Here is a 144,179-nt window from a genome sequence, read left to right on the forward strand (position 1 = left end):
CCCTCTCCCACAGAGTCCCAAAGACTGTTCTAAATGCCTATGTCTCTTTTGCAGTCTCTTATACAGGGTTCAGGTTACCATTTTTCTAAATTCCATATATATGCGTTAATATACAGTATTGATGTTCTTCTTTCTGGCTTACTTCACTCTGTATAATTGGCTCCAATTTCATCCACCTCATTAAAACTGATTCAAATGCATTCTTTTTGATGGCTGAGAAATACTCCATTGTGTATATGTACCAAAGCTTTCTTATCCATTCATCTGCAGATGGACATCTAGGTTGCTTCCATGTCCTGGCTATTATAAACAGTGCTGCAATGAACATTGGAGTACATGTGTCTCTTTCAATTCTGGTTTCCTCGGTGTGTATGCCCAGGAGTGCGATCGCTGGATCATATGGCAGTTCTATTTCCAGTTTTCTGAGGAATCTCCACACTGTTCTCCATAGTGGCTGTACTAGTTTGCATTCCCACCAACAGTGTAAGAGGGTTCCCTTCTCTCCACACCCTCTCCAGCATTTATTGCATGTAGACTTTTGGATAGCAGCCATTCTGACTGGTGTGAAATGGTATCTCATTGTGGTTTTGATTTGCATTTCTCTGATGATGAGGGATGTTGAGCATTTTTTCATGTGTTTGTTAGCCATCTTTATGTCTTCTTTGGAGAAATGTCTGTTTAGTTCTTTGGCCCATTTTTTGATTGGATCACTTAGTTTTCTGGAATCAAGCTGCAGGAGCTGCTTGTATAATTTGGAGATTAATCCTTTATCAGTTGCTTCATTTGCTATTATTTTCTCCCATTCTGAAGGCTGTCTTTTCACCTTGCTTAGAGTTTCCTTTGCTGTGCAGAAGCTTTTGATTTTAATTAGGTCCCATTTGTTTATTTTTGCTTTTATTTCCAATATTCTGGGAGGTGGGTCTTGGAGGATCCTGCTGTGATTTATGTCGGAGAGTGTTTTGCCTACGTTCTCCTCTAGGAGTTTTATAGTTTCTGGTCTTACATTTAGATCTTTAATCCATTTTGAGTTTATTTTGGTGTATGGTGTTAGGAAGTGTTCTAGTTTCATTGAATCACTTTTAAAATAATGTAATTTCTTTCTGAATGATTATGTGGTAATCCTTCCAGCAAATTCTTGTAACTAACTCATATATTCAATCTTTCTCTCATGAGGACATTTTCCATTGTGTCTGAAACACTCTAAATCTTTCACCTAAAAAAAAATTCATGAAAACCAGGAAAAAAAAAATCATATTCCCTTGCAAGCCAAAGTCAAATCACTTGAAAGAGAAACTGAGGCTCACTTTTCCATTTATCACATTCTACTCCAATCTGGCTTCTGGGTTTATTATTCTAATAAAATGTTAATAGTTCTGGCTAAGGTAACTAATGACTGCCATGGTAATAAATCCAGTGGATATTGTTCTCATCTTATTTCACATCACATCTCAACAGCACTGGACACTATTCACCACTCCTTCCCTGAAGCACTTCGGCCTTTGTCCTCCACTGCACACCCTTCTGACATCTACAACTCCTTATCCAGCTAATATTCCTCTACCTAGCCAAAAATTAACTGAACTTCTTCATTATACACTCCAAGGCTGTCTCCCAAGCCGAGTTCACGTACACTGAAGATTTTATCTACCCCCTACACATTTAACAGTTTCTATTTTCAGTCCAGATCTCCTCTTCAGGTCCAGACTTCTATTCAAAAGCTTCTTGGATGACTTAAAAAGACAGGAGAAACTCAATTCTAAACTAAATCATCTCCACACATACCCATTTCTAAACATACTACTATTCAACTCCATTCCACTGTAGGTACAGCTTCTCTCCCTCCCCAACACTTAATCCTAAATGCATCAACAAATCCTATGGACACTTTCTCCCAAATCTACTCTCTCTCCTTCCACACTATTACTCTGGTTCATTAAAGTTATTTCTAATCTTTTAGATTCCTAATTAAAGAATATTGTGTCTGCTTTGATCTGCCTTTTTTTTTTTTTGGAATTTATAGTTAATTTTTTCAATTTGCAAATACCATCATTACCACCCAGTTTACAATCCTTCAAATGTTTATTCCAGGGAAAGAATTTACTTCTTTCCCCAGCGTTTGGGCACTTAAATGCCCTGGCCCCCATGAGCTTCATCTTCCTCCGTTATCGCTCCAGCAGTACTGTATTTCGTGTAGACCCCTAGAGCAACAACGTGTCATCCAAATCAGGATACTTCTGAAAATAAAAAAAAGGTCTATCCTTGGCAACAAGGTATCAGAACAAGACCCAGTTTCCCCTCAAATCAGTCTCTCCCATCAGGAAGCTTCCATAAGCCTCTTATCCTTATCCATCATAGGGCAGACAGAATGAAAAACACAATCACAGAAAACTAATCAAACTGATCACATGGACCACAGCCTCGTCTAACTTAATGAAACTATGTGCCATGCCATGTGGGGCCACCCAAGACCGATGGGTCATGGTGGAGAGTTCTGACAAAACGTGGTTCACTGGAGAAGGGAATGGCAAAACACTTCAATATTCTTGCCTTGAGAATTCCATGAACAGTATGAAAAGGCAAAAAGATAGGACACTGAAAGATGAACACCCCAGCTTGGTAGGTGCCCAATAAGCTACTGGAGATCAGTGGAGAAATAACTCCAGAAAGAATGAAGTGACAGAGCCAAAGCAAAAACAACACCCAGCTGTGGATGTGACTAGTGATGGAAGTAAAGCCCGATGCTGTAAACAGCAACATTGCATAGGAACCTGGAATGTTAGGTCCACGAATCAAGGTTAATTGGAAGTCGTCAAACAGGAGATGGCAAGAGTGAACATCGACATTTTAGGAATCAGAGAACTAAAATGGGCTGGAATGGGTAAATTTAACTCAGATGATCGTTATATCTACTACTGTGGGCAAGAATCCCTTAGAAGAAATGGAGTAGCCATCATAGTCGACAAGAGAGTCCGAAATGCAGTACTTGGACGCAATCTCAAAAACGACAGAAAGGTCTCCGTTAGTTTCCAAGGCAAACCATTCAACAACACAGTAATCCAAGTCTATGCCCCAACCAGTAATGCTGAAGATGCTAAAAGCTGAACGGTTCAATGAAGACCTACAAAGAACTTCTAGAACAGCGGAAAGAGATGTTCTTTTCATTATTGGGGACTAGAATGAAAAGTAGGAAAACAAGAGACAGATACCTGGAGTAACAGGCAAATTTGGCCTTGGAGTACAAGATGAAGCAGGGCAAAGGCTAACAGAGTTTTGCCAAAAGGACGCACTGGTCGTAGCAAACACCCTCTTCCAAGAACACAAGAGAAGACTCTACACATGGACACTACCAGATGGTCAATACCAAAATCAGAGTGATGGTATTCTTTGCAGCCAAAGATGGAGTTCTGCACAGTCAGCAAAAACAAGACTGGGAGCTGATTGTGGCTCAGATCATGAACTCCTTATTGCAAAATTCAGACTTAAATTGAAGAAAGTAGGAAAAAACAGTAGACTATTCAGGTATGACCTAAATCAAATCCCTTACAATTATACAGTGGAAGTGACAAACAGATTTAAGGGATTAGATCTGATAGAGTGCCTGAAGAAAAATGGATGGAGGTTCATGATATTCTACAGGAGGCAGTGATCAAGATCATCCCCAAAGAAATGAAAAAAGGCAAAATGGTTATTGGAGGAGGCCTTACAAATAGCTGAGAAAAGAAGAGAAGCAACAGGCAAAGGAGAAAAGGAAAGATATATCCATCTGAATACAGAGTTCCAAAGACTAGCAGGGAGAGATAAGAAAACCTTCCTCAGTAATCAATGCAAAGAAATAGAGGAAAACAATAGAATGGGAAAGACTAGAGATCTCTTCAAGAAAATTAGATACCAAGGGAACATTTCATCTCAAGATGGGCACAATAAAGGACAGAAATGGTGTGGACCTAACAGAAGCAAAAGATACTAAGAGGTGGCAAGAATACACAGAAGAATTGTAAGAAAAAGATCTTCATGACCCAGATAACCACGATGGTGTGACCACTAACCTAGAGCCAGATATCCTGGAATGAAAACTCAAGTGGGCCTTAGGAAGCATCACTATGAACAAAGCTAGTGGAAGTGATGGAATTCCAGTTGAGCTATTTCAAATCCTAAAAGATGATGCTGTGAAAGCGCTGCATTCAATCTGCCAGCAAATTTGGAAAACTGAGCAGTGGCCACAGGTCTGGAAAAGGTCAGTTTTCATTTCAATCCCAAATAAAGGCAATGCCAAAAAATGTTCAAACAACCGCACAACTGCACTCATCTCACATGCTAGTAAAGTCATGCTCAAAATTCTCCAATCTAGGCTTCAACAGTACCTCAACAGTGAAATAAGTTCAAGCTGGATTTCGAAGAAGCAGAGGATCCAGAGATCAAATTGCCAACATCCGTTGAATCATCGAAAAAAAAAGATTTCCATAAAAACATCTACTTCTGCTTTATTGACTGTGCCAAAGCATTAGACTGTGTGGATCACAACAAACTGTGGCAAATTCTGAAAGAGATGGGAATACCAGACCACCTTACCTGCCTCCTGAGAAATCTGTATGCAGGTCAAGAAGCAACAGTTAAAACTGGACATGGAACAACAGATTGGTTCCACATCGGTCAAGGTTGTATATCGTCACCCTGCTTATTTAACCTAAATGCAGAGTACATTGTGTGAAATGCCCACCTGGATGAAGCACAAGCTGGAATCAAGAATGCTAGGAGAAATATCAATAACCGCAGATATGCAGATGACACCACCCTTACAGTAGAAAGAAAAGAACTAAAGAGCCTCTTGATGAAAGAGAAATAAAAAAGTTGGTTTAAAACTCAACATTCAGAAAACTAAGACCGTGGCATCTGATCCCATCACTTCATGGCAAATAGATGAGGAAACAGTGGAAACAGTGACAGACGTTACTTTCTTAGGCTCCAAAATCACTGCAGATGGTGACAGCAGCCATGAAATTAAAAGATGCTTGCTCCTTGAAGAAAATCTATGACCAACCTAGACAGCATACTGAAAAGCAGAGACATCACTTTGCCAACAAAGGTCTGTCTCTCAAAGCTATGGTTTTTTTCCAGGAGTCATGGATGGATGTGTGTTGGACTATTCGGAAAGCTGAGTGCCAAAGAATTGATGCTTTTGAATGGTGGTGTTGGAGAAGACTCTTGAGTCCCTTGGACTGCAAGGAGATCCAACCAGTCCATCCTAGAGGAAATCAGTCCTAAATATTCATTGGAAGGATTGATGCTGAAGCTGAAACTCCAGTACTTTCACCACCTGATGCAAAGAACTTATTGGAAAAGGCCCTGATGCTTGGAAAGATTGAAGGCAGAAGGGGACGACAGAGGATGAGCTGGTTGGATGGCATCACCGATCAATGGACATGAGTTTGAGTAAGCTTCGGTAGCTGGTTATGGACAGGGAAGCCTGGTGGGCTGCAGTCCATGGGGTCACAAAAATTTGGACATGACTGAGCGGCTGAACTGATCCTTGGCAGACTGGGATATTAAGTAGAAACCATCTCTCTGTCCCCAGAATTTTTTGACATGTTACCTTTATCTGTTATGAAGTTCTTCACTTCCCATTTATCTAATTCACATTAAATACTTAAGTTCTCAAACTATGTCACTTCCTTTTCAGACTAGGTTTCTGCATTATGAATTCTCACGGCCCTATGTTTCTTCATACTGTTTTTCTCAGTTATGATCTCCAAGCCTGTTTCTTGCACTAAACTCTTGAGTGTCTGTTTTTGCTCTATTATAACCCTCCTTCCCTGTTCCTGCAGAATGCCTGTTACGCAACACAGTGAATGAATGTCAATAAATGCAATGGGGACAGGAGCCCACATTGTACTATGGAAGCAACTGTTTATTTCAATATAATGATATGGAGTACCGACAGAATACAAAATTTTAATGTCCTAAAAGGGAGGTGAGAGAGCTGCGTTACATTTCTCTTAGGGTACTGGCACAATGGTGACAGGGTACTCAACAGCTACTGATTTATTTACACCTAAAATAAAATAATTCATAAGATAGAGGGACTACCTCCACTTATGATAAGACTAATACCTTCCCAATAACCTGAAGAAATGTGTGGCTAGAATATTAAGTGTCTCCCAGATATCATGGGATGCAATGCTGGAATCAGACAGTGAAGGAAGTAATTAAAATATTATGTATGCAAATACACGTGGTATTAAGTAGTGGGGATTAAGCAGAAAGGCTGGAGAACATCAGTTCAGTTCACTTCAGTTGCTCAGTCGTGTCTGACTCTTTGCAACCCCATGAATCACAGCACGCAAGGCCTCCCTGTCCATCACCAACTCCCGGAGTTCACTCAAACTCATGTCCATCGAGTCGGTGATGCCATCCAGCCATCTCATTCTCTGTCATCCCTGTCTTCTCCCACCCCCAATCCCTCCCAGCATCAGAGCTGGAGAACAACATATATGAGGTAAAATGGACAGTATACAAAGGATTTGGCAGAGATGAAGGAATGATACCTTCAGTTCAGTTCAGTCGCTGTTGTGACCGACTCTTTGCAACCCCATGAATCACAGCACACCAGGCCTCCCTGTCCATCACCAACTCCCGGAGTTCACTCAAACTAATGTCCATCGAGTCGATCAAGGCACTAATCTGATATTCTGAGGCTAGCTACTTAAACAAATCCCTCCCACCACCACCTCTGCACACTTAAATTTTTAAGTAGAATCATTGTATCCACTTCAATACCTATTTTACACACAGTTGCTTCTTAGTGTCATCTCCAAGAATTTCACATCTAAAATTTATTAGGTATTAAAATTAGATTTATTAAAATCTCCAAATACAGTGGCCATCAACAAGGTGGACGAGCTGTTGGTGGTTATTATAACAATCTAAGTTTTTCCAACTACTACTTAGAACCTAGAAATCGTGCATTTCAAAAAGGGACAGTTTGGCATGTGTAGTTAAGAAAAACTTTCCAAGGTTACCGACTCCTGTCCCTGCCCAACACTGGGAACCATGGATCCTCTCCTCTGACTTTTATGATCAAGCAAACAGAAAATGTCCAGTAAATTTTCATTATGAGGTGGTTTGAGATTTCATGTGTTCTTTTTATGGAGGACTTTGTAAATATATTTGGAGGGCTCTTTCTGCTTGGTAAGAACCTGGGGAACAATGTCATAGGTTGAGATTCTAGGGTATTTTAACACTGTCCTGATTGTTTTAGCAGCTTCTTGTACACAAATCTTCTAAGCAACAAGAACAAATCTGGCATGCAAAACATTAACTGAAAAGCAAGAGTGGTGATTGTCTTTATGCTGTAACTCTGGTAAGTGGCTTTCAATCTATTCCCATCTAAGGATACCCACTGGCAACTAGTCCCAGCAGAGCATAACAGAATTCAGTTCAGTTCAGTTGCTCAGTCGTGTCCGCCTCTCCGCGACCCCATGAATCACAGCACGCCAGGCCTCCCTGTCCATCACCAACTCCCGGAGTTCACTCAAACTCACGTCCATCGAGTCGGTGATGCCATCCAGCCATCTCATTCTCTGTTGTCCCCTTCTCCTCCCGCCCCCAATCCTTCCCAGCATCAGAGTCTTTTCCAGTGAGTCAACTCGTCGCATGAGGTGGCCAAAGTATTGGAGTTTCAGCTTTAGCATCAGTCCTTCCAATGAACACCCAGGATTGATCTCCTTTAGAATGGACTGGTTGGATCTCCTTGCAGTTTAAGAACCTACAAAGTGTTGCCCTAGATTGTGTAAAAGTAATACTTTTTCCAAAGAATATGCAATTTCCCAAGTGGAAGATCAGACAGTAACAATGACTTTCTGTTAGTGTTAGCTCCTCAATCGTGTTGGACTCCTTGTGACCCCATGGACTGTAGCCGGCCAGGCTCCTCTGTCTATGGAATTCTCCAAGCAAGAATACTGGAGTGGGTAGCCATTCCCTTCTCCAGGGAATCTTCTCAACCCAGGGATCGAACCTGGGTCTCCTCCATTGCAGATTCTTTACCATCTGAGCCACCAGGGACGCCAAAGACTTTCTGTTTGATACTAATTTTCAGGGATTTTTGCTAGTCAGGTGCTCAGGTTATTTACTGTTGCCTATTGTTTTCAGTACCAAAAGGTAGACATACAGTTTGCTTATAAAAAGTGAAACTGAGAACTTAAGTGTACAGAAAAAATATACTTTTGTCTTATTTACCAACTGGCTTTAAATAAAACTGTTTCAGTTTTCCACTTACCTTGTATTTCTCCACAGTTTCAACAGTCGTTGTAAAATTCTGTGGAGTCATAAAGTACATTATGATTTTACCACAAATATAAATCTCCAAGGTTCAGCATTTTATTACAAATTTGGCAAGGTTTTTTCTCCTGCAAAAAAGGTGCCTCGAAATTATATGAAGCATATCATATTCAAACGGCAACTCAGAAAAAGGTTTGATGTACACTTTCAACAACATATAAAACTCCATACAGTAATCACTTTTTGTAAGACAACAATAAAATGCAGTATGGTTAAACTTGAAAACTTTATTATCTGAACCACACTCATTACAAAATTCTGCCATGTTTTCTCGGGTTTTTATTTTTCACTTACCACTCTAGTAATCCAAGAAAGAAATTAGTCTGAGACACTGAAAGTTCCTATTAAGGCCCCTTTATCATATTTTTAAAGCATGGTATTAAAAATTAGCACTTAGTTCCTATTTCCCGGGAATTTGGAGATGGAGATTTGCACGATCTTATTACTCCTCGTAACATTACAGCATTACAGCAATTTAACAACTAGCAAGCAAAAAAACAGATCATTTTGCAATCTATAGTGGTGCTTGCTTCATTTTGTCACACTATTCATTGACCACACATTTTTTTCCCCGAGTAGACTTTGGGCACCTGTTTGCCTTCCAATACTCTGCAACGGTAAATATACCTTTCCACATAATAAATACGCACTTGGTGTTATGTTTGGATATCTTCTTGAAGGCTGTGAAGCAAACTGTTTAAACGGCAGACGAAAACTGCAGTACTTCCCACGTATAAAAACAATTATTTTGGGAAGCAGACACCGCCAGTTCACTCATCTGACTTGGAGGGCGTGACTTTACATCAAATCAAGTAACTGAAGAACGGGATATTAGTTTCAAAAATTATCATTAACCTGGACTGACTCAAGACTGATCTGTGAGCGAGAAAAATAATGGAGCGTGAAAGAAGTCCAACTTTAAAAAGAGATGGAGCGGAACACGACTCCCGGGCTTGAAGAGGAAAGTGTTCCTTTGGGCAAAACTATAAAGGGGCGGGGGGTGGGTGGGTAACGGAGGCCCGCAGTTACAGTTACGAAAGAAACCGTCAACTAAATTGCAGTTACGTTAACCTGAGACAGTTGCCAACGTCTCTCATTGCATTTTTTTTTTTTAATGTAGCGATTTGGCGGCGCAGCCTCCACTACCCGGCCCTCCAGGGAGCCGAAGTGTCTTTCCTGAATAAGGCATACAGGCTGTACTACGAATGAATCCAAAGGGTCACCGGGGGTGGACAGCTCGGTCCGTTTCCCTCGGCCTCCTCAGGTGCCTGGTTTCCCCTCCACCCCCGCCCCCGGGGGAGCCTTTGTCTCAGGGCAACTAAGCCCAGGGAGCGGCGGGAGGAGACCACAGTTGCCCAACAGTTGGGTTCCCAGGCTTCCTCGTGTGACGCAGCGGCCCCACCTCCGGCCCTCAGGGCGGGCGCCCAGAACCGGCGGCCGGCTGAGGCGCGGGCGACCGGACCGCACGCCTGCCCCCGCCCCCGCCAGCCCGCTCCGTCCTCAGCATCTGCCCACCTTCCCCCCTCACCCCCACCGCGTTTCCCTAGTTCCTTCTCGGCCTCTTGTTTCCGGACGTCCTCACGCAACCGTCTCGGGTGACAGGAGCGTCCACACCCGCGGGGAGCGAGCCCGCAGCTCCCACTTCCCGGACTTCAACTCCGGGGCCGCTGAGGTAGGCAGCCCCAAGCCCGGGATCAGCGGCCCACCGCGGTCGCCAGGGTCCGGCAGCCTCTGCGCGGCCGGCGTGCGCGCTCCCAGCACGGCGCGCCGCGGCGCGCGCCCTCCACGCTCAGCCCAGCCACAGAACCAATCGGCTTCTTTCAAGGCCTCCCCCACGGCTCCAGGTCGTAGCCCCGCCCACCCACCCCGCGCGCGCACGCGCCAGCCAGGCAGCCGGTGGAGTTCTGCGTGCGCGTGCTCGTGCGCCTCGCGCCCGGTGGGGAAGGGGAGTGAGCAGAGCCGCTTACGTCGCGGGGAGGCGGAGGCGACGGCGACCTCGGTGGCGGCGGCGGCGGCGGCGGCGGCTACGACGGGGACGGTTGCGCTCGCTCTCTCGGCGTCATGGCGGCGGCCGGGAGCCGATAAGCGGCGGGAGTGGGCGCGCGCGCGTGGCCGCTGCTTACTTGTCGCTTTCGCTGGCCCTCGCGCTTGTTCGGGGCTTCGATAATGAACTGATTGTTGGAGCCGCTGTGCAGGGGGATCGCGGCGCGTCGGAGCCGGCCGCCGGGGCTTTCCCTTCCGCTCCGCGTCCTGCGCCTTCCCCCGCTGCCCTCCTCGCGGACGGCCGCTTTACCGCCGCACCCCGCACAGCCCACACACGCCCCGAGGACCGCGGGGCCCGGGCGCCGGGGAGGCCGCCTCTCCGGTCGGCTCCTTCCGCCCCGCCAAGCCCGCACGCCCTGCCGGTAAGAAAGGGGGCGGCGGGCGGGCCGGGATGCGGCAGGGAGGGAGGGCCGGGGGCCGGGTGGCGGGGCGGGGGTGCCCGGGCGGCGGCCCGGCGGCCCGGGACGCCGTGGGCACAGGCCCGGGGGGCGCCCGCGAGGGCCGGCGGCGCGGGCCGGGCGCGCAGGGGGGCGTGTGAGCGGCGAGCGCGGGCCGGCGCCGCCGAGCGCGCGTCCTCCGGGCCGGCCGGGCGGGCGTACCGCTGGCGGTCGGGCCGCGGCCTCCGGCGGCGCGGGGCCGGCCCGGCCGCGAGGCGCGGGTCCCGCCGCCGCCCCCGGGGCCCCTTCCCGGCACGTGGGGAGCGGGCCCGGCGCAGGGAGGGGCCCTGGCCCGAGCGCGCCCGGGAGGACGCGGGCCGGGCGTGCGGGGAGCTTGAGGCGGGAAGGGGCGACCCCGGGACCGGCGCTAGGGGCGGGGGGCGGGGGGCGGGCGGTGCGCCCCGGGGCCGGGGGGCGGCGCGGGCCGGAGGGAGCCGGGCGGCGCGGGGAGCGAGGTCTGCAGGCTCCGCTCGAGTCCCGCCTGGAAAACTTAGCGGGAGGAGAGCGGCCGCGGAGAGGCCGGGGCGGAGGACGGGCGCCGCTGCGAGGGCGGCGGGCTGGGGGCAGCGGCGCAACGTGGAGGGCCGGCGGCGGCCGCGGGCGCCCGGGAGCCTCGCGGAGCCTGCAGGGGCTCGGCGTGCGGACTCGGCCGCGCGAGAAGCAAGACGGGGAGGAAAAGGGAAGTTAGAAAGTACCAGAGGAAAGCCGTTTGGAGGGGGGCAAACGTGAAAGGTGAAAAGGCAGGAAGGAAAAGTGAACTTTTGTTTTCTCAGCGAAGAGAGACTTTCGGGAAAGAGAGGCAGTCTGCTAGAGAGCCCAGATTTTTTTTTTTTTAAAGACCTGATCGTTTTCATAGGGAAGCTCTCTGGCCCGGTGGCTTTCATCTTTAACGTGAGGAACGAGTGTTGCGTGAAATAATTTTATTTTGGGGGAGGGGGGGTTAACAGTTTGCTGCCAAGTCGACGGGACTGTAGTCCCTGGGGAATGAAAAACAGCGATCTCAGTGCAGAGTTTGCGGTGATCGGGTTGGCAGCAGCCTGTTTCCCCCTCTTTTTTTTTCTTGCGGAATGGAAATAATCGTAGGAGTCTGATCTGCGTGCTGATGTCGGAGGGACAGCTCTGTTCTCAGCCGCCCGTCTTCGGTCGGTACTTTCTGGCTGGGGAAGGATCTGACGTCTCCTTCCCCCCGCTTCTTCCTCTCCCTCCCCTGCCAGAGATCTCCTTTGTTTATTCGTGGTTGGCTTGTTAGGTGACTCTCCAGTGTTGTGCTGGTATTTTGAAAGGTGGAAGTGTTGGCTCTTTTACTCTGCGATTTCTGCCCGGTACCCTTTTACTTAAAAAAAAAAAAAAACAACTCATAGTGTTTATCCTTTACCTTTTTTTCCCTCTCCAGTAGAATCTCTGCAAGTCCGAACTGGATACATATTGTATTATTGAAACAAAAGTCCGCTATTTAGTTTACCGGTAAATGTGAAAGAACACATTTATTTTGATACGTACTTTTTTTTTTGGCACAGATTATGTGACACACTTTTACTCTCCTGTTCTTATGTGAGCATTTTCAAAACTTTTTCCTCACTCTAGTGTATGAAGTCCTTGGTAATAGGAATTAGTGCTGGATTAACAGTAACCTTCCCCACCCCCCGCCCCTCCTTCATTTGTTTGCCCAAGTATCTATTAAGACTCCGTTTTTGTATTTTTGGAAGTCAGGTAGATGTTACTTACTACCACTCTGCTTTAGTTTTTTAGCCATAATGTGTGGTGTATACTGTACACACACAGTTGCAGTTGGTCTGAAAGATCTGTCACTCCCCAGCATTTTCATTTCTTCTATCAAAAATAAGCAGGGCGTGCTGTGATTCATGGGGTCGCAAAGAGTCGGACACGACTGAGCGACTGAACTGAACTGATGCTCAATTCTAATAAGTAGTCAAGAATGTAGTTAATAGAAGCCTAGGTATTTTGAGAAGATCCCTACCCCTTCCTTGCCACATCTAATCTAATTGGTCTAGGTAGATTTGTATAAATTCTAAGTGGACTTCTTCAGTGTTTTTCTCTACAGGCAATTTTCTTCTCACTGAATTTTTCTTTTTTTTTTTTTTTAGGTGAGTCAAAAAGGGTCCTAGGAAACCTGTGAATGTTGAAGAAAATTCATCTGTGAATTTTTAATATTCAAAGAGGAGTCAGTATTTATACTCATCTTTTAAACTGGGAAGATTTATATTTTATTTTAAAACTTCTTGATATTTACAATGAATGGACACAGTGATGAAGAAAGTGTTAGAAACAGTAGTGGCGAATCAAGGTAAGAGTGTTATTACCAAGTATTTATTATGAAAACAATTTAAAACTTATGTGACTGTAATTTTTAGCTTTTCTAATAGGTGGCAGAGTTTTCAGATCAGATTTACTCTTAACTTTCCACACAGTAAAAAAGTTTCTAATAAATGATGCTTTGTTGAATACACAGATTTTAACTAGTTTTTCCATTGAGATACACAAAGGAAAATTTAGGTGTAGAAAGATTGGGATACTTAAATCTCTTTGAAGGTTTATATTATTTGGTTTAATAATTGAAACTAGAGTAAGTAAAAGAAGACATTTAAATTGATTTGACTATTAACTGCACTCTCCAGATAAAAGCAATAATAATTTCTTTACTCATTTTTTTCTGGCATTTTGTCTTCTATATGTGTGCTATCCAATGTAATAGTCAGTACCCATATGTGGCTATTTAAATTTAAAAATTAAAAAGTATTTCAAAGTTCAGTACTCAGTCACATTAGACACATTTCAAGTGCTGAATAGTCACACATGGCTAGTGGCTACTGAGATGGAGAGACCAGAATAGAAGACATTCCTATCACTGCAAAGGTTGTTTTGAACATTTCTGACTTGTATATTTGTTAAAGTGTTGCTGCAGCCCTCCCCCCGCCCATTATTTTTTTCAAATTTGAGTTTTAATTATATGTGAATGAGTTAAGAATTCTTATTTGGGCCATGTCTTTGCAAAGAAGATAGGATTTATCAGAGTAAGCTACCTTAAGCTATTTTAATGTGTAAGAAACCTCTTCTAATGAAAAAACCTTTAAATTCTTCTGTAGCACCCAAATTTTAAGTTACTGGCTATGTTTATAATGCAATCCATGTAGTTGTATAGACTTATCATATAAGGAAATCAAGAATATGGACATTGGGGTCAGACTGCCTGATTACTTACCCAGTTGTACTTATTAGCTTTGTGAATTACGACAGATTTTTTAACCTCTCTGAAGCTTTGGTTTTTGTTCTTAATAGGCATTATAGTATTATTTATCTTATTTAAAGTTGAAGATTAAGTGAGATGCTGTATTTAAAGGTCTTAAAATATTTCCTGATATAAAGAGCACTCTATTAGTATCACATTTTTTATAACAGAATAGTACATAACTGAAACACTGATTACAGTAATGGAGAAATGTGAAGGACAAGGAACAGGAAAGCCTTGGCAGTTAAGAGGGCTTCAGAAAAATGTTGGATAGAAAATAAAGCAGTGGTATATGTATTTGACCTGAGGCTTGGGGTTTTCTGGTTATGCTAGGTGTACTTTTATCAGTTAGAAAGGCAGATTGTTTGAATAACAGGAACATCATAGAAAAAAAGGAGCAGTCATGGAGCAGAATTATTTAGCAGGACAAGGATTGGTCTGAGGAGTTAGCGCACCCTCAGTTGACCCTGTCTCTGTGCTAACTTAAGTTCTCTGAATAATTTCTGAACTTCAAAATAAGGAGAGTTGAATGGAATAATGTTGAAGTATCATTCTGCTACTTAATATACAAGGTATTTAGCAATGTAGCGTAACTGGAAGCCCCAGAGTTAGGGGTTAAAGTAGAAGACCTTTGAATTTCAGCTTTGATTCAAATCTCTACAGGTGACTTGACTGTAGTAAGTGAATAGGAGTGTCACATTGTCCACATTCTCTTGTTCATTAGTGAACAATGAAATGGTTAATAGGTAAAAGTATCTAGAGGAAACACAGGAGCCTGACAACCCGTGAAATAGGAAATAAGACTCTTGAGAGTAGATTTTCTAGTTGAGTATGTAAAGAGATCACATACTTAATACATGCTGAACCCTTGCCTCTTCCAATAATTTTCTGTGTATTTTGCTGCTGTATGTAAAGCAAAGGGGGAGTAGTAAATAAAATTTGATATTGTAGAGATGAAAAACAGTTAAACCTTGTAAAGTCAGATTTACTTACAGGAATTTTTGCAGTGCATACTCATGTTAAATAATCGCAAAGTATATTCTCTAATTATTCTGAGTCATTATTTCTACCATATAAGTTTTATGTACTTCTGAGAATATCAAATGGCTGTCTAGTTATCTAGTTGTGCAACTGACTGCCGTGGTGTTTATCAGCAGAAGGGAGACCTGCCTATGTTTTCCTTTCATTTTCTTCCTTACTGCTGTTAATATGCTGTTATGTCACTTTGCTTTGCTTCACTGTAGTTACTAAGCCTCAGTGCCCCCACACCAAAAGTTTTCACAACGAGGCAGTACAGAGGAGGGAGATTGTGCCTAGTTAAGAGTGATGAGGTGAACTTTATAGACATGGCGTTTCTTGCAAAAAACAAAAGTTACCATAACTATGAATATTAATGTAAAATGATGAAGAGAAATATTTTTGCTTTTAAAATCAATATATGTTATACAGCTTGATTGTTATTGGCTAGAAGTCTTTACATGTGTTTTTGCTTCAGAGTTCCTGTTTTCCTTTGTGGAAATTTATGAAATGAAGTAGAATAAAGCAAGAAGTTGTTTGGCATTTTTAGTTGGTATGATTAACTTTCTACACAGAAGTGTTTATTTCTTTTCATGTGAAAACCTTTCTGTAACCATTGACAGAAAGGAAGAAGAATACAGAGGAGAATGTCTGTTTGGCTATGTTATAACTGACAGTTTTGAAACTTATTTACTAAGAAATGTGGGTCAGGATGCACCTGTACCTCAGTTTCAAGTTAGGGCAAAGTTTGTTGTATAACTGAAGTTAAGCGCTCTGAAGATAACTATTGAAAGATTTCAAAGCATCAGTTCTCAGCTATGTGGATTTGTGGTTAATTTGGAATGAAATTTTTCAAATCCTTTTTAGACACTTTTTATCTTAAGGTTATGTATAATGATTTGCTCCACAGATAGATTTGTGGGTAAGGACCAGAAATATATAGAGTATGCTCATGAAAAATTATTACAGAGTGAAGGAAATTTTGGTGATGTGTTATGATGGTCTTAACTACTTAGAATTGATCCAGAGCTGGTAACTGAGCCATGTAATGTTGACCTGATTCTAAAAGAATTCCTTTTTTAAAAAATTGTATTTATTTGTTATTTCTGGCTGCACTGGGTCTTTGCTGCTGTGTGCAGGCTTTCTCTGGTTGTGGTGTGTGGAGGCTGCTCATTCATGCTGTGTGCGGGCTTCTCGCTGTGCCGGCTTCTCTTGTTGTGGGGTCTGGGCTCCAGGACGTGCAGGCTTCCGTAGCTGTGCTGCACAGGCTTAGTTGGCCCTCAGCATGTGGAATCTTCCCTGACCAGGGATCGAACCCGCATCCCCTGCATTTGCAGGTGGATTCTTAACCATTGGACCACCAGGGAAGTCCAAGAATTCTTTTCCTTGATACAGTATACCTTTTTATAGCGTTCACAGTGTTTGACTTAATATACTTATAAATATGTCTTAAATGCATATGTGTATACATTTTACATTAGGAGAACTCTGTTACAATTAAATTTCCTTGGCCTGTTCAAAATATTTTCATTGTTTTATGCTTCAAGAATCTTTGGAGCTCAACTTCTAGTGTTTCCTCAGTAGGCAATGTGATCAATGGAAATATTTTAAGTGAAAATCTCAGTTTTAGAAATTCAGAGTCTCTCAAAGACTTTTTAGAGGCTTTGAGAAAAAAGCCAGGTTAGTCTAAATGACCTGTTAAATTTAAAGAACACCAAGTCAAAGTTAATTTGAGCACAAGGCCACATGTCTCACCAAATATCTGTTCGTGTCTTATTAAACACTACTATGGGATGCCATTTTTGTAAGCATTGATTTTATGTATACACATACCAGAAAGATTCTTGCCATCAAAATAAGTTTTCGTAAATGAATTTGAATAATTTTTAAAGGCAATAAAATGGTGTTTCCTAAGCTTACTGTGAAGTTATCTCAGTGTTTTTTAAAAAAGGATCAGTTTATTCTTAAATTTCAGAAGTTTGTGCAAAGAAGCATTTTGAGGAAGACAGGAAAATGTGCAATCACAAAGCCAGAATGGTTTGCAATCATTGCATTAAACCGGTTTTTGAAATTAACTATGACGTCATTAATTGGGCTTCTCTAGTGGCTCAGTGGTAAAGAATCCACCTGCAGGAGACACTGGTTCCATCCTTGGGTCAGAAGATCCCCTGGAGGTGGAAATGGCCACCCACTCCATAATTCTTACCTGGGAAATCGCATGGACAGAGGAGCCTGGCGGGCTGCAGTCCATGGGGTCACAAAAGAATCGGACTTAGCAACTAAACAACAACAACATTAATTGTAGGAAAGTATGATTCTTTTACGTCTCTCTCTCTTTTTTTTGCTAATCCCTATTTCTTGATTCAGTATGTTTTTTTTTTTTTTTTTACATCTTTTCCTACTAGTTTTTTTTTCCCTCATGTATCTGGTATGAGGGAAATCCAGGGTACTGTGTTGCATTAGTTGTTAAATACATGCTGCTGAATCTCAGATCATCTCAGGTCATTTCCTAGGCTTTGAAAATTCAAACTGTTAGGAACTTTGGTAATGTGTTTCTCTCTCTTCAAACAGAATTGACAGAACTTCTAAGGTTGTGGTTAATCTGTATTACTTTAATGTATTTAGACTAATTTTTAATTGGCAAAGATAAGAGAATTATATGTGATTTGATTTTCAGTGATGTTACTTTTATCCTCATTGGTGTGAGATAATGTAGGAGCAAATTCTGACGTGTAGTTGCCCCTTTTTTATGCTGCTTAAGTCTTTGCTTATTTAAGATATTGGTGACTTGTGGGTTATAATTGGTACAGTTCTCTGTTGAAAAATATGAGTATTTGTGGTGACGATACAAAGAATTGTTGGAGAAAAATTTTTTTACATTTTTTATGAAAAACTTTAAAACATTACAGAAGTAAAAAAGTCATAGTTCCAGTTGTGGTTCTTGGTCTAGCAGCATTCACATCACCTGGGAGCTTGTTTTTAATGCTCAACCTTGGGCCTCATCCCAGACCTACTGAATCAGAATTTCTTCTTAACAAGATTCCCTGGTGATTTGTATTTAAGTTTGTATGTATTATGTATGAAGCTGTTAGCATGGAGTCATTTACCACCTTGTTACTTGTTATTGTTGATGTCATTACACTTGCTTTTTGTTTTCTCAGAACTCCCAGATAGTTGTGTCATAAGCCATGCAAGCAAGAAGCAGGGTACATTTCATTTCTCTAGAAGCAATAATAATGGCAACTGATAATTATTGAGCTCTTACGCTGACTGAGCCATGGTGTATGTACATAGTGCACTACATGAGTTTATCCTAACTCATCCTTCCAAACTCCTGTGATGTATACAGTACTGTGATTCCCACTCTCCAGAAGGGGAAACCAGATTTATAGACACTTTAAAGTCTTAAAAACAAAACAAAACCCAGCAACTATTAACTGAATTCTGGACTTTAGTTGGATTTTATTGTTTTTTCAATTAATGCTTTCTTTTTATTCCAGGATTCAATCCAGGATACCATGTTGCATTTAGTTGTTAACTTTCCCCAGTGTTCTCTCATCTGTGAAAATTTCTAAGTCTTTCCTTAATTTTTTCTGTCAGTCTTGAGAACTACTAGCCAGGTATCCTGTAGAATGTCCCCCAATTTGAATTTCCCTTATTTTTTTTGTTAGGTTAAAAGGTTAAAATAGGGTTATCAGTTACCAGTTTTTAGAGAGTGTGTCAGTGGAGATGAAATGCTCTGCTTGTCACATTATATGGGGAGCATAATATCCACTTGTTATTACTGATGATGTTAATTAACCTTTATCACTTGGCCAAGATAGTGTTTGCCAGACTTCTTCACTGTAAAGTTACTGTTTTTCCCTTTCCATTCTATATTCTTTAGAAGTAAGTCACTATGTCTAGCCCACTCAAAGGATGTGGTGATTGGTCGAGTGAGTGAGAATTAAGTTCTGCCTCCTACTGGAAGGGAGTGTCTGCTGTGCTTAGTCGCATCTGACTCTGTGCGACCCCATAGGTGTAGCTCATCAGGCCTGTGGTCCCTGGAATTCTCCAGGCAAGAATACTGCAGTGGGTTGCCATGCCCTCATCCAGGGGATCTTCCCAACCCAGGGATCGAACCCAGGTCTCCCACATTGTGGGCAGATTCTTTACCCTCTAAGCCACCAAGGAGGGAGTATCTATTATCTACCTAATATTAAATGGAATTATTCTATAAGGAAGTAATTTCTCCCTCATTAATTCCATTATCCACTTATATAACCATGGACATGTATATTTTATACTTTGAATTATAATCCAGTAAGTATTTTACTGCTCAGAGTGTTTTAGTCTTGTCCTTTCGGAACGCTTTCAAGTTGTCTTCTGTATTCATTTTATACCTTCCCATTCTTTTGTCCTAGAATCAGCCATTTCCCCAAAGAGCCCTGGTTCCTTTTTATTGGAGAAGAGGATGTTAGAAACCACGATTTGGGTGCCGAGTTGCTTCTCAGGTGTCCCTGCTTCCAGGCCCTCTCAGTAGACAGAGCAGACAGAGCTAGGTTTTTTCAATCCATGTATGTTTTTATGTGTTAAACCGTGTGTGCCTATAGTTGCTTCCATATCTGTCCATCTGTGTGCATAGTAAGATAAACATGAACCCGGACTGTTGTCTCCACCTCTGATCCTGTACACAGGATTCATCCTCACCCTCCTTTCTTGTACCTGTGTGACTTGCATGTGTAGGGAAAACCTTGCTCCCGCTGTCTGCCATCCGCCGTGCGTGACGCCAGCCTTAGTCCACGAATGAAGCACTGAACAGTACTTTAGACCACCCCCAGAAGAAGCAGACTTGCCAAGCGGAGCACAGTATCTGTGCACAGTCCCTACTGTGTACAGCCTTATGGTTTCAAGTCTCAACACTGGTTTCCAAACGTATTATTCAAGTTAGCTTTGTTCTTGTTTATCCCCTGCAGTGGGCCTCCCGTGTGGCTCAGCTGGTAAAGAATCCTCCTGCAATGCAGGAGACCTGGGTTCGATCCCTGGGTTGGGAAGATCCCCTGGAGAAGGGAAAGGCTACCCACTCCAGGGTTCTGGCCGGGAGAGTTCTGTGGACTGTATAGTCCATGGGGTCGCAGAGTCGGACGCAACTGACAACTTTCATCCCCTTCAGTGTGGTTATGTCATAACTTTGTAATAAAGTTAGAGTTATCAGTTTACATTTCATCCTCAATTACATGAGTTTCTGTTTTAAACTTGTATATGTTACATTTACTCTGTGATGTACAGTTTTATGGGTTTTGACAAATGCACAGAGTCATTTATCCTCCACCCCAGTACTGTACAGAATGATACCTTCACCCTAAAAGTTGCCCGGTGCGTCTGAGGTCTACTGAATCAGAAATTTCGATTAAACAAAATTCCCACGGAGATGTATAGGCATATCAAATTTATACACAAAGATATGAAACTGTTTACCTGGAGTCATTTAGTATCTTGCCATGTTTTGAAATTATTAAGTTGAAGAAAGATTATTTTTATCTAGAGGTAATAATGGAATGAAGTGAAGTGAAGTGAAAGTCACTAAGTCGTGGCCGACTCTTAGTGACCCCATGGACTATACAATCCATGAAATTCTCCAGGCCAGAATACTGGAGTGGGCAGCCTTTCCCTTCTCCAGGGGATTTCCTCAACCCAGGGATCGAACCCAGGTGTCCTGCATTGCAGGCAGATTCTTTACCAGCTGAGCCACCAGGGAAGCCCAATAGCCAAGTTTAAATACACAATCAAGACTCAGACTCATGGTGTTGTATAGGCATGCAGGTGGGGTGAAAGAAAAAGAAATTGGGCAAATTACTGTAGTGAGGAGATGGGCTGTATGGGAAGTTTTTATGGAGTTTTGAAACTTTTTAACAGTGACAAGAAATGCTGTGATTTGAAAAGGAAAGAAGATCAAATGGTGTATATTAAGTGAGATGGAGAGGAAGGTTTTCACAAGGGTCAGGATCCTCCCAATAAAGAAGTGCAAGTTCCCTAGAACAGAGAATGTGTTGAACATCTTAGCTTTCAGTTCTTTACCCTGAGGTTTGTTTATTGTCATTCTCAATTTTTTGTATAGTTTAGTCCCAACTGGAAGAAGAAGGATAAAAGGAAGCCTAGCTGAATAAACACTACGTGTATTAAGAGACATCCATGAGAAGGGACTGTATTTTCCATGTGAATGAAGTGGTTAGACCTACTGGTTTCAGAGAGACTCTAGATATCTCTTGTAGCAGAGTTAAGTTCTTACATTTTAATGACTGAGAAAATTCCTGTTTATAATTACGAATACATTATCTATCGTTGTGATATGAGGTGTCTGCTTGGAAGCCAACTTTAAATATTTAACTAAATGTGAAAGTTTCTTCGGTGTGGATAGGTTGAGATCTCAGTGATTGAGGTTAAAATGCAGACACAGTTCTGGCTCAGCAGTACTGGCTTATGGGGTCCACTGTTTGCAGTGCCAGAGCTGTGGCATAAAGCACAAATGGAGTGGAGAGCTTTTTTCTTAATGAAAACTGTCCCATAGCTATTTCACATCTCCTGCTGCTGCTTCTAGAAGAGCTCTACTCAGAGAGTTAGTTAGTTTGCATTATTGAGCAACTACTATGTGATGGATACCAAAAGAGGCTAAAATTTGAGATTCTTTTCTAAAGCTTAAAGTTGAGAAAGAGACGGACCTAAGCCTTGAATGTTTGAGTTGGGTATGGTAAATACAAGGAGAGTTTGCAGCTCTTCAAAGGTAGGAGACAGGGAAGTTTGAGCATAAAACAAATCGTTAATCTGTATATCATCAAGCCCTACATCAGAATGAAGTTTTGTGGGTTTTGTTTGTTTTTGAGTCCTCATTTAAAACCCTGGTAGATTTAAATTTTACACATGTTAAAAGTGTTTGTAATGTGACTTTTATGGTGGTAAAGATGTTTTGACAGGCTTTGGCAGAAAGCAAAGAGTAATTTTTTATACCCAGGAAATACATTATGCTGAAAAACTTTTATGTAAAGGAATGGGGCTGATGGAAAAGAGTTAAATTAGTCTAAATTCCCTCAGAGAAGACGCTTCTTGTTTTTGTGCTCTGTGTTTGCTTAGTCGTTGTTTGACTCTTTGTGACCCCCATGGACGGTAGCCCACCAGGCCCCTCTGTTCCTGGGATTTCCCAATAAAGAATACTGGAGTGTGCTGCCATTTCCTTCTCCAGTAAATGTCATTAAGTTTTGCCTACTGGTTATAATTATAAATAATAGGGTTTTATCATATCGTTAATATTAAAAGCACATTTCATGTGTGTTTTGTGAAACTGCGGTTTAGTAGCTTTGACATCTGTGTATTCATGGTCTTTATTTCTCATCTGATTCCTGAATGCTTGCTAGAGAAACTTTTGCGTTTGCTGTCTTTATTTCAGATTTAGCATAACTAAACTTGGTCATCTTTGAAGTTACTCTTCTAAATATTATCTTTCTTAGCATCTTTTTCTGGCAGTTTTATTCTCATTTATTCAGCTGGAGACTTTGAAAATAGTACTGTACCTTGAGTTTACGTTCTGATGGAACTTTGTTTTGGGTTGGTGATGTAGAATGCCAAAGGAGCTATGGTGTTTGTCCCCCTTTAGTCCCCGACAGACGCATTAACTGGTTTTCAGACCCATGGGGATGGATACTTCACACATTTTCTCAAATTTTGATATTCTGTGGCCTGTCGTAAAGGATATGGAGGATAACAATTTAATACAGTGTAATTTTATAGAATTTAAAGGTGGTCTGATTTTACCATCTAGGTGAACCCTTCTCATTTTTAAGTGATTTCTTCTAGGCTAATATATTTTAAATAGTGAGTTGAAACACATTCAGTTCAGTTCAGTCGCTCAGTCGTGTCTGACTCTTTGTGACCCCATGAATCACAGCACGCCAGGCCTCCCTGTCCATCACCAACTCCCGGAGTTCACTCAAACTCATGTCCACAGAGTCGGTGATGCCGTCCAGCCATCTCATTCTCTGTCATCCCTGTCTCCTCCCGCCCCCAATCCCTCCTAGCATCAGACTCTTTGCCAGTGAGTATCATAATTGGATTTTTAAATGAAAGAATAGTGTAAACTAGTAGTGTTCTTTGGTAGAATATTATTTCAGCAAACTTTTGTTATGTTACATGTGTGCATGTGTGCACGGCATCATTATATAAAATGTATTATGTAAGTTATGCCCCAAAAAGTTTGAAAGCCTTTGACCTCTAATTGAAAAAAAAAAAAAAATTTTTTTTAAGTACTCAGTATCTGCTAATTTCCATATTGTTTTTCTAGGCCTGTTGAAGTGGATAATGGTCTATAAAAATAACTACAGGCCCCAACTTAATGAATTCCAGGATGTAGTTAGAAGAGAGATACATGTATAAGCATAATTGTGATATTGTGAAGGAATTATTAGTAACATATGAGCAAAATATTGTGAACACACGGGCTGGAACAGTGACCTATCCGTGGAGAAATTGGAGAGGGTGGAGATCAATCCTGGATGTTCACTGGAAGGACTGATGCTAAAGCTGAAACTCCAATACTTTGGCCACCTCATGCGACAAGTTGACTCACTGGAAAAGACTGATGCTGGGAAAGGTTGGGGGCGGGAGGAGAAGGGGACGACAGAGAATGAGATGGCTGGATGGCGTCGCCGATTCGATGGACATGAGTTTGAGTGAACTCCGGGAGTTGGTGATGGACAGGGAGGCCTGGCGTGCTGTGATTCATGGGGTCACAGAGAGTCGGACACGACTGAGCGACTGAACTGAACTGAACATGAAGGGTAGGATATTTTTGAGTAATCTTAAAGAGTGAGAAATTTTATCGGTTGCTTCAGAGAGGAAGTGTTTTCTCCAGGGAAAGTGTGAGAATACACCAATAGCCAGCTCCAAAGTCGCTCCCTCCCTGAAGCCTTGCCCCTAGTCCCAGTTGCCCTACCTCCAGTTCCCCCATCAGGGACCTATAGGTCCTTCTGTCCTGCCCCCCTGCCCTGACTTTGTCCTTATATCGCTGATTCTCACAAGTTTTACTTTTCCCATGGCATTTTGCCCTTACTAGAAACTCTTGCTCCATACTTGTTAGTTGAAGAGATGAACAAATGAATTCAAATTATCTGTGTACAGATCTTATTTCAAAAATGTTTTTTGCAAAAACATCATTGTAGCAAATCAGAGAACCAATTCAGAGCCCAGGGTCTCAAAAATAGTTACTTTTTTTTTTTTTCAATAATTAGACTATTATCAAGTGACTGAGCTCTACCCCCATGAGATTATTCCGGTGCTCTAGCTTGTGGTCAGCTTTGTCATATGTAACAGACGGCTTCTCTTGCTCCAGTGATTGCCAGCAAGAAGATGGATGGGAGTGGAGAGGTTATAAGACAAGCCAGTTAATGCTTAAGGCTAAGGTGTAGAAATTTCACATCACTTCTAGCTGTAATCCCATGGCCAAAACCTGTTCACATGGCCACACCTAGCTGAAAGCCATCCTGGGAAATCTAATCTTTAGCTGGGTGGGCATGTGCCATTTTACATTGGAGTGCCAGTTATGTTATACCAAAGGGCAAGCACAGCGGGTGCTAGGTAAGTGAGAGGGGCAGGCAGACAGCATACATATGGCACACAAAGGATTTTTATTTTAAAACAATTTGTATCATCCTAAGAATTTAGTGGCTTTCATTTTTCTGAATTTTCTTGTAATTCTTCGTAATACTAGTATTTGTTTCCTCACTTAGCCTTCTCTGAACCTCAGCTTCTCTGTTATTTGAAAGGGAAAGGATGAGACAAGAACCCAGTGTTTGGTGCTTAGCACCAGTTAGTAATGACTAACTAAAAGGTCTCCCCCCTTTTAAGAAAGAATCAGTTTGTTTTGAAGATGTTAGTATTTCTGCAGGTTTTATTCATAGACAGTTTATGTACTTATACTTATGACAGTCCAAAGAACACCTGAAACAAATTTTGAAGTAATGATTCTGATCTTGAACTCCAAAAAAAAAATCATTTTTTAAATTCTAAAATAGCTGTTAATATTGAGCTCCTGGAGAAGGCAATGGCAAGCCACTCGAGTACTCTTGCCTGGAAAATCCCACGGACGGAGGAACCTGGTAGGCTGCAGTCCATGGGGTCGCTAAGAGTCGACACGACTGAGTGACTTCACTTTCACTTTCATGCATTGGAGAAGGAAATGGCACCCCACTCCAGTGTTCCTGCCTGGAGAATCCTGGTGGGCTGCCGTCTGTGGGGTCGCACAGAGTCGGACACGACTGAAGCGACTTAGCAGCAGCAGCATCATTGAGCTCCTAGTATAGGTCAGATATTATGCTTTACATTTTTTTAAGATCTTCACAGTAGTCCTTGAGTATGTTTATTATTTCCGTGTGGTAGAAACCTGAGGCTAATCTAATGGGTGTTGTTCAGTGGCTGAGTTGTGTCCGACTCATTGCTACCCCATTAACTGCGGCACGCCAGGCCTCCTTGTCCTTCACTGTCTCCCTGAGTTTGCTCAAACTCATGTCCATTGATTCAGTGATGCCATCCAACCATCTCATCCTCTATCGCCCCCTTCTGCTCTTGCCCTCAGTTTTTCCCAGCAGAAAAATGTGGGTGTACATATATAAATATAATGAGACAAAGGGTCTAGGAGGCTAGAAGAAAATAAGTCGAATTTCAGAATACTGTCAAGTTAGTCTCGAATTTCCTCACAAATGTCTGTCAAAAAATTCTTTCAAAAACTCTCCAAGATGTCCTTTTGAATATTTTTGATGTTAAGCAGTATGTTAAGGGGGGTGGGAGAAAGGCATAAAGTGAGATTTTAGTGCAGGATGCTTGTTCTTTAGAATAGTAAATAGTTATTTGATTGTAAATACAGTTCTATTTATTGTAATTTAATACATAAATTATTACTGTAAATGTCAGGCACACAATCCTCTATTATAATAATGTCTAAAATCCATTACCTTCTGTTGGTGTATCCTGTAACTTTTCTTCCCCTCCTCCCCAGAGTCTAATTTATCTAAATTCTACCAGTTTCTAAATTAAAAAAAAGGATGGAAATGGGATATGTATTAGAAAGCAAATGTTTATTAGGAGAGAAAGACATAAATAAATGGATGCGTTCTTAAAATGAAATCATTGATCCTACGACTTTGAAACAGGTAGTCTGACTTACACAGGATCTTTAAATATAGTCTTTTTTCTTCTTCATTAGTGCTACTGTTTTTGTTTGTTATGAACGTTTGTTTGTTTGGCTGCTTCGAGTCTTCTTGTGGCATGTGGGATCTTTCATTGTGGTAAGGGGACTCTAATTGTGGCGTGTGGGCTTTGGAGCACGCAGGCCCGGTGAGGGCAGGGTGTGGGCTTAGTGATTCTGCAGCACCTGGTGGGGGGGATCTTTGTTCCCTGACACGGGGTTGATCCTGTGCCCCCTGCATTGACGGCATTGAGTCTTACCCACTGGACCACCAGAGCAGTTCCAGCTTTACTTTTGATTTTTCTGTCTGTTCCAGGATTTAGCAGGGCTGTTTCTTCTTTTGGTGATCTGGTGATAGGAAAGCAGCTGTCCACTGCTATCCCTTTCTTAGAAGGTCATTATTTTATTCATTCTTCCTTTATGTTTCATTACAGACTAGTTTCCAATATCTGTGATAAAAAAGCTTATTTTTCTTGTGGCACAGAAGAATCTTTGTTTATTCACTTGAGAATACATCATTCTTAAGTACCCAGTTAGTGTTTTTTTTAGTTCACAGGACTGATCAGAGTATAAAGTTGAGTATAGAGAAAAGGAGGTATTGCTATTCTGTCACAGGTGGGGCTGAGAGCACATGGACTTGCACTCCAAAGAACTTCCTACCCACAGACACATGAAAATGTTAAATAATACAGGGCAAAGGGGGAAGAAGTATATGTGCTGCTGAACTTTAGAGAAAACTTTGATGGGCCAGGAACAGAAGGGGACTCAGAGCAGTAAATTCTGAGCAAACGCGGCATCACAGGATGTTTGGAAGGATACAAGCTCTCCAGACAGGATGCTGGAGTTGGAATCAGAACTTAGTATTTGACTACAGAATTAAGTCTTCTTATTGCTGGGTCCTTAGAAGGGTTGTCTCCTCTAAAAATGGTCTATAAAAACTGTGTGCCTTCAAGGACATTTTGTTCTTGTTGTGAGGATAAAATGGATTTCAGTACCAAAATATTTTGAAAGCTATAAAAAGGTATTAAAAATTTTGTCTTAATTGGAGCATAAATGAGAAACAGCCAAAGGGCCGAACAGATAACATAAATGTATGAAGCTGTCCAGGTATAAGACATTTGTTTAGGGGAGGCAACTGGCCAAATTGGAGGTCAAATCCTCCATCAAAAGGAACCAGTGCTACTTAGATATAGACAATTGTGACCATGTGGGAAGTGGACCTGGTGTTTTCAGATCATCAGATTCTTAAAAGTTTCTTCTTAAAATTATTTTCCCCCAGCCACTTTTAAATTAGATGACTTGGAGGAAGAAAAAACCCAAAAGAGAAAAGTAGAGACAGAGAAATCAGAAGTAAGAACACGAAAGTTTCTCTGGAAGACTTAGACTAAGCTGTTTTTGAAGAAGAATTGATGAGGTGGTATTAACCATTTGTTAATTCACAAGTATATTTTCAGAGTATGTGTCAGGTAGAGAGCCAGAAGGTAGGGATGCAGCTGTTGAGTGTAACACCGCTGTGCTCATACTCCTTATGTTCAGCGTGCACTCAGTGCCAGGTACCATGCTGGGTGTCTAATGCAGTCCTGGGGGAGAGGTCTCGAACTCGGGAGGAAGGTGGGATGGGGATTAACAAGTTTCCCAAGTAGGGAGAACTGCTTTATACCAGGGACTCCCTGGTGGCTCAGACAGTTAAGTATCTGTCTGCAATGCAGGAGACCCAGGTTTCATCTCTGGGTCGGGAAGATCCCCTGGAGAAGGAAATGGCAACGCACTCCAGTACTACTGCGTAGAAAATTCCATGGATAGAGGAGCCTAGTGGGCTACAGTCCGTGGGGTCGCAGAGAGTCAGACACGACTGAGCGACTTCACTCACTCACTCACTCATGAAGTGAGAAGGCATGGCAGATTCTAAAACTGATGGAAGTTAATGAGCCTAGAGTGCAGAATAGAGATGTTTGAGATAAATTGGAAAGGTAGGCAGAGATCAGATTTTAATCATTTTATCCCAAGAACAAAGGTGAGCCATTGAAACCCCTCAAGCCTATGAGATGGGACCAAGGCACACGTAATTGCAAAGTGAGAGAGGGAGGTTCATTTTGATGTTTGTTAGTTTGAAAAGCATTTCTCAAAGCTAATCCATAGATACAGAGTCATAACATTTGAATAATGTGGAACTCATGAGGAAGTACAACATTAATGATAGTGTGCTAAAGCTCCTAAAAATTTAACTTGAAAAAAAAAAAACAATTTAAAAATGAATTTAGTGTCTTACTGAACAGAGTACTAATTTTTTTGTGGTCACTCAAGTCATTAAAAACACTGACTTACCATAACCTTGGGAATATTGGAAAAGAATGTTGGCTTTTATACTGAAATAATCTGTGCAGATGTGAATTTTAAGCACTTTCCCTCCTGACAGGCAGCTGGAAATGCTGGAGGCGAGCAAGGGCCAAGGAAAGGGAGCAAGCATCTCCTAGATAGCTGAGTCAGCCTGCTTGAGCAGCCTTCTGGGAAGCACAACCCAGCGTTTCTGCTTACGTCTCATTTGTTGAAACTTTTAGCTAACAGCCATACTTTGCTGCAAGGAGCTTGTGCCATACACTTTTTGTCCTGGGTGGACCTTAACCTTGAGATTTCTGTTACTAAAGAAAAGAAGACATGCTGAGTTAGGCTATTAGCAGTTTCTGAGGCAGCTGTTGTAGGCAGTTGGTCTTTAATCCCCCCTCCTTGGTATTTTTGCCTTTTCATATCGCTTAAGGAAAAGCTTTAGGTAGTTTTTATATTTCTAACTGTACAGCTTAGCTGTTTTATTGACTGAATTTTTGATACTTTTAGTTTTCATGCCACTGAATGTTTACTTACTTGCCTGTTTCATATGCATTTGACTTCTGCAGCTTTAAAACTTCCTCACCTTTGTAGCTTTTATTATTTGAATATGAGATTTCACAATATTGAATATTAGTGACCAAAACTTGTGTTGGAGAAATTATTTTTTTGTCTATTAACATTTTAATTTTGAATTAATTTCAAATTATGGAAACGATGCAAGAATAGTACCGAGAACTTCTGTGTGTAGTCTGTCTGCAGGCACTGATTGTTAGCTTTTCCACAGTTCCCTTTTATGCTCACCCTTCATACATGCATGTTCATATATTTGTAACACATAGTTTTCCTGATCAGTTTGAGAGTGGGTTGCAAGAATTATATCCATCTATGCATTAATACTTCAGTGTATATATGTATGTGTGTGTGTGTGTGTGTTCAGTTCAGTTCAGTCGCTCAGTCGTGTCCGACTCTCCACGACCCCATGAATCACAGCACACCAGGCCTCCCTGTCCATCACCAACTCCCGGAGTTCACTCAAACTCATGTCCACAGAGTCGGTGATGCCATCCAGCCATCTCATTCTCGATATATGTGTATATATATATAAAAGAGCCAAGGAATTCCCTTATATAAACCCCGTATAGTAATTAAATCCAGGAAAATTTATGTTAATATACTTCAGTGTTTAATCTGTATTCCAATTTTGTCAGTCATCTCAATCATCTTTGAGTACCAGGTTCTGTCTAAAATTGGATTTGGTTGTTATGTCTCTTTAATCTTCTTTAATCTGGAACAGTTCTTCTTTGTCTTTCTTGACATAAGCATTTTGAAGGCTACATATAGGCTAGTTATTTTATAGAATATATTTCGTAATTTAGATTTTACTTGTTTACTTATGATTTGATCCAAGTTATGCATTCCCTACACTCGGATCCCCTACCTTGGGCTTCCCCTGCACTTTTCATCCCCTGGCTGGAGGACTGTGTACATCTTTCATAAGGTATCAAATCTGAAGGCTCATGATAGATGTCTGTCCCTATTGATACTACTAGTTTTGATCACCAGGACAGGGTTCAGTTCAGTTCAGTCGCTCAGTCGTGTCCGACTCTCTGCGACCCCATGAATCACAGCACGCCAGGCCTCCCTGTCCATCACCAACTCCCGGAGTTCACTCAAACTCATGTCCACAGAGTCGGTGATGCCATCCAGCCATCTCATTCTCTGTTGTCCCCTTCTCTTCCCACCCCCAATCCCTCCCAGCATCAGAGTCTTTTCCAGTGAGTCAGCTCTTTGCATGAGGTGGCCAAAGTATTGGAGTTTCAGCTTTAGCATCAGTCCTTCCAATGAACACCCAGGATAGGGTAGTATCTTTTTTTTCCCCACTGTAGTTTCTAATTTATCCATTAATGTAGCTAATAAGCAATTTGTAAGAAGATACTTTGAGACTGTGTAAACATCTCATCAGAGCCTCCTCCCGCCATATTTAGCATCTTTGGTGGGTTTTGCCCAAATCAGTGTTTTCTATGAGAATTGCAAAGCAGTACCTTTCCAGCACTGCACCCTGTCCGCATTCAGAATTCTGTCAGCCCTCCCCTGCCATCTGTCTTTCTCCCCGTCTACCTGTCGTCAGCGCAGACTTGAGGATTCCTGTTTTATTTACTAGGTAAATAAAATCTTTTACTGTTTGTTTTAATGCCCAAATCAGATTTAGCCAGTGGAAGCCCTTCAGGTTGGCTCCTATATCCTGTTTTTTTGTTCTGTTTGTATTTAGTGTTGCTTTTTGGCACAGCAAGCTTATTTAGATTCATCTGGTACCTTCCCTATCCCAGCCTTAGAATCTGCCATTTCCTAAAGGAAACCTAGTTTACTAAAGTATGGATTTGTATTTTGGAATCAAGATCTGGGTGCTGGCTGATTATAAATTTAAAACTTCAAATGTGTTATGTTTACATTGATTGAAAAGTGGCGAATAAGATACACTGTCATAAATGCAAAATGATACATAGGGTTTTTTTTTTGTATCATTGTGGTATCAAAGATTGGTTCCTCTCTGAGGGACAGGTTGAAACTATGCTGAAACTATGTTATCTACAAAATGGAGAATATGCAGTTGCATAAAGGAAGGGGGAGTATATCTGCTGTACACGGTTGCGCAGTGATCTCCAGGATACAACGCATATACAGTGTGGCGTCAACTGTTTAAGATGATAAATATGTTAATAATCATTCGTGAAAGGGGCATATAAAAATACTCTTATTTATAATTTGCTTATATTGAGAAAGGAAAAATAAATGAAACTTAAAAAATAATTACTGTAGTGGAAGGAAGGTCATGATGTAGAGAAGACAAAAGATAAAAGCTAGATTTTGGATTATAACTTTTGTACCTTTCAAGTTGAATCTAAGTAAATAAATAAAACAACATTAAGTCAAAGTGAATAAAAGCAGTTCCTAAAAATGAAGTAAAAGCAAATGACCCTAATTAAACAAAATTAGTGACCATACAGAAATAAACAATTTTAGTTGGCTTCAAAGCAATAGTTTGAATAGTAAGGGTGAGTATTCCTGAAGGCCCAGAAGAACTGTGAAGAAATGTTAACTTTTAGTAATCATAATAATGGTATTACTATTTTGAAACTGTTACGTGTATTCTAAGATAAAGCAAATAAATGATTTTACTAGTGTCATTTGGAACGAAGAAACTCAACCCAAGTGATGGTATAAATAGAAAAATCAAAGAAATAAAAAACCTAAAATTTAAATAGAAAATATTGGTATTAATCCTTGCCATACATTGTCTCTAAAAATACACATATCCTAACTCATCTTATTAAAAAAAATCTTAAAAGCAATAACCAATCCACTCATGTTGCAATTTAATTTCCAACATAAACAGAAGCAAGGCTTTTTGATGAAATGCCTGAGTTACAGTTTGAGGCAAGAAATACGCAAGATGAGCCCGGTTCATCTTGTCAGACCAGAAAGTGAGGAAGCTGTCAAAGACAACTTGAGGTCTTGTGAAAAGAATTCAGGAAGTAATAAAGGGTTTCCTGTTGGCTAAAGAGGGGACAGTTTGGGTATTAATGATGATAATGGATTGTTAAAACTCATAAAATAATTTCAATCCATGAGTTCATAGTGAGATTTAGAACATTACTGGTCTTATCTTGAAAGGATGCTAGCAATTTAGCTCATTTTGAAAGCTGAAAAAGAAGGAAAATGAAAATGCCTTTCCTGTATGAACTGTACCTTAAAGTTAACAAATATAATGAGGAGAAATTTCTCATTATAGAAGTATTCCACCTATTAGTGGAGAAATGATATAATGGATAAGTAAAGAATGACAATATCACCATTTTACTGCCTTTAAATAAATAGTGGGTGAATTTGTGTAAGGCTCATGAGGAACTATGTAATGGAGGATAAGGCTGAAAATAACATGAGCACACACATCAAACAACCTCACACAAAAAGAGACAACCAAACATTGTTTTTTTCTACTGGAGGTCCACAGCAACTTTCCAAATATATTCTTGTCAAGGAAAACTGAATTAAGTCTGAGCCTCTAGGTCTGACAATTTATAAGAAACACAAGGGACAGAAAAATATGTCAAATAAAACCACAGAAGTGCAGATAGTAAAATCTGGAAAGCAGGAAGTGTCTGCCGGAAAAACTGCCTAATTTGTTCCACAAAATAAATTGCAGGGGAAAAAAAGAGGGAGAGGGAACTGTCAGGTTAATGAAAGAGACTTAAATATGTGATTCAGCTGCAGAATGTGAACCATGTTTGTACTTCCATTCAGTCAGTGAAGAAATAGAATCAACTAAAGAGATAAACTGGATATTTAGTATTATTTAATAATAATTTCATATTTAACATTAAGAGAAGTGATTTTTTAAAAAATATGGTACTAGTTTTGTGGATGTTTAAAAATAGTGGCGTTTTTGTTGTTTGTTTTTACATTTAAGTACTAAAGTATTTATGGATGAAATTTCAATATGTTTGAGATTGTGTGTTTGTGGAAAGCTAGATTATTTGAAACAAAATTGGTATGAGTTGATAATTGTGAAACTGGTTGATAGATAAATGGTTATTCAATTACTCTTAATTTATATTTGAAATCTTGAAAAGAAACTTTAATTTGAATTGCTGTTTTATCTTTTAAATGTGTTTTTTTTACTTAATTTACCCTAAGAAAACTTTTTTATATAAGTACCCGTATGATGGATTTTCTTTCGTAAATTGAGAACGGTAAGGGAAAGAATTCAGTATTTTTAATAATCTTCTGCCTTATACTATTGGGCTATTGAGATTTAGTGTAATTTATAAGGATAACTCATAAGTAGTGGTATACAGATACTTACATAGTATTAAAAAATCAGTGGTACTAGTTACTACCTAAATAAATGAAATGTTAATTGGAGCTGAGAAATGTTTTTATAGTCCAGCTGTATTTGTGAATTTTATATAAGATATCCATAAGCATCTTTGATTTGTTTGCTTATGTATATATCCATCCATTCACCAAACATATATTGAGCCCTTAATTTAGTGCTCAGCATACAAAGAACAAGTGAAAATTCCAGCACTCTAGGAACATAACGCTAGAATACCAAAAAATAAAACAGAAACTACAGTGACTATTACATTATCTGCTTATAGCTAAGATAGTAATAGGTACAGGATATTGTGGGAATACTGAGGTAAGTATTCCTGCTTTAATGTTGTGTGTGTGTGTGTGCGCTAGTTGCTCGGTCATGTCCAACTTTTGCGACCCCATGGACTGTAGCCCACCTGTCTCCTCTGTCCATGGGATTCCAGGCCAAGAATACTGGAGGGGGTTGCCATTTTCTTCTCCAAGGCATCTTCCTGACCCACGGATTGAACCCCGGTCTCCTGCATTGCAGACCGACACTTTACCATCTGAGCTACTAGGGAAGCCTTCTAGGGAAGCTTTAATGTTGGGTTGATTTAATTTTGGAGTCAGGAGAGATTTGTCAGAGAAGTATCCATGAAGAGAGGCTCAAGTAGAAATTATATAGGGAAAGAATAAAAAAGGAAAGTAATTGTGCAAAAGCAGAAAGTGGAAAGAGAAACTCACTTTCTGAGAATTACAAGTAGTATGCCATCACTAAAACTAAGGGTTTAGATGGGAAACTGGCTGGAGATAGGTTCGCAGAGACAGATTTCTGCACCTCATAGATGTTTGACTTTTGTTACAGAACCACTGAAGACTTACCCAGTTAGGCCAGGTTTGATTTTTATTTTGGAAAAAGCATATGCAACAGTGAGTTGAAATAGAACTACTTCATTACCGAGAGGCTTTTTATCTGTTTTCCTCAGAATTTTATGTCTTACTGTTCCCCCCTCCCCAAACCTATATATATTTATCTCTCAAGTATTAGAATTTCCTTTTAAAATAAATTGTGTAAAACATTTACATGGTTCAGAAATTGACAACTCATTTCAATCCTTGTTCCTTCTGCTTTCTTCTTTCCCCTCTCTTTGTAGGTAACCATTTTTAACTGAATTGTTTTATACACCATTATTGCTTTTGAAAAAAGCATAAGCAAATATTTGTAAACATGTCTCCCTTCATACACAAAGGAAGCATACTATAAACACAGTTTTGTATCTTGCTTATTTTTTACATAACTATATCTCATTGTATGGCAGTATATAAGGTTCAGTTCAGTTCAGTTGCTCAGTCGTGTCCAACTCTTTGCGACCCCATGAATCACAGCACGCCAGGCCTCCCTGTCCATCACCAACTCCCAGAGTTCACTCAAACTCATGTCCATCGAGTCGGTGATGCCATCCAGCCATCTCATTCTCTGTCGTCCCCGTCTCCTCCCACCCCCAATCCTTCCTAGCAACAGAGTCTTTTCCAGTGAGTCAACTCTTCGCATGAGGTGGCCAAAGTATTGGAGTTTCAGCTTTAGCATCAGTCCTTCCAATGAACACCCAGGATTGATCTCCTTTAGAATGGACTGGTTGGATCTCCTTGCAGTCCAAGGGACTCTCAAGAGTCTTCTCCAGCACCACAGTTCAAAAGCATCAATTATTCGACAATCAGCTTTCTTCACAGTCCAACTCTCACATCCACACATGACCACTGGAAAAACCATAGCCTTGACTAGATGGACCTTGGTTGGCAAAGTAATGTCTCTCTGCTTTTTAATATGCTATCTAGGTCGGTCATAACTTTCCTTCCAAGGAATAAGCGTCTTTTAATTTCATGGCTGCAATCAGCATCTGCAGTGATTTTGGAGCCCCCCAAAATAAAGTCTGACACTATTTCCACTGTTTCCCCATCTATTTCCCATGAAGTGATGGGACCAGATGCCATGATCTTCGTTTTCTGAATGTTGAGCTTCAAGCCAACCTTTTCACTCTCCTCTTTCACTTTCATCAAGAGGCTTTTGAGTTCCTCTTCACTTTCTGCCATAAGGGTGGTGTCATCTGCATATCTGAGGTTATTGATATTTCTCCCGGCAATCTTGATTCCAGCTTGTGCTTCTTCATGATGTACTCTGCATATAAGTTAAATAAGCAGGGTGACAATATACAACCTTGACGTACTCCTTTTCCTATTTGGAACCAGTCTGTTGTTCCATGTTCAGTTCTAACTCTTGCTTCCTGACCTGCATACAGGTTTCTCAAGAGGCAGGTCAGGTGGTCTGGTATTCCCATCTCTTTCAGAATGTTCCACAGTTTATTGTGATCCACACAGTCTGCTTTGGCATAGTCAATGAAGCAGAAATTCCTTACTAATTCTGTGTATATTCTTAGTCCTGCTATGAACAATTTAAGTGAAATAAATACTTCATGTTTTTAATACCTAAGGTGAAGACATTCTGATAATAAGCCTATGCCTTTAGAGTAGTCTAAGCTCAGGCTGTTTGCTTGTATCATCAGCCAGAACTACTTTAACCTAAAGAGTATGAAAGGAAGATTCCTGCTTCCACTTAGGAATATTGATACATTAACAAGGAATCTTGATACATTAAGAAGGAATTTTGACTAGCTATTTTCTCAAGATATAATTAAGAGTATAGGCCCATGATAGCTCTCAGATTCAATTATCCATCCATTTACTTTTCAGGTATTTACTGAGCGTCCACCTGTGTAAGATACTCTGGAAAAAAATAAACAGTACCTTCAAGAAGCTTATAAGCAATTAAAATGATACCCCTTCTACTTAATTCTTTTTTCTAAAGGATTAGTTCATCTTCACTTTCTTCTGAATGTTCTCCAGTTACTGTGCCTGACTTGTTTGTGTTCTTCCTACCCACTGGTTGAATTGTTTTAAATATAGCCCAGAGAGGTGTTTCTTGGTTGGCGTGACTGTCATACTAGGTCAGAAGCTCTTATAATGGTAAGGCCTTTTTGTCTCATCTCAGTCTTCCCAGTGCCTAACAGATGATAGTTTTTGCTAAAGTAATAAATGAAGAGTGTTGCTTACCTAGTGGGCTAAAAGAAAACTGAAATTGTGTGTCAGGAACAATATCTTCTCTTATATTCTTACTGAAATTTCAAGGACCCAGATAGAATGCAGAATGGTCACTTTTGTTTTTTAATTAAAAGGCACTGTGCTGTTCTTGAACAGTGTGTCTGGAGAGTAGAAACTGGCAGAAATGGTTTTGATATAGCCTTTATTTTAAGATGGAACTTTTTTTTACTCTATGAAGAAAAACATATTCCACTAGATTCCCAAATTTTAAAAGTAGGTGTATGTTTGTTCACAGTATAAGCAAAACTTTTAGAATCAAATGTCTTCTTGAAAACTTTTATGTCTGTGTTTCCACGTAGAAACTATTAACGCCTTGCTATCAAAAATTACTTTTAGGAAGGGTTACTGGTTGATCTTGTAGTTTTTTGCAGAGTAATACCTCCATCTAGTGGTGTTTCTGAAAACTACAGCAAGAGAATAAAAAGCTCGAGGTTTGCTCGCTGTGTGTGACATTGCCTGTTGTTTCTCATAAAGTCAGATAAAATTACATCAAAAGCCGAGTCTGCCACATATTTAACAAATTTAATGCCCTGGTTTTCAGCAGTTCAAATGTAAGCACCAGTTAACGAATGGCCTTTCGGATAATATTGACTTACACAATCAGTTAGGTACAGACCATTTCTAGACTACTTTGGATTGGAAATATTGCTGGCAAGTGTGTGTGCGTGTGTGTACAGAGGCTGGAAAAGATTGTGAGAATTTACTATTTCAGACTTATTACTGTGGAACCATAAAAGATTGAATAATTTTCTCAGAGAAGAAATTAGTAATCTTATTTTTTAGTAAATTGTACTTTATCATAGCTTAGTTGTAATAAGTTACATTCCTCTGAGATAATAGAACATAGAGGTGGACTTGAAAACAAGTTGAAACTCAATTCGTTTTCTGCCTTTTACTAAATGAGAATTTTTATAACATTTTTTCTTCACACAATTTCTTCTTTATGTTTACTGTATCAAATAGCCTTTTAAGAACAGGGACTGTGCCTTAAACATTTTGTTATTCTAAGTTTCTAGCCCAGGATTCTGTACTTGGTAGGTTTTGTTCATTACCCTTGCAGGAAGATTGCGATCTAATTGCTTATGTTTTAGCCCAAGCTACTAAATTTATCAAGTCAGTTATTGCTATAGATTAACATTAATTCCTTTTTCTATTTGTTTGGCTATAGAAGGTTGACATACTAAACAAATAAGGCTTAATGATGTGGAGCTTTTTGCTGAGTTAAGGAAAGCTAAATTTTGATTTAATTTTGTTTGAAATCTATTTATTTTTAAATTGTAGCCAGTCGGATGATGATTCTGGGTCAGCTTCAGGCTCTGGATCTGGTTCGAGTTCTGGAAGCAGTAGTGATGGAAGCAGTAGCCAGTCAGGTAGCAGCGACTCAGACTCTGGATCCGATTCGGGCAGTCAGTCAGAGTCTGAGTCAGACAATTCCCGAGAAAATAAAGTTCAAGCAAAACCACCGAAAGTTGATGGAGCTGAGGTAATGAATAACGTATCCAATGATGGGTAGATTTCCTGTATTACTTTGGGAAAATGTATAGCATTGGTTTAGAGTGTTCATCTAGCTTTTAGAAAATGTTGATTTTAAGTATTAAAATGCACTTTAGATTGTTCTCGAACTTGGTGTCATCTGTGGACTAATTGGCTTGGAAGAGAAGCAGTCTGCAACTATTGATGTACAAGACAAGTATAAAATGAACACACATGAAACTTTCTCTTTTTGAAGCAGAAATTGTTGCATAAATACTCAGTGTCTCATGGATAAAAATTTAAGGCTTTTGAGGTCTCTTTGTTAATTTTACAGTGTTATCTCTACTTTCAAGATCTTCAGAGGATATAATGTATTGCCAATAGGAGTATTTAGTAGAATTCTGCTTCCTTGAAAATACCGTGGTAGAATATGCCAAGGGCCATTCTTTTTAAAAAAGCAATTATAAGATTTAGTGAAACTTGTCTATACATCAGAATGGTATTCAGAATGTTACTTAGAGTACCAGTCATGATAAGATGCTTGGGCCAGAATATACACATAGTTTCCTTCACGTAGGAAGTTTTGCTACCAGAAACAAACAGAAAAGTCAGTTGAACTAAAGCTGTGCTGAGTTATTTTGCTTCTGACTCAAGCTCCTTGCCTTCATCTCACACCACTTAAAAAGATAGGCAGCCACACTTTGAACAGCACTGGTGGCATATATTATCATGTTGTTTTTGACAGTAGTCCTAACACCAAAGAATATATTGATTAAGGCTGTCTATCTGTGAAGCTCAACACACCATAAATTATTTATATGCACCTAAAGCTGAGCATTTATTTTAATTATATTGCAGTGATACTGTTTTACATATATGTGAGTAAGGAAAATAGTTTTACTATTATTTATTATTTGGAGACAGTGAAAATGTTGATATTGGTTTTCAATAGATTATCCTTTTTCCAGTTTTCTCAAAACTTTGTTCTTCACTTGTGTATATCTCTATTACAGTTCTGGAAATCTAGCCCTAGTATTTTGGCTGTTCAGAGATCTGCAATGCTTAAGAAGCAGCAGCAGCAGCAGCAACATCAAGCTTCATCTAATAGTGGATCAGAGGAGGTGACTATTCATTGTGAAAGCTATTATCTGAAAAGTAGACTTGATGCCTAATTATTTAACTGGGGGCTATTTACGAAATTATTAGAAACAGTAAGGGTATTAGAAGGATAGGAAAATAACTACATTTAAATGTGCATCAGTAGCCTTGAAATGTAGACATATTTTTATTATAAACAGTGTAGTTTCTGTTTGCACATGAGCATGCATGCGTGTATGTTTACACAGAAACATTCAGGAAGAACTATAGGTTTCCCCACCTATCCGAAAATGGAATGTCCTTTTTCCTGAGCCAAGTGGTATAAAAAAGCAAAGAGTCTATTTCCTTAGGCCACATCTTGGTAACTGTCATGGGAAAAGTGAGGAAAGTACAGATGCTCACAGGCACTGTTCAGAATCCCCCCAGCTCAGTGCTGAGGGTAGATCCCAGGGAAGGAGCTTGAAGGCGCCACTCCGCATGCCTGCCACCTCAGCAACAGCTTGCTGCGAAACAAGCGCTGAGTGCTCTTTTAGTGGATTCTGTAAAAGTGGAAATCCTCTTCAGACTTGTTTCAGCTAGTGAAACAGGTACTGGCGTAGGTTCTTTCGTAAAAGTGTAGTGGTATAAATTGAACTTTCAAAGACTGGGGGGGTCTGTATATCAAAAACTGCCTACTGAGGAAGAAAAATAGTAAATGAAAATTTGACGTTATCAACAATTAGGATTCCTTTTTGAGGTCTTACTTGGCAACAGTAGTAGTATCCAGAAATGGTAGATTATAAGATTTTATAGAAAATGCTGACATTGTGATGTTTACCGAATTTCACTGGCTGTTACATATTTACAGTAAAAATGTAATTACTTTATATGCTAATTCATGGTATAAATGTAACATGGAAAAAGTCTTTACAGTTTTATTAGTAAACTGAATGTTTAATAGTATGACAAAGAAAAATGTTACTATAGTTGAATTCTAATCACTAACAGCCTTAACTTTGTATATTTTCTGTACAGGATTCCTCTAGCAGTGAAGATTCCGATGACTCATCCAGTGAGGTCAAAAGGAAAAAGCATAAAGAGTATGCCATTTTGTTCAACTGACTACTTTTGTATCAAGAAAATCCTAATGATTTATATTTCTTCCTTTATGACCAATTGTTGCCAGACGTGAACTTCTTGGTTCATGGCATTTTATTAGGTTAATTTAAACCATTAATTCTTTTATGTTTCTGTGACAACATTGGTTTTTTTGTGCCACTTGCTTATCTCCTATAACACCTCTCCCTTACATTTTTTAAACTTCAAAGATCTTCTTAGTCACAATATCAGAAGGTCTTAATAACTTGAAAAACTTATGTAGGAATGTTGGGACCAAAGATGGTGGATTTCAGATAGTTCAGATGTTAATAGCTATCCTTATATTTGTTTGCACATGAAATTTACTTCCTCTTTAGAACTCATTTAGCAACTCACTGTAATTTCCCAAAGATCTTGACCCAGGAAGTGTTAAAAAATACTTCAAGTCTCAGTTCTGATATTTTAGATGGTCTGAGTTGTTTTTTCTCTCACTTCTTCAAAAATATTCTGCACTTTCACACTGGTACATCCAGCTTTGGATTTGTTATTTATTTATCCCACTTTATGCACTTTATTTTATGCATCTTTAATGTGAAGATTCATAAGTTTTACTAGTTTCTAAAAATTCAGTCATTGTATCTCTTGGCATTTTCTCTTTTTCATTCTATAAATTTCTGTTACTACAGTTAACAGATGTATATGTTATCGGTCTTGGATCATACCTGTTAGATATCTGTTGGATCATCCCTTCCGGTCCTCCATGAGTCTTACTTTATCATGTGTTTTATCCTTTTATTGCTGTGCTATATTCTGGCTGATTTCTTTAGATCTGTCTTTTGTTTTACTGAGTGTGTTTTCAGCTACTGTGTCTTATCAACTGTTCAACTTTTCCACTGAATTAGTAATTTCTAAACTTAGCATGAGTGCAAGCAAAGCATATTTTTTAAATATGAGTAATTTTGGATGACGGATAGATTTTGTTGGATTTGAAAATCAATACTTACTATAAAAATATAAAATGGAAATTTTTTTCATATATCCTGCCTATTGCTGTGTCTGATGTGCAAACTCTGAAAAATAACCTCAGGAAAAAAAATTAGCTTCTCCCATTGTGGTTTTTTTTTTTTTAATATCATAAACCAGATTTTATCATGTAGCTTGCTTATGCAACCCCTAACATGACATAGTTGTAATTGGTATAAGCTGTGCAGAGCACCGGAGTAGAAACAGTGCCTTTGATACAGAATGTAGTGTATATGTAAGAACTAATGTGTCTCTTTCATTTAAAGTTGATACTATAGTCGAGTATTAACAGTGAATCCAACATTTTTTCCTTTCCATGTTATTTGGAATTAAATAGACTAAAAATAGTAATAAGGGTAAGGTAGTTACTGAATGTTGGTTAAGATGGAATGTTTTTATTTTTTCTTCAATTTTTTGATACCTTAAGTTTCTTAATGTACAATACTTTAAAAATTATTTTTTAAAGGGTATGTTTTTAAAAATCACAATCTCCACAAAATTAGAATGAAAGGAATTACTATAGAACCTGTTTTGAAATAGCAAGTCTAATTAGATAGAATTTTCAAAATTAAGCACTGTGACTCTAAATTAGCATACTGTGTTTTCACCTAAACTCCACTTACTTGTGTTACATTTTGAGGTATGAGTAAATGATTAACAAAAACTCTGGAGTTGGAGAAATCTATGAAGAATATTTTCCAGCATTTTCTTATTCTACAGATATTTGAGTATTTTTATAATGAGTGAAAATGATACTTTTTATATTAGCTGGAATGTAATTTAGCTTGATTATTTTTATATTTTGTCAGGTAAAATTTGCTATATATGTATAAGTAAGCATCCTTTATATATTTTATATACAGTGAAGATTGGCAGATGTCTGGATCGGGATCTCCCTCTCAGTCTGGTTCGGATTCGGAATCTGAAGAAGAGAGAGATAAAAGCAGTTGTGATGAAACAGAATCAGATTATGAGCCAAAAAATAAAGTTAAAAGTAGAAAACCTCAAAATAGGTAAGTATAGTATGTTCTTGGTTTGATTCTGAAAATTGTTGATTACAGAAGGTATTCGTTCTTTTTCTTAGAGTTTCTCATATCTTGTTTTATGCCAGTATTTCTGTAAAATACCTCTTCACTTTTCCATAGATCTAAGTCAAAAAATGGAAAAAAGATTATTGGACAAAAAAAGAGACAGATTGATTCATCTGAGGAGGAGGAGGATGATGAAGAAGAATATGATAATGATAAAAGAAGCTCTCGTCGCCAAGCAACTGTCAATGTTAGCTATAAGGAAGATGAAGAAATGAAAACAGATTCTGATGACCTCCTGGAAGTCTGTGGAGAGGATGTTCCTCAACCTGAGGAAGAGGAATTTGAAACAATAGAACGGTTTATGGATTGTCGGATTGGAAGAAAAGGAGGTATTTAAAGAAAAAGAGAAGAAACCTTCATTTTTGGTTTTGGTTTTCAGTAATGTTTACCAGAGTGAATTTTTTCCTGAAGACTTTTCAACTTTGAAAGCTGAGGGTGGAGTTTTTATATTTTCTATAAAATAGACCTTGCTCCTGGAGAAGGGAATGGCAACCCATTCCAGTATTCTTGCCTGGAGAATCCCAAGGGCAGAGGTCCCTAGCAGGCTACAGTTCATGGGGTTGCACAGTCAGACATGACTGAGCAACTAACACACAGACACGCGCACACACACATACCTTGCTTAGGGTTTCTCTGGTGGCTCAGTGGTAAAGAATCTGTTTTGACCACTTCATCAAACTTGTCCTACCTCTGATAAGTTTGAATCTGATCTCTCGGTCTATGAAATCTCCCCTCCCTCCTTCCCTCTCCCATGTATGTGTGAACATACAGTTTATCTTTCTCTTGACTTATTTTACTTAACATGATGCTACTGAGGTCCATCCGTATTGTTACAGATAGCAGATTTACTCCTTTTTATGGCCAAGTAGTAGTCCATTGTCTATGTACGTACAGTGTTTTTAATCCCGTTGTCTGTTGATGGACGCTTAGGGTCTTTCCATGTATTACCTATTATAAGTAATGGAACAGTGAGCATGGGAGTGCAGCTGTCTCTTCTACATAGTGATTTCAAACATGTAGTTTTTAAAGATGATTTTTAGTTAATCTTTCTATTCTAGAATTCAGTTTCTTTTATGAATGTATAGTGTAGTTTCCTATAAACTCTAACCCTGTTTGTTACTTATTTAAACGAGCATATATTTTTCTGTTTATAGTCTTGAAATTTTGAGTTGAAATACTTCTATAACAGAATCACATGGAAGTATTTTACTTTTTTTTTTTTCAGCTACTGGTGCTACTACAACCATCTATGCAGTTGAAGCAGACGGTGACCCGAATGCAGGATTTGAAAAAAACAAGGAACCAGGAGAGATCCAGTATTTAATTAAATGGAAAGGATGGTCACATATCCACAATACTTGGGAGACAGAGGAAACCCTTAAGCAACAAAATGTTAGAGGAATGAAAAAATTAGATAATTATAAGAAAAAAGATCAGGAAACAAAAAGATGGTATGTTTTATGTTGGAGTTAAAAATTAGTGATGTTTAAATTTATTTGTTTCAGTTTCTTCATTATTCAGACTGATTCACATTTGAGTGACAAGATGGGAGATTTTGTGCTACAGATGTGATTTAAGGGAGATTTTTAACTTTGTTCTTGGGTTACTAATCTTTCAGGTTGAAAAATGCTTCTCCAGAAGATGTGGAATATTATAATTGCCAGCAAGAACTTACAGATGATCTCCATAAGCAGTATCAAATAGTGGAGCGAATAATTGGTTAGTAATAAATGATTCTAATTAAACAGTTATCTTTCCATGCTTGAAGTCATCTGAAACTTAAAATTTTGCTTGCATATCAAATACAGTAGCTTGCTCTTATAATAATAGTGTAAACAGATGGCTTATTTTTACTTGTATAGTTTTTACCAAGAATTATTCCTTGGATAAAATTCAGTGTAAAATATATCTGATCTGTCTCACAGCTCATTCCAATCAGAAGTCAGCTGCTGGCTATCCTGATTATTATTGCAAATGGCAGGGCCTTCCATACTCAGAGTGCAGCTGGGAAGATGGCGCTCTTATTTCCAAAAAATTTCAAGCATGCATCGATGAATATTTCAGCAGGAATCAATCAAAAACCACTCCTTTTAAAGACTGCAAAGTGAGTATTGTTTGCCATTTTAAATTGTTGAAACTGTATTTATGCATCATAAATATCACAAGCCCACATAGAGAGTTGGATCCTGATTTCATACAGGCTACAGGAGAGAACTGTTTGGATGGTAGGTCCTACAGAAAATGATATTCCTGTAATTGCTGTGCCATTTTAGATGTGGCACGGTCTTCTAGCCTTGGTGGCTGAAACTTGTGTCAAAAAGATAATAAATTGGTGGTGGCATTTGTGGGGACTGGGTTAGGGAGGTCGAAAAGGGAAAATTTCTCAGAAACTAGATGTATACACTTGATTTAAAAGGTAGTGAATATTATCATTGATGTCAGGAAAGGAGAAGAGGGATGTCCCCATAGGAAAGCGTCATGGACTGCCTTGCCTAATACTTACAAGTTACTGCTAGTGACAGTTTGGGGTCTGTGTACTACTGGAATTTGTTTTCTTATTATAAGATTTAATTCATAAGGGTAATTTAGAAATGAGAAATCAAATGGAAAGTTAAACCAGTTTTATGTTTTATTTCTAGGTCAGGGCTGGAACTGTGGTTAAATGAATGAATTTAACATAGCTTTTACTTGTGAAACATGTGAGATCCAAGTATTTCAGCAAGAACTCACTTACCTCTGTCAATTTTTGTTCCCAAAAAAGACCAGAGTATTTCACTGTACATTGTTATAGAAAACAGACTTCTTTCACTTATCATGTATATTTGTCATGGAATTTCTGAGTGTGATGATTTGAGATAAAATTTTAAAATTTATGGCAAAAGCTGAGATCTTCATCTTTTAATTTGATTTCTTATGTTTAATAATTCATGTTAATATTTGTTTCTACAAAAGGTATTAAAACAAAGGCCAAGATTTGTAGCCCTAAAGAAGCAGCCATCCTATATTGGAGGACATGAAGGATTAGAATTACGAGATTATCAACTGAATGGTTTAAATTGGCTTGCTCACTCTTGGTGCAAGTAGGTATATTTTGAATTGTTTATTTAAGAGGATAAAATTTTTACAAATATGGAGTTTGGAAAAGATTTCCACTGGCATAAAGGATAAGACCCTCTGGTATTTATATATAGGTCTTTGAATTTCCTATTGTATAAACAGTTGTTTAGTTGCTCAGTCGTGTCTAATTCTTTGTGACCACATGGACTAGATAGCCTGCCAGGCTCCTCTGTCCATGGGATATCCCAGGCAAGAATACTGGAGTGGGTTGCCATTTGCTTCTCCAGGGGATCTTCTCTGCCCAGGGATCAAACCTGTCTCTACTGTCTTGGCAAGCAGGTTCTTTAGCATTGAGCCACCAGGGAAGCCCTATATAAACAGTATTTCTTATATTAAGAAGAAAAAGAACCTTTTGATTGTTGCAATATTTAAATATGTTTTAATTGAAATTAGACTATGTATACATTGTTTCACAGTGTCCTGGACTGTCTCTCTTCCGGTTATTTCTAATAGCCATTCTGGCTTCTGTTTTTCTCTTCCTCTCTCCTGGGTCCCCTACTCTGTTTTTGGCAGTGTAGGTGACTAGGGTGCAGTTTTTTTGTTTTTTAAACTTTAACGTAGCTGTAGTTTTATCTGGACTCTACCACTTGTAGATGGATTGTGTCCTTATCTCCATAACTGACTGTAAAAAATTCTGTTGATTTTTAAGCTGCTTTTATGTTCTAAAATCATAAACTCTCTTGTATTATTATAGTTAATAAAAATGCATATTGTAAATAATACCTATCAGATTAATCTGATTTAACTTCATATAAATTTGTACATGGATTCTGTACAAAGGTTACTTGTAAATTTGAATCTTTATTGCACACATGATTTTTGTTTTTCATTTTGCAGAGGTAATAGTTGCATACTTGCTGATGAAATGGGCCTTGGAAAAACAATACAGACGATCTCATTTCTGAACTATCTGTTTCATGAACACCAGTTATATGGACCTTTTCTGTTGGTAGTACCACTCTCCACTCTCACTTCCTGGCAAAGGGAGATTCAGACATGGGCTTCTCAAATGAATGCTGTGGTTTATTTAGGTGACATCAACAGCAGAAACATGGTAAGTTGTATCGCCGCAAATTTAGAAATTTAGACAAACTCATCTTTGAGGACAAGTCTTTGGTCTTTATTAAGTCTTAGTTTCCAGCATTAAACTTGTTACACAATAAGATTCATCACATGTTTGATTGGCTTAATAAAAATTAATTTCTGTTTTAGAGTTGTTATATATATATATATTTTCCTGCCTTATTATAAGTTTCAAATATATATGCAGGCCTACAGAAGAATGTAATAAAAGCTTCATGTCCTATGTCCAGCTGCACAGTTTTAACTCTTGCCCGTTTTGTTTCATCTGTCCCTCTACGTGATACTTTCCTCCCAATTATTATTGTGAATCAGACCCCAGACATATTTCATCTGCAAAAAAGAAATCACTTTTGTTTGGTCAGATGAGAAGTTCCTTCAGTGAAAAGCATATATTAAAAATGTGGCTATGTTTCTATAGAAGATTTTGATATTCTGGAGTATTTATATTTTGCTTATAAGTAAGATCAGTGTAGCTTGTACTGTATAAAGAATTGTTATTTTATTACATAAACATATAGACGGGTTTTTCTGTATTTTGAATGAATTTTACTTCAGATATGCAAGTAAAAGTATACTTCTAAAAAAATGTTTGTTTTAAAATTGTCTTTGAAATTTCTTGATAGATAAGAACTCATGAATGGATGCATCCCCAGACCAAACGGTTAAAATTTAATATACTGTTAACAACTTATGAAATCTTGTTGAAGGATAAGGTATGTATTAATCTGTTTTTCTGTTTGGTGTATATCAGTTTTTCCTTTACGTTGTGGATAGATTGAAAAGATAAACATAAATCAGGGTCAGCAGATTCAAAGTGTGTGGATCAAGTCCGGCTTATCTGTTTGTTTATTTTTTTATGATCCTTGAAGTAAGGTTGATTTTTACATTTTTAAGTGTTGTAAATACAAACCAAAGGATATGAAACTAGCTTGGTATAGTGTCTGTTGATTTGTAAGGTCTTTAAAGAGGAGGCAGATTACACTACCACTGGGTAAATGCTTTATAGCTATTGTCTTCTTTAATTCTTCATAATTACTTTATAATACACTTCTGTCCGTATTGTGAAGAAAAGTCAAGTCTTAAAGAGGTTGATGAACTTGCCTAAAGTCATGCAACTTTTAAGTAGCAGAATCAGGCCCGTCTCCATAAGTCAGAGACCTTTGTGTATATATTGTAAATAAATAATTCATAAAAATCATAGCAGTAAATTGTAACTACACTTGGAGTTAGACACTATTCCAAATTTATTTTCTCCAAATTAACATTAATGAGATTTCTACTGGTTTAAGGTATAAACATTGTTTGTGAAATTTTTAAATGACACTATAGATTTTATTGTCAGTATGTAAGCTAGTAAAAACTTTCACTTGATAATTATGCTGTTATTCTAATGGCCGAGTTAGTCATGGAAGGAACTTTGTTTTTCATTCTGAGTTACTTGATCTGAAGATTCCAAAAAATTTTAGAATAGTACATAATTTTTATTTGAAATATTGGATGTAGGTTTGTTTTTAAATTTGCCTCATTTTAATGATTTGAATTCCATTTTTCTCTTGAAAAACTGTGTTCTTCTGTTCATTTTAAGGCATTCCTTGGAGGTCTGAATTGGGCATTTATAGGTGTGGACGAAGCACATCGATTAAAGAATGATGACTCTCTTCTGTATAAAACTTTAATAGATTTTAAGTCCAATCACCGTCTCCTTATCACTGGAACTCCTCTGCAGAACTCCCTCAAAGAGCTCTGGTCTTTGCTACATTTCATTATGCCAGAAAAGTAAGATAAATTAAGATAAAATTTTAATGTTAGTTTCATTTGCTAAGTTTAGCAGGAAAATAATTAGTGTAGGTAATAAGGTCAGAAGGAGGTTTTATTGTCCCAAACATTGGGTCAGAGATTATTAAGAAGAAAAGAAATGGGACGGAATAGAATTTGAAATAATATTTTTATTTTTCAATTTTGTAAATAAGCTTGAACCATGGATAATAAATTATAACAGTTGATTTTGCCTGTTGTTCAGGATATCCCTTGCTTAAAACTGGAAATAGTATCATTCTTAAACAGAAATAATAGTAACAAGGTATTTTTAGAAAATTCCATTTTCTCTAATAATTTTAGGAAAAGCAGACTAAGATAAATAAGTTGTCCGAGGTCATATACGTATTTTCTTTCAATAGATTTATAACTTTCTTTGAGAAATATTTTAGTGATAATTACTCCCATACTTGAAAATATTTCATCTTTATTTAACCCAAGGAAAGCAAACAGGTTTTCATAAAATAGCTTATACTTTACATCTGTAGATATGCAGTAGATTTCTTGGAAGGGTAGTTATTAGAAGTGATTAATTTTAACTAGTTTTTCCCCCCAAACATCTGTATTTTATGTCTGACTATCCTGTAAAATATCAAATGCAATTTGACTTCTTTCACTGATTCTTCCATTTGCTTAAATTTTTAAGGTTTTCTTCCTGGGAAGATTTTGAAGAAGAACATGGCAAAGGCAGAGAATATGGTTATGCGAGCCTCCACAAGGAGCTTGAGCCGTTTCTGTTGCGCAGGGTTAAGAAAGATGTGGAAAAATCTCTTCCTGCCAAGGTTGAACAGATTTTAAGAATGGAAATGAGTGCTTTACAGAAACAATATTACAAGTAAGCTGTAAACAGAGCACATATTCTGAGGTGCCCCCTAGACCTGATTGAGTCTTAAAGAGCAGTAACAATTCTTGAATTTTAGAATAGGTTTATTGTATAGCATAGTGAGGCAGAGAGAGGCTTAATGGCATGTCTAAGATCACAGGTGTTACAAGGCTAATTCATCTTATAGCTCATTAATTGTGTTTCTTTATTTTGTACTACGTTACATTATAGAAGGTTTCTTTTTAAGTTTTAGGATTGCCGTGATACCAAGGTATTATTATGTAATTCTGATAATTATGTTATTGACAGGTGGAAGTAGAAGCCAGAGAAACAACCTTAGAACAAAATTTTAGACCCCTCCGCTTTTTGAAAAATGTTAACGAATCGTATTTTGTATAATTTATGTGTGTTGGATCTGTATAGTGACACCAAAGGGTCAAAAAGGAATATCCATCCTGGTTTCTGTTCTGACATTTAGTTGCATAAAGCTCTGCTTCATACATTTGAACTCTCAGAAACATATTTTATGATAAATCTGTAAGTGCCGTTCACTTTAAAAATACGTTTATTACATAAATTTTACATTTTTGTTATGGAAAACTTCAGACCGTATACAAAATAGGATAATATAATAAACTCCTTCACTCAAGCTTGGTCTTCAGCTCATAGCCAGCCACCCTCACTTCCCCTATCCTGTCATTTTGAGACAAATCAGATAAAATTGTTTCAAGTTCCTTCAAAAACTAACATTGTAAAAAGGAAGAAAATAAAACATGTTAGACAAGGTACATCATGGTGAGAGGAAATGTTATGCATAATTTGCGGTAATAAAATAGCCACTTATAATTTATCTGTTAAGTTGCATGTGTAGTGTGTAACTATTTTAGAGAAGGCAGTTTGGCTAAACATGAGGTGTGAAGTATCTCCATTAGTTGCCCAGTATATGGCAACCCATTCCAGTGTTCTTGCCTGGAGAATCCCAGGGAAGGGGGAGCCTGGTGGGCTTCCGTCTATGGGGTCACACAGAGTCGGACACGACTGAAGTGACTTAGCAGCAGCAGCAGCATAGCAAAATTTATTGGAAAGTTAAGATAGATTATAAAGTTGACCATTTAAAAAATAAATTTTGGGGTAAAGGGTTAATGCACTATGCACTATTAATTCACTATGTTATGTTAAGCCTTTACTGTGTATAGTTGATGATTCAAATAAATACGTGTTGTCCTGGTCTTATGAATGAGGTTCATTTAGTTTTGTGAATAAAGTTTAGTCCTTTGTCTTCGGAGTTAAACTTCATAATGGTGCAGTTTTGCTTTGGTATTTAATTTTTTTTAATGGTTTTAGAATTCATCCTGGTAATTATTCTGCTACATCATTTTCATAATCTTTTTTTTAAACAGATGGATATTAACTCGGAATTACAAAGCCCTCAGCAAAGGTTCCAAGGGCAGTACCTCAGGCTTTTTGAATATTATGATGGAGCTAAAGAAATGTTGTAACCATTGCTACCTCATTAAACCACCAGATAATAATGAATTCTACAATAAACAGGAGGCCTTACAAGTAAGAATTTTAAAATTTTATTACTTCATGGTAAAGCAAAATTCTAAAAGTTTATTTCAGCTTTAAGTGAAAATACCACAATGCTTTAATATATTGGTTAGATGTCCTTTTTGGTTAAAGGTGTATTTAAATAATGGTGCTGCTTATTTTTTACTGTTTATAAAAATATTTTAAAGTTATAATTTATCCGTTTAGTCATTTTGATAATTTTTTTTTTTTTTACAGCTGATCTAACCATGTCTGTCACACTTTATCCAGCAAAAATCCCTTAGTGTATTTTTCATTGTGAAAAAAATTTCACTAATAGTGATCGTGCTAAATTTGTGACATGGCAAATGGTAGTCTTAAGGGCATCTGGACCTTAGATGTTCCTCTTCCTATCACTTCTGGAAGACAAATGAAGAGTGTGAAGAAGGCCCAGCTGTCATCCAGCTGTAGTATTGCTTTGAAGTGCTGTCAGTGACATAGCAATTAGAAGACATTTCTCACTCTTTTCAAAACCTTTGATTACTTAGTTGTTTCTTCTTTCAGTGTATTAGTTGTCGCTTAGTTGTTTTAGCTAAGATTTTTGGAGAAATGGTGTGATATCTAACAGAGTGAAACGGTGCCTTTTTTTTTGGTCTCCAGAAAATGCAGCAAAACCTAGGTGCTAAATGGCAAGTAAAATTTAGCTTAAGTCATAGAACAAATTGATAAAGGTTCTAAAAAATTTTGAAAACATAAATAGTTTCAACATTATGAAAATTTAAAATCTTAATTTAAAATGAAGAAACTGAAGTGAGACATTTGTTTTATTTGATACAGTACTTTTAACATGTTATAACAATTATAATTTATTGTTTCCTTATAGCACTTAATCCGTAGTAGCGGAAAACTAATTCTTCTTGACAAACTGTTAATTCGCCTAAGAGAGCGAGGCAATAGAGTTCTTATTTTTTCTCAAATGGTGCGGATGTTAGATATACTTGCAGAATATTTGAAGTATCGTCAGTTCCCCTTTCAAGTAAGCATTTCATTTTGTCTTTTTTGTTTATTTAAATTTTGTCTAACCCCTGGGCGTGTTTGAAATTCTTTGGTAAACGAAGAGTAGATTTTATATAACCTGTACTCTTTAAGAAAATAGATGCGTTTAAAATTTTTTGTCATTATTCCTTTTATTTTTCTTCTTGACTTTACATTTAACAGCAAAACAGTTTTTCTTGTGTTTCTCTTCTATGTTCAAATTAAAGGGGCAGCCTTATGTATTAGGCTTTAGTCTGAGGAAGGATAGGAGAGAACAGTACTTCTGCTGTTAACCTGCACTGTTGCAGATTCTGAAGATTGTGTGCTCATAGTTATTCTAATGCATAGTTGGCTGAATAAAAATACATGACTTCAGAGAATATACCAAAGAGCAAAAAGGGCTTATATTCCATTTATTCAATATTTATTTTGGAATTCATTTCAATATAATTACAGCCAATATGAATGTTTGGGCTTCCCTGGTGGCTCAGTGGTAAAGAATCGTCCTGTCAGTGCAGGAGATGCTCATTCAATCCCTGGGTTGGGAAGATCTCCTGGAGAAGGAAATGGCAAGCCACTTCAGTATTCTTGCCAGGGAAACCCCATGGACAGAGGAACCTGACAGGTGACAGTCCATGGGGTCACAAAAAGTTGCACATGACTCTGACTAAACAACAGCAAATATGATGGATGTTAATAGAGTCGGTCTTAGTACTTAACATCTAATTTATTTACTCCTTAGAGCAATTTTATGAATAATACCTGGAATATAGCATATGCAGCTAATAAATGATGTGTATTTAGTGCAGACAGTAAAGTAGAAGTAGAATTACAATGATGAACCTCATCACACATAATCCCTGCTCTATTGGAGCTTACAGTCCCATGTGGGAGACGGCCATTAAGCAGATAATGACAAACAAATGTAATGTTATGACTCTGGTAAGTCCTGTGAAGAACAGATGTTGGGTGATATCAACATGATTGAGATGCAGCTAGTCATTTAGGGAGGAAAGTAAAAAGAATGAAAGGTTTTACTAGTTGTAATTTTTCATGAAAAACAAACTTGGTACTTTAAAACTGCTTTTGATTTTGGACTTCTCTTGTTTAATGTTTAGTAAACACTCAACATAGAATATGTCAGACACTGTGCACAGTGTATTACTCTGTTCTCTCAACCGTGTGAAGGAAGTACTGCTTCCTGTGTTCTTTTACTGAGGAAGCTTACAAGGAAAAACGGCGAATTACTTGCTCAATGCACTAGTGAAGAGTAAAGATACTCAAATGTGGGCTGTTCACCTAGAGCCCATGGGGCCCCGAATTAGTGATTTGCATATTTTAAAACAGAGGGCTTTTGCTGAATTCCAAGTTCTCAGGGGGCACTGATGTGTGGGTCCATAACCACACTGGACTCAATCAGTGGTTTTTAAAACTGGGCTCTAACCCATTAATGGATCTGAGGATTTTAATGGGTTATTTAAATGTTGTACTGACATTTTTTAAAATGAAATAGATAATAAAATAATGAGGGTACATCACAGTACACTGTGTCCTGAAACATTCACATGTAAAGCATATTCTTAGAGTGAGTCTCAGGTAAAATGACGGTCAGTGGTATTATTTACTATTAGCAAAACTAGTTGCAGTGGTTAAGAACGCGGACTTTGGAGACAGAATGCTTAGGCATTGCGTTCCGACCTGTAGTACCTCCTGGTCTTATCAAAAGCGGTGCTGCTTTTTCATACTTGGTTTTAATTCCTTTTTAAAGTTTTGATTCTGTTACAATACAGTATTTTAATGTTTTATTCCAGAGATTAGATGGATCAATCAAAGGGGAACTGAGAAAACAAGCTCTAGATCATTTTAATGCTGAAGGATCAGAGGTATGAATGCTTTTAAAATTGTAAATAAATTGTTTCAGTCATTATTTTAGTCATAGTTATAGTTTTTTTAAGAAAAGTGTTATTGGTGGTAGCAAGTTTTGATTCACAAGTGAGGTTTTAAAATCCATATTATCTGTTAAATACGAGGAATTTTACCCTTTTGTATCAGTATTTTAATATAGGACAGTTAATTTACTTCTAAGTAAACTAGCCTGTTTTGATTTAGAATTCTTTATGAATTGTTGTTTATTATCCCCATATATATTTGTTTCGGGGAGTCTTGTTTATTGGTTTTGCTAGATATATTTTATTAGTAATTTTAAAACTATGTTTCACTTTTGTTGGTAAAATACCTCTTAAAGAACTGTGTTAATTTACGGTAGTGCTGGGCCTTCATTGCTCCACATGGGCTTTCTTCAGTTGCAGGAAGCACGGGCTGCCCTCTCGTTGCAGCTCGCAGACTTCTTGCAGTGGTTTCTCTTGTTGCGGAACTGGGGCTTTGGGTGCTCTGGGTCCTCCATAGCTGCAGCACAAGAGCTCAGGAGTTGTGGCTCACAGGCTCTCAAGCACGGGCTCGGTGGTTGTGGCGCACAGGATTAGTGGTCCCACAGCATGAGGGATCTTCCCTCTCCAGGGGTCGCACTCATGTCTCCTGCATTGGCAGGTGGATTTTTTTTTTTTACTACTGAGTCAACAGGGGAGCCTGGTAAAATACTTTTTAAATTCAGGAATTCAATTATAAAATTCTCACATTGGTTATTCACAGTCACAGTTAAGAACTTAAAATTGTGCCTTTTATATTTCCTTATAGGATTTCTGCTTTTTGCTTTCCACAAGAGCTGGAGGTTTAGGAATTAACTTAGCCTCAGCTGACACTGTTGTTATATTTGATTCTGATTGGAATCCACAAAATGATCTTCAGGCACAGGCTAGAGCTCATCGAATTGGGCAAAAGAAACAGGTATTTTTTTATCCTCCTTATTTTACTGTTTTAGAGTCTTTTTTATCATTAGTGTTTAGAATTTATTTTGGTATATCCTTCTGGTAAGATTGTTGAAATACAGATATTGTTATTGAACAGCTAAAAGTGCTGAGGAGCTTGAATTTATCAGAATCACGTGGAAATTGACAGAACTGAGAAAATTATGCCTAAATAGGATCGTGTACTCTTTTTTGATCATAATTCTGTTCACAACTGTAGAATATAATGTTTTTCATTCAGTATATAAATACATTTAAAAATATCTTCATATACTTAACTGTTGAAAGGGATTTTGCTTCGTACATTGTTCCTTTTTTGTTAGCCATGTACCCATAGGATTCTCCTTGCAAAATAACCATTCTCATAATTTTTGTATAACTCTCTGGAACAGTTGTAACAGCCCTTGAGAAAAACCATCTGTCAACTTTTTGATATCTTGGTCCTTGTATTTTAATTACATTTACCTCCATCTGGGATAGTGCCTGAAACTTCTTCAAAGCAGGAGGTGATGAACAAGTAGCACAAAAAGGCTTAGCACATTTTATTTACTTTGTAAACATTCATATTTCCTACTGAGAAATAAATCCATAACATAAAACTAAAAAAATGTTTTACCCAAATAATTCTCATAAAAGAGAGGGAAACTTGAAATAGGGATAACAACAAGCCAAGACAAATTACAAACTCAAAAAACGAGAAAGTGAGGAGATAGGATATTCTTACAGGTGAGCTGGGCCTAATATATTTGTGAAGAGACAACATATTTCTGTGTTATGAATGAAATGGGGAAAAGTGATTAATTGCACTGATAGATACCTCCTACATTGAAATCCTCAACACATGGCTAGACAAAACATTCCACTTCTGCTAGTTCAAGACTTTGGCCACCACATCCCAGTAGAAGAAAGAGGACGTATTAAGAAAAGAACCAGTAAGACAACATACTGTAGAAAGCTGTGTGGTAGGCCTCTGGAATGAATACCTGAATACAGTCACAGAGTAATGCAATCAACTTTCTTTGCATTGTGTTAAAATTCTTTTTTTAATGTAAGTATATGTATAAAGTATATTTTCATTATTAATGAGGTAGATTCTTTATTATTTCATTATTGATGACATGTAAGATTCCCATGCTTCGTGTACTTGCTATTTTAGTAGTAGTTGGTTCTAAATTTGATCAAAGGAGTCTAAGATCTCGCTTTAAATACTTGCACGCAGCAACCACACAGTGAGTAGTTGTAGGTTACTAATTCAGATGAGTTTTATTGGTGACCTAATACTGTGCACATTTGGAAATAATTTTTGATAGAGATCTAAATAATACAGTATTCGGTTATCTACTGAATTACACAGTAGTTCATTACTGAAAAAATTAGTGTGTACTGTAACTTTGTAAAAATGTTTCATGTTTATATTAAAATATATACCATTTAGGTTCAGTTCAGTTAAGTCTCTCAGTCATGTCCAACTCTTGTGACCCCATGGACCGCAGCATACCAGGCCTCCCTGTCCATCACCAACTTCCGGAGTTTATCGGAATCCATGTCCATTGAGTTGGTGATGCCATCCAACCATCTCATCCTCTGTCGTCCCCTTCTCCTCCTGCCCTCAGTCTTTCCCAGCATCAGGGTCTTTTCCAATGAGTCAGCTCTTCCCATCAGGTGGCCAAAGTACTGGAGTTTCAGCTTCGACATCAGTCCTTCCAGTGAACACCCAGGATTGATCTCCTTTAGGATGGACTGGTTGGATCTCCAAGGGACTCTCGAGTCTTCTCCAACACCACAGTTCAAAAGCATCAATTCTTCGGCACTCAGCTTTCTTTATAGTCCAACTCTGACATCCATATTTGACTGCTGGTAAAACCGTAGCATTGACTAGATGGACCTTTGTCGGCAAAGTGATGTCTCTGCTTTTTAATATGCTCTCTAGGTTGGTCATATTTCCTTCCAAGGAGTGAACATCTTTCAATTTCATGGCTGCAGTCACCATCTGCAGTGATTTTGAAGCTCAAAAAAATAGTCTGTCACTGTTTGCACTGTTTTCCCATCTATTTACCATGAAGTAATGGGACCAGATGCCATGATCTTAGTTTTCTGAATGTTGAACTTAAAGCCAACTTTTTCACTCTCCTCTTCCACTTTCATCAGGAGGCTCTTTAGTTCTTTGCTTTCTGCCTTAAGGGTGGTGTCATCTGCATATCTGAGATTATTGATATTTCTCCAGCAATCTTGATTCCAGCTTGTGCTTCTTCCAGCCCAGTGTTTCTCATGATGTACTCTGCATATAAGTTAAATAAGCAGGGTGACGATATACAGCCTTGACATACTCCTTTCCCTATTTGGAACTATTTAGACTCAAGATAATTTAAAACAGTTTTAAAAAATCATTTGGAAGACTTAAAGGGCACAGAATAATTTTTCATTGTGCCAGAATGTCCAGTTTAATGAAGAATGCCTGATATACCAGGTCCCAGTGCTCTAAATGCTGGTGAGCCCTAATCACTGTGAAAACTAACAGTGATTCCGTAAATTTTCAAGATATCCCCGAATGCATGTATTGTGTGATATAGAACCACTGACTTTGAGAAGCGGAGCAAAATCACTGCACATTGAATTTTGTCTTTTGCAAAGCTTTTTGTTGTTAATGGCAGAGCTTCATTATTAACTTGAAAAGTAATTGGAATTTTGAATTGCATAGAACGATGAAACAGTCAGAATTAAGGGAACTGGTGTGAGCTTGTCATAAGTTTACCATCACCCCCTTCCCCAGCTGAAATATAATTTAAATATTACTGTCATTCCTTTAAAAAAAGAAAAAGAAAACTGACCAAAATATAAGGAAGGACATAGTCTCAAATAATCTTTAAATTGAGGAAGCTTTTTTGCTTTTGACCAGTGAAAATTTCACGTTGGAAAAATTTCAGACTCTAACCAGTATTTGGGCATTTAACATTAGCAGAACAAATCCTTATTACTGTGCTTTAAATCCCATCGCGTATATCTTTACAGGTGAATATTTATCGTCTGGTTACAAAGGGATCAGTTGAAGAGGATATTCTTGAAAGGGCCAAAAAGAAGATGGTTTTAGATCATCTTGTGATTCAAAGAATGGACACAACTGGGAAGACAGTACTACACACAGGTTCTGCCCCTTCAAGGTAGTTACTTTTCTTTAAAAAAAAAAAAAAAATTATTACATAATCATACTGTGCTCATTTTTCTGAAATGTTACATAGTGTAAGCAGATCACTGAAGTACTGTGTGTAGTGTTGTTTTATTTTTCAAAGCACTGAGCTAATTCTTGGTCAGCGGCATACACTCAGTGAGTGCATGATTTCACCATTCTAATTTTGTAATCTTGGGGGAAAGCTCTAGGCTTCAATTTCTTTAGTTTTAAAATTAGTATACTAGTAATCTTTCACTTTTCTAATTATGTCATATTAACTGTTATAAAGGTGACTATGCCAATAATTCATGAAAGTGCTATGTAAATGTTAAATTTGTGACTGTTAGTATTAAGTAATTTTTGTTTTTCCTAATTTTAGTTCTACTCCTTTCAATAAAGAAGAGTTATCAGCCATTTTAAAGTTTGGTGCTGAGGAACTTTTTAAGGAGCCTGAAGGAGAAGAACAAGAGCCCCAGGTAAAGAAAAAGGAAAGCTTGTCTCAAAATGTGTCATTTTTAAAACTATAAATGTAAAATGTATTTATCTTAAAACATAATAAAGCATATTTAAATTAAATATTTCTTTTTCTAGGAAATGGATATAGATGAAATCTTGAAGAGGGCTGAAACTCATGAAAATGAAGCAGGGCCTTTAACTGTAGGAGATGAATTACTTTCTCAGTTCAAGGTAGATTTTCTTTTTAAATTTTTCTTCATAATTATATAAATGGAGAAGGTGGGATTTGTCTTTTGTCATTTAGTGTTTTATTCATCTTTTTTTAGTCAGGATCAGCAGGGTAATCTTAAAAAATGTTAAAAACGTCTTTGTCTTATAATTTGCAATGATGTATAAAAATTTTTCTTTCTTCTGACAAACCAGCAGTGACATGATTTGAAAGGTACCAAATCATTTTCATAGCTGAAGACTTTTAGCTGATTTTTATTGCAGCAGTTTTTGACATTAGATTAATTTAAGCATTATCCCAACTAAGAAAACACAAGTAAATCAGACAGAGTAAGCAGTGATAGATACCCCTGGGTTAGGTGGTTTAGTTGCTAACTCATATCTGACTCTTTTCAACCCTGTGGACTGTAGCCCGCCAGGCTCCTCTGTCTATGGATTATACTGGCAAGAAGACTGGAGTGGGTACTCATTCCATTCCCTTCTTCAGGGGATCTTCCCGACCCAGGGATTGAACGTGGGTCTCCTGCATGGCAGGCAGCTTCTTTACCAACTGAGTCACCAGTGAAGCCCACCCCACGTTAGGTGCAGGCTAAAAAGATTGCAGGGAGTCCTAAAGCAGCATAAGTCAACCAGCCCCAGAGTAAGGTGTGTGCCCGTTGTTTAGTGTAAAGAAGCAGATTTCTCTGCATCCTAGCTATTTTCCACAAGCTGAGGTTTTTAAGGATCAATTAATGTCATTCCTTCATTCAGCAAATGCTTCCTGAGCACCTGCGCTGTGCCACACACACAGCATAGTTTACTTGTCTTTCCAATTACCTGTAAACTTTAATGTCCCAGTATTGGCAGTTAACCTTAAAGAGTGCTTTCTGTATACCAAACTCTGCACACTTCTTTAAATGAATTGTTATTTAATCCTCACCAAAGTTAGTATGCTGTTACTAGCTCTCCTTCCTTAGAGATGAAGAAACTAGCGCTTAGGGAAACTAAATAAATTTATCTATGGTCTGCAAGCTCCTTGTGTCTTGTCATCAGCTCTTCAAGTACTTTTTTTATGATCATAAAAATAAGAATATTGGGTTGTTTAACAACACTTTGTGGTTAATGGACTGGTGTGGTAATTACTACAGAAGGTGATTTAGTGTGATACTCTTTAATTTGTTGTTACTCTGTTAACTTCCTCTAGTTCTATTATACTAATAATTTTGTTGATCAGCAGGGCAAAATAGAACCATTCCTGAAAGATAATTCTTAGAAGTCATTTGGTTTGATCTACTTTGACCTCATAAAGAAATAAGCTTAGCAATCATATTTGGTTTAACCCATAGTCATATTCATTATCCTAGGGCTATTTAAGTTATCTTATTCTGATATGTTTTGTCCTTCCTGCTAAGAAATAAAAAATGTAATTTAAGTATGAATAGGTCTTTAATTTTATTCTGCTAAAATTCTGTAATTTATTAGGTTGCCAACTTTTCAAATATGGATGAGGATGATATTGAGTTGGAGCCTGAAAGAAATTCAAAGAACTGGGAAGAAATCATTCCTGAAGATCAAAGACGACGATTAGAAGAAGAGGAAAGACAAAAGGAACTTGAAGAAATTTATATGCTCCCTAGAATGAGAAACTGTGCAAAACAGGTGACTTTTTAATTTAAAAGCTGTTTATGTATTATAAAGAGTATTTACACTTGGACTATCTTTTCTATGAGAAATATTGGTGCTTCTTTTCTTGTAGTGACTTCATTGGATTTAATAATGCTTGTCTCATAAAATTAGTTGGAAAGTGTTCCTTAACTATAACCTAAATTTTATAAATACACAACTATCAATATATTTTTCGAATGAGTGTGGTTGGTTGAAATTTGTTCATTTTATCCAAGTTGTTGAGTTTATGGGCATAAGGTTATTCTTAATAATACCCCCTTTATCCTTTTAGTGTTTATAGGATATGTAGTGATTTCCCTTTTTTCATTCTGTTAATGAAATTAAAAGACGCTTACTCCTTGTAAGAAAAGTTATGACCAACCTAGACAGCATATTAAAAAGCAGAGACAATACTTTGTCAACAAAGGTCTGCCTAGTCAAGGCTATGGTTTTTCCACTAGTCAAATATGGATGTGAAAGTTGGACTATAAAGAAAGCTGAGTGCCGAAGAACTGATGCTTTTGAACTGTGGTGTTGGGAGAAGACTCTTGAGAGTCCCTTGGACTGCAAGGAGATCCAACCAGTCCATCCTAAAGGAGACTGGTCCTGGGTGTTCATTGGAAGGACTGATGCTAAAGCTGAAACTCCAATACTTTGGCCACCTCATGCAACGAGCTGACTCACTGGAAAAGACTCTGATGCTGGGAGGGATTGGGGGCTGGAGGAGAAGGGGATGACAGAGAATGAGATGGTTGGATGGCATCACTGACTCAATGGACATGAGTTGGAGTGAACTCCAGGAGTTGGTGATGGACAGGGAGGCCTGGCGTGCTGCGATTCATGGGGTCGCAAAGAGTCGGAAACTGAGCAAATGAACTGAACTGATTGGCATTTTTTTTCTTGATCATTCTAGCTAGAGGTTAATCTTATTCATCTTTCCAAAGAGCTACGTTTTGGGTTTTTTTTTTTTTTTTTTTTTTCTGTTTTAAGTTTTATTGATTTCTGTGTTTTTTATTTTCTTTCTTGCTTCTTTTGCTCTCCGTTTAAGTGTCTAAAGATAAAAGCTTAGATCATTAAGACTTTCCTTTTCTAATATTAACATTCTTTTTTAAGGTCCTGCTTTTCTGTGTCTGTGAGTTTATGTATTTATTTATGGCTGTGCTGAGTCTTTGTTGCCGCTCGGGCTTTTTTTCCCGGCTTGTTGCGGTGCACGGGCTCATTGTTGTGGCTTCTCTTGTGGACCACAGGCTCTAGGGTGCTTGGGCTTCAGGAGTTGTGCCACTTGGCCCATTGCATGTGGAATCTTCTTGGACCAGGAATCAAACCTGTGCCCCCTGCATTGGTAGACATAAACTCTGGACCACCAAAAGTCCCAACATTAGCATTTGATGCTGCAAACTTCCGTTAACCACTGCCTTTTCTGAATTTCCTAAATTTTGAATTTGTTGTGATCTCATTTTCATTTATTTCAAAATACTTTCTAATATCTTTTGTGACTTCCTCTGTAACCCATAAGTTTTTTAAGAAGTGTGTTGTTTTCAGATATTTTGGGAATTTTTGCAGGTATCGTCATTATTGATTTCTAGTTTAATTCTCTTATGGTCAGAGAACATACCCTGTATGATATGAATTTTTAGAAATTTGTTGTGTTTGTTTTATGGCTCAAATGAACAGAATGTTAGATTTTTAAATAATGGTAGCAGTGCTATGCCAGGATATATTGGGTCCCGTGGCAAGAGGAGAAACTTTAGAGTCTTTGCATTAGCTTCTGAGTTTTTAGAATACTGTTGTATTTCAAGATTATGTCTTGATTGTTGAATTTTTTTGTTATCCCCTTAAATTTTGAGTCTGAGGCGAGTGAACACACCCCAGACTGTGCCCTGTCAGGTTTTGGTTTTTCTTTTCCTACAAACATATTAGGTCTTCTCTGTCCTCAGTTCTGTAGGTTAGAAGGATCTGGCCAGGCTTCCTGACTGTCCCCTCAAAGGTGACTCTCTTTCTCCAGGCCTCCGCCATGAAGGAGAGTTTTTCTTTGTAATCTCCAGCCCCGTTTCCAGTCTTTCTCATGAGCACCTGGTGTAAGTTGGTAGGGGTTTGTGGAGAAGTGCCTGCCAGTGGGTGCAGGTTCTCCCTGTGTCTTTTGTCCCCAGGAATCCTCTCTTCTCGTGGCAGCTCAGTCTTTCGCAAATGTTAGCTGACTTTTATCTTCTTTGATGGTGCTTGATGTCTACTATTCATCCTCTTCGCAAGTAAGCCAGTGTTCGAGTTCCACCTCTTATAATCTGTATTTCCTTACTTTTATCCTATTAGATTGCCTTGTGATTTGATGTGTGTAATAGAAGTTAATGTTTTGCAGATTAGATTTTTTAACTTTTATGATAAAAATGACTTTATTGGCCAGTGTTCCTTTTCATTTCTGCTACCAGGAAAAATATCTAGGAATGATATTGCTGGGTTAACAGAATGATCATTTTTAAGACTTTTGATACAATATCAAATTGCCTTCTGTTGTATAAATACCCATCAGAGGTGTTTGACTGTTTTTCATTACTGGTACCATAATTGGCTAGTATTAGTTAGTTAGTATTGCTCAAGTTGATGGAGTAACTTTAATTACACTGCATTGTTACTTTAATTCACCTTTTAAAAAATATACCAGGAAGTTGTATAATTCTGTTTGTTATTTGATTAATCATTGTTAATAACCTCTCACATATTTTTACAAAAGGATGATGGATATTTTCCTGCTGGTTTACAAGAATGTTTTAAACATTAAGACTATTAATACAACTCTTTGATGTTAATCTGCTGTATTTTTGGAGTTTTTTTGCTTTTTAATTTTGTTCATAGAATATTTTTTATATGTACATTTTAATTTTGTCAATCATAATGCTTTCATCACTCTTAAAACAGAAGCCTGCTTTACCTAAATGTGGGCAAAATTTTGTTTTCAAATTCCAGATTAGTTTCAATGGAAGTGAAGGGAGGCGCAGTAGAAGTAGGAGATACTCTGGATCTGATAGTGATTCAATCTCAGAAAGAAAAAGGCCAAAGAAACGTGGAAGACCACGAACTATCCCTCGGGAAAATATTAAAGGATTTAGTGATGCAGAAATTCGGCGGTAAGATGACATGAGACCATTTTTACTTCAGCTTGGTTTTAGTAGGGGATGAAATGAAAACAGAAATTCCACAAAATGTAAAGTTTTAGAAGAGGCAGATATAATTGTGTGGGGACTGGGTGGTTCTGATTTTGGTTGGTCTTTATGACTATGAGTACAAGATGCGTTTGGCACCTATGCTGTGTTATTTATTGTTACTCTATTTGGACTGCTAAGTTATTTTAGTTTTATTAATGTGGTTCAGAATAGTGGTCCTTTTGAATGATGAATGTATACTTCAATACATTATTTATTAAAAATTCTCACTGTATATGACTCCCAACATTGCTCTTTATGTGGGAGTAATTTAGTTCCAAATTTTTCTAGTTTTTTTACACTGGGGTGATTGGTTTTTTGCAAATAACCATGTTAAAAGTGTTTGATAGGTCAAAATAGGAACTGAGGTAAGATTGACCTTACAGATAAATTGTAGTTTCCTTTAAAAATATATTTTTATATATATATATATATATACACACACACAAATTTATTTATGGAGGATGGGATAACAGCTTATTTTGTTTCCTGTGTAATATTTTTGTGTATGAAATTTGTGAAAGGTTGTTCATTGTTGTATTTTCAGAGTTTGTTGTTTCTTTCAAACTGTTGTAACTCATTTCTTTTAAATCATAGACCTGTCTGATAAAGTTCTTCCTCATTTTTTTCTACCAGAAAACTAAATATATTGTTAGATTTTATTTAGGGTACTTTTATGGCCACCTGATTTGCTGGACTTTCTGTCTTTAGTTGAAGAAAAAATGCAACTTCTACTTTTCCTGGATATTTTCCCTCATCCATCAACCACTTGGGTAGCTTTGTTCCTAAGTAATACTTATTTTTCCATTCTTGGTATAATGCCATATATCTGATTTAAAACTATATTCAGTAAATTTTTATCAGCACTTGAAATGTGAGGTGGTGTAATATTGAGAATTCTGGAGACACTTCCTCTGATAGCCTTGAACCTTTTTTGTCTTGTGAAAATAATAAAGTAATTTCTAAAATAAAATTTAGCTTCTATTGTTTTATTTATATTGGTTTCTAAATATCATCCTGGGTGTTAAAATATATCTTATCTTTATTAATATCTAAGCTTTTAACATTTTGATTCTAGCATAGCTTATTCATTTTTGTTAGTAATAGTGCCTTGAATTATTGATAATATTTACACTAACAAGTATTATTTTTGTATATTTTGTAACAAATAGTGAAGCCCACATTTAAACCAATTATTTTCTGTTAGGTTTATCAAGAGTTACAAGAAATTTGGTGGCCCTCTGGAAAGGTAAACACATTGTCATTCTCAATAGAATTACAGAATGTGTCACATGCTATCAGTTTTATTTATACTATTCTTAAATTTTTCTGCAGTGGGGTTTTTACAAAATTAGCCTGTAGAAAGTAAATTTCAAATAGATTTTTTAAAGTGTTTTATTACTATCCTTAATTCTAGTCTCTAAAATTTTATCTACAAATGTTTTCTATAAAATACATGGTCTGTAAAACATTTGCATTTTTATAATTGTACTTTTCAAATGCTTTTTCTTACCTTTTCCTTACAATCTTGTAAAAATAGCAGATTCATCCATAGAGAAGCTAAGTTGCTAACCTACCCTCTGACTTCAGAGATCAGTTTATCAGTTACTCTCAATAACTGCTGTAACTACTATCTCAAGTATAGAGCGGCAGAGACTCAAATTGGCTTAATTCTATTTTTTGAGAGGACCTGTATGAAGTTACAATGGAATGCTTACATAATTATTTTAGATGAAGAAAAAAATGTTTTGAACATTTATTATTCATATTATCTGCTTAGTGTGTAGTAATAAAAAAAATTATAAAACTTTACTCTTATGTATGTTAAATGGCTTCGTTTTTTTTCTGCCTTTACCTGAAAATTGTATTATTTTATTACAGATTAGATGCAATTGCTCGAGATGCTGAATTAGTTGATAAGTCAGAGACAGACCTCAGACGACTAGGAGAACTGGTACATAATGGTTGTATTAAAGCTTTAAAGGACAACTCTTCAGGAACAGAACGAACAGGTGATATTAAAATGAAAGTGATTTAAAGAAAGAGAAATGGAATTGTTGAAATCTGCTTAATTTATTGAGTTTGGTTGATAGTATGTGTTAAGTTACCTATTTATTAGTCTTGAAAGATGCTTTATAAAACAAAGTAAGGCCATTTCCGGGTAATAGAAAATGGGGAACAGAACTGTATTATTGAAGGCAGTAGAAACTATCTGCCTGGTTTATTTTCTTGTTGGGAGGTAACATCAGAAATTGTTAGTTCTACTCTATTTTTAGTATATATGCAAAGTCACTTCAGTTGTGTCCGACTCTTTGCAACCCTGTGGACTGTAGCCCACCATGCTTCTCTGTCCATGGGATTCTCCAGGCAATACTGGAGTGGGTTACCATGCCCTCCTCAGGGGATCTTCCTGACCCAGAAGTCAGATTCATGTCCCTTATGTCTCTTGCATTGGCAGGTGGGTTCTTTACTGTATTTTTGCTATAATAGATGAGATATTATAAGTATACACATGTGATACTGGTTTTAACATAGTTACTTCATTGTACTTTGTAATTCATCTTTCTAAATAAAAATAATTAGATAAGATTCAATAATTAGATGTAATGAAAAAAAATCATACTGGAACTCTTATTTAGAATGACTGACATGTTAATCCCAGGTGGTGCGGTGGCAGAGAACCCACCTGCCAGTGCAGGAGACTGAGGAGGTGCAGGTTCGGTTCTTGGGTCCGAAGGATCCCCACGGGGAGGAAATGGCAACCCACTCCAGTATTCTTGCCTGAAAAATCCCGTGCACAGAGGAGCCTGGCGGGCTATAGTCCATTGGGACTGCAGTCCCAGAGTGGGGCGTGATTGCTCAGCTGAGCACAGCACGGTTCGTGCGTTTGCTGTAGCACATGAAATGCTTCTTGTGGATCCTCCTGTGCTACATTATAATCATCAGTATGCAGTGAAAAGACATGGAGTGAAATTTAAGGTTTGCCAGCAAGCCTCTCCCCTTAATGCAAATAAGGAATACTTAAAAATATAGGTGAATAAATACTGCAACTTTTTTATATAAGTAATAACATATGCTGCTTTGTATTTTATAGAATTATATATTATATGCTTTCTAATACTCTTTTCCAAATATAGGTGGTAGCCTTGGAAAAGTAAAGGGCCCGACATTCCGAGTATCAGGTGTGCAAGTGAATGCCAAGCTGGTCATTGCCCATGAAGAGGAGCTAATGCCGCTGCACAGAGCCATTCCTTCAGACCCAGAAGAAAGAAAGCAGTGAGTTATTGTTTCTGTTGTAAAGTACTTGTTGCTCAATAATTTGGACATGAGTGTATGTTAGAAGTGGTTTTTATTCCATGGCCAGTTTGAATGAAATGTTTTTAAAAATAAAGCACAGTATTTTGAAGTTCTAATGATCAAACATGGTTTTCAAAATTTTTAATGAGCAATTATAAACTTGACAGTGGTTCTTAACTTTAATGATAGGTATATCATCCCATGCCACACGAAGGCAGCTCATTTTGATATAGACTGGGGCAAAGAAGATGATTCCAATTTGTTAATTGGTATCTATGAATATGGATATGGAAGCTGGGAAATGATTAAAATGGATCCTGACCTCAGTCTGACACACAAGGTACTGAAATACTTGATTCTGTTGACCATTCTTCATCAATTGAATTTTTGCTCTTAAATTATGTTAGAAATAAAGTCAACTCAGGGTCAGGAAAGTTAGCTTTGAGCTTTGTGATCTTGGCTTCTTTGGAATCTGGTTTTCATGAAGGGATTGAATTTAAACGATGTCTAGATTCTGCTTTACCTTTGAAATTTCATTTCTGTTATTTTCACAGTATCAGGTTAAAAAGTAAGCCTCTCATTTAATCATTAACTATCTATATTAATCAAGAGCAGAAAAGGATTGTTTTGTGAGTGTGTGTGTGTGTGTGTATTTAAATACCAGTGTTTAGGAGTTTTGGTGATTTGATGCTACCACACTCATTATGGGCTTTCCTGGGCTTCACCTTCCTTTACTAGCTCAGCTAGTAAAGACTCCGCCTGCAATTGAGGAGACCCCGGTTCGATTCCTCGGTTGGGAAGTTCCCCTGGAAGAGACAGGCTATAAATTCCAGTATTCTTGGGCTTCCTTTGTGGATCAGATGGTAAAGAATATGCCTGCAATACGGGAGACCCAGGTTCAGTCCCTGTGTTGGGAAGATCCCTTGGAGGAGGACATGGCAACCCACTCCAGTATTCTTGCCTGGAGAATCCCCATGGACAGAGGCAGGCTACAGTCCATGGGGTCGCAAAGAGTTGGATACCACTGAGCAACAAAGCACAGCACAACACAGCGCACACTCACTATAAACATTTCTTTGCCTAGAATGGGAAACACTGGAGGCTTGCCCAATTCTTATAATTTATCTTTTTATATTTTACTTCTTCATGGACAAGTGAGAACCTTCAGGTGCTTGTCATTTGCTACTATGAAGCAAAATTAGTTTATGTTTTCATTGTAAAAGGTTTGTCACAGTGCCTGCTTTGGATGGACGATACTTTATATTCTAGGGATTTTTGTATACTTCATAGTTAAATCCACTGTTTAGAAGGAAGGAAATCTAAGAATACTATGATTTTAATAACACTGACTGCTAATATACCATTATGTATTTGAAAGAAATTTCTAACCTCATACAGTGTAGTCTCTTTATGAATAGAGGTATAGTTTTCTTGTGTATTTAGAATTCATTTCCAGAGAAAGAATGTGGCATAGGTATAAAAAATGTATTTTGCATTCAGTGTTGTTTATTCTTTTAAGAGTTGTAACTTGCCAGCACATTATACATGTTTTTTTTGAGAAGGCATTTTTAAATGATTATCATTTCTCATGTTATTTATTAAAGACAAGATGAAAAAATTAATTGTTTTTCAGATTCTTCCAGATGATCCTGATAAAAAACCACAAGCAAAACAATTACAGACACGTGCGGACTACCTCATCAAATTACTCAGTAGAGATCTTGCAAAAAAAGAAGCTCAGAGGCTTTCTGGTGCAGTAAGTTAAAATATGATGCTTAAGAGCACTTTACTTTTGGATAAGATAAACCTAGTTTACCCCATCACCCTAGATTCCTGTGGTTAACATGGGCTCATCAGTGTGTTTATCTGTAATTTAGTAGCTTCGTTTGAACATGGTAGTATTTTGCCTTAACTGATCTCAGCATTCATGTTGAAACTCTAGTGAGTCATATGTCTTCCAGAAGAAGAATCTCTTTTTTCCTAGAATTTAGTATGGGAGCAACTTTTGGAGTGAAATGGGGTGTTTTTTGAGAGGTCAACCCTCCATTACTGGAGACAGAGCAATAATTGGATTTGGAGACATTGGGCAGCTTAAGGAATAGGAAGTATTGAAGATCACCAAGCTTATTTATTGATCGTGCTCCACAGAAGAAGGAAAAAGGCAGTAAAAGAGTGGTGATTGGAAACTAAAGCAACCTTTGAAAGTTTACCTGTGACCACAGTGTCAATAACTACCTCTGTACTATTTAAAATAATTTCTAATGCTATCTCTGGTGGCATTGTTTAGCTGAAGATAATAATTTAGGATTGTGAACAGCCCTCCTACTTCTCTCTACACTTTTTTTTTTTAAGGAATAATTACAGTTGGTTAGCATTTATTCAGATTAATTTGCATTTGATTAAGCTATATCACTTTTGTTGATAATTTCTAAGATTGGTGTAACTTAGTACCAACAGACTAAGAATTGGGTAGGAGTGTCTATTCTTTTAGCTTCATAGATTTAGTATTTAAGATTTTTTAATGGAATCTGTGGGGTTGGTGAGAATAAAAATAATTATTTTTAGGGAGGGTCAAAAAGGCGAAAAGCAAGAGCTAAGAAGAATAAAGCAATGAAGTCTATAAAAGTGAAAGAGGAAATAAAGAGTGATTCTTCTCCCTTGCCCTCAGAAAAGTCTGATGAAGATGATGATAAGGTAAGAATGTATTTTAGAAAAGCAACCTGTTATATATAGAAAAGGGCATATGGCATGTTTTCAGTATGCTTCACATTTGAAATTTGAACTTAGGCTTAAAATTTTACTTTTAGATACTGAAGTCCTTTCTTATAGTTTGTTGTGTAGTCTCATTTATAGAATAGAATTCTGCCATCCAGTAGAATATCATATGTCACTAAAGGGAGAGAGCGAAGGTCCTTCCTTTTCAAACATTTGCCATTTGAAGACATTGTCTCATTTTGTTATGAATTTTGAATGGGATTGGCTTATCTTAGTTTTTATTGCATGTATCATTACTAACAGGATTCTGGATTATTTCTCTCAGAATCCACATACATGCAGTCAGTAGTCATGCAAAGAAAAGAAATTAGTCTTTGTCAAGATTTGGTTAGTAATACATTGGCCATACTTGCACTTTTCAGGATGAAATCACTTCTGTGAAACATCCAAACAAAAAAGTTAAAACAGAAAGAGACAGTGAAGAAAAAACTGAGCCAGATGTTTGTATAAAGAAGGAACCAGAAGAAAAGAGGGAAGCAAAAGAAAAGGAAAATAAAAGAGAACTTAAAAGGGAGATAAAAGAAAAAGAGGATAAGAAAGATATAAAGGAAAAGGATTTTAAAGAGAAAAGAGAAAACAAAGTAAAAGAAGCTATACAGAAAGAAAAAGACATAAAAGAAGAAAAGGTATGCAAATCATAATATAAAATTTAGAAAGTGACACAATCAGCGTATTTACATTTTAGGAGAATAAACTGCCTGTCAGCCCACTTAATCTCAATAACTGAGTTCTTTAAAAATACATATGCATATCTAGTAGAGTAGAAAACAGGTTTAAGTCCTTTTTTAGATGCCTTACCTAATAAGTAACATCACAGGATAGCTTTGGTTTTGGTTTCCCCAGGTGGGGAAAAGATAAAATACACAAGAATGTTAAATGTGAGTAAAGTTTATAGACTACAGTGAGAGTAAGTTGTCCTCCGGAGGCGTTAGTAACTTTCGCCTTTGTTGTTGCGTGTCTTTGTTCTCTCTTCACCAGCTGAGTGAAGCCAAGTCTGACGGCAGGGACAGAGCTAAGAAGTCTTCAGTGTCGGATGCTCCGGTTCACATCACCGCCAGCGGCGAGCCAGTGCCCGTAGCAGAAGAGTCTGAAGAGCTGGACCAGAAGACATTCAGCATTGTAAGCAGTGACGTTTCTGTTATTGGCAAAACACCTGTAACATTCGAGTTTATATTCATCTCTGAAAACTTCACATTTAAAAATGTATTTGAATTTGATAGTACTGCAGTTCATAGTTGCTAGAGTTCTTACTGTTCCCTCTAACATGTCAGACAAGTTACAGGATGTTTTTAACTTGGTCTTCCCTTTGCTTGAAATGGCTTACTCCTTTGTTTTCTTTGGCTATCTGCTCAAACATTACCCTAGTCTGAAATCTTATATAAGGTAGAAAGCTCCCTGCTGTGTCTTACTTTTAGTTTTTAATCATAGTTGTCACCATTTTAAACACTATTTCTTGTTTATTTATTGGCTCTATTCTACTGGAGTACAAGCTCCATAAAAGCAGGGTCTTCATTTTATTTACTGCTCTATTTTCTGGCTCTTGAACAATGCCTACAAGGGGCTTCCCAGGCAGTACAGTGGTAAAGAATCTGCCTGCCAGCGCAGGAGACACAAGAGATGCAGGTTCAGTCCCTGGGTTGGGAAGATCCCCTGAAGAAGGAAATGGCAACCCACTGTAGTATTCTTACCTGGATCCCAGGGACAGAGGAGCCTGGCTGGCTACAGTCTGCAGCGTTGCAGAGTTGGATGCAACTGAGCATACACCCAACTGAGTCTGAGCAGCAGAACATAAACTACCAAAATTAAGAAATAGAAAATGTAGAGAATAAATATGAATAACATAAAAATTAGAAATGTTTTCCCTTTTTAAAAAAGTCAGGCTTGGCTGAGTTCTAATTTTAACTAAAGAATACATAATTCCCAGTGCTTCCAGTGTTATTTAAATTATGCCTGACAAAAGATGGAAGGTCTCCCAACTGATGTGAAGAAATAGGTCAATAAAACAAGTACTCAGAAACAAATTTTCACATATAAGGTAGACACCTGATTATAAAAAAGATCCTTCACAGCAGGGATGTGAGGATTTCTGTTTTTCAAATAAATGGTGGCGTTAGGTCAACTAAATACATCATCTGCAGTTGACCCATCCTTGCACACCCAGAAGTAACCCTACTTGCTACTCATGGATATAATTACTATGAAATTTAAAGTTGTTTTTGCATTTATATACAATAAAGTTTATCTGTAGTTTGATTTTTTAGCAATATTTTTAGTCTGGTTTTGGTATAAGGTTAATAGTTTTTATTACAGAAATTGGACTTTATTGAATGGTATAGTTTTTGGTATGTTGTCCTTTTACTAGCATTCTAGTGATATGTAGGCCAAGGAAAAGATTGGTTTCTATCAAACACCCTGACATCCCTGACTACCTGCAATAGGATGGCAGCAAAATTCATCATTAGCTACTTTGTTTTGTCCTAAGGAATTAGAAGAATAGACAGTTTATACTTGTAGCTGTATTGAAGTTATAGCTTTGCCAGTGTATTATATAAAGTTTCTTTTACATTTTGTCCTGTACTAGAGCCAATATAGAATATTAAGTTATACTCAGAAATATTTTATCTTTTAACATTAAAACTGTTTAGAATGGTGTGCTACAGTGTAGAAAGTAACTGTTTTTGTAAAAAGTAAGTAAAATCCAAGGCTTTTACTTACACAAAGATTGATTTTTAAATGATAATGGAAAACCTTGCTTTCTGAATAAAATCTGAGGGGAAAACTCTTGACGTTTAATGCTCATTTCATGCTACATTTACTCATGTGAGTATCACTGGAAGAACTAACTCTGTGTTGAATTCATGCCTTTAATATGTAGTTCTGCTCTTCTTTTCCTATTGAAGTGTAAAGAGAGGATGAGGCCTGTCAAAGCAGCATTGAAGCAGCTTGATAGGCCTGAGAGAGGCCTTTCGGAAAGAGAACAACTGGAACATACTAGACAGTGCTTGATAAAAATCGGAGACCATATCACAGAATGTCTGAAAGAGTATACAAACCCGGAACAAATCAAGCAGTGGAGAAAGTAAGTGATGTGCATTTTTCAGGACGTGTTAAATTTAATTATGTAACTGTCTATGTGTCTCTTACTTGTGTCTAGGGCTTCCCTGATAGCTCAGCTGGTTAAGAATCTGCCTGCAATGCGGGAGACCCTGGTTCGATTCCTGAGTCAGGAAGATCTGCTCGAGAAGGGATAGGCTACCCACTTCAGTATTCTTGGGCTTCCCTTGTGACTTAGCTGGTTAAGAATCCTCCTGTAATGTGGGAGGTCTGGGTTCAATCCCTGGGTCGGGAAGACACCCTGGGGAAGGGAAAGGCTACCCACTACAGTATTTTGGACTGGAGAATTCCAGAGAGTCAGACACGACTGAGCAACTTCACTTCACGGTTTGTCGCTTGTATTTCAGTTTCTTTTCCACCTCCTGAAGTTTAGGTTACAGAATGTTTACAGAGGGAGGCTGACTGTTTTCACTTTTTTCCTTTAAAACGTTTTATAAATAAGTGATTCCTTAATTGTGCATAATGATAAACCACAGGTGGCATCTCTGACTTTAAATAAATAGTGAAAGGTGTTTCATTAACATTCAGATTGCATTTTATTCTTAAAAATTTTCCCAATTTACAAAATTATTCTCAATAGTATCCTCAAATGTTGGTGTGCCAATTTGTTGGATAAATTTAGCAGTTCATCTTCTCAGTATGACTATAAAACCTTGTAAAAATAAATGTCCTCAAGCATTGTAAAATGCAGACTCTATTTTCCCGTTCATTTTAGAAGTAGCAGCAACACATTTGATCTTAAGGTAAATCTGAACTATGATATGATGTGATAAGTGATACTATAACGTGATATTAGTCACTTAATGATTACCAAATCCAGGTCACTGTTAAGCCAGACTACTAGACAGGCTAGGAAAACAATAAAATGAGCATAAACTAGTTATTGACAACTGTTTATTAACCTACTGATTTCTTTGCTACATGCAGTGCAGCTGCGTATCCAAACAAAACATTTTCATGACACATTTCTACAGGAGACATTATGGTTTCACTAAATTTAAAAAAAAAACTATCCTTATCCCCTTCTTAAACTCAACCAGGACTCATTTTAGAAAGAGGAGATAGGAAGTTGATCGTGATCACTAGGCTTTTGTAAACAAGTGAAGCTGAGCTTATGTCTAAAGAAACTGAAGCCTTGCGTGGACGGTAAGAAGAGTCTAAAGCCATGTGCCTGTAATGGCGAGGGGGTTCACTAAGGTTGGATCACAGGACATGCATACTTAGCTGCAACTTGCCTAATTTTTGACTTTATGACCTTGAACAGTTACCACTAAGTATGAGCACCCCAGTATTATCACCTGTAAAATGTTAAGACCGCATATTTTTCAGTTATTGAAGAATAATGAAAGATTTTTATGAAAAGTGTGTGTGTTATTCGCTCAGTCATGTCTGACTCTTTGCGACCCCATGGACTGTATCCTTCCAGGCTCCTCTGCCCATGGAATTCTTCAGGCAAGAATACTGCAGTGGGTAGCCTATCCCTTCCCACGAGTCTTCCCGACCCAGGTATAGAACCCAGGTCTTCTGCATTTCAGGCAGATTCTTTACCACCTGAGCTACCAGGGAAGCCCTTTTATGAGGAATGAGAGGCAGTAATTCTCAAGTACTATATTCATAGTGTCTAGTTTAATCTTTTATTTATGGTTGGGATATATATACTGGAGCTTAATGCTTTCCTAAATACCATAAAAGAATTATTCCATTTTTCTCAAACTCTTATCTACTCATACAGTGACCTCTAAAGTACAGAACTACAGGATAGGGATACAGTAGGAGTTCAACTATATATACCAGGATTAAGTGAGAATATAGCCACATGCACTGTCTTTTCATATTTAAGAGCCAAAGTTAAATTTTCTGTGTCATTGACTCCTTACCATATGCTTGATTGTTGTTTGTCTGAGATAAAATTAGAAAATAAAAGAAATGCAGTGATTTATCTTTAAAGCTGAATTTAATTAAAGGATTATATTAAAATTATTTCCTGCCTTTAGTGTAACAGGAGCTTAGTTTCTCTCTGAAAATACTTGTGTACTACATACCAGTTTTTAAACCTTCATGTAATTAGAGTTTAGATTATTGAGTATTGATTTTACTGGCTTTTTAGGTTAGAAATGAGCAGCATCTTGTTGAAATTACATGTTGACTAATACAAGTAGTTACTTCAGGTTTAGTTACTGGGAAAGGGGGAGGAAAAAACCTCTAAAAGAAGAGAGACCAAATAGCCAAGAGACTTTTGTGTTTGCCCTTAACCTCCAAGCTTTTACTCCTCTTTCTGCGCAGCTGGCAGCTTACCTTTTGTTTTTCCTCCCACTCTCCTACCTTGATTTCATATTCCTTGGTACTTACTCCTGCTGCCACTGTCTCTGATTATACCCGATTCCCTTAAATGGTCAAGGGGTACACAAAGACCCTAACTGAGAAATATTTCAAGAGCAAATTGACTTTTACTCAGTGCTGTCTTGGAGAAAAATTGGGGGGAAATGTAGAAGCAAGGGAAAGAGTCCCTTGTATTAAAGTTTGAACTTCTGATCACCCGACCCTGCCCCAACTCCACTGCACAGAACACAGCTACGGTTAGTGATTCTACAAAAGGAAGAACGCTCAAGACCTTATTGCAATTGTAAAGATAGAGACTTGATCCATGATTATACAGCAGTTGACTTTAAGCAAATTTTTATAGTAACCATAATTTTATAACTGACTTTATTTCTTGCTTACGGATGTTTATATACAAGTATTTTGGCTTGTATACAAACATGAATAGTTGATGAGGATATGCAACACTAGTTTTTTATTTAAAAATCACTTGTAATCTAGTGATAACCATAATGATGCATATTTGTGTTTCACTTGTACTTTCCTATGCTTCGTTGTAAGATCCCTTTAAAAATGCTCTGTTTAGGAAGTCTTAACAGCTATTAGTTCCACTTTACAGAAGAAAAAGAATTGGACTCAGGTAAACTCCGGGAGTTGGTGATGGACAGGGAGGCCTGGCGTGCTGTGATTCATGGGGTCGCAAAGGGTCGGACACGACTGAGCGACTGAACTGAACTGAAACAACTTGAAGGGCTGGGACCTGGGGTATGGCAGAGGAGGCATGTAGCGCACGACCTTTGACAAGGCACTGGCTCTTGCACTAGTTCCAGGGCTGGAGTTTTGCCCAAGATCACACAGTTTAGCAGGTGATATAATTACAACCAGAATCTATCCAACTAGATTTTTGCCTATGGAAAAGGTATTTTTAAAGAGAAATTACTAACAGTTTATTAATTCCCTACCTCTTTACTCTTTTAACTGTAGAATGGCAATAGTCTATAAATTCATTTAAGGCTAGTTGAATTTTCTCAGCTGCTGTGGATTTCACTCCATTTGGGTATTATTTAATTTTCTAAGTTTGTCCCTGTGATGGACAGGGAATCCTGGTGTGCTGCAGTCCATGGGGTCACAAAGAGTCAGACATCTTCTGATGACCATTTCCCTAACATAGTGTTCTTAAAAATTTAAAGACATGCTGATAGTTGTGGGGAGGGGGGGACATAAAGACATGTGATTCTCTTTAGCCTTTTGTTGTAATAAACAACAAAATGAAAACTAGAGTGTGCTCATTATCTTTAACAAATAAGTCAAGTACTTTATACATTAATAGAACCCAATTCGTCACAACATTCGCCACAATTTTAATTTCATTTATTTCTAAACAAGATAAAACTTGCATTTTACTTTATTAAAGTATAACTGACTTCCACTGTTAGTTTTAGGCACCCAGCACCGCGATCCGATGGTTTTGTAGCTTAGGTGCCATGCAGTTTGACATTATTGGCTCTGTCCCTTGTGCTGTAGGTTACATCCCCGTGGCGCACTTATTTTGTAACTGGTAGTTTGTACTTCTTAATGCCCTGCACCTGGCTCGCTCATGCACCTGTGACGTGCCCTCTGGCAGCCACTAGTTTGTCCTCTGTGAGTCTATTCTGTTGTATGTTCCACCCATCCGGGCCCATGCGTGTTGTCCCAAATGGCAAGGTTGTGTTCCTTTTTATGTCTGCGTAATATGTCTTTGGATGCATATGCGCGTGTGTGTGTGTGAGCGAGAGAATTCCACTTCTTTATCCATTCATCCATCTATGGATGCTCACTTAGGTTGCTTCTGTGTCTTGGCTTTTGTAAAATAATGCCACAGTGAACATGGGGGTGCATATATCTTTCTGAATTAGTGTTTTCATTTCCTTCAGAGTACAGAGGAGTGGAATTGCTGGATCATATGGTAGTTCTATTTTTAATTTTTTGAGGAACCTACATGCTGTTTTCCATAGTGACCATACCACGTTATATTCCCAGCAGTAGTACATGAGGGCCCCATTTCCTCCACATCCTGGCCAACACTTGTTTTTCCTTTTTTATGATAGCTGTTAGGTGTGAAGTGATACATCTCATTTTGGCTCTGATCTGCATTTCCCTGCTGATAGTGATATTGAGCATCTTTTCGTGTACCTGTCAGTCACCTGTATGTCTTTAGAAAAATACTCAGGTTCTCCATCCATTTTTTTCTCAGTTGCTTTTTTTTTTATTTTAATTTCAAAAGAAACTGTTTTAGTTTAATGTCAAACAATGGACAATAATGGGATTTGGCTAATTAATACATAAATTAAAAAGATTTTAATATATTTAGTATTGAAGTTGTTGAATGATTTGATTTCCCCAACCGCTATCTGATATCTTTCATGACTTGATATTAGCTATTTCTTCTTTCTTTCATTTCATTGATAACTGATTACAGAGAGTAGTATTATGTAAAGAATATTTCAAATAAAAAAACTAAGTAATATTGACTCTACTTAATGCTATGCATGAAGTGTTTAGGGGGAGATACACTAATACCTATACTTTTTGTTTGAAATGCAGACAGAAATTAGATTGACAGCGGGATGGCTATATGGAATGATATGTGATAAAGCAGGCACAGTAAAATGCTAATAAGAGAATCTAGGTGTTAAGTATATGGGTAATCACTGTAAAGTTCTTTTGTATCTTTGATGTATGAAAATTTTCATGATGTCGAAAAATTAACAAAATAATTATGCATGTGTATTATGAAAATGTTCCATTAGTTTAAATTAGCGTGCTAATATTAGTCTTGATAACTTGATAAACCTTGTTACTATGTTGCATATTTTACTTAAGTAGCCAATATTAACAGGCTATATGAAGTGTTACTGTAGAAACAAATTTTGAGAATATTACACATATATATGCACATTAAATATTAGGGTTTGAGTGACTGCTCTTTAAACTGCAGTACATTTTTATAGTTTTTGTAGACCCAAAAATTATAGACCCAAATATTGGTGAAGAATATATATATTATATATATATATATTATACTGCAGTTAAGCAAACAGCTGTCACAAACTAAATTAAAAAAGAAAAGAAAGCACTTGAGGAAGCCACATCTGACTTAACAACACTGCTAAGAATTCTTCTAGAAATCACCAGTTATCCATCTCTGTATGCACATATGCTGGGATAATTTTGTAGTTATTGCATGACACAGATTTCTGATTTCCAAAATTTGCTGCTGCTGCTAAGTTGTGTCAGTCATGTCCGACTCTGTGCGACCCCACAGACGGCGGCCCACCAGACTCCCCCATCCCTGGGATTCTCCAGGCAGGAACACTGGAGTGGGCTGCCATTTCCTTCTCCAATGCAGGAAAAGGGAAAAGTGAAAGTGAAGTCGCTCAGTCATGTCCGACTCTTCGCGACCCCATGGACTGCAGCCTGCCAGGCTTCTCCATCCATGGGAGTTTCTAGGCAAGAGTACTGGAGTGGGGTGCCATTGCCTTCTCCACCCGAAATTTACTTTGCAGTTTAGTAGTTTACTAGCAGGCAGCTCTTCACACATATCTGTGTTCAAAGTCAGAAGGCTGGGAACGTTAGATGTCAGTGGAAAAAGAATTAGGAACCCTGTCTTCTGGCCTTACCCAGTCACTTGGTCTCATTACCCGATTTGTTTGTTTTTACAATTCTCTGCTACGTTTGACTGTGCCTTCCTGAAGGATGGTTACAGGTTAGGCACTTTTTGCAGTTCTCTCATTCAAGACTTCCTAACAGTGTATGTTTTGTAGTCCTGGGCAATTGATGCTTGGTAGTTGAGAGAAATACGTCTTGGCTATACAGAAATCCCCAAATTAAGTGCTTTTGTTATATAATGTTATTTCTCCCATAAAAAGGAATGAGAAAAGTTATTTTCTAGCTAAGGGTTTTTGCTTCTTTAGACTTTCTTCTGTTACTGTCACTGAGAGATGACTTTCTTTTAGGAAGTCATTATTCACACATACAGGGTTTATTATTTCTAAAACATCACATAAAAGTGGACTTGTGCCTCAGTGGTGAAGCATCCACCTGCCAGTGCAGGAGATGAGTTCAATCCCTGATCCAGGAAGGTCCAACGTGACTCGGCGCTACTAAGCCCGTGCACTGTAGCTATTGAGCCCGTGCTCTGAGTCTGAGAACCACGACTGCCGAGCCCGTGTGCCACAACTGCTGAAGCCTGCAGACCTAGGGCCTATGGCTCTGCAGCAGGAGAACCCACTGCAGTGGGAAGCCCACACGCCACAGCTAAAGACTAGCCCCCATTCGCCGTAACTAGAGAACAGCCGACGCAGCAACGAAGACCCAGCACAGCCAAAAATAAATTTTTTTTTAAAAAAATCACTTAAATCTGTTGCTTGAACTCAGTAAAGTTATTGATGTTAGGTAGTCCACTAAACCTCCATCATTGGCTATTTAGTAATTTCTTTACTCTGTTTATGTAAGCAGGATTCAAAATCTTTAACATACCTGCTGGAAAGCTAGAGGGTCGAGAAAAATTGTAAATATATGAAATTATTACTATTGTAGTGATGGCAGACATACTTCAACTCACGTGTCACTGATTAGTAGTGGCTCTGAAGAAGCTGTGTTGAGACGAATCCAAAGACTGCATCTGAATTTATGAAGGAATACCATGGTCAATATACTAATCCTAATCCCAGCCTTGGGATGGGGAGAGAGGCGTAAGCAGGGAATACTGTCCTGGGCTTACAGTGTCTGATCACGTTACTCTTATGACCATTACATCACAATTATAAAATGACAGTATCCTTGTAATGCATTATTCAGGACTTCTCTTTCACAAGTTTAATCCATGTTTTCTGATGATATTTTACTTGAACTACTAACATAGTTTATTCGTTTTATATCTAATCTGAACCATAATATGAATCCCTTCCTGCTTTGTAAGTTTACTTCTCTCTGGTTTCAAATTAGGATTGGTGACTACTTTTCAAATCCGAAGATTATAAAATGAAGGAATTTGGAAGAGAAGTAAAAGTTAACACTGTCTAGTTTTATTGGGAATCTTATCCACTTACAAAGGTTTTTTGTTGTTTTTTTTTAATGCTAGAAATAACATCCTGAGACTTTGTTCCAGAGAGGGCTAAGATGTGTGTGTTTCTGTGTATAGAAAAGGGATTTCATTAAAAACTAAGTATTTTCCACCAGACTAATTTCCCTTTTATTCTTCTAGAAACCTGTGGATTTTTGTATCTAAGTTTACTGAGTTCGATGCAAGAAAATTACATAAATTATATAAGCATGCTATTAAAAAACGGCAGGAATCTCAGGTAAGTAAATGCATCATTTTTCTTAGTTATTAAAAGAGATATTCTTCCTGTTTTAGCTAATAAATGTAGAAGGAATAAGGGAAGTAGAAAATCTCTATTAAAGTGTTAATACCACAGTAAAAATTGTTTCAGATGAGATCCTCCAAGGAAAGCTAAAATTAGTGAGCAAGAAAACTAGACACTAGCATAGTCTGAAAGTATCTCCTCCAAGATCTTTATTGATTACAAAGAGAAAAATCATAGCTTTGTAGAGGAGACAAGCAATTAAGATTAATGTCACCAGTGATAAGACATGTTGACATCATGAACCCCCTGTACTGTGTACTGAAAAAGGTACATCACTTTGTGGAATTCTTCACAAAAAGGAATCACACGTCAAATCATGAGAAAATATCAAATAAACCCCAGTTGAGAAATACTTTCTAATTGTCTGGTACTCATCAAGCGTCAGTGTCTTGGAAGACAAGAGAAACTGTCCCAGATTGGAGGAAACGAAGAGGACCTGGGTCTCAGATTGGATTCTGGAGACTAAGAACCGTAGTGGAAAAATGTGAACTCTGAATAAAGTCTGTAGTTCAGTTAAGAGTATTGTAATAAAATATAAATGTTTAGGTTTAATTCTTATACTATGGTTATGTAAGAAACATTAAAATTAGGAGAAACTGGTGAAAAGCATATGGGAATCCTCAGTACTATTTATGCAGCTTTTTTGTAAGTCTAAAATTATTTCAGTTTTTTAAAAAAGAAGTCATGGGACCCATAGTTTCTGCTTTTAAAAAATATCTGCTAATGTTACATTTATACATTCTAATAGGGGAGAACTTCTTTTAGCATCAGGATTTTCTTTTTCATGTTTTACAACATTGTTTGAGGCCACTTAAAAGATTCTTACAAATGTGTATTTATTTTAGCAAAATAATGACCAGAACAGCAGCTTGAATACTCAAGTGATTAGAAATCCAGGTAAGTCAGTCTTGTTAATTGTTTTGGAAAGTCAGTTTAAAAACTAGCTTTTTTTTTTTTTTTGCTGGGAGGGTGAGGTGTTTTAGATGATAAATGCCCATATTAAAACTAGTATCTTAATATTCCTTTTTAACTTATTAACTTTTCATAAATCACTATTACCAGTTTCTAGAAATTATAGAATTGTTGAACATATTTTTTAAAAATTATTTGGAATATTAACAGATTAGTTAATATTAATAGATTAATTATATTAATCTAATTAATTGAGTAATTAATTGCTCTGTGCAAGAGTCATAAAAGTATAGTCTGAGAAGGAAATGGACCTTATATTTTTCGTTGTGATTCTTCACATTTCAGATTAAAGTAAACCTATTCATAAGCCTTAGTATGGCCTTTTATAAACTATTTTCTAAGTGCTTGAACTGCTTATATTTGGGAACTAGACAGTCAAAAATCTGCCTGCAGTACAGGAGACTCAGGTTCAATCCCTGTGTTGGGAAGATCCCCTGGAGAAGGGAATGGCTACCCACTCCAGTATTCTGGTCTGGAGAATCCCATGGACAGAGGAGCCTGGTCAGCTGCAGTCCATGGGGTCTCAAAGAGTCAGACAGGAGTGAGTGACTTAACACTTTGACTTTCTCACTTTTGTTGGTTGGAGCTGAAACAGGAGTTCTTATAATCTAGCAGTTAAATTACTTTTGTTTACCATGTATTTTTTTAAGTCATTAACAGAAGTTGGACAATTTTATCTAACAGATGTGGAAAGATTGAAAGAGAATACAAATCATGATGACAGCAGCAGGGACAGTTATTCATCTGATAGACACTTATCTCAATATCACGATCATCATAAAGACCGACATCAGGGAGATTCGTACAAGAAGAGTGACTCTAGGAAGAGACCTTATTCTTCTTTTAGTAATGGTAAAGATCACCGTGATTGGGATCACTACAAGCAAGACAGCAGGTAAGCTTGACAGTTTTAAAATTTTGCATGTTGATGTCTTTATTTGTTGTTTTTGACTTTATTGACCAATTCAATTTCAGGTAATCAAAACACGTCTTATGTAAAATAAAGGTTAAATAAGAAAAACTGAATTTCTTTATAAAAATGGGTTTTAAACTATAAATTTAAGGTCAGAGTATACAGTAAGAAAATAGTGTAGGGAGTTCTGTAGTCATGGGATTCATTGTTGGTTTGGAGAATGTCGGCTAAAATACTTTTCCAAATATAGTGAGGTAGAATAAAAGATTGATGAACTGTGGCTGAAGTGTGATGGTGAATTCTACATTCCATTGCATTAAAAAAACCTAATTTTTGTTTGAATAATTAATTTATGTGAAAACAACTCATTGAGGTTAAATTTAATCAAAGCAATATGAAGATAGTCCTGAAATTACGAAGTTTTCTCCACTTACAGTTTTTTTGAAGTCTAAGTAGTAAAACAACTGGAATATAATAACAGAATTTATTTTACTCCTGTTGATAAGGGAATATTTTCATTTAATAAACCAAATAAAAATACCCAGAAGAGTAAAAGATCAGAAATTAAGAAATTAATAGGTTTGTTTGTATTTTAGTTGTGCTCACTGAAATTTCTTCTGAGAAGCACAGCCACATTATAAACTTAGAAAAGCACTCAATGAGAAAGAAAAGCCATATTTGTAGTGGTAAATGTTTATAATTTCACAGACTTGCATAACAGTTTATGTTGCTTATAATGAGGACCTTTTGTGAACAAAAAAACCATTAAATTGTATTTGGTGTATTTTATTTGAAAAGGCAAATATCGTAGAAATTATTTTTCATTAAACTCCCATAAATTTTTAGCAGACTGCCACACATTTGTGTGGAGTAAATTTCACAATGATTTATATATCAAATCTTCCTATATAAATAATCAGATTAAGGAAGCTTTTAATAGGCATCACCAACCAATAAAAGTTCTCTTTTATACATATATATCATAGACTGTTTTAGAGATTTTTATTTATTTTTCCTGCTGCAGACTCAAAAGGCTCTGATTTCAAGGGTATTTTAGATGGATATAGTTATCTTAATTAATTCCAGTAAAGATGCATTAATGCAAATGATGCATAGAAGAAAAAGTAGCAACCAATCTTAAATGGCCATGTGACGTTAGATGCCATCTGAAGTGCTTTATATGGTTTCACTTTAGTTTTATGAATGGAATAATTTTTCCAAAGACATGCAGAGATAATTTTTCAGTTATTTTTAATGAACTCACTTAAGAAATTTTGTGATGAAACCTGAATTTGTATACCGTTAGAAGTATGCATTATTTTTGTTTTATTTTTAATCAGATTTATTTGGAAACATTTCATTAGCATTGCTAATTTAAAATCCCTAATTTCTCTTTTATTAGATATTACAGTGATAGAGAGAAACACAGAAAACTGGATGATCACAGGAGTAGAGACCACAGATCAAATTTGGAAGGAAGTTTAAAAGACAGAACTCATTCTGATCATCGTTCTCATTCAGATCATCGGCTACATTCAGACCATCGATCAAGTTCTGAATACACACACCATAAATCTTCCAGGGACTATAGGTATCACTCAGATTGGCAGATGGACCATAGAGCTTCCAGTAGTGGCCCCAGATCTCCACTAGACCAGAGGTCTCCTTATGGCTCCAGATCTCCATTTGAACACTCAATTGAACACAAAAGTACACCTGAGCATACCTGGAGTAGTCGGAAAACATAACAAAAACTGATGCTGTCTGTCTGGACTTTTCTTTTAGCCATACATCATAAACCAACACAGTGATTGCCTTACATGACTTGAAAGATATAAACAGATCTTCTGTCAGTAGCAGTATTGTTACTTCTTTCCAGGATGCAAGGTCTATTATCCCAACAGAAGAGAAAATATTTTTATATTTAAGGATTATGCTGCACTGTACTACAAATATTGTAGTACTATTTTTTTTCTTTTTTAAAGAAATGGAAAATGTTTACTATTACAGGGACCTCAACACTGCCCTTCCATGTAGGCTGGATAAAACTGTTTTTAAGTCAGTAATTTTAGACTGACTCCATTTAAATTATGTTTGTATATGAACTTTACTCTTACCTGTGATCATGTTTCAGGAAGGAATGAAAGAGAGTTCTTTTCTTAATAAAGAAAACACACTCAAGGACTTTATTCACTTTCCAAAGCTACTTGTTTACATTGTACACTGCGACCACCTTGCCGCTTTCCATCACAAGCTTGAATATTTAAATTCTGTACTTATATCTGTAAAATAGCCAGGAATTTCCTGTTTGTGATCTATTATTATGCCTTTTTACACACACACACACACACAATGGCTGTAAATTATTGTAAATGAATTAAATGAGCTTTCCTTACTTCCTTCCCCTTCTCAGGCTTTTTTTGACTGTTCCTTTCCCTACCAACTCAGGCCTTCTTATTGTTTAAATATATATATATATATATATATATATATCAGTGTAATAACACTTTTTAATGATTTGTCTTGATGGAATCATTGTTTAGAATGTAAAAAAATGGGGAAAGGGGCCACTTAATTCCATTATAGTCCTTTTTATATTGACTATTTTATTAGATCCATGTTATTTCTTTCCTTTTCCCTTTTTTAGTCAATACTGTGTAACAATGGTGAGATGATCTGTAAAATCTAAACTGCATGCTCTGGAAACATTTTTTTCAGATGCATTTGGTTTAAAAGGGTAGGTCTATGAACACTTCCAGAATCCAAAAGGCCAAAAGTTATTGTAAATCCATTTGTTTTCCTTTTCATGTGGGCAATAATGTCAATTGTGCTATGCAGCCAGGTAACATTTTAGATAAACTTGATTGACTTTTAATAAAAACTGTTACAATGCACACTGATTGTATATAAAAACCTTATATATGACAAATTAAATTTAAGAAAAAGGATATGTGGGCTCCTGTAATTTTCTGCTGCATTCTTATTCCCTCAAGCACCTAACTTTTTTTTTTTTTTAAGTAGTAACATTTAGTTTCCAGAAAAGAGTATTTTTGGTAAGCAGTTGAACATTGTTAATTTGTGGCACTACAATTAAATCTATTTTGAAGAATATATGAATATATGAAGTAAAATTTAGATAATAGAAATCTTTGCTGGACTCTTGATTTTCTGCAGGTATTATTTTAGAATGCCTTATATTTATTTACAGATTTTTTTTTATTTTGTTATATTCAGTGGGAATTTTTTAATCTTGTGGCATACACTCTTGGATGTGTGCTGTGATATAACACATTTGAACCTTAACTTTGACAAATATATTGATATATTCCTATAATATTCTTAAATGTGTCTATAGATTAGCTGTGGGAGTGATGTACAGATATTTGTCTATAGATATATTTTTAATATTTTCCTTTTATCCAGTTAGGTCTAAAATTTACACTATGTGTACTAAACAGAGCTTCTATATCCCCCCCAACCCTTTTTTAACAGCAGTGATTCCTGTTTAGATAGTTATCTTGAATGTCATTTCCTGGTATGTCAGATAACTTGTGGAATAACTCAATTTTTATAAAAGTGATAAAACAAGTTAATGCTGGTTTATGTTTTTGTAAGAGTTATCATTTTTTCCACTATTAGTATAAATGATTACTTTATTCCACAATATAACATTTAATAAAAAATTTGTAATGCTTATTAAAGTCATAATATTAATACAGCTAACAGATCAGGGTTGACATTTTCCATTCATCACTTTGTAGCTGGGACATTCGCATTATATACTATTGTGAAAATTTCATAACTCAATACTACATTTTTGAGACAAATGGAATGGACTCTTAACTTTCTTAACAGTGCTATGTTTAGTTGAGTATTTCAGGCAACTAATCAGCTGAGTTGAATGAAAAATCTACAACTGTATGTAACATTTATTAATTGATGGCAAATATGTTCATTATTTGTAAGTATCAGCAATTACGTAGAAAAGGAACAAGCCATACATTTTTAAAGACAAAATGGAGAAAAACATCAGTACATAGGTATGACAGGAAACATTCTCTATAAAAATATGCTTAATTTTTGTCTTTTTACATGCTCATTCAGATTCGCCATTTTTATCCATTTGTGTTTAATTTTTTAAGAATGAGGTTATGCATAGTACTGTACTAATTAACCCTCCACCTTAAAAATATACAATAAATGATTCTTATTAAAAGCAATGGTCTGTTTGCGTATAAAGAAAATATTCTTTGTTTAGGGTATGTTAGAAAATAATTTTCTGACTGGAAAACTGTGAAAAATGAGTGTGAATGTTTGTTAATTTCAGAGTGAGTGGGTTAATGAGAACCTTTGAAGTTGCATAAAATTTAGACTACACATGTAATTTCTCTTGAGCTCTGTCTTTGAGGTTAAATAATGGAAGGTTTGTGTAGATTTGTGTATATGTTGGTTTACCCAGATTGAGATTTATCCAGAATATACAGAAAGGGTAGGTGGCATAATACTATCTGCACCACATACTGTTTCTGACTAGAAAACAATCACTGGACTATAAATAACTCTGAGCATTTTTAAGGTGGGATTTGAAAAAACAGCTAATCTTTATATACAGGATTTTTTTCCCTAGACCTTCCCAGCCTCATCTAAAACAGTATGAACTGGTAAATGTGACCATACTGTTAAAAGTTTCTGAACTGATATATTTAAGCATATTTATTTTAGATACTTCTATTAAACAGATTATTTATGTTCAAGGCTCAATTTAAAAATGCAATCTATTACATATTATTGTGGCACTTTATCCAAGACTGATAGATGGAACACATTTAAAAGGAAGCAGCTAGGTAATAGCGCACCAACAAAATACCTTGAGAAAATGGCAAAACTTCTGTGTTAAAATTCTTAAGGCATTTACTTTTAGACATTTAAAAGAAAGTTTAATTAAAATTCTATTTTATCCTGGAAATGACTATATGTTGATAGTGGTTTTGCAGAATGCTTTATGCTAATTTTTTAGTTATTTTAGCAACTAACAGGTTGATTTTATTACAGATAATCTTTGGATTCCTTATAAAGAAAGATCTAGATTTAGGAAATAGTACTTATGTTAAATAATGAAAAATGAGATTACTTGGTAAAGTAGAATTTAAAAAATAGTTTTCAGATTGTTTTCAAGTCCCCTATACAAGGTCTCCAGGGGGGCTTCAAGTGCCAGATTTTCTTGGTGTAAAAGATTTTTGAACTTCAGTTCCCTGCCTCAACAGCTTTACTGTTTTTCCTTCTCTTTCCATTTCTGTGCTAAGTATCTTCAACTTAACCACTCCCCATAAAGTCATTAGATATCTAATGTGTGTGTGCCCAGTTGTGTCCAACTTTTTGCGACCTTATGGAGTGTAACCCACCAGGCCACCCCTGTCTATGGAATTTTCCAGGCAAGAATACTAGAGTGGGTTGCCATTTCCTCTTCCAGGGGATGTTCCCAACTCCAGGGTAGAACCTGTGTCTCCTGCATTGGCAGGCGGATTCTAAAGATATCTAATAGATATCTAATTTTAAAATAGTAAAACTTGATTCAACTCTTCACCAGTGACAGTTTAAAAAAAAACAAACTTACAAACGTTCCATACTTTTTGATGAATATGCTCAGCATTCACAGCTCTCTAATCTATGACACTTCCCCTCTAGCTGCTTCTGTTTTTTCGCCTCACTCATGTTACTCCCATTGTTTTTCAAATACACCCAAGAGTAGTCTTGGGTCTTTGGATTAAGAGTGTTATCATCTCGGGTCTCTATGTAAGTTCCCTGCCCTTGTTTTTACATTCCTTATCTTGTTCTCTCTTCTAATGCTGAACTATTATTTGACTTTTTTGTTTCATTTGTTATTGTCTGTCCTTCACTAAAATGGTTAGTTTTGCTTTATTTTGTTCACTGCTGTATCCATACACCCACCTGAAACAGTGCCGCACATATCAGTTCTATTTTTTTCTTCATTATTTTGAAGTCTTATTAACGGAAACTTTTCTGTGCATTACCAGCATCTCTATTACTAGTCTATTTACTATCTTTCAGTTTTTAAACCTAATAAAAAGCATCTGAGACACTTGAGAAATATAGAAACAACTAAGTCTCATTTTCTATGAATTAAAGTTGGTAGAGAAGGGCCCAAGTAATATTTATAGGGATTTTAATATTTATTTTATTGATGTGAGTAACAGGTTAATTCCACTGTTACAAATAAACATACATATGCTTACAAATAAATGAAAAATTGGTTTCTGTAACTTACGGCTCCTTAGGAAATCTCATGATACCTTGTGAAGAAGTGTTTAGAGATGTGGTATGTAATAGGAAAATATGAGACATTTTAATGTATATTTCTGAAAGGAGATGTTTTTCCGTGGCATGCCACTATCTAAAGAACAACTTGTAAAGACACTATAATGCAAGAGAAATAGGTTGCATTTGCAGTATTTTTAAAGTGAAATGCAAAAATCCCCTTTTTATTACTATGTAACATTTCTTGTATTGGATGTACTACAGTTTGTTTCTATCCACCAACTGGGTTTTCAATCTTTGGGTTATTATGAATTAAGGCGCTGTGAACGTTTCATATAAGGGTTTCTGGTAGACATATTCTTATCTTTCTTTGGTAAATACTTCGGAGTGGGATTGCTCGGTGGTATGGTAAAATATGTTTTACTTTATAAAAAACTGCCAAATCATTTTTCAAACTGGATATACCGTTATATAGTCCCACCAGATGAGAGTTCTTATTACTCTATTCATAGTATTTTGTAGTGTAGGTGTTTTTTTTTTTCATTTTAGCCATTCTGATAAGTGTGCAGTGATAATTTCCATTTCCCTAATGATGAGTGGTAACAGCTTTTAGTGTCTTTATTTGCCATCCTTATCTCTGGTAAAGTATCTGTTCCATGTTTTTGTTCCAATTTTATAAAACAACTGTTGATACAAGTCATCTATTAGATAAGTTGCAAAGGTTTTCTCCAGGTATATGACTTGTGTTTTCATTTTCTTAATGATCTCTTTTGAAATGCAGACTTTAAAAAAATTCTGATAAAGTCCAGTTTATCCACTTTTTTTCTTTCTTGGTTCATTAATTGTGTATAGAAATATTTGCCTAACTCGAGGTCACAAAGATTTTTCTATGTTTTCTAGGAGGATTATACTTTTAAGTCTATGGTTCATTTCAAGTTGATTTTTATATGTATTATGAGTATGGATCAAAATTGTGTGGGGGGTAAGTTTTCTCGTCCTTTGTTTTTGGAATATGTATATCCCATTTTTCTAGTACCACTTGTTTAAAACACTGTCCTCTATGTGTGGGTCTGTTTCTGGGTTCCCTATACTGGTCTATTAGTTTATATGTCTATGCTAACACCACACTACCTTAATGACTTTACAGTAAATCATGAAATCAAGTAGTATGAACTTTAAATTTTGTTCTTTTTTAAAATCGTTTTGGCATTCTAAATTCCTTTGCTTTTTTATGTATATTTTAGGATTAACTTGTCAATTTCTACCAGGAAGCCTGATAGGGTCTTTATTGAGATTATACTGAATCTATAATCAATTTGGAGAATATTGACCATTTAACAATAATTGAGACTTCTAACTTGTTTACACTTTATGTATCTCCTTTGTTAGGTTTTAATTTCATCAGGTGGTGTGGTTTTACAGTGGATGAATATTATATAGTTAAATTTACCCCTTAGTAACTCATATTTTTCTACAATTGTGTTTTATTTTAATTTCAGTTTTTAAGTGTTCATTGTTTTGGGGATTTAACCTTTACTCTGTGATCTTGCTGTCCTTCATGGATCACAGCCTAGTCATGGGGAAGGGGCTTGCATAACTCACTGAAGCAAAGTAACCATGCCTTGCAGGGCCACCCAAGAGAGACGGTCATAGTGAAGAGTTCTGACAAAATGTAGTCCACTGGAGGAGGGACCAGCAAACCAGCCCAGTATTCTTGCCACAACAACCCCATGAACAGCATGAAAAGGCAGAAAGATAGGACACTGGAAGATGAGCCCCAGAGGTTGGAAGATGTCCAGTATGCTACTGAAGGGGCTTCCCCGGTAGCTCAGATGGTACAGATTCTGCCTGTAGTGCAGGAGACCTGAGTTCAGTCCCTGTGTCAGGAAGATCCCCTGGAGGAGGATGTGGCAACCCACTCCAGTATTCTTGCCTGGAAAATCCCATGGACAGAGAAGCCTGGTGGGCCACAGTCCAGGAGGGGTCACAACGAGTCGGACACGACTGAGCAACTTCACTTTCCCTTTCACATGCTACTGAGAAAGAGCAGGGGCAATTACTAGGAACTCCAGAAAGAATGAAGAGGCTGGGCCAAAGCGGAAACAATGCTCAGCTGTGATGTGTCTGGTGGTGAAAGTAAAGTCCGATGCTGTAAAGAACAATATTGCATAGGAACCTGGAAGGTTAGGTCCATAAATTAAGGTAAATTGGATGTGGTCAAGCAAGAGATGGCAAGATTGAACATAGACATTTGAGAAATCAGTGAACTCAAATGGATGGGAATAGGAAAATTTAATTCAGATGACCATTGTATCTACTACTGTGGGCAATAACCCCTTAAAAGAAGTGGAGTAGCCTTCATAGTCAACAAGAGAGTCTGAAATGCAGTACTTGGGTGCAACCTCAAAAACAACAGAACAATCTTGGTTCATTTCCAGGACAAATCATTCAGCATCACAGTAATCCAAGTCTATGCTCCAGTCACTGAAGGAGCTGAAGCTGACTAGTTCTAGGAAGACCTGCAACACCTAGACCCAACACCAAAAAAGAGAAGTCCTTTTCATCGTAGAGAATTTGATGCAGAAGTAGGAAGTCAAGAGATGCCTGGAATAACAGGAACGTTTGGCCTAGGAATACAAATAGAACAGGGCAAAGGCTAAGAGTTGAGTCAAGTGAACACGCTGACCAAAGCAAACCCCCTTTTCCAACAACCCATGAGACGACTCCACACATGGACATCACCTGATGGCCAATGCCAAATCAGATTGACTATGTTCTTTGCAGTCAAAGATGGATAAGTACTATACAGTCAGCAAAATGATGACCAGGAGCTGACTGTGGCTCAGATCATAAGCTCCATATTGCAAAATTCAGACTTAAATTGAAGAAAGTAGGTAAAGCCATGAAGCCATTCAGTTATGACCTAATCAAACCCCTTATGATTATACAGTGGAGGTTACAAACAGATTCAAGGGATTAGATAGAGTGCCTGAAGAATTACGAACAGAGGTGTGTAACACTGTACAGAAGGAAGGATCAAAACTGTCCCAAAGAAAAAGAAATGCAAGAAGGCAAAGTGGTTATCTGAGGTGACTTTACAAATAGCTAAGGAAAAAAGTGAAAGGCAAGGGAGAAAGGAAAAGATATATCCAACTGAGGGCTTCCCAAGTGGTGCTAGTGGTAAAGAACCTGCCTGCCAATTCAGGAGACCTAAGAGATACTGGTTTGATCCCTGGGTTGGGAAGATCCCCTGGAGGAGGAAATGGCAACCCACTCCAGTATTCTTGTCTGAAGGACTCCATGAACAGAGGGGCCTGATGGACTCCAGCCCATAGGGTTGCAGAGTGGGACACAAAGGAACTCAGCACACAGGCATGCATACCCAACTGAGTGCAGGATTCCAGAGGATAGCGAGGAGAGCTAAGAAGGCCTTCCTAAATGAGCAATACAAATGAATAGAGAAAAACAATAGACTGGGAAAAACTAGAGATCACTTCAAGAAAACTGGAGATATCAAGGGAATATTTCATGCAATGATGGGCCTGATAAAGGACAGAAATGATAAGGATCTAACAGAAGCAGATTAAGAAGAGGTGGCAAGGATACACAGAACTATACAAAAAAGGTCTTAATAACCCAGAAAACCAGGATGGTATAGTCACTCACCTACAGCAAGACATCCTGGAATGTGAAGTCAAGTGGACCTTAGAAAGTATTACTATGATCAAAGCTAGTGGAGCTGATGGAATTCCAGCTGAGCTATTTCAAATCCTAAAAGATGATGCTGCACTCAATATGTCAATAAATTTGGAAAACTCAGCATTAGCCAAAGGACTGGAAAAGGTCAGTTTTCATTCCAATCCCAAAGGACAATGCCGAATAATGCTCAAACCACTGTGCAGTTGTGCTCATTTCATGTGCTAGGAAGGTCATGCTGAAAATCCTTCAAGTGAGGCTTCAACAGTCTGTGAACAGAGAACTCCAGATGTGCAAGATGGGTTTAGAAAAGGCAGAGGAACCAGAGATCAGATTTCCAACATTATCTGGATCATGGAGAAAGCAAGGGAATGCCAGAAAAACATCTGCTTCTGCATCTTTGACTGTGGGGATCACAGCAAACTATGGAAAATTCTTAAAGAGATGGGACTACCAGACCACCTTACCTGTCCTCTGAGAAACCTGTATGGTTAAGAAGCAACAGTCAGATCCTGACATGGAACAACTGACTGGTTCAAAATTGGGAAAGGAATATGACAAGACTGTATATTGTCACCCTGCTTATTTAACTTATATGTGGAGTACATCATGTGAAATGCTGGGCTGGGTTAATCACAAGCTGGAATCAAGATTGCCAGGAGAAATATCAATAACCTCAGATATGCAGATGACACCACCCTTATGGCAGAAAGTAACTAAAGAGCCTCTTGATGAAAGTGAAAGAGGAGAGTGAAAAAGTTGGCTTAAAGCTCAACATTCAGAAAACTAAGATCATGGCATCTGGTCCCATTACTTCATGGGAAATAGATGGAGAAATAGTGGCTGACTTTGTTTTTTTTACGCTCCAAAATCACTGCAGATGGTGACTGCAGCCATGAAATTAAAAGACGCTTACTCCTTGGAAGGAAAGTTATGACCATCCTGGACAGCATATTAAAAAACAGAGACATTACTTTGTCAACAATGGTCCGTCTAATCAAGGCTATGGTTTTTCCAGTGGTCATGTATGGATGTGAGAGTTGGACTATAAAGAAAGCTGAGCACCAAAGAACTGATGCTTTTGGACTGTGGGGTTGGAGAAGACTTTTGAGAGTCCCCTAGACTGCAAGGAGATCCAACCAGTCCATCCTAAAGGAGATCAGTCCTGAATATTCATTGGAAGGGCTGATGTTGAAGCTGAAACTCCAATACTTTGGTCACCTGATGGGAAGAACTGACTCACTGGAAAAGACCCTGATGCTGGGAAACATTGAAGGCAGGAGGAGAAGGGGACGACAGAGGATGAGGTGGTTGGGTGGCATCACCAACTCAATGGACATGAGTTTGGGTGAACTCCGGGAGTTGGAGATGGACGGGGAGGCCTGGCGTGCTGCAGTCCATGGGGTCACAAAGAGTCAGACATGACTGAGGGACTGAACTGAACTGAACAGTTGTTTTCTAGCACCCCGGACTCTGTATAATTTAGCAACCCGAGTTCCCCTCACACCATTTCTTCACACCTCAGCTCCTGCGTAACTTATTTTCTGGTTGTAGAACTCTAGTTAACAAAAGTTTTACTCTAATTATAAATGATGTGAAAATAAGACACAAAAACAAAATACCATCTCACCTATATTTCTTCAGTCATTTTAGCTTCTGTATAAGTATTTTACATTTGGTATGGAATTCAAGATAGTCTTTTCCCATTCTGGAAGGAAGAGGGCAAGGAAATGTTTTACTAGTGACTAGTTGCTGTCAGAAAGGTCGGATTCCTTCCTATTCCTTTCCTTGGACTTCTCACCTCTCTGCTCCATTACAATGAACTTTTCTTATACATAGAATATCTTTTGAAACTGTCCCCTCTTCCCTGCTCTAAGAATGCAGAGGGTTCTAAAGTATTTTTCCCATTTTATTTCTAGATATAACATGTCATGTGGTCAAAGAGTTGGACACGACTGAGCGACTGAACTGAACTGAACTGATAACATGTCAACACTGATAGGCAAATTCTTTAGAGATTGAAATTAAATTATGTAACTAATAATTGTATTTATTTGAGTTGATGACAATAAATAGTAAAGAACACATGCTAATATTTAACACTGCTGCTGTTGCTGCTTAGTTGCTCAGTCATATCCAACTCTGTGACCCCATGGACTGTAGCCCACCAGGCTCCTCTGTCCATGGGATTCTCCAGGCAAGAATAGTGGAGTGGGTTGCCACGCACTCCTCCAGGGATCTTCCCAACCCAGGGATCGAACCCAGGTCTCCCACATTGCAGGTGGATTCTATACCATCTGAGCCACCATGGCAGCCCAAGAATATTGGAGTGGGTAGCTTATTCCTTCTCCAGAGGATCTTCCTGACCCAGGAATTGAACCCAGGTCTCCTGCATTGCAGGTGGATTCTTTACCAGCTGAGCTACCAAGGAAGCCCCATTTTAACATTATTGTTGGTCAGTTTCTACTTGAGCAACATAACTGGTTATAAATAAATCTGAGATTATACGGTAATCCTAAATATCATACAGCCAGGTCACTGTGCCTTTATCTTGTGTTCTAAACCTGCTCTCCAACCATAGCGGAGACTCCTATGGTCAAGTTTGTACTTTGTGATTGTTAGTCAGGGTTCTCCAGAGGGAAAAAAATTTCCTCTTTCTCTCTCCCTCTCTCTCAGAGATTGGTTTATTTTAAGCCATTGGCTTACGTGATTGTGGGGCTGGCAAGTCTAAAATTCCTATGGCAGGCCCACAGCCCAGAAATGAGTTTGGGTTTCTCTGTTGCAGTCTGGAGGTGAAATTCTTTCTTATTTTTGAAACCTCAATCTTTGCTCTTAAGGCCTACAGCAGACTGAAAGAGGCCCACCCACATTATGGGGTTGGTGGAGGGCGGGTAATCGGCTTTACTCAAAGTCTGTTGATTCAAATGTTAATCACATCTAAAAGTATGGCTTCCCTGATGGCTCAGTTGGTAAAGAAGCCGCCTGTAATGCAGGAGACCGAGGTCTAATCCCTGGGTCAGGAAGATCCCCTGGAGAAGGAAATGGTAACCCCACTCCAGTATTCTTGCCTGGAAAATCCCATGGACAGAGGAGCCTGGCAGGCTACAGCCCATGGGGTTGCAAGAGTCATACTTGACTTAGCGACTAAACCACCATCACCACCACATCTAAAAAATACCTTCAGAGCAACACCTAGAGTGGTGTTTGACCAAACAACTGAGTATGGTAGCCTAGCACAGTTGACACATAAAATTAACCATCACCGTGATCCTGCCACTCCTTGGCCATAGCTAACTGAGAAAAGATGCAGCACATTTTAAGCAGGACTGATCAGGTTTCTCTCATGGGAATTCATTATGAGGGACTTAGGGACTCTTGTGGGTTTTTGTTGATCCCTTGACCTAGAAAGGTATACACTGGTTGCCTTCAAAGGAGCAGAAGAATGAAACAGCCATGCCAGAGCAGCCTAGTGTATTATCTTATGGGGCTTCGGCTGTATTTATTGCTCTTATTTTGTAAGACACTGTTAGGTCTTTTTCCAAACAAATCTATTTTTTATTTAAGTTACTTTGACTGAGTTTACTTTCTTTACCACAAAGTCATCCCTAAGATACTATTTTTACATACCATGTTTTTTCTCATTTCTGTGGTCAACTGTCAATAGCTATTAAGTTTAGAGAAGTTTTTTATTTGATTTGGTAATAGAGAATTAAATTCCTGACGGTGACAAATCTCAGCCAAGTGGAAGGATATTAATGCAAATGGAGAAAGCATGTGGGTGTGGAAAAAGAAACTGTGATGCACAGATATTTTCAAGAAATTCAATAGCGAAGGGGAACAGAGAAATAGGCCACTATTTACAGGGTTATATGAAATGTGAGGAAGATGTTTTTCCTAGGAGCAGAGGTCGCTTGAAAGGGAGGCAGATACTTGAGGATATTTTTCATTTATGGAAATGACCCAGTAGAAAGAAAAAATATGACGCAGAGGAGAGGGGATAACTGCAAGGATCATGCCTTTATAGAGGTGGGAGTTTATGAAGAGAGAGATTCAGAGCACAGGGGAAGGAGTTGGTCTCTAAGAGTTACTTTCCACAGTAAAAGAAGAGTGAGCCATGTGCGGTTGGGGTTACTCACAGGCTGGTAATTCTGGAGGCTGCATTTATTTTTTTTCTTACCACTACAAACCAAGTTCAGTCATCTAAGAAACGGAGAAGAGAGAAGTTTAATAACAATGAAAAATGGTGAAATGTTCTCTTAAAGGGAAAGAAAACACTTAAGGAAGATACATGTAATGGCACTGCTGTAACAAGATACCCAACAAGTGACTCCCTGTGACTATATTTTTTATTCCCAAAATGGGCAGACCTGCTCATCTTTCAAATGTATAAAACAGGAATAAGAACAGCTGATCGCTCTTACTGAGCACTTTACACATATGCTTTTAGTTTTCCATGACACCTATAAGGCCAGTAGTAACCATTTTCCTGTTGTAGAAACTGACCAAGAGAAGTTAATTCTCTCAACATCACAGCTAGGGATGGCGGAGGATAAAATCCAGATACAGTTCTTTCAAATTTCACTATGCCCTGCTCTTTCCACGATGCCATACTTTCTCTACAATGTGCATGTCATTTACCGACAGCCTCAGGGTATGGAGTCTCCCGGGGCACAGACTGGCAAGCAGAGAGGACGCTACAGGGAGACTTAAAGGTAAAACTCCCCATTTGCATTGAATTAGTTAAACAATATTTCTTTTTTAACGCCGAACTTATGGGCTGATTTTACATTCAGCTAATGGAGTGTCTGTATCACATCTAGGGACCCTTGAATATCATCTGGATGTCTCTGGAAAGCAAAATATCTTGCTTGGTGGGTAAACTGATTTTTTTTGACTCACTAGGTTGTCAAATCCTAATTTTCAGAATCCTGTCACGAGAACCACATTTCATTTAAAAAAAAATTGTGAAAATATGTGAGACGTAGTCATCTCTACAACAAATGGCTATTCGTTCAGCAAAAAGTAAATGGAATTTTGTTTCTGAAATGCCACATGTCCAATGTACTTCATGTGTTCCAACTATTAGCCACCAGAGGGCAGTATGAATCCACCCAATAAATGGAACCACAGAAAAGACTAGACAGGCGTTCTGCAAAATTTTGCTTGGAGATTCTTTAAAAAAAAAATTTTTTTTTTCATTAAGAGTCTCTTCAAACAGTTTAAGTCATATTTAATAAATTTCAAAATAAGGACATAATTTTTGTATGTTATAATAAAGGATATAATTTCAGGTATATTTGAAATATTGATAAAAATTTATATCACCTTTTGCATATATCCAAAGGCAATAAAATACCATGGCAGTTTGATACACATCATCATCCATTTAAAAATTAAATAGTGAGTGGAGGGCAGGGAGGACCCCAGGTGGTTCCCCTCTACCCCTGCCCAGCCTGGTCTTATACTTGTATTTAATTAATTAAACGATCTCTCTTTTTTTAACTCCTAAAAAGTTTACATGGAAAATGCTTCCTTAAGCAATTAGAAAATATGTATTTTTCTATTTTATTAACTTGTATATAAATCCCACTTCCATCAGAATATATATATACTTGTAGTATTTTCTTCATCATCCTCACACTCCTCTACAACAAAAATCATAAATAAATTGAAATATAGTTTTTAAAAATTTTAAGTGACCATGATTATAGTTATTACTAACATACAATTGATCACAATAATGTAAGTATATTATAAATGTTGAATTATTAAAATTATTATTAAATTAAAATTTAATTTAAATTATTTAATTTAATTTAAAATTAAATTAACTATTATTAATTATTAAAACTAAAAAGTAAAAATGTCTTTTAAATGTAGATATTAATGAGAAGGATGAGGATATATCCATTTTAGAATAAAATGAATTCAGCATCAATTTTATTTTTACTATGCTGACAAACTCGATCACATCATTAAGTAGTAGACGGAAATGGAAGGATTTTTACTTTGGCAATGTCACAAAGTTACTTGAATCCCCCCAGATTATGTGAGGAAAGTCACATAGTTACTGATCATCAGAAATGTTCTAATGTTTTAATGATCAGCTGATGACTGATTTAGATCTTCCTAATTCTATAGTTTTTCCAGTGGTCATGTATGGATGTGAGAGTTGGACCTTGAAGAAAGCTGATCGCCGAAGAATTGATGCTTTTGAACCGTGGTTCTGGATCCAACCAGTCCATTCTAAAGGAGATCAGTCCTGGGTGTTCACTGGAGGGACTGATGCTAAAGCTGAAACTCCAATACTTTGGCCACCTCATGCGACGAGTTGACTCACTGGAAAAGACTCTGATGCTGGGAAGGATTGGGGGCAGGAGGAGACGGGGACGACAGAGAATGAGATGGCTGGATGGCATCACCGACTCGATGGACATGAGTTTGAGTGAACTCCGGGAGTTGGTGATGGACAGGGAGGCCTGGTGTGCTGTGATTCGTGGGGTCGCGGAGAGTCGGACACGACTGAGCGACTGAACTGAACTGAACTGAATTTGTGGTAAGAAAGAATTGAAAACTATTTGATTTGCTTTTTGCAAATGGTGCAACTAACAAGGGATTAATCTCCAAAATGTACAAACAGCTGGTGCAGCTCTATGTCAAAAAAGTAAACAACTCAATCACCAGATGGACAGAAGATCTAAAGAGACAGTTCTCCACAGAAGACATACAGTTGGCCAAAAAGTACATGAAAAGATTCTCAGCCTAATTATTCCGTTCCGTTCCTTCGCTCAGTCATGTCCGACTCTTTGCGACCCCGTGGACTGTAGCCTACCAGGCTTCTCCGTCCATGGGATTCTCCAGGCAAGAATACTGGATTGGGTTACCGTTTCCTTCTCCAGGGGATCTTCCCGACTCAGGGATCGAACCCGGGTCTCCCGCAATGGAGGCAGACACTTTAACCTCTGAGCCACCAGGGAAGTCTAATTATTAGAGAAATGCAAATCAAAACTACAATAAGGTATTACCTCACACCAGTCAGAATGGTTACAAATAGTCTACACATAATAAATGTTAGAGAAGGTGTGGAGAAAAGAGAATATTCCCACACTGTTCAGTTCAGTTCAGTTTGGGATGTAAACTGGTATAGCCGCTGTTAAGAACAGTGTGGCAGTTCCTTAAAAACCTTAGAATAGAACTACCAGATGGTCCAGCGATCCCACTCCGAAATACCAGATGGTCCAGCGATCCCACTCCGAACTACCAGATGGTCAGCGATCCCACTCCTGGGCTGTATCTAGAGCAAACCATAATCTAAAAGGATCCCTGCGCCCTGAAGGTGAATGCAGCACTGTTTACAATAATCAAGACAGGGAAGCCATCCATCGACAGAAGAATAGATAAGGAAGATGAGGTACATATATATAATGGACTATTACTTAGCCTTGGAAAATAATAATGCCATTTGCAGCCACAGGGATGGACCCAGAGATTATTAAACTAGGCAAAGTAAGTCAGACACATAGCATATACACTCACATGTAGACTCTAATTTAAATGAAAAGATACAAATGAATTTATTTCTAAAACAGAAGCAGACTTACAAATACCAAAAACAAAACTTATGGTTACCAAAGGGGAAATGTGGTGAGAGGAATAAACCAGGAGCTTGGGAGGAACCCACATACACTACCATATGTAAGACCCACTGCATAGCACACAGAGATCTACCCATGTTCTGCGATAACCTATACAAGAAAAGAATCAAGAAAAGAATGAGTATAACTGAATCACTTTGTTGCATACCTGAAACTAACATAACAGTGTAAATCAACTATACTCCAAGAAGATTAAAATATTAAAGTTCCATAACAAAAATAAACTATTTGATTTGCAAAATGACTGTTACCTATTCATTAGAGTCATTCACTTGCTTAAGTAATATTTTGAACTATGCCCGGGCTTGACGCTCCAGAAGTTTTTCAAATCAGGGCGTTGTTCCATGGTAAGACAGAGGATAGTTGAGGGATATGCATTTCACATGTTAATTGGGAGAAGACTGATTACGAAGAGGCAGTGGGCAAGAAAAACCAACATGATCTCCAGCTTAAAGGAGGGTTTTGGGCAGAATGGTTCCAAGAAATATTACCTATGAAACAAGAGGACCTGGAAATCATGTGTATGTATGTCTTAGAAAGTTTTCCCATACATCAGCTGGAAGATTATTGTCCTTACTAACTTAAAGCAAAATAAAAACAGAAACTTTTCTCACCTCTGGATATCTGAAATCAGTTGAGAAAATGTGATGAAAACTGAGAAGCACACGCAAAATCTGATTTTTATCTAAGTAACCATATTCTTTTAAAGCCCAATGAAGAAACTTCTTTCTCCAAATCAAAGTGTTTTATTAGTCTATACCTTCTTCTAACTCTTGTTCCTATCATCATAGATATGACTTTGCTTTCTGCATTTTAACTGCTTGAAATATACTTTTATATTGTAATTAAAAACTCATGCTATAAACACAGAGACACCTCCACAAAGCTTTTACGAAGAACAGTCTGGGTCTTACCCACTTCCCTCCAGCATTGTTTACCTCCCTTTTTAAACTCTTGGTCCATTTTACGATTGTAACTGACATATACTGAAATACACCATGGGTATTGCTACTGCTCAATCTTACAGTTGTAGGCATTAACTATCATAATTTTCCATTATGTAAGATGAGAATTCAGTTCAATTTTGCTTCCATCTGTGCCCCGCAGAGTTCCCAATCATTACTGAGTAAATACAGCTTTAAAGGGAAACATGTTCAGTTCCCACGTTATGACAATCACGTAAACAGTCTGAGTCACATAGGCAATACGCTGTGATGACTCTGGCCTGCACAACATTTTATTTTCCTCGGAATTTTTAGTAGCTTTTTACCTACTCAATTCAGTTCCAAATTCCCTGAATTATATAAATCCTCAGTTAATATGTTCAGACGTGTTAGGTTTGAAACAATTTCATCGTCTTGAAGAAGTCTCTTCCAAAACCTTCTCACCTTTCCCGTTTGGGGTGGGGCTGCCTCTAGCCTGCTGCATGGCTGTGGCCTCATTTATGAATCCTGTTGGCTTCCTTCCTGCGATAGATCCCCTGGCTCCTGGATCCCCAAATTCCTCCTGGGTCAATCCCCTTATTCTGGTGAGCATATTCTCCAGTTGCATTCTGAGAAAAAAAATAAGTTTTGGAGAATGTATTTCTCAAAAAAATTTTTTTTCTTTTTCCAAATCTGCAATGTAATTGATACTAGAGAAGGCTTTAAAAATTTAGGTTAGAACTTAATTTTTCTTTTTGCAAACCAGTGGTTTAGTAGAACACGTTGCTTTCCAATCCTTATCCATATCTGGAACATCTTCTTCTCCTTGTGCCAGACACATACAATCTGACCTGGACATTCTTTCACGTCATATATGCTTCTACCTTGGGAATGAGAAAAAGATCAAAAACTTCAAAAATAAATGGAATTTTCTAAGTCATCACTGAGGAAACAAAGAATTTCCCTGTAAATCACCTTTGAAGTCATTTTCCATCCCCCGTATACTAATTTTTCACTCTCACAAACTGGTCTACTCACCACCCCCAAACTTACCTCATTTTCCATACCTTTGCATGTATATTTTCTGGGCCCTGAAATATATCTATTAGCAGTCATACTTGTCCTTCAATTCTCACTTTATTTCCGATTTTCTTTGTGACATTTTCACCATTTACTTCTTTAAAAAAAAAAAAACTTATTCTATTTTGAACATTGTATGCAACCTAACAGTGACTGTGGACCACTTTATATGCAAAGTTTAGCCACTAATTTTCAGGCAGATCAGAAGACAAGAATTTATCACCATTTATAAAAGGGGAACAATACTTACAACATTAATTATCTTTGCTTCAAACCATGGAGGACAATGATGATATGTGCAGTCCTCACAAAGTAGCACAGTGAGGCTCCATATTTGGGGTATTTCTTATCTTGATCTCTATTTTAATTGAATGAGAAAACCACATTCATGTATTGTTAAGAATGGGAGAAACTATTTGATAATAATGAGCTTTCCATGTTTGTGTTTGTATATAACACTGAAGCTAGAGAGGATTGCTCACTGAAAATGACTTTCGTCACTTTGCTGGACACTAAATGACTTATTACACAGAAAACAACAACAGCAACAGTGGAAACCTGTAAAGTTGACTGCTTCAACAGAAAAAGGTGAACTTGTAGGTTTCATTTAGCGCTGGGACATGTCTTCAAGCTCTGTCTTGGCATTCAGGTGGAGACAAGGTTTACACTGTAATAGCTCATTAATTTCATTCTCTGAAGGATGGAAAAAAAATCAAGTGCTTGCAAAGAGTCAAATTCAGCAAAGCAGTGATTTGAACAAAAATTTTGTCTTAGGAAAATTTATCTTCAACATTATTTTCATTCAAATGCTTATTTTAGCTTCAAAACTTGTGCAGTTGTGGTCTTGATTTATTAGATTCTGGCTATTCACTAGAGTACAAATACAACATGGAAGTAAACACACTGCCGTTACTGGTGTTTTCATGGTCATGGTGAAGTGTCTTACTTCATCTCTTCTTTAAAAAACTCACGAGAGCAACTTTTCTTTCTAAAGCCAGTTTACTGTGATACGTAAAAGCTGAGTCATCTAATTATTTCATCACACAATGTGAGGAAAGCAGTTGTACTCATCACCACAATTTAACTACATTAACAAATTTCACAACTTCATGTAGTGCTGAATCATGATTGCATGTCATATTTTCTACATAACTGCTCTCTATAAATAAAGTGGTGTGTAAATTGGCATTAATGTATAAATTATTTGCGATTTATGTGTATTCCCTCCTGCATATCAGTTGGAGTGTTTTGAGATACATTTATAGTCAATGTATGGCAGCCTTTTTCTATAAATGTCCAGAGAGAAAATATTTTAGGTTTTGCAGGCCTAAATGTAGCATCAAAGTAACATTCACAATATAAAGACGAAAGAGCCCGTGTAAAAAAAAAGTTCTATTTATGAACACTGAAATTTTAATTTCACATAATTTTCATATCAGGAAATTTGCTCTTTTAAGTTTTTATTTTCCCATTTAAAAATATAAAACCTACTGTTGGCTGGAGGCTAACAGGTGAAGATGAGTCAGACTTGGCCTGATAGTATGCTAACCCCTAGCCCATATCACACCTCAAAGAGAAACCAATTAACAAAACAAAAAGTTAGTTCTTCCATAGCCTGGGTTTTCAGTAAAAAGCAAATAAACAGTAAATCATCAAATACTTCTACCTTTGTAAGTTCTGCATAGATGCCAAAATCTGAACCATATTTTGACCACTGGCGATTAACAATGAAGCAAATGATCAGCTAGCGCACAGAAGAAAATGATTGCTCACCCGCATTATATGCCATTTATATTACACAACATCTAACAGCATCATCTGAAAAAGGAATTTTACCAGTAGCCATTTGCTCACTGAGGGGCACATAAAAACATTCAGTTGTTCGTATTCAGGTTTCATAATACATTTATTCTACCTCAGCTCACACACTTTTATTCTTTTGGAACAAATTGTAGCCAAAAAGATCTCAGATCAAACATAACTGCTCTTTAAGAAAAGTGTGTCTTCCTGAGAATTCAAGAGAGCGTGTGCCTTGATTTAAGTCTTGATCACCTCTTTCATCAGTTTTAGAAAGTCTTCAGCCATTATCTCTTTGAATATATCAAACATTTCCTCTGGAACTGGGTTTTACATACGATGGACCTCACAGTCTATCAGCCATGCCTCTTAAGCATTCTTTAATCAATTTGTTTTTTACTATAAACTATTTTAAGCATAAAAGAGAGAAATTATAGAAAACAATATAACTCACACCAGTATGTCAATTTTGTCAAGACCACAGCATTTTGCCATACATGCTTAAGTTATATATATTGAAAGATAAAATATTATAGCTATAGTTGAAATCTCCTGAATACCTTCCCAGAATCTTTCTCTTCATTCCTCTCCCAAGTTAATAATGATTCATTTTTTAATATTTTTGTACGTAAATATGTTCTAAAATTTTCTATCAAAATTAAATAATTCAGATGTATCAATCTTTTTTTCCTGTAGTTGGCTTCTTGTACTTTTAGCATATGGTTTAAGAAATTCTTAACTTAAGGTCATGAATCAATCTATCTATATTTTCTTCTCAAATTTAAAAAGTTTTTTCTTTTGACATTTATGTCTTTAAATCATCTGGAATTTATTTTCATCTAGAATGGGGAAGATGAAAATAAATTCCAGAATGAGGGCTTTTCTGGTGGCAGTGGTAAAGAATCTGCCTGCCAACACAGGAGACATGGGTTCAATCCCCTAGAGAAGTAAAGAGCAACCTACCCCAGTATTCTTGCCTGGGAAATTCCATGGACAGAGGAGTGTGGTGTGCTACAGTCCATGGAGTTGCAAAAGAGTCAGACACGATTTAGCACTAAACAACAACAAAGAATTAGGTAAGATTACAATGTCTTCTTTTGCATATGAATAGGCAGTAGTTCAAACACATTTTATTAAATATTTCATTCTTTTCCCACTGATTTGAACGATAAATTCCACTATAAATCAACTTCCTGTTTATGCGTGGGTCAATTTCTGGCCTCTATTCTGTTTTCCTAGCTTATTTTTCTCATTCGGAGGCAGTTTCACACTGTTTTGTTTAGTGTTATATAGTTATATATACCTAGTGATCAGGCTGTTTAACATATTTTTCTTCCAAATTATTCTGCTTTCTCTCCAATAAAGCACACAACATTGACCTTTTTTGGTGTTAAAGTCTTCGTAGCAATACAGGGAAGGAGATATATAAACATGAACAAATTATCAATCTGTCACATTGGTCATTTATCTGCTGCCCTTAGAAAAAAAATTCAGCAGTTTATGTAATGAACAGTATTCGTTTGCATAGCTCTGTGAAACTGTGATTGATTTTACAAGCACAGTCATTGCGCCAGAAAACCTCCAGGGCTATATGTCACTATAGACAAGTGTTTTAACAGATAATGCACTGGGACTGGCGACGGTGGATCAATTTTCCAATAAAGTTCATTTATCTTATATTCGTCATCGTACTTAATCACACGCTCCTTAATTGGCTGCTTGTGCAAAATCATTACCCGTTTAATTTCCCTTACTCTAACCCATGCAGATTCATATCCTGTATTTACCCTGGAGTTCTGCTCCCTGTCACATTTCCACTTTTATTCTTAGTTGCAGTGTGTGCACTACATTTTCATCGTTCTTTTTTAATGATCTATTTTTAAGCTATGGATATACTTTTTTTGAATTAGAGTAACTGCAATGAAAAATGCAAGTTTAACAAATTTAAGTAGTGATACTTAATTGACTTGAAACTGCTGTGAGCACTGAGATAATATTTCAGTTTAGCTGAATGTCAAGCAAGAGATTTTGATCAAAGAGTCCAAATAGCCTACATACAACCTCTAAAAGTTTAGAATTCATTGGAACATAATGAAATTTTAGCAAAAATTATGATTAATGTTACATTTCAAATTTATAAAATATACGCAAACAGTTGGACTGTGTTTTGGAGAAGTGGAACTTTAACAATCTGAAGATAATGAACCCAGATACCAATAAGATCCCAGGTCTCCACTCAAAACCGGGCTCAGAGGGACAGCTTAGGATCCCCCAGGCCTTTCTCGGTACCTGGTTTCTCTATTCCTTAACCTTTCAGACTTGCTGCTGGTCTAACCAAGGAGCTTCCCACTGGTATCCGCCTTTATCTCCACTGGGTGTCTCTTCACTTTGGTAGGTGACAGTCCCTTTATTCATTGATGACTTGGGTTTCCCAGATGGCTCAGTGGTAAAGAATGTGCCTGCAATGCAGAAGACACAGGAGACCTGGGTTCGCTGGGTTTAGAAAAAATAGATTTTGTATCATCTTGGTATCATCAAGAACTGAGTTTCTGTTTCTTTTCTGTTCTCATTTTCAGGCTGATTTTTAAAATGGATAGTAGAAAGATTTTTTTTTTGTTTTGGCCATTTGTATCTGGGAATGAGATTAGTCTTGTCTGAGATGATAAAGCCTCTTTCAGCCTCTACACTGTCCAGAGCCAAATGCAAGGGTACGGATCCACCCAGCATTGCCCCTGGGGAGTAAAGGACTCACTCAGGTTTATTCAGCTAATCAACCTGGATGTCCATGATTTTCAATAATTTAAGAAACAATTTACAGCACACTGCACTAAACACCTCAAAAAGAATCCCTGAAACAAGCATGCAAAAGCCCTTCCTCAGTTCTCAGGACTCTTGGAGACTTGGGTTACTTATTCTCAGGCAGCTCACAGCACTGTTAACCAATAAGATGTATGACTGAGGCCATTCACCAGGGCCGGCATGAACTACAGCCTGCTAAATAAAGGGTGGGAAACACACCCCTCAGAAGGCTAGGAGGAAGGTGTGCCAGGGAGTGTCAGATCACCAACAATTTCCCACCCAGGTTTAGCTGCCAGTGGCCTGGTTAGATCACAGTGTGTCTTAAGAACCTCAAGAATCCCATAAACACTTTCAAGTCACTTGAATGTAAGTATGTGCATTTCTATGTCTGGTATATCTGACCCTGCTGGGAAATAAAGATGAGCAATTAAGTAAATGTTCCAGTCAATTTTACTAGCTAATTGTTTATGGATTGCAATATATTTTCTTATTTTCCAAAAAGACTTTCTGTAGATTAAGAGATACATATGATAGGGAATCTCTCAGTGCCAGCTTTTAATGATCTGTAAATGGATAGTGCATGCATAATTATGAGAAAGAAATTAGTTAATATTTTAAAGGGCTTAGAATAGCATCCAGCACATGGTGACTTCTGTACAAGTTTAAAAAAAATAAAAATAAAACAAACTATAGGCTCAGCTGGTAAGAATCCGCCTGCCATGCGGGAGACCTGGGTTCAGTCCCTGGGTTGAGAAGATCCCCTGGAGACGGGAAAGGCTACCCACTCCAATATTCTGGCCTGGAGAATTCCATGGACTGTACAGTCTGTGGGTTCACAAAGAGCTGGACATGACTGAGTTCAAGCTAGTTTTAGAAAAGGCAGAGGAACCAGAGATCAAATAGCCAACATCCGCTGGATCATGGAAAAAGCAAGAGAGTTCCAGAAAAACATCTATTTCTGCTTCACTAACTATGCCAAAGCCTTTGACTGTGTGGATCACAACAAACTGTGGAAAATTCTGAGAGAGATGGGAATACCAGACCACCTGACCTGCCTCTTGAGAAACCTGTATGCAGGTCAGGAAGCAACAGCCAGAACTGGACATGGAACAACAGACTGGTTCCAAATAGGAAAAGGAGTATGTCAAGGCTGTATATTGTCACCTTGCTTATTTAACTTATATGCAGAGTACATCATGAAGAATGCTGGGCTGGAAGAAGCACACGCTGGAATCAAGATTGCTGGGAGAAATATCAATAACCTCAGATATGCAGATGACAATACCCTTATGGCAGAAAGTGAAGAGGAACTCAAAAGCCTCTTGATGAAAGTGAAAGAGGAGAGTGAAAAGGTTGGCTTGAAGCTCAACATTCAGAAAACAAAGATCATGGCATCTGGTCCCATCACTTCATGGGAAATAGATGGGGAAACAGTGGAAACAGTGTCAGACTTTATTTTGGGGGGCTCCAACATCACTGCAGATGCTGATTGCAGCCATGAAATTAAAAGATGCTTACTCCTTGGAAGGAAAGTTATGACCAACCTAGATAGCATATTAAAAAGCAGAGACATTACTTTGCCAACAAAGGTCCGTCTAGCCAAGGCTATGGTTTTTCTAGTGGTCATGTATGGATGTGAGAGTTGGACTGTGAAGAAAGCTGATCGCTGAAGAATTGATGCTTTTGAACTGTGGTGTTGGAGAAGACTCTTGAGAGTCCCTTGGACTGCAAGGAGATCCAACCAGTCCATTCTAAAGGAGATCAATCCTGGGTGTTCATTGGAAAGACTGATGCTAACGGTGAAGCTCCAATACTTTGGCCACCTCATGTGAAGAGTTGACTCACTGGAAAAGGCTCTGATGCTGGGAGGGATTGGGGGCAGGAGGAGAAGGGGACGACAGAGGATGAGATGGCTGGATCGCATCACCGACTCGATGGAGGTGGGTTTGAGTGAATTCCAGGAGTTGGTGATGGACAGGGAGGCCTGGTGTGCTGTGATTCATGGGGTTGCAGAGAGTCAGACACGACGGAGCGACTGAACTGAACTGAGCGACTTTCACTTACAGAGCAAGAATATATACATTCAAAATAAGTGAGATGGATGAGGCAAGTGGAAAACAAAAGGTACACAATCAGAACACAGTGTGCAAAATAACACCCTTCAAGTCCCTTCAATGATGAGAAGTGGATCACAGTCTTAGCTTGTGCCTTATGGTACCAAGGCAAAGGCAGTCAGTTCTATGACTCACAAAGCCCAGAACTTAACAAGAGGCAGCCTTATTCTTTATATTAAGAACAGAGACAGTGTGTCCCCAGGTCTGAATATCTGTTGTTTCCACCAAGTGTCTCACAGTTTATGAAGCCACAGGTTTCAGACAGATCACATAGTCCCCTGAGAGCCATCTGGGGCTGCAGCAAACCTGCAGAAGAAGCAGCACTGGGCTGGTGACTCGCTATCTTTATGGCCTGGCTTAGTCTAGGAGTAACTTTGAGAAGGTCGTTAGGATTGAGCAAATTGCTTATCTCCCAGGCTGCAGTTAACTGAAAAAAAAAAAAAAAGCAGGGGATGAAAGCTTCCTTGGCACACAGTAAGGAGTCGATGTCCATTTCATAAAGGAATGAATGAAATCCTTTATTTCAGCCATTTTCATTGGAAAACTTTCTGTGATGGGCAATACACATTCTGCCTTCTTGTCTGGAATTCAGAATAATAGTTTAACCTTTTCTGGATGACTCAGTTCCACTGGGAAGCATGCCGGTGCTGCCCCGGGGGATGTAGTGAGTCTCTCACACCCTGATGTACAGTGATGGCTCCTTCATTCTGTTGTACATTTTTGAAGTTCTCACTTTTGCATCCAGAACAGTTGTCAGGCTTTTTTTCTGGTTATTGCCAGTGTACCCGTTTTACCATCCGTCTTTCTCCGCTCTGCATATTTGCTGCTTTTCTTGTGATGCTGCACAGGAAGTTGGTTGAAAGCCATGTCCGACTTGTCTGTCAAATGGAAGTAACTAAGCCCTGAGTTAGAGATTCCTCTCTGAGCAAAATGAGCAGGGTTTTGTGTACATATTCTGTAAGTTTCCCTTAGTGGCTCATTGACTTTTTATCTTCCTATTTATTCTGGCCTGTGTTTAGGATAGTTGAGTTTGCCAGATAACCGATCCTGGGACAGATGCAACATTCATCTGTACAGGAAACAATATGACGCTGATTAAGGTGTCAAAGGGAGAGCTGACTTGCAAACACCTTCATGAGAAAGAGATTGCAGAAGTGTTGCTGGGAAAGCCATCTGCTGATACATAACAGATTAGTTAAGCAAGAGCGGCAGGTGAACAGAAAGCAGATAAACCAGACTGTAGCAGTGAGTCGTTCAAGTGCAGGAGACAGAGGCGTTGAAGGCCCAGGGCTTGTAGCTTGAATGTCCCAGATACTCATCTGTGTCCATCGGCAGCTCACGTGCCTGTCCCTGGAGCGAGAGGGTGGGCTTAGTCAATGCGTCTCTCGGTCACTTTCTTACTCCCTGGGTAGGGTGAAAAGAACACTCCTTTCTTATCTGAGATTTGAGCAAGTTGCACCTAATTTTCATTTAGTGATTTTATTATCTACCCTAAACATATGGGAATGGTACAACACAGTACATGGATAGTAACACAATACAATCTTCAGTTCAGTAGTTCAGTCGTGTCCGACTCTTTGCGACCCCGTGAACCGCAGCACACCAGGCCTCCCTGTCCATCACCAACTCCTGGAGTCCACCCAAACCCATGTTCATCGAGTCGGTGATGCCATCCAACCATCTCATCCTCTGTCATCCCCTTCTCCTCCTGCCCTCAATCTTTCCCAGCATCAGGGTCTTTTCCAATGAGTCAGCTCTTTGTATGAGGTGGCCAAAGTACTGGAGTTTCAGCTTCAACATCAGTTCTTCCAGTGAAAACCCAGGATTGATCTCCTTTAGAATGGACTGGTTGGATCTCCTTGCAGTCCAAGGGACTCTCAAGAGTCTTCTCCGACACCACAGCTCTAAATCATCAATTCTTCAGTGCTCAGCTTTCTTTATAGTCCAACTCTTAATCCGTATGTGACCACTGGAAAAACCATACAGTCTGTTTTTAGTAGCACGAACACGGATATCTGAGGTCTGTTTAGTACTTTTTTTTTTAACCACTCAGACTACAGTCTCTCCCTCTTACTCTCCAAAAGGAAGAGAAGAACAATTCTCAATGGCTAACGGCAGCTGCAGGAGCAACACCGAGCCGGCTTCGCACACGGGAGAGGGTGCCGCGTCTCCTCCTCATGGATTCTGGTGCTGAAACGGCACCCACTCCAGTGCTCTAGCCTGGAGAATCCCACGGACGGAGGAGCCTGGTAGGCTACAGTCCACGGGGTCGCAAAGAGTCCGACACGACTGAGCGACTTCACTTTCACACGTTCAGAGAAACTTCTCCAGTACCGAACTATAGACACGATCCCTGAACGTAACTTTATTTATTTTTTTTTTAGTGGATCAGTGTAATTCACAAGAGAACAAGGAGGTGCATAATCTGTGAAGAATAAGCACATACTTGAGATTGTTTTTTTTTTTTTTTTCCGGTAAAATGTTACCCAACATACTACTGATACCATCAGAAAAGAATGTGTTGGGAGTATTTTAAACCTTATAAAATGTATTCTACCTACTTGGGCATATTCTTCTTGCCATTTTAATCAGATAATCATTTACTAGCAATTGAGTTTGTTGATACTGCTGCCAACTTGATTAATGAAATGGATTGTCTGGAACATTGACCTATTTATTCCTCTAAAACACAAACCATTTATCTTTGTTTCTGAAAATTTCTTCCCACACATCCACCACCACCTTGGTCCCTATCCAGTTCTTCCCAAAGACCTAAATGCATCTTTTTTCCTGTAAAAAAATGGGCTTCATAGTGGGTTATCACTGCATTGTCAGTTGGCTTGTTCAATTCACTTTAAGGTCAGGTTAAAAGGACATGGTCCCAACTATAAATAAATTGCTTAAATTGAGGTCAAAGGTAGCTCAGGGAAGTAAACCTTCTGCACTGAGCCCCCTGAGCCCACCCCCAGAATTCACTGACCTACCCTCACAACCCATGTCCACAGTCGAGTCAAAGTGCTCTCTAGCGAACCAGCCTCCTGCAACTCTCTGTAGCCTCATCGTTCACAGAAGCTGGGGACTATCAGGACTGTCCCTACTGATGAGTGGCAGCAAGGCACATGCTGGGGTTGGGAGCTGGAAAGGACTGAATCTTTGCTCATGGAGAATGTGATGTGAAGGAAACCTGCCTCTCCACTGAACCAGAAAGTGAGACAGGAGGAAGGTCTTGTCAGGAAAAACTGCAGCTTTCTAACACCTTTGTCAGTGTGGATGGTGACTGCCGCCATGAAAGTAAAAGACGCTTACTCCTTGGAAGAAAAGCTATGACCAACCTAGACAGCGTATTAAAAAGCAGAGACATCACTTTGCCAACAAAGGTCCGTCTAGTCAAGGCTATGGTTTTTCCAGTAGTCATGTATGGACGTGACAGTTGGCTGAATGTCAAAGAATTGATGCTTTTGAACTGTGGTGCTGGAGAAGACTCTTGAGAGTCCCTTGGTCTGCAAGGAGATCCAACCAGTCCATTCTAAAGGAGATCAGTCCTCGGTGTTCATTGGAAGGACTGATGCTGAAGCTTAAACTCCAGTACTTCGGCCAACTGATGCAAAGAATTGACTCATTGGAAAAGACCCTGATGCTGGGAAAGATTAAAGGTGGGAGGAGAAGGGGACGACAGAGGATGGGATGGTTGGATGGCATCACCGACTCAATGGACAGGGGTTTGGGTGGACTCTGGGAGTTGGTGAGGGACAGGGAGGCCTGGCGTGCTGCAGTCCATGGGGTCATGAAGAGTCGGACACGACTGAGCAACTGAACTGATCTGAATACCTTTGTTGCTCTTCCTGGCATGCCAGATCCTGTGTATTTACCATCTGGGATTTGCTGAGCCCCCACTTAGGTAAACTGTTTTTTTAAGAAGACTGAAACACACAGAGGCACAGACATTTTTAAGCATTGGGAAAATATTTTGGAGTTTCCCAAGCCTATCTAATGACCATATTCAAACATAAAGAGTTGCTGACAGTTTAAAAAATGAATTTATGTTAGCTTTTTGGTGGAAATTGTTCATATTTCTCTTTTACATGCAGCGTTACAGAATCATGCTGAGACTTTTACAACAATCTCCACTGATGGGTAAACAAGAGATGCTTGAACTCATTTCTAAATTAATGTAGGTTAAAAGGCAGCTTATGAGAAATGAATTCTGAATTTTGTGCAATTTATTCTGGTAGCCATTTGGGGGGGAAAGAGCCAAAAAAGAAAACCACACAATAACAAAGGACACATCAACTGCTGCTGAGACTAATCATGAAGAAGGGACAATATTTTCCTGCCCTTTGGCATAAGTTGTAAATTCCAGGAAGACATGGTTTCTGGATTATAAGCTTTTACGCAGCCTAAAACACTTAACAGTACCGTATAGATAATTTCAATAGATTAACATCTGCTTGAATTGATGAAGAGCTGAAAGGACATGACACTCATAGATAAGCATTTTGATCTATTATCAGTGAAGACTGTCTGGATTTACTGTCTTCCCCTGGATATTAAACACATGTTTCTGTGCTACATGGGGTGTGGGGGGTGTATGGTGCCAAAGGAGTACTCGACTCAGCATTAGAGCGGCATTCTTTCCCCAAATGTGGCATTTCCTTCTTTCCCTTAGGAAAGTGCAGACGGGAATAACCTTGCTTGCCAGATAGATATAGTGATTTACTGCATTTGAAAGTTTTAATGCTTGGTTACAGCGATTTGAAACGAAGCATTGCTCAAAACAATGGCTTTTCTCTCCGTGGAAGATGATGCTTTCCGTAACTCTGATCCCAAGTTATCTTCTGCAGTGCGGTCATGACGCCCCTCACCCAGAGACAGTTTACTTCGCTGTGTTCCTAAGTCTGGGCAGGTTCTGTGACTGCTTTGACTTATGAAACACAGCGGGAGTAACGCTGTGCTCGCAGCTCCTGGTGCAGCCCGCAGTTGTTCTCGATTTATCGGAGCTGCTTTTGCATTATGTTCCCTCTCTCTGTGTTCCCTCTTAGAGCCGCCATCAGTTCCGTTCAGTTCAGTTCAGTCGCTCAGTCTTGTCTGACTCTTTGCGACCCCATGAACTGCAGCACGGCCAGGCTTCCCCTTCCATCACGAACTCATGGAGTCTACCCAAGCCCATGTCCATTGAGTCAGTGATGCCATCGAACCATCTCATCCTCTGTCATCTCCTTCTCCTCCTGCCCTCAATCTTTCCCAGCATCAGAGTCTTTTCCAATGAGTCAGCTCTTTGTATCAGGTGGCCAAAGTACTGGAGTTTGAGCTTCAACATCAGTCCTTCCAATGAGCACTCAGGCTATGTATGAAAAGCCCAAGTCAAAGCCACGTGGAAAGTCACGTGCAGGAGTTTTAGTGCCTGACCCAGCTCACCTCCCACCAAAGTTACAGCTGACTGTCAGCCAGCTGAGCAGGGCCTCTTGGATGTCCAGCTCAACTAAGCTTTTTGATCTCTGCCCCCTTATCCTTTTTCCTAATTTGTTTTATCAAAGAGCAGTTTTTCTCAGGATAGTTTTTTTTTTTTTTTTAATTGTAGCAGAGTACCATGTCTTCCTTAATGACTTACTGGTTAAAAAAAAATCTGCCTGCCATGCAGGAGACACAGTTTTGATCCCTGGGTTGGGAACATTCCCCCAGAGAAGGAAATGACAACCCACTCCATTATTCTTGCCTGGGAAATCCCATGGACAGAGTGGCCTGGCAGGCTACAGCCATGGGGTCTCAAAAGAATCAGACACGACTCGGTGACCGAGTCATGTCACACCCTCCTTGAAGACCGCTAACCACCACTGCATGGGAGATCCCAGGGAAGAACCACCCAGCTGAACCCAGCAAATCTGTAGAGCCATGAGAGAAAGTACTTTATTGAAACTGTGGGTTGACATTACAGAAAGAAATTACACTTGCTGCATGAAAAATATATTAGCCCTTCAGTTCAGTTCAGTCGCTCAGTCGTGTCCGACTCTCTGAGACCCCATGAATCACAGCACGCCAGGCCTCCCTGTCCATCACCAACTCCTGGAGTTCACTCAAACTCATGTCCACAGAGTCGGTGATGCCATCCAGCCATCTCATTCTCGGTCGTCCCCTTCTCCTCCCGCCCCCAACCTTTCCCAGCATCAGAGTCTTTTCCAGTGAGTCAACTCGTCTCATGAGGTGGCCAAAGTATTGGAGTTTCAGCTTTAGCATCAGTCCTTCCAATGAACACCCAGGATTGATCTCCTATTAGCCCTTAAGACTTTCATTTAAAGTTGAGCACTGAGCAACATGATCACAGCCCTGCCGGACACCTTTACTGCAGCTTTGTGAGATCCTAAGCAAAGGACTGGTGGCTCAGAGGTTAAAGCGTATGCCTGCAATGTGGGAGACCTGGGTTCAATCCCTGGGTCCAATCCCTGGGTCGGGAAGATCCCCTGGAGAAGGAAATGGCAACCCACTCCAGTATTCTTGCCTGGAGAATCCCATGGACGGAGAAGCCTGGTGGGCCACAGTCCACGGGGTCGCAAAGAGTCAGACACGACTGAGCGATTTCACTTTCACTTTTTTACTTTCAAGCAGACACAATTAAGCCATGCCTAGACTCCTGGTCCACAGAAAATGTGAGAAAATAAATGTTGGGTTATGTAGGTTTTTTGTTAAAAAATCTTATTCACAAGTAATACAACTCATCCATTTAAAGTGTGCAATTCAACCTCTTTTATTCTCTTCAGAGCACTGTGAAACTATCACCACAATCAATTTTGTAATATTTTCAGTACTCCCAAAAGAAAGCCCATGTTTTTTAGCAGTGACCCACCACTCTTCTATTTCCCCAGGCGTAGGCTACCATTAACCTACTTTCTGTCTCTATAGATTTGTCTGTAGTGGGCATTTCATATAAATGGAAATCATACAAAAAAGTTCAGCACTGAGGGTTGACCGTAATATTCCTTTTTGCTAAACTGTAAGCTCCTCTAAGTAAGGAAATATGACTACTGGGACTTGAATCACTGGCATTCAACAGTATTTAAATTTTTTTTTAATTGGAGGATAATTGCTTTACAACTGTTGTGCTGGTTTCTGCCAATCAGCAAGGTGAATCAGCCATAAGTATACACATGTCTGCTCCCTCTTGAGCCTCCCTCTCACTTCCGGCCCCAGCCCACCCCTCTGGATTGTTACAGAGCCCAGGGCTGAGCTCCCTGTGCTATACAGCAACTTCCCACGAGCTGTTTCACATACGGTAATGAGCATGTTTCAGTGCTGCTCTCAGTTTGTCCCACCCTCCCCTTCCCCAGCCGGGTCCACAAGTCTGTTCTCTATGCCTGTGCTTTTGTTCCTGCCATGCAAATAGGTTCATCAGTTCCATTTTTCTAGATTCCACATATGTGTGTTATTATATGATATTGATTTTTGTTTTTATGCAGTTCAGTTCGGTGGCTCAGTTGGGTCCAACTCTCTGCAACTCCATGGACTGCAGCACGCCAGGCTTCCCTTTCCGTGGGACTTCATTTCACTCTGTATAGCAGGCTCTAGGTTCATCCACCTCACTGGAACTGACTCAGATTGGTTCCTTTTTATGGTGAGTAGGAAAGGTTGGGGGCGGGAGGAGAAGGGGATGACGGAGAATGAGATGGCTGGATGGCATCACCGACTCTGTGGACATGAGTTTGAGTGTACTCCGGGAGTTGGTGATGGACAGGGAGGCCTGGCGTGCTGTGATTCATGGGGTCGCGGAGAGTCGGACACGACTGAGCGACTGATCTGATCTGATCTGAATATTCCATTATACATATATGCCACAACTTCTCTATCCATTCATCTGTTGATGGACATCTGCGTTGCTTCCATGGCTTAGCTATTGGGTTGGTACAAAAGTAATTGTGATTTTGGACCATGAATTTTAAATTATTTTAACTAGGCTCAAACACATCTTTATTAATCAAAATAGGAACCGTTACAATCAACACATTTTTGCCAATGAGAAATAAGTTCATTCCTGAAGGATAAAAATCTGTGCTTCAGGATTCGATGAACTCTTAGAAAGCATTTTCTGCCTCCTGTTGGTTGTGGAAGTGTTTTCTCTGAAAAAAGTTGCCGAGATGCTTGAAGAAGTGGTACTCAGTTGGCAAGAGGTCAGGTAAATATGGTGGATGAGGACTACTAAGAAAGCTGAGCACCCAAGAATGATGCTTTTGAACTGTGGTGTTGGAGAAGACTCTTGAGAGTCCCTTGGGCTGCAAGGAGATCCAACCAGTCCATCCTAAAGGAGATCAGTCCTGGGTGTTCATTGGGAGGATTGATGTTGAAGCTGAAGCTCTAATACTTTGGCCACCTGATGCGAAGAGCTGACTCATTTGAAAAGACCCTGATGCTGGGAAAGATTGAGGGCAGGAGGAGAAGGGGATGACCAAGGATGAGATGGCTGGATGGCATCACCAAGTCAGTTGATGGACATATGTTTGAGCAAGCTCCAAGAATTGGTGAAGGACAGGGAGGCCTGGCGTGCTGCAGTCTATGGGGTCGCAAAGAGTCGAGCATGACTGTGTGACTGAACTGAACTGAATTGAGGTAAAACTTCATAGCCTAATTTGTTCATCTTTTGAAGCATTGGTTGTGCAATGTGTGGTCAGGCCTTGTCATGGAGAAGAATTGGGCCCATTCTGTTGACCAATACCAGCTGCAGGCATCGCAGTTTTCAGTGCTTCTCACTGATTTGTTGAACATACTTCTCAGATTTAATGGGATTCAGAAAGCTATAGTGGATCAGACTGTCAGCAGACCACCAAACAGTAACAATGACCTTTCTTTGGGTATAAGTTTGGCTTTGGGAAGTGCACTGGAGCTTCTTCTTGGCCCAGCCATTGAGCTGATGTCATACATGATGACATCGCTGGTTGTCATATGAAATCCACTCTTTGTTGCACATCACAAGCCAGTCAAGAAATGGTTCATTGTTGCAATAGAATAAGAGAAGACACTTCAAAATGACTGCTTTCGTTTTTTTTGGGGGGGGATCAGTTCATGAGGCACCCACTTATTGAGCTTTTTTCACCTTTCCAATTTGCTTCAAATGCAGAATGACAATAAATGGATGACATTGAGTTCTCTGGCAACTTTCTTGTGTAGTTTTAAGAAGGTCAGCTTCAGTGATGGCTCTCAATTGGCTGTTGTCAACTTCTGCTGGTTGGCAGCTCCTCATCTTCACGTCTCTTGTCTCCTTCACAAAACTTCTTGAATTGTAGCAGAGTACCATGAATCACCACTTCTTCAATCACCGCTGCACTACATTTGCTAGCAGTTCCTGGGCCAAATGTGTTGATGACGTTGCGAGTTGTCTCTGCAACTTTACAACCCATTTTGAACTCAGATAAAAAAATCACTCAAATTTGCTTTTTATCTAACATAATTTCTATAGTTTAAAATAAATATACACAGCAAGTAATAATTTATTAGCAAAAAACATAAAGCAAGAAATGTGCATTAAAATGATGTATTAAATAACCACATTTCTTTAAGAATGTATTTCAACATCAAATGGCAAATTTCAACAATGCAAAACCACAATTATTTTTGCACCAACCTAATCCAACCAGTCCATTCTAAAGGAGATCAATCCTGGGTGTTCATTGGAAGGACTGATGCTAAAGCTGAAACTGCAATACTTTGGCCACCTCATGCGACGAGTTGACTCACTGGAAAAGACTCTGATGCTGGGAAAGGTTGGGGGCGGGAGGAGAAGGGGGCGACAGAGAATGAGATGGCTGGATGGCATCACCGACTCTGTGGACATGAGTTTGAGTGAACTCCGGGAGTTGGCGATGGACAGGGAGGCCTGGCGTGCTGTGGTTCATGGGGTCGCGGAGAGTCGGACACGACTGAGCGACTGAACTGAACTGAACACTTCAGCAGCATTTTGCATTTAGTATATACTCAGCATACATTTGTTAAATGGATAGCCCTTCCTTTTCATACAGCACTCAGTCCAATTTTCCTACTCATTGAGATTCCTCTTCAACGACAGTGAGTTATTTTACAAATTGAATTCATAACCCTACCCTAGGACTGCCAAAGAATGTAGTTCTGAGATGACAAGTTTTGGCACTTTTTCATCAGGTGATTAGTAATGTTGAAACTTATATAAGGTTTTATCAATGTTATACATATACATATGTGTTTATATGGGTATTTACACATAAAACACACAAAGTGAAGTCACTCAGTCATGTCTGACTCTTTGCGACCCTATGGACTATAGCCTACCAGGCTTCTCCGTCCGTCCATGGGATTTTCCAGGCAAGAGTACGGGAGTGGGTTGCATTTCCTTCTCCAGGGGATTTTCCGGACCCAGGGATCGAACCCGGGTCTCCCACATTGTAAGCACAAAGCAGTCTTTAATTTTTGATCCCACTGATTCAAATAAGGATGATAAACTTCATTCTTGTAATAATTAAGTGAAGTGTTTGATAACTAAGATTATAGATGTACTATTTACCTTCTTATGACAATATTCTCAAATAGCTTAGGTGCCTCATCATTAGCAAACAATTAAAATGGTAGTTTGTAGTAGTTTTTGTTTGGTTGCTCAGTTGTGTCAGACTCTGTGACCTCCTGGACTGTAGCCCGCTAGGTTCCTCTGTCCATGGGGTTTTCCAGGCAAGAATACTGGATTGGGTAGCTATTCGCTTCTCCAGGGGATCTTCCTGACCCAGGGATCGAACCCAGGTCTCCTGCACTGCAGGCGGATTTTTTTTACTGCTGAGCCACCTGGGAAGACACGTAATTAGTAGTATTTACTATTCATAAATGAAAGCATTAGTTACTCAGTTCTGTCTGACTCTTCGCAACCCCATGGACTGTAGCCCACCAGGTTCCTCTGTCCAGGGAATTCTCCAGGCAACAGTACTGGAGTACATTGCCATTCCCTTCTCCAGGGGGTCTCCTGGACCCAGGATGGAACCCTAGTCTCTTGCGTTGCAGGTGGAGTCTTTACTGTCTGAGCCACCTTCACTATTCATAAAAGAACGTTTGTTTAATAGACTATTTAACCGGATGTTGTGAGCATTTCCCTTCAAGCAGGTACTGAGTGTGAACCATACAGATTACCTACAGAGGGCTTCCCAGGTGGGGCTGGTGGTAAAGAACCCGCCTGCCAATGCAGGAGACATAAGAGATGCACGTTCGATCCCTGGGTTGGGAAGATCCCCTGGAAGACGGCATGGCAACCCACTCCAGTATTCTTGCCTGGAGAATCCCATGAGCAGAGGAGCCTGGGGGTGTACAGCCCATAGGATCACAGAGTCAGACACGACTGAAGCGACTTAGCACACACGCACAAACCATACAGTAACAGCATAAGATTACTGGGCTCGTCTCACTGGCAAGCATGGGCCTTCTGGTCCCAGGGAGCCTGGCTGCTAATCAGCTCCACTCCTCATGGCTTGGTGACCACAGTCTAACAGCTCAACCTCTCTCCTCAGTTTTCTCACTTCTCATAGAGTTTGCAAGGTGCCTGCCTTGTGTGGGGTCTTAACAAATGATCAACAACTATTAGACCTCTGTGGGACGCAGGATTAGTCTAGTTCTAGAATCAGCTCCTCCCCTTTCACACGGCCTCCATCTCAAGATTCCTAATAGATGTGTCAGGAAGTGGTTACCACTGGCTTGAGGTCTTCCTGATTATAATAATCTTGTCTTACAGCTTGTTCTCAACCCGCCCATTCTTTGTCTCTTCTAATTCCAGTCCTAGCTCTACTCCTGAGGGGTCACTAAGCTGAATTTCAGCTTGTCTTCCTTCCTCCCTCCCTCCCTTCCTTCCCCAGATACTTCATTAATATGTGCTGGGCACCATGGTCTTCTCTAGGGACAAAGTAGTAAATAGGAACCAACCAAACAAAAAACCCTCTGTCCTTATGGAGTTTGTATCCTAGCAGGGGAAACACAATATACACATAAATGTGAAGTGCCGTATACTGTAAGATAGTGAAGAAACAAACCGTGCAGAGTCTGGGAGTAGAGAATGAGGGAGGGGGGATCATTGTAGACGGGACAGTCATGTGCCCAGAATAAAGCGGGTCACACCACTGATACCCTAGAGCTCCCAAGTGCCAAAACTGCAGAAGGCTGGGTTGCCGTGAAGGAGCTCTCTGCGGCAATCCTGTGTTATGCTTGCTTATCTGGCCTAAGTCAGGCCAAAGAGATCCCCCAGGAACATGAGCTCTATGCAGGTGGGTAACTCAGTTGTCCCACCAGGAGTTCCTATAAAGTAGAGGAACCGGCTTGCAGAGTGAGAGAGAAGAAAGTGCATTTAGAGTCAGAAGCAGAGATGAGATCCCAACTGCTTTCCAGACTCTGTTTCCAGTCTTGTGGGCCAGGCGCCATTCCTGCCCCAGATCCATTATATGAAAGTTCAGTCCCTCGGTTGTGTTCGACTCTTTGCGACCCCATGGACTGCAGCATGCCAGGCCTCCCTGTCCATCACCAATTCCCAGAGTGTACTCAAACTCATGTACATTGAGTCAGTGATGCCATCCAACCATCTCATCCTCTGTCATCCCCTTCTCCTCCTGCCCTCAATGTTTCCCAGAATCAGGGTCTTTTCAGTGAGTCAGTTTGTCACATCACGTGGCCAAAATATTGGAGTTTCAGCTTCAGCATCAGTCCTTCCAATGAGTATTCAGGACTGATCTCCTCTAGGATGGACTGGTTGGATCTCCTTGCAGTCCAAGGGACTCTCAAGAGTCTTCTCCAACACCACAGTTCAAAAGCATCAATTCTTCAGTGCTCAGCTTTCTTTATGGTCCATAAGATGTACTATAATTTAAAACAAGGCCCTCCTTTCCGCTTTTGTGCTTGGTAGTTTGAATTAGATTTTGTTGATGAAATCAGAGTCTTGATTCCATCTTAGTCCCTCCAATGCCTGAGGGATTATAACAAAATGTCTAAGCAAATATATAACAGAAGGATGTGAAGGTTAATTTTATATGCCAATTTGATTGGGCTAAGGCATGCCCAGACATGACTTCTAGGTGCATCTGTGAGCCTGTATCTGGAAGAGATTAGCGTTTGATTCAGGAGACTGAGTAAAGGGATCATCTTTAGCAGTGTGGGCAGGCATCAGCCAACTGGGGGCCTGAAGGGAATAAAATGGTGGAGGTAGGCGGATTGTCTCTTCTTGAGCTGGGACGTCCAGCCTCTCCTGCCCGTGAATGCTGGCGCTCTTGGTTCTCAGGCCTCCAGACTCTGGGACTTCTCTGGGACTTACACCAGAGGTCCCTGTCCGGCCTCTGGACTCAGGCTGCATCACAGGCAGGCTTTCCTGGTTCTCCAGCTTGTGCACAGTAAATGGTGAGATGTCTCAGCCTCCACAACCACATAAGCCAGTTCCTATGACAAATCTCTGCATGTGTCTATTCTGCTGGCTCTGTTTCTCTGGAGAACTCTAACTGCACGGGGATATCCGATTTCTCCAAGCCACTGCTTTTCTTCAAAACGCCCTCAAGCACTTTGGTAGCTTTCGTCTGCGTTTTGTTCGCTGTCTGCAAGTCTTCTCAATCACCCCTGCTTCACCCTTTGCTTCTTTAGTCACCTGTCTCATTTCTCTTTCCTGTTGCTTTTGCAGTTGTTTCCCACACCTTTCTCATTAACTTTTCTTCCTGTGTTGTCTTTTCATTGAATGTCTGTGTGCACTTTCTCGCAATTCCTCTCCTCTTACTTCTTAACACGTGAAAAAAATCCTCACACCAGAAGGACTGGCTCAAAGTTCGCCAGCTGCCACCGTGGCCTCCACCTTTGCTCTCTCCATGTTCCACTACAAGCAATTCTGAGAAGACAGCCATGTGTTGTCAACAAGCTGGCCTAGTCTGCACAACTAGAAGAGACAGATGGGTTAAAGTTAAGTTACTGAAGGTCCTGCTGCCCAGCCTTCTACATGCAACCGGACCTAGGACGACACTTCAGAATGTCCTTCTCCAAAGGTGGATGCTCTCTGTTGGGACTCCGACTTGCTAAGGTGTATATATACACACATACAGGACCAGAATTCTCTAGCAGTTATTTTACTGGTGGCAGAGTTCTTCCTGTCCCCAGGTCACTCTTAAGCCCTGAGCTTCTGTCCAGGGCAAATGGTTGCTTACAAGTCAGGATTACTCTCTCAGTAGAGTCCTTCAAGAATTGGCACTGAGATCTAGGTTGTGGGCTGGGGGTGCAGTGAGGAGGCATCTGGTATGCAAGGCTTTTGCTTTTGGTCTCACCCATTCCCCTAGTGAGAGACTTGATTTTGGGGCTCCAAAATGACTGCAGATAGTGACTGTAGCCATGAAATTAAGACGCTTTTTCCTTGGAAGAAAAGTTATGACCAACCTAGACAGCATATTAAAAAGCAGAGACATTACCAACAAAGATCTGTCTAGTCAAAGCTGTGTTTTTTCCAGTGGGCATGTATGGATGTGACAGTTGGATTATAAAGAAAGCTGAGCGCCAAAGAATTGATGCTTTTGAACTGTGGTGTTGGAGAAGACTCTTGAGAGTCCCTTGGACTGCAAGGAGATCCAACCAGTCCATTCTAAAGGAGATCAATCCTGGGTGTTCATTGGAAGGGCTGATGCTAAAGCTGAAACTCCAATACTTTGGCAACATGATGCGAAGAACTTACTCATTGGAGAAGACCCTGATGCTGGGAAAGACTGAAGGCGTGAGGAGAAGGGGACGACAGAGGATGAGGTGGTTGGATGGCATCACTGACTCAATGTACATGAGTTTGAGTAAACTCTGGGAGTTGGTGATGGACAGGGAGGCCTGGCATGCTGCAGTCCGTGGGGTCGCAAAGAGTCAGACACAACTGAGCGCCTGAAATGAACTGATTCCTCTAGAGAGTTCATTGCCCTAATGGATGTGTCTATTCTCAGGGATTGGTAGAACTTTGACCCGGCCCTGCTGCTGCTGCTGCTAAGTCACTTCAGTTGTGTCCGACTCTGTGTGACCCCATAGACGGAAGCCCACCAGGCTCCCCCGTCCCTGGGATTCTCCAGGCAAGAACACTGGAGTGGGTTGCCATTTCCTTCTCCAATGTGTGAAAGTGAAAAGTGAAAGTGAAGTCACTCAGTCGTGTCCGACCCTTAGCGACCCCACGGACTGCAGCCTACCAGGCTCCTCCATCCATGGGATTTTCTAGGGAAGAGTACTGGAGTGGCTTGCCATTGCCATCTCCATGACCCGGCCCTAAATTCCCTAAATTCTGGAATGTTCACAGGCATCTATATAAAAATTTACTTCTAGAAACAGCTCAAGAGTTTGTGAGTTCCTAAAAGTAAACATGGTATTCCTAGGTGGCTCAGCACTGAAGAATCCGCCTGCCAAGCAGGAGATGTGGGTTCTAGCCCTGCATTGGGAAGATCCCCCGGAGAAGCCTGATGGGCTATAGTACATGGAGTCGCAAGACAGTCACACACGACTTAGCAACTAAACAACAAGAATAGTAAACACAATTCTCCATCTCAGGTACATTTTTGTGTAAGGTATGCTGAGGGGTGGGTCTGTACTAGGTGCTGTGCTGAGAATTTTAGATATGGTAACATATTTACCTCTCACAGTGAATGTTTGAGATGTGAATTTCTATTGGGATCTTCATTTTAAAGAGGAGGCTGTGGCTTGGAGTGTCTGAGGCTGAACGCCTAGTACAGTGTGTGGGTTTGTACTCAGAACTGGGTGACTCCACCATCCGTGATCTTGACCAGCGGGCTACGCTGCCTCCTCTAAGGACGTGGATATAAAGCCCACACTGACACGCGAATGAACCCTGAGGAATGGCTCTTGGCCACACCTGCAGTCAGTATGCTTCCATACTCATCCTTCTGGTTTGTGAGCTCCACCAAGTCTGTCACCACGCTCCCTCCCAGGCCCGCAGATGACACTTTCACCTCTTACCCAACCTCTAAATATCATCCAAATTTCCATCTTGACAGGACACTGAGAAGCTTATATTTTGTGCTACCCCAGGTTATTTCCCCACTCTCTTCTTCCCAAGAAGGAAGATGAACAGTTGCATGGTGACTCTGGCCCTGAATCTTTCCCTGAGAGCCAGCCAGTCAATAGTTCTCCCCAGAACTCACCGCACTGAGGGCCAACAAAGCGTTCATGGGACTGCTACTTGGCAGCTCCAAAGAGGGTCTTGCGAGAAAACGAGTTTACTGTCCCCTTCATCCTCCGCTTCAGTGACTCCTATCTTACTGCTTCCTGTTAGAAGCCTCTGGAAGCCCTTTATGCCATCCAATAGCATCCTTTCCCTTGGCAGGGCTACATTATTGATTGAGAGAATCCAGGTTTTTAAAGTGTCATCTAAGGTAGGTGCAGTTCATACTTGGTTAATTTGTAAGTGGTTTGGTCACCACCTCCCTGGTGGCTCTGACGATAAAGCATCTGCCTACAATGCAGGAGACCCAGGTTCAATCCCTGGGTTGGGAAGATCCCCTGGAGAAGGAAATGGCAACCCACCCCAGTACTCTTGCCTGGAAAATCCCATGGACGGAGGAGTCTGGTAGGCTACAGTCCATGGGGTTGCAGAGTTGGACACGACTGAGCGAATTCACTTCACTTCACTTCACTTCTTTGGTCTATATCCAATCTGGTAGCAGAATGATTCCTTTTTTTCCCTCTTCTTCTGGAGTTGGAGTTTTCATTACTAAAATTAAAGTCGCCCTAGAACTGTCACCAATCAAGAACCTTCAGTTAGAAAACATTGCCTGGTTGCTTTCTTCTGGTTGGAGTTTTCTTTTTTTAAAATAATTTTATTTATTATTTTTGGCTGTGCTGGGTCTTCCCTGCCATCCAGGCTTTCTCTAGTTGCAGAGAGTGGGGCTACTTTCTAGTTGGGGTGCTCGAGCTTCTCATCGCAGTGGCTTCTCTTGCCGTGGAGCACAGGCTCTGGGATGCAAGGGCTTCGGTAGTTGCAGCGCCGGCTTCCTGGGGTCAAGCTGCAGTTCCCAGGGTCTAGAGAACAAGGCTCAACCATTGTGGTGAACCTGCTTAGTTGCTGTGTGGCACATGGGATCTTCCTTGACCAGGGATCGAACCCATGTCTCCTTCAGAGGATGGCAGATTCTTTACCACTGAGCCACCAGGGAAGCCCTGGTTGGTGTTTGATGGACCTGCCTTAACACATTTTAGTTGACAAGGCTGGTCTGTTCAACTGGTTTGAACATTATTTTAACGAGGCCAGCGGCATATGCTCCACCTCTGTAGGATCTGTTAGTGTATCCTCCTGGAGTCTGGGTGCCCAGGCTCTTTATAAACCCACACAACGCTCACAAGGAAGACAGGACACAAAGACAGCCCCCCTCCAAGCACACAGCTCAGACATCACATTTAGGGCACAAGGGACTGCGTGTTCTATTACTGAGTTGATGGTGTTAAGCATCATGCTTACTAGAGGTACTCGGGGCAAGAAGAACAATATATTCAAAAGAAAATACCATCAAAATGAAAACGTGAATATGACTCGTCCATTTAAAAGACACGCTGAAAATGGATGCAGGCAGAAACAATATGGTGAGCTAGGGAGTGCAATAGCAAAGAACTGGGAACTGCTCCCTGCTTCTGGATGTCTGGATTACATTCTCTGTGGGGGAGATGTTCCTCGGTTCACATACAAATAGATCACTGTGGGAACAGGGGACAAACTGAGGCAAAAGTGTCTTGACCCATAAAGGACAGCAGAAATCCCTGTGCTTTATGCCAGGTGATCACAGGCCAACAGGGTGCTGCCCAACGCTGTGGCTACCAAAGCAGAGAGAGAGAAACCGAGATAACAGGATTCTCAGAATCTGTCAGTCACCTTTGCTCTTCAAGACAATAATGGCTTCTTTGTAAGGCTTTGGACAGCTGCTCAAATTTCAATCCCTGGAAAGCTGGAGGTCTGGATGTGAACACAGTGAAGAATGTTTTTCCTCTTAAGCGTAGACTTCACGGTGACGTAGATTATTTCTCAGTGTTCGCTCGGTACAGACATAAGCACTAGGTGCCCAGCGGCGGTAACACTGTTATCTTACTTTATGTGGGTGGTTCAGTTGACATAATTTTCCTTTTTTATTTGTTCTGAAAGGCCACACATAAACACCACATGTAAGGGTTAACTTTCTCTTTTAAGAAATGACTATGTATGTTTTCCCCAATCAGAATTTGCTCCATTCAGTATTCTGCCTAGTGGCACTAACAGTGCTTTTCTGTGCCTTCAGTTTGGGTTTAATTCTCTCTCAAGCTTTTCTACCCTTTGGCATGTTTCTTAAACAGAGACCAAATTGTGATCTTGTGATGGCTCTTTCTGGAACACCCAAGAAGTGAGAATTTACAAAAGTTTACAAAGCCAGAAAATCCTGCCCCAATATCCTCCCCACCAGGACTAATGAAGTTGCTACCATCCAAGCTGCGTTCAAAGAACCAAATGCAGGTTCCATGCTTGCAGGGGACCAAAACTAACACTAAAGACAGACCTTTGGGATGATACCAGGGGACTAATCTCACAGACACTGACTTATTTCCAGTTGCTTAGAAATTAGAAAGGGAAAACTACAGTAGTGATATAGCTCAGAAAATAAGTGAGTTCGTGGACAGGCTGAACGACTCATTGTCAGTAACCATGAAGGAGCCTGTGCACACAAGCCCTCAGGCCCTTTCTTCTGCTATTTCTCCACCCTTCCAGCAGGGGTCACTACAGTCAGAGAACAAACATTCCACAGCAGGGTACGTAACTTTATTTTTCTACCAGAATAATTTAAAGTATTTACACACTGCGCACTCACTGTTTTACACAGATACTTATTCATACACCTATGAACCACATCTAAAGGTTTCTTTGCAAGGGCTCGACACACTGTGGGGGTTTCCGAGGGTAACAAAGAGAAGGGAAGGACAAAAAAACAGTTTTGAGTCTTTAGACAGCCATGTGGTACATCTGTGAAAACCAGTGTGTTCCCACAAGGTTAAGCTTCTCCAGAAGACGTCCTCCCTAATGTGTGAGTATGACCCAAAACGCTTCTGGTTAAGGGGGGGGGATTTCAAAAGCCAACATGTGCAAGGAACATTTTTTTTTTCCTCCCCAGACATTCTGTGAAAGAAACAGAAGAAAATAAACCAGGCCCTTCTCTAGAGAAATACCTGTATTTCTGAAACAGTTATCCGTGGGGAAGACTTCAGAGTCATAGAGAGACACTGACCACAAAGGGAGAACAGCCAAATTCACTGGTGCTAAGAGTTGTGATGCAACTTTTCCAGGTAAATGATGTGGCAAAACAACCAGTTTCCTTTTCCCAGCTAATAGGAGAGGCGGGTGTTTTGCTTTCGCCGACAAGGACACAGGTATGTTACATCATGTACACACTAAACCCAGACAGCATAGAAAACTTCTACCGTTTTCCACTTTTAGACTATTTGCACAAAAATAGTGGTTAGAGGTACCCTAAATATTTTTCCTCCTGCATTCTACTCGGTTACATAACAGAAGTACTAGCTAACTACAGCTTCTGACCTGGGCACGTGATTCCGTAAGGGAACAAAAGCAGTCACGGTTCAGAGCTGATGGTAGGCAGGCCCCCTTCGGCTTTGATACAAGGATAACAGGTTTGGGTCCAGCTCTCTGGCGCTGCGTCTTTGCCCAGTAAGAGGCAGGATGCCTTCGGGATTTTCCCAGACTGGCCAAGAGTGTTCTCTCATACATTGGAAGATAGACTCGAGAGAAGCTTTGCCACCTCTGGTGAGTTGACAGCTCCATGCCGTGACCGACAGATCAGTTCACAAAGAAACAGAACTTTCACAAAGCGACATCCTCTTTGCTACCAGTCTGGTGGTGCCACTCATCAGAAGGAAGAAATTAACCCGGCCAACTAAAGCTACACACAACCTTGACCCAAATATCTGTGGCCTTTCAAGCTCACCAACGTCTGTTTGCATTTACATAAATGATTCAAGTACAAACTACCACTAATTCTTGGAAGCAGGTATTTACATTTTAGGTATAACAATAGAAACCTGTCTATCCTGGAGTTCATGTTCCCAGCTACTGCTCTTGCCTTTGGGTGGTTTCCTGTTTTCAAGAGGTGCCAACAATGATGGAATGGAAGAAGGAAGGAGTGGCTCATGTGGCTCGGTGAAATCACTATCAAGTTAAATGAGCAACTAATAGGCACCTACGCATATTATGAGGGAAAGTGATTAAATCGAGAGGCCACGTGGGGAGCAACACTGGCCAGTGAGAATGTCTGACCAACCAGCGCCCAGCTGAGCTGCATACAGGGCCAGGCCGAGGAAGTACATCTCTTGTGAGCACCCCAGTCCATCCCGTCACACACTCAGACGCAAAGCGGGAGACTGAGGAAGACCACGGCGTCGGGGGCAAGGAAGAGAAAACCTTTGTGATGGGATCTGGGTCTTCCCATGGAAGACTCTGATACACCCGAGCCTGGGCTCCCTGGCGCCAACATGAGCCTGGGGAGGGCTCACTGGGTCCAGACAGCCAGAGAGCAGGCGGCTGAGAACGTGGGCTTGTACAAATCACAGAGGGAAGAGCAAGGCACGATCGCTGCACTTAGGTGTTCGCACTTTCTTTGTTCAACGTAGAATGGAGTTAAAAGAGGGAAAAGCAACAGTTTGAACAGGGACTGAGGGATGACAAAAGTCTGAGAGGGCTCTAGCAAGATGCCTGGTATCTCCTTACCCATTGCCATCTCGAGTCCCTCCTGAGCTAGAAAAACAGCAGTTTCATACGGTTCAACCTACCACACTCTTAAGTGCTCAGATGTGACAATCCCAGGTAATAAGAGCTGTGCGAACATTCTCCCCGCCTTCTGAAAACAAGTGGCAGCGGTCCCAGAGGGAGCGCGCCTCCTAGATCAGTGAACAGCCAGAGCACCTGTTGGGGCGGGGGCGGGGGCGCTAACAGTCCTTCCACGTGGACTGAGGGCCGGAGAAGCGGGCAGGGACCTAGTTCCAAGGAGCGAGGCAGCGGCACCAGGAGGGCAGTGGGTGAAAGCTGGGCGCGCGGCGGTGGCCAAGGCCGGGAGGGCGCCGCCAGCAAGAGCTGCCGACGAGGTCGCCGGTCCACTTGCAAGGGCACGCCGCATCCGGTGTCTGCGCGCGTGTACTATATACGTACTGACCGGGTACACACATAAATATTTAATATATAAAAAATAAAGTGCTTTCTAACAGGTCCCCGGGCAGGGAACGTTATAAAACATTTCACAAAACTGCAAAAAAACAAAACAAAACCAAAAACCAAAATTGGTAACGGTCCAAGAACACTACATCCAACGTTACGTGGAAAACAGCCAAACGCGATATGTACAAATCAGGTGGGCATCCCGGGACACGCGCATCCTGTCATATACATGGTATATACATATATACTCTTTTTACTCAATATATTATGACAATATATATTTTTAAAAATTTTGTTATAGACCGAAGGAGAAACGGAACAGAAAAAAAAAAAAAAAAGACAATCCCCTACAAAAACACAGCAAGGATCAAGCATGTGAGTCCCAGGGTGGCAGACGACAGGGGGCGTCCACGGGGAGCCCCGCGGCCACTGCTCGGGAAGATATGCCAGCGCTCCTTCCTGGGGTGCAGCGCCTCCACGTCCTCCAGGGCGCTGTGCGCGGCGGCCGTGAAGTTGGCGTCGCCGGTGGTGAGCAGGTCAAAGACGCAGGACTGGAAGTAGATGTCCTTCAGTGGTACCTGCTCGAGGCAGCGCGCGCTGGCCGTCTCCAGCGTGTAGCCGGGCCGGGCCGCGGGGCCGCGGGGCAGGCCGGGCCCCAGGATGGCGGACACCTGGCCCTGCCCGTCGTCGATGCGCTCGCCCAGTGGGCAGCCGGTCACGCACAGCTGCAGGTCCTGGCTCGCCTCGTAGGCCATGGCCAGCGCCTCGGGCATGCGGATGGCCAGCGTCAGGTAGCGGCCCAGCTGCCGCACGAACACCGTGGTCCCCATGTAGCGCGCGTGCATCTCCACCGAGCGGCCGCTCTCCCGCTCCACGATCCGCAGGCTCTTGGGGTCGCCGTCCCCGCCGCTGGTGCTGCCGTCCACGAAGGCGGCCGGCAGGTCATCGGTCACGGCTTGGTACACTTTCTGATCCGTACACTCCCGGTGCGCTTTGAAGATGATGGTGATCTGTGCGGGAAGGGAGGCGGACAAAGTGTTAACACAGATGGGAGGGATGTGGGCGCGACAGCACCCTTGGGCCCCGAGAGCTGCCCTCCAGTTCAGGAGGCTGAACCGGCCAGAGCCAGAATCTCCCAACTCAGCCTGTATCTGCTTCTGCCTTGCAGGTGAATGGCGTCACTGTTAGGGACACTTTTGAAGACCCTATGTATTCATTGGTTGAAAGGATGGATGCTGAAGCTGAAACTCTAATATTTTGGCCATCTGATGAGAAGAGCTGACTCATTGGAAAAGACCCTGATGCCAGGAAAGATTGAGGGCGGGAGGAGAAGGGGACAACAGAGGATGAGATGGTTGGATGGTATCACCAACTCAATGCACTTGAGTCTGAGTGAACGCTGGGAGATGGTGATGGACAGGGCGGCCTGGCCTGCTGCAGTCCATGGGGTCGCAAGAGTCAGACAGGACTGAGCCACTGAACTGAACTGATGTATTTTTTCTTGATGTGGACTTCTTTATCTTTTTATTTTATATTGGAGAACAGTTGATTAACAACGTTGTGTTAGTTTCCGGTGGACAGCAAAGGGGCTCAACCATACATATACATGTATTCTTTCTGATGTGGACCATTTTTTAAAAGTCTTTATTGAATTTGTTACGATATTGTTTCAGTTTGATGTGTTTTTTTTTTTTTGGCCATGAGGCATAGTGGGATTTTGGCCCCCTCACCGGGGATCAAACCTGCACCCCTCTACACTGCAAGGCGAAGAAGTCTTAACCACTAGACAGCCAGGGACGTCCCAAAGTCCTACGTATTTAGAACGAAAAACTGACACAGATCCAGAAAGTGTGTCTCAGCAAAAAGCTTTTATTTTCCTAAGACAGAAAAACGTTGTTGGGATATAGGCAAGTTTTGTTGATAATTTGTATTCTGTCTCCTTCCAAAGACAGACGAGTTGTGGTAGGTAGCTCTGAGAAAGAAAGAAGATTCCTTTCTGAGTCATGCAGATGCTCTAAGTGACTTCATTAATAATAAACCTACCAGAACTGTGATTTCTAAAAAGTTTCTCCCTTGGCCTCTAAAACAATATCCTGTGACTCATCACTACAAACTGAGCTATACACACAGACTCAGGGAAGAGACAGAAAGCTGAGGAGGGAGCCAGCCCAGCAACAGCTACCAACCATGTGCCTGAAAGATTCTCTAAGTCTCTTCATCAAACATTTCACATGACCGGCTAATCCTTGGGACAGCGAAATCACTTGGCAAGTGCGCTCCCAAGCACTGGCAGAGAATAAATACCCTAAACCTAGTTACAGCAAATGTTTTCCCCAAACAGCATGCTGGCCCTTCAGCTTCTCAGAAATCTGTTCCCTAGTCAACTCTCAACTCTCCAAATTAAGCAGAAAATTCATGTAGGGGAAAAAAAAAAATCTACTGATAATACAAAAACTTCCTTTTAGTGAACTTACTTTCTTTACTTAATTAAAACAGGACTTAGAAAAAAAAAACTCTGAGCACCTCCAACATCCTCGACATCTCTGCCACAGGGGCTAGAAAGATGATGCTAAGGCAGATAGCGACTTCTGGATCACACAAGATGGGAAAATGGTCCCCAAGCAGGTGGCGGGGCGGGGGTGGGGAGACAACCTTTTGAGATTTGAGTTAATGTCTGTAAGTGAGGCAATGGCTTATTATGCTTTCTTCTTGAAGAAAAGAAAAAAGTATCAGGTGACTTCAGTCAAGGAGGAAGGGAGACAGGCCAAACACTCTACAAATTACTCTGGATGGAGGCAAACGGCCACCTCCTGCAAGGGGACTAATCAAAACAATAGACCCTTGTTAAAAAGGCCACGGGGCCTCCCTCCCCACCCTTCTCCCTACAAGCCCTCCCGCCACCCTCAGGGTTATGTCTGAAGGCTTTCCCCCAGCCCGGCCAGCATTTGCTCACGCTATTTAATTCCACATGTTCCCACTGGTGTTACTTGACTGGAATTTTCCAGCCATTTCATTTCACTTCAGCCAGTTGTAAAGCCAGATCCGAACCAGCTGTGGCTGCAGCAACTGGCTAAATTCATATCCGTTGATTGCAGCTGCAACCAAAAGCCAGACAATGCACTGTGAGAATGCCTGGTGTTCTCCCTGCCTAATTACTCTGAGCCACAATTTAATTTCATGACCAGCCTTCTCACGTTTCAACACCTTCCTAACAACCTGAAGGAGGTGTACCAGAGATGATTTCAGGAAATTTGCTGTGCATCCAACCATATGACCTTCTAGAGCGAGTGGGATTTTTCGAGCTAGATATCTAATGGGACTATAAAATAGATTTATTTGGTGACTCTAAAGACAGTTTGACAAGTGCTTTTTAGAGGCAAGCTGAGATCTCTTGGAGGTGAAAAGATTAATTCAAGTAAATTCTGCACCTGAAAGGACTGCAAGTTAATACAGATGGCTACAAGAAGAGTAACAGACTTTGCATACAGCCGCTATCCTCATTTTCAACCAGAACATCCACACTCAAAGAGTAAGTGAATTCTTCTACAACAGCTAAGCCACTTGTCCTTCCAACCTAACAAACCTCAAATTTAAACCAACTTGGCCTTATTTGCAAGAATTAAGGACTTTTCAGTTTGCCTTAGGAAAAACATAGAGGAATTAGTTTTGTTGGGACAGCACAGCAGAGGGATCCAACTCCAAACAAGTTCCCAACAAAGGCAAGCAAGGATCAGTATTAACAGGAAAGGAATAGTTCCTGTCTCACCAAGTCTCCGCTGTTTTCACTAAAAATACCAACCCCAACTCAGGAGTCATTTCAAACAGCTCTCACGTTGGTGTCCTCTGCTCTACCTGTGGCTGCTGCTGCTGCTGCTAAGTCACCTCAGTCGTGTCCGACTCTGTGTGACCCCATAGACGGAAGCCCACCAGGCTCCCCCATCCCTGGGATTCTCCAGGCAAGAACACTGGAGTGGGTTGCCATTTCCTTCTCCATTGTGTGAAAGTGAAGTCGCTCAGTCGTGTCCGACCCCCAGCGACCCCACGGACTGCAGCCTACCAGGCTCCTCCATCCATGGGATTTTTTAGGCAAGAGTACTGGAGTGGCTTGCCATTGCCTGTGGCACCAACAGGCAACTCCCACGCCTCCAGAAGATCAGGTGAAACTCAAAGCTTGACCTCTGTACTGCTGTCTACACTCACAACATATTCCAGTGTACCTAATGCATTTTTGTCTATCTGTCGAATTTCCTAAGAGTGACCTTTTCTGCAAGACAAGGAAGTTGATGTTTCTCTAGCTGTTTCTCTTTTAGCGAGATAATCTGCTCTCAGAGTCTGTGTATAGAATCAGCCCTTGAATCAAGATGTTGAGGGCAACAAATCAACCTCAAAGCATGAGAGTGGTTTCCTGAGTGGCCCTCTGTAGTTTAAGCAGATACTGAAGAGGCACCTAGAGATATAAGCAATGCAAATGTGGAAAACGCCAGGGAACAGTACCTGACAGGGTGTGTAAACTATTTTCATCCCTCATACAATTGCAACCTGAGGTCTTAAAAGGCAAGCACTTAACCAGAAAGGGCCAAAATTCATTTTCTGATTCTATCCTCCTCTTCAGAAAAATTAAATAAAATTTATTTGCTCTCAACAATTCTGACTTTAAAAACACTCAAATGTTAATGGAAATGTTTGGAAATTCCACACGCTTTTCTATTTCCAGCTAGCAACTATCAGAGGGGTCAGAACAGGACATTCAAAATTGTATTCTAAAGCTCTTAAACAGATAATTTAAAAACAGCTATGCTCTTTACTTTCCCCCCTCTACGAACCGATCCATATGCTGTAATAACTCAATTTGGCACATCTGTTCTATGCCACACCATTTATTATTGATGGATGGCATTTCTGTGCATTTAAAACATCAATGCCTTTTGTTAAACCCTCCCCGCCCAGCTCCTCCCAACCCCCACCTCAGACAAACTACGCCAGTCTCCTCATTCATTTTTAATGTTTCACTCCCTGAGATCTTTACCGCCTACAGGGTCTCTGAGGAGAAGCAAGACAGCAGCCACAAATCAACCTTTCCACAGGAGAAAGGCAATAAGGATTTAGGGTTTGCTGTGAAATGCCAACACTGAGAGGCACCTGCCTCTCCTTTCCATCAGGAAAAAATAAAATAAAATAAAAATGAACTAAATGAAAGGGAGGTCACCCAGAGAACCAGGCACTGCCGTGCCAATGCACAGAGCTTCTCCAAGCTCAACAGCCTTGCACAGTGCTGTGAGGAGGTTTTCAAACAGCAGAATTCCCCACAGGCTGTGCCCTGAACTATTTGTGCTTATCACTCTGAAAATCACAGGAAATCAGCCTGGCACACAGGGAAACCCAATGTTGACAGGTATCCAGTTAAAATTCTGCTTGTGTTAAGAAAACTAAGGTTAATTTTATTTCACGTAATTAGCTGATGTGTCTACTTCCTCAGATCCTCTGGGTGCAATTATAGGCTGAAAAAACAGATGACTGTGGGAGAAATCAGAGCACGCTGTGCCCATGGCCTTTGCTCTCACCAGGTCAGCGGCATATAGCCTCTACTTACTTCTCAGAGCTGAGCACAAAGGAGATCATTCCTATGAGAGCGTGTGTTTCAAAGAAATAAGCACATGTGCCCTATCGCCAGCTCCAAAACACATCACCTTAACTTGAGGGGGCCAATGTTTCTCAATGTTGAGAAGTCCGAGACTAGGAAGCTCCGAAGCACTAAGGAAGGATCTCGGTTAGGCTGGGAACAACTCTGGATTTCTCTCCTTTTTATGAGGCAGGAAATAAAAGCATATCCATCTAGAATAACTTTCTGTTTGAACAATTTCATACAAAGCCTAGGAGAGTACATGGACCATACTTAAGGAGGTCAGTAATTGATGTCATTGATCATTTTCCTGAAAAACTAAAAAAAAAAAAAAAAACACCAAGAAACAAAGGAAAAAAATCAGCCAGGAAGGCATGAACTCAATGAAACAAATGTAACTTCACCCCTGCAACTCAGGAAGTCTGAATTCAACATCTGCAAAAGCCCAGGTTAAGTCATTTCACTGGGCCAGGACAAGATAGCTAACAGGAAGAGAGCCGTCCATGAGTTTCAGAGGAGAGGAGCAGAAGAAATTTCCCTCTGGATTCCTTTTTTGGGCTTGAATGAGACTAGAAAAATCTAGAGCCTCCTAAAGATACCCAAATAGGTTTCTCTGTCCTCTTGAGTTTCTTTCCCCCAAGTTCTGCTGTAGCAGCACCCACAGGATTCCAGAGACACAGAATGATGAGACTTATTTATTCTTCAGGGTTGCCCTAGGTAATGCATGCAGGAACAAGGGCTGCCTGGCTGCTGGAGGGCTTCTTGGCAGCAGCTGGAGAAAGAAGAAACCAAACCAAAGGAGAAGGACACCCACAGTTGAGGCTGCTAGGGTGGTCCAGGGGGGAAGCATTAAGCTCGGTGGCTGGAAAGAGCATGCGAGAGAGAGAGAGAAGAAGCAGGCCCAGGGAGGATACATAAAAGCAACAGGCAAAAAATAAAAAGTAGACATCCAAAGAGCGATTTTTGTACATTTAAAACAAGGAAGGCTGGAAGCATAAACAGGCTCAGAGGCAGGGAAATGGGCGGCTTCCCTGTACAGACCAGAGGCACAAGGTGCTGAGTTCACAGGGAGGAGGGGAGGCCGGGGGTGCCTCGGCCTTCCCGGCACCCGAAGAACTCCAGAGGGACCTTCCTGCTTGAGCCTGGTCTCTGCACTGTACGGACGCCCTCGCTAGACTTCTAGACGGGCAGTCAGGAGCGTGGGGACAGTATTCCAGGCCGAGGCTGCAGCTACACTTTGGAAAAGTGAAAGTGAAGTCGCTCAGTCGTGTCCGACTCTTGGTGACCCTATGGACTGGAGTCTACCAGGCTCTTCCGTCCATGGAATTTTCCAGGCAAGAATACTGGAGTGGGTTGCCATTTCCTTCTCCAGGGGGTCTTCCCGACCCAGGGATCGAACCCAGGTCTCCTGCATTGCAGGCAGACGCATTACCCCCTGAGCCACCAGGGAAGCCGCTGTGCTTTGGACCAGAGGCTAAAAATACTGCAGTCACTCAGGGGCAGGAATCTGTCCCGGCAGGTCTGGCTTTCTGGGATCTCCCTCCTAATGGGGTGAGGAGGGGCACACAGATCCCCAGGCTCTCGCAGCAACCCGGGTGAACGCTCTGGGCCGAGGTTCAGCACAGCTGTTTCCCAAACCGACGGGGATTATCAGGAAATCACAGCCCCTTTGATCGTTTTTCAGTTTGGGAAGGTGATTTAAAAAGCAAAAGGGCTTAAAGGTCTCACAATGCACTCACATTCTGTCACTTCTAGGTTCAGTTTCAGGTTCCCAGGGCTATTAAAAAAAAAAAACGCAAAGCCCACTCAGGAACAAGGTGGTTAGAGGTGGTGACCATATATTCCAAGAAGCCAGTTAACTGGAAAGTTCCAAAACAATATCCTTCTGTCTTCATTTTCCTGAGGCGGGGAGCAGGGAAGGCATGGACCCCACATAAACACACACGTGTGTTTGTGTGTGTACTCACACCTTTAAAAAGGAAAGAGCAAACACTGACCCCCTTTTCAGGGGCACATGCAGAGCAGATGAGAAGTTGGTCCTTAAATGCTGTCACATTAATCCTATCCGCAGTGTACACAGTCAGTTCCAGGGCTGAGACAACCCCACCAGCAGGAGCTAAGGTTCTCTGGGCTCCGACTCTTAAAATAACCAGCTCACTGGGACATACTGAGCTCCTCTCTCCACAGACCCAATTTCATCTGAAGTTCCTTCTAGACCCAACAGCAATGGGTTTTCACTGCAAGGCTCCCCCGTTAAAGTCTGCATCTTAGATGGGTGCCGCTATTCTTGTTATACTTAGGACAAGCTGAGCAGCTTAAGAAGTCCTGAAGTTACCCCACCCAGGAGAACACAAAATCCAAACCAGTGGAAGAGCAAGTTCTACCTGCAGTCAAAACAAATAAAGACAAAACGGGTAAGGTAGCAGCTTTCATTGTTCAACACTGTAGGTATGACTCTTTTAACATGCCACATTCCGCAGGGGCAGAAACTGTTTGGTTAGCATTAATTGAAGCCAACAACCAAAAAAAAAAAAAAAAAGTACCAACCATCCAATGTTTCCTGCTCGCCCCTTCCTCTCAAAATGTTGACTCAAAGAAAATTTAACAGGGCAGAGAGAGACATTTGGAAATGTGACAGAAAAACAAGTTCTAACTCTCAGCTGTGTATCAGACTTGGCTGGGTGCCTCTGGTTCAAACTATGGAGGAGGCTGGGTTTGTTTGAAAGTAGCAGAGGCCCAGGGCACTCGCAGGGAATTCTGGCTGGTTCAGGCAGGCGCTGGGTTACTGTCACTTACACATGGGGGATTCTGAAGGTCCTTTTCATCCTTCCAAACTACGTCTGGGACGGAGACACTGGCACATACAGAGATTCGAAATGCAAAACTGACAAGGTATAGAGACAAATTTTATACATGTTTAGACAGCTTTCACTGACATCTTATATATTTCTTCCTTCCAGGGAACAGAAAGAAGATAGAGGCCTAGTTACCCAGAGTACATGCAATCTGAACAGACAAAATGAAGGCAGATCTTGTCTGGAAAGCATGGCCAAAAGAATAAGCAAGGTAGGCCTGTTTTCATCCCACAAAATGATCGTTCACATTACGGTACATCATGGAGGTAAGAATGTCTCCCCCTTTTCTTCTGCTTCCTTTGCCCAAATATACTTTCACCCCCCAGGCAGTCTGTTGAAAACTACATGAAGTGAAGTTGAATAATTTCTGGGCCTAAGACCTTAAAATCCAGTACAAACCAGAGCTATGCAGGAAACAGAAAAGGACCATCAGGAATACTACCACCTGGAACAACTACAGCTGATTTCTGTTCTTCCAGAAACTATTGTCTCTACAATAAGGAAATTCAGGGCAGATAAGGATTACCTAAGAAATGCTTTTATGAATCTTAAAGATGAGACAGAACCCTGAAAAATCAACTAAGAACTGGTGATTCTGACGGTCAACTACCCTAGCAAGCTTTTGTGTATTAAAGATCAACTACCTTTCAGTAACAGCATCCAGGGTTCCTCACCCTGCTAGGGTATCTCAGAGGAGTGAGGAAATCTGGGTGTAGGTGGGGGTACACCTTGATGGTGAAAGGTGAAAAGGGAGACGGTACCAAGTCCTGGGAGTAAGAACACTGACCTGGGACAGTGGCCGGTGGGCAGGGTTATGTCCGAGGTACAGCAGTCCATCTCTCCGGCCCAAACTCCTGGTCCTGACCCCCCAGAGGCAACTTGGAGCACTTGGAACCAGCCTATAACGTGGGCCCCCAATGTTCTGAAAAGAAACCCTAAAAACGGCTTCCCCCCACCTCCACAAACCTCATAATTCTCCATGACGTGACGGCAGCAAAGTTTAGTTATGAGCTTAGACTAAGGCAGAGACTACATTGACCTCAGCATCTCCAGACGCGATAGGCCTTTAGATGCTTGGGGTTTCCGATGCCACACTAAACAGTACATTTTATCAGAGTAAGGCGCACAGCATACTGAGCAGGGAGCTAGACAACTGCAAACCTCTTTCCCATCTGTTCTGCAATATAGTTCAACAATACAGCTCAATATATCTTGCAACTTTTTAAAAATTTTTAAAACATTTCTGCAAAACAAGGAGGAGCAGGACGAGATGCAAAACATAAAGATGGCAAGAGCCATCCGCAGGAGCAGATAATCATAACGAAGAGCAACCTCAGACTTTAAGGGATACTTAAAATCTGCAAGGCAACTTGTGCGCTCAGGAAGGAATCTAAATTCTCAAAGAACAGAGCATCGCCTCTGTAACAGTGTTGCATGCGAGGACAGTGTCCATGTATTCAAGACCTAATTCTGCACACAAGAGGATGAGGCATCTTCCTTAGTGAGAATAAGAATGATCACCACTGTGCAGCTCACAAAGTCTCCATAAAGATACCAAAAACATAACTGGTTACAAACTTAGCTCCAAAAAAAATCCACTAGGCTTAGGGTCAAAAGAGGACAGATTCCCAAAGCCTGATCCAGAGATATGCCTAAAAAAAATCGTTGGACGGGTTTGCAACAGAGGCACGTCTGGCTCTGACTTTATAACCAACAGAGAATGACCCTGAACATTGGTTTATGTGCCCACATTCTCCTGCTGAACAACAGGGCATGCTAAGGGGCATCAAAAGCAGGAGAGGACCCAACTCGTGCTCTACGACCCTACAAGGGAAGGGCATTTTATCACCAGGGAACACTGTGGGCAGCAAGCAAGAATGGAGCCCAGGAACTCAAGACTTCCTGTATCTCCAGTATCATCAGCCACCGACGATTTCCAGGAAAATTTCTCAGTAAGTAGCCAGAGCTCCAGAAGTACAGATTTTTATGGACTTTGAAAGACAGGCTCTCTTCTCCTGCTTTGGACAGGCACAGAGCCCTGCTGCCCGTGGGTTAGTGCAACTGGTGGTCCATGGCAGCAGTAAGGACATACGAAGCACCTGAGTGTCCACTCACCTGGCTTGGTCAAGCACAAGGAACACACCTCCTCCCCAAAACCAAACTGCCTGAAGGTAAACCACCTTCTCTCACTGAAGGATGCAGTATAGCAAGATCTGAAGATCTCTAAAAGACTGGCTGTCATCTCAATATCCCCTCCTACTTGCAATTTTGTTTCCCTGACTTTGAAGAATAGGATAAGCAAGTTAGAATGTTGAAGAAAGGACATGATTACACTGAAAGGAAAGGTTTGAAAAACAAAGCAAAAGTACACAAGTTATTTGTACAAAATAATTGTTAAAAGTATTGCCAGTGTTTGGTCGTTGAGTCACTCAGTGGTGTCCGACTCTCGCGACCCCGTGGACTGCAGCCCTCCAGGCTCCTCTGTCCATGGGATTCTCCAGGCCAGAATACTGGAGTGGGTAGACTTTCCCTTCTCCAGGGGATCTTCCCAACCCAGGGATCAAACCCTGGTCTCCTGTATTGCAGGCAGATTCTTTACCAACTCAGCTACAAGGGAAGACCATTGTTTAGATGTGTAATAAATGCATCCTTGAAATTTTGGGGAAAAGGAAATCATTTTAAATGCACCTGAGAGATTGGAGATCTCCATACATGCTACTAGGAATCCATTTGTGAAGTGCAAAATCTTTTTATGAAGTAATTCACACCAAAATTGCCTTCTGCAATCATGGCATATACAATTCCCTCTTGGATCCACATAAACAGGGATACATAGATACACAACATGAAGTTGAGACTGAGGGGCAGGAAAAGAGAACGTGGAAAGGAAGGTACGCCGCCCAGCACCCTCTACAGATGATCTGCTCATTTATCTGTGTGAGGGCCAGGACAGAAAACAGCACTGTATCCCCCCGGAGCCCCAAACACAAACAGTGCTCCTTCCCACAGAGCCAACCCTGCCTGTTCTCAGCTCGTCCCCTCTCTCATATCTTTTCTGCAGAGCATTTGCAGGTCTGAAGCTGTCCACCTCTTACAGCCAAAGATGGGGAAGGTGGCCCAGAGCAGACACAGGTCTCGGCAGAGGTGTGTGCAGGTGTGCCCAGGAGCCCTGGCAGCCCCCGGGGTGGGGAGGCGGGCAACACAGCCCTGGGGTCACCTTCAGGAATGCATCGAGCTAGCCAGGTGGCCAGGCACACAGACTCCGGGGAAAGGAGGGAGCCAGACAGGCTGGTGCAGGGCACAGCCCGGAGCCTCGGCCCTGAGAAGGCATATCTGGGCACACCTGGGAAGGCAGAGAGTGCGTGGACCGGGGAGCTGAGACCACACTGTCAAGCACGGCAGGCCTGGTGAAGAAAGGCTCAGCTAGCAGGAGGAGAAGGGGATGACAGAGGATGAGATGGTTAGATTGTGTCACCAACAATGGACATGAGTTTGAGTGGGCTCTGGGAGTTGGTGATGGACAGGGAGGCCTGGCGTGCTGTGGTCCATGGGGCTGCGAAGAGTCGGACACGGCTGAGAGACTGAACTGAACTGAGCGGAGATGACTTCGTTTTCTTTCCCTCTGTTGTTTAGATTTCTTTCCCCCCTAAACTTTATCTTTCCGTGATGAGGGAAACCTGGGTGTTCAGGGGGCAGGCAGAGCTCACAAAGACAGCCTCGAAGATGATGGCCTTGCTCAAGAAGCCCACGGCCCCAGGACTGAGTTGCCTGAGCAACATACCTGAGTCTGGTGCTTTACTTTCGTGCTGAGGGTGGTGGAGGGAATGGCTGCTTAGATACGACAGTTTCAGCATCGCATTTTTTTCATGGCGCGTGTGTGTTAGCCACTCAGTCGTGTCCGAGTCTATGGGAGCCCATGGGCAGTAACCCACCAGGTTTCTCTGTCCCTGGGATTCTTCAGGCGTACTGGAGCGGATTGTTTTCACTGGTTAGAAATTTTTTAAAAGTTTTATTTTGGTCCTGGGTACAGCAAAAGGAATTGCAGTGTGATTTTAGGCCTTTGTTTGGTTTCACCAGCAAAGGCCATACCAACATGGAGACAGGCCCTCAAAAGTAACCTTCACATGCTTTTGGGGGGCTTTGGACAGAGTTACAAAAAGAGAAAAGAAAAAAAAAAAAAAGCACTGGAGGTCATAAAGCCATAGAGTAATTTGTTGCTGAACAGCATGGTCACCAGATGTGGGGGAATACTTTCCCATAGGGCAATTAAAGACCAAACATTCTCATTGTCTGCTTGAATTTATGATAAAAGATAGATAACGTTTCCCTCTCTCCTTCCTGGAAAGGATAAAACCTTTGATCCTCACCAAAGCGAGGGAGAAAACAAATTATACTTATGTATTTGCTAAAAGCTATGATAGGTTCAGCCACAACTGAAATAGAATGATCTAAAGTACTGCAGTGTCAACTGTCGCCTTCATATACTATGAGTACTCATAAGGCAACCAGGTGTCCCCAGATATTCTCAACACAATCAGTAGAGAGGACAGAGTTTTGAAAGGCTGAACACCAAATAGGAGTGACATGTGACTGGACAGAAGGCTTGGAAAATAAAACTCTGGGCTTGTGAAAAGAAACAATACAGATGACCCCTGAACAACAGAGGAGTCAGTTGCAATGACCCCTAGGCAGTTGAAAATCCACATATAACGTTACAGCTAGCCCTCTGTATCCAGGGTTCTGTACCTAAGGATTCACCCAAGCAGGGATCATATAGTACTGTAGTATTTACTACTGAAAAAAATCTACATATGTGGACTGGCTGGGTTCAAACCCATGTTGTCCAAGGGTCAACTGTAAATTTTCCCACACACACAGCACTTATTAATCTCAAAAGTATCGTGTGAAGGCTACCCTTCCAAGCTCTCAATTATCTGCAAAATTGATGATTTTCTGCATTTTCAATGGAATTGCCTTCTTGACTTTTCAGTGTGATGTCTTTTCAAAAACTATTACCAGGTTTTATGCCCTTTGAGTCTGCAATGATGAACTGTTGCTCACTGCTTGTCTTATGACTTTGCAGCTACTAACTTAATAACATAGCAAATACATATTGTAATAGACAGACAGGAAAAATTATCTGTGTACTTACAAAAACCAGAGGAAGAAAAGTTTATTTGAGATATAAGATTTGGAAAGACAAGCTTGGGTTTTATTGGGAATTGAAGTGTAAATAGTTCCCCTAAGATGTCTAGACCAATGTATAGTCGCCTTTGTTCAGGGCGATGAATCTTAGATTTGTGACACCCCAGAGTGTCTCCATACAGTCTCTGGAAGTGTGCTAAAATTCCCTCCACAAAATGCCAAGTAAAATAATTTAAATTCACTTAAAAACTATGCTACATATGTTTGGAGGCAAGGCCTGGAATCAAGAGAACAGTCATAAGTATTACAAAAGCGTGCTAGCTGTCAATTACATTTCAGTCGAAACCAACTGATGAAAAGATACAATAAACAAATGAAATGATACAAGATAAGAAAACCTGTATGTGTGATTTTAGTTGGAGGAGACAGCGAAGGAGCTGGTTCCTTGTTGTTACACTTTTTTTTAACAATAGAAACATTAAAAAAAATTGTTTATGGGTCTTCCTTGCTACCTGCAGGCCTTCTCCAGCTGCCCAGAGTGGGGTGGGGGTAATCGCCAGTTGTGGGGTGCAGGCCTCTCGCTGTGGTGGCTTTTCTTGTTGCGGGACACGGGCTCGAGAGCTCTGACTCAGTAGTTGTGGGGCGTGAGCTTAGTAGTCTGGAGGCATGTGGGATCTTTCTGGACCAGGGATTGAACCCGTGTCCCCTGCACTGGCAGATGGATTCTTCTTTACCACTGCACCACCAGGGAAGCCCCTGGGACACCATTTCTGTGGAAAACCCTTTTGGACCTCTTTACTTACTAATGCCTGAATCAGCCTGGCCCGACAACTGGAAACCCAGTCACAGCTCCTTGCCACCTGTTTGCACTAAGACTCTGGGCCTTAACATTGGCTTCCAGGCTCTC

The 144,179-nt window shown here is 39.8% G+C and overlaps 2 protein-coding genes and 1 pseudogene across 4 annotated transcripts in view; 1 reads left to right on the plus strand and 2 right to left on the minus strand.

Annotated features, from left to right (window-relative positions):
- Positions 1-9,876: 9,876 nt before the first annotated feature.
- Positions 9,877-86,359, plus strand: CHD1 (chromodomain helicase DNA binding protein 1). 3 transcript variants are annotated; one of them, XM_055429569.2, is made up of 37 exons: positions 9,877-10,006; positions 12,920-13,119; positions 37,907-38,108; positions 39,112-39,219; positions 40,211-40,275; positions 42,160-42,309; positions 42,442-42,716; positions 43,613-43,838; positions 44,006-44,106; positions 44,313-44,491; positions 45,340-45,467; positions 46,342-46,558; positions 47,211-47,300; positions 48,173-48,363; positions 49,049-49,237; positions 50,626-50,788; positions 51,639-51,791; positions 53,602-53,673; positions 54,485-54,634; positions 57,664-57,812; positions 58,200-58,296; positions 58,412-58,507; positions 59,966-60,142; positions 63,110-63,270; positions 64,553-64,594; positions 65,227-65,357; positions 66,483-66,621; positions 66,832-66,982; positions 68,276-68,398; positions 69,208-69,336; positions 69,780-70,043; positions 70,396-70,536; positions 72,318-72,496; positions 80,096-80,192; positions 81,104-81,155; positions 81,915-82,125; positions 83,546-86,359. In XM_055429569.2, exons 2-37 carry the CDS (start codon positions 13,067-13,069, stop codon positions 83,889-83,891), a joined length of 5,397 nt encoding a protein of 1,798 aa, XP_055285544.2. In that variant the 5' UTR covers positions 9,877-10,006; positions 12,920-13,066; the 3' UTR covers positions 83,892-86,359. The 3 variants fall into 3 exon arrangements, with proteins under 3 accessions (XP_055285544.2, XP_055285546.2, XP_055285545.2); XM_055429570.2 differs by lacking the exon at positions 69,780-70,043 and having other exon boundaries at positions 9,879-10,006; XM_055429571.2 differs by lacking the exons at positions 69,208-69,336; positions 69,780-70,043 and having other exon boundaries at positions 9,878-10,006.
- A 24,168-nt stretch (positions 86,360-110,527) lies between these two features.
- Positions 110,528-110,849, minus strand: LOC129559692 (small nucleolar RNA U3; annotated as a pseudogene).
- Positions 110,850-127,227: 16,378 nt separating this feature from the next.
- Positions 127,228-144,179, minus strand: part of RGMB (repulsive guidance molecule BMP co-receptor b) — a 23,510-nt gene continuing 6,558 nt past the window's right edge. The window contains exon 3 of the mRNA XM_055429694.2: positions 127,228-130,662. Within this exon, the coding sequence (XP_055285669.1) occupies positions 130,000-130,662 (663 nt within the window). The 3' untranslated portion in view covers positions 127,228-129,999. The remainder of the gene's footprint in view (positions 130,663-144,179) is intronic.

This window comes from Moschus berezovskii, chromosome 8, assembly GCF_049115385.1.
Source record: "Moschus berezovskii isolate FMDL1 chromosome 8, NW_MosBer_1.0, whole genome shotgun sequence".
Lineage (NCBI taxonomy): Eukaryota > Metazoa > Chordata > Mammalia > Artiodactyla > Moschidae > Moschus > Moschus berezovskii.

Excerpts from the sequence above, each read along its gene's own strand:
- CHD1 (XM_055429569.2), top strand. The coding sequence starts at position 13,067 with ATGAATGGACACAGTGATGAAGAAAGTGTTAGAAACAGTAGTGGCGAA. Across the intron at positions 42,310-42,441 it reads AGTAGAAAACCTCAAAATAG|ATCTAAGTCAAAAAATGGAA; the intron begins GTAAGTATAGTA and ends ACTTTTCCATAG. Across the intron at positions 57,813-58,199 it reads ACAGGTTCTGCCCCTTCAAG|TTCTACTCCTTTCAATAAAG; the intron begins GTAGTTACTTTT and ends TCCTAATTTTAG.